This window comes from Primulina eburnea, chromosome 3 (assembly GCF_022965805.1).
Source record: "Primulina eburnea isolate SZY01 chromosome 3, ASM2296580v1, whole genome shotgun sequence".
NCBI classification, from domain to species: Eukaryota; Viridiplantae; Streptophyta; class Magnoliopsida; order Lamiales; family Gesneriaceae; genus Primulina; species Primulina eburnea.
The window spans coordinates 6,727,034-6,848,518 of NC_133103.1; the positions used below are offsets into that span (position 1 = coordinate 6,727,034).

Genomic DNA, 121,485 nt, shown 5'->3' on the forward strand with positions numbered 1-121,485 from the left:
AATATAATAAATATGAATGCAAACGAAGGATATAAAATCATATCCAAACTCGAGTTATTGTCATCCTTAGTCAAACCCTATTTATTTATTTTGGACATGTAATGTATAATAAAGGTCCAACGTGAGTCAAAACCAAATGCCAACCTTTATTTATTTATTATTGCATTTTTCTACCTCTAGCTATAATAAGTTCAAATTTGAACCGCGATTTTTCCATCGCGACATTTCCAATCTGTGATCATACAAATGTAGGTATTACGGTCTTAATTAATTACAGAAACATATTTCCAGATGGAGACTTTGTAATAAAAGGTTTTTTCAGCATTACAGTCATATTTGCGATTAAAAATGGAGAAGTCTGGAAAATTGGTCGTATAATTTGACTGTCAAATTATATGTATTAGGACAATAGAGCATTAGTCAGTTTGGCCCATTTGAATGGTTTGCTGACAGTAAATACTTTATTCAAATATTATTAGTAAAAGCTGGTTCTCAAAGGCCTGCATGCGTTGACTACAAATTACCCCACAGATTCAACTATAATCTCAGGATATTTCATTGTTTTAAAAAGGCCGTCCCAAAATCATATTTTTTTTTTTAAAACAATATTTTCAAAAAATTAAATAAAAAATAAAAAATAGAGATTTTTTTACTACAATTTTTTAAAAGTAGTCTCCAGCATTGGATAAAAATCAAGACCCGACCCTTTTCTTCTATTCTCCATCTCAAGGTATATGTGTATGCTTGCCTTGCCTTCAATATAATTCAGGACCCTTTCCTCCATCCTAATTTTTAAAAGTGAGAACAAATTTTGAATAGAACTTGGAATAATTGGACCCATACCACTGGACTGGGACTCAATTGGGCTGTCCAGCAGGTAATTTATGCATGTATTTTGAAAATTTACTTTTATCAAATGTGTAGAGGGTAGAGAGTTAAGTGGTCTCACTCTTTGTCAGATTAGCTGGCTCGCCGAGTTCGAATCCTTCCTCGGGCGTGTGTTGTAATTAAAAAAAAAAAGGTGTAAATTTTGATTAACTTGAAACATATATTTCTCACCTAATTTTATATTTGAGCTCTCATTTTGTTATTATTATTTTTTATATATAAAAATATGGGTATAATGGGGAAGAAATGTTTGGGGAATAAGATATGGGATATATGGCTTCAACTTCACGTATTTTGAAAATGTTCTAAACCAGTGAAGATTTTTTTAGAAAACATCCGCCAATTCAGTTGGCAGCAGCTTAGTCGTGTTACCAAAGTGAAGCGAAGTAACTAATATAACCTATTTATCAATATTAAAAAAAAAAAAAATAGCCAGGCAAAATTTAATATTTTACTAAGACACCCTCCTACTGACTACATGCTAGATCGATTGATCTTGGGCAGCCTCATTCAAGATAGCTTTATATTTTTCATTTATTATAATAGTTCGATTATTGAAATATTGAATATCGAAAAATTAAATTGAGTTTATTTTTAAAACCAAGTTGAAGACATTCAAACTAATTTCTTATAAAAATTGATTAAACATTTTGAAAAATATTTAAAATAATGTAAGTTGAATGAGTAAAAATGTTTTGTTTGAAGCATTTTATCAAATATTTTGTATGTGAAATTTTAATATTTGAAGAACACAGAATATTTCAACAATGTATATTAAAAACAATAGCAATAATTAATAAAATGTGATAAATAAATAAACACTGATTTGTTTATTAACGTTTGAAGATTAACAACTCCTAAGTCACCTCTTATTTTACATAGTAAAGATTCACAAAAAAAACTTTGACTTATACAATTCTTTGTACAAAGTCATTTCAACTTAGGACTTATCCATTACGTAATTGAAACTCCTAACACGCATGATTGTAAGTTGCAATATCACAATTCACATAATATTTAATGTCTCTTATGTCAAGATTACAAACATTATGTTTAATGTCTTTGTGTGAACTTAATCTTCTAAACTTTGAAACTTAACTATTATGTATATGTGTGAGTGATTGTGTGTGAGAATTTTTATGGAGTATATAAATATCAAATGTATACTCACACTTGTGTTTGCTCGAAAATTTCTCATGTAGGTTGCTCATTCTTTAAATAGCTTTCCAAATCTTATAATTGATTTTTAAGATGTATATATAACTTCCAAAGAGTGATATATACATTATACGTTTGAAAATATTTTGTGTGATTCCCGCTATTAACACAGTCATTTGATTATTAAAATTAAAAGTAAACGAAAAGAATAAAGTTTACTAAACGAATATGCAAATTGTCAGTGTTATTCTTAGACAGTCTAGCCGAATCGGTCAAAATTATGGCCAATTTTGAAAGGCTTGCCTCGAGATTTAATTAAATCAACTGATATAATACATAATTTGATTTAGTGATCCAGTTACTTTCGAAGGTACATAAAATAGGGTGGGTGCGTGCAAATAATACCATTTTTCACACGTAATCTACAAAGAAAATGATACGAGACTGCTCTTTTTTTATTAATTCCATCAAGACTTTGATTCTTTGAAACAAGATACGCAACGGGCCTCAGAAAGCAAGAAACGAGCAAAACTTCCGAAACGACAAATTTTATGCCAAAACATTTCATGGATGGAATCATCAGAAACCATGTTCGGCTCTAAATTACAACAGTTTGTCTATTTTAACCATTTGTGGATACTACAGCGGCAATAGAAAGACAAGACGGAAACTCAGGACAGGATAGCCATTACATCGGATGCACGCAGTGCTATGTAATTGGAACCATCACTGCCTTTGAAGTCGTTGCCTGCATATTTCGAGTACAAAACTGTATTTCCTGGGGCAACTGACAATGGCTTCCGATCGCCCTCATCATCTAGGCGCCCAGGACCAACTGCTACAACCTGTTATTTAAGGGTAAAAAATGTAAAAGTTTGTCCCCGCTATATCAGCCTATATGCATGGCTTCCGGCCCGTGCTATAAACTAGTCAAAAGACATCAAGAAATGAAGAATTTCGAACAACATTGAATTGTGTCTCACACTTATTAAAGTTCAATAACCATTACTCACCGTGCCGATGGAAGGCTTCTCCTTGCTCGCATCAGTTAAGAACAATCCGCCGGTAGTTTTCTCTTCAATCTCAGCCACCTAAAATAAAAAAATGTTTAAAGAGCATCAAATGTAATAACGGTATGCTGAGCATGTACCGACGATCAATAAAGGTTATACAATTATCTACATGTATTTTCATTGTTTCTCTACTCGGGATGCTTTGGATTATGTCTCATTCCAGGAAAAATTATGGCATTATCGAAGTTTAATTTGAAGCTAGAGAACAAACAAATAACCAGAACCACCTTTTTTGCAGTATGAAGGCGACCATCTATATATCTATTCATGTTATGAATCATAAAAGAAAGAGCACCTACGAGTGAATCTATTGCATGACACGGATCATAGAGTTTCATGTTGGTCTCGTCATGTCATCGCTTAAATTTACAAAAATGGCTCTACTCTTTGTAGTTATCAACATGACGCTAAAGTTTAAATATTTCAAGAAAATCACTATTTGAATGTTCCAAAATAATAGTCATGTTCAGCACAAAATTTTCCAACTTCCGATATACAACGGTATCAGACAAATAATTGATAACAAACACACACTGTGTGTCAGTGAAACAAGGCTTGTATGAATATAAATGGATCACAAGTAGACACAGTAAGCTGAAGGAATAATTAACCCTTATGAGAACTCTGTCATTCAAAGGCTTCAAATCCTTTATGTCATCAGTATCAAGAGTACCAACAATATCATCTTCCTTAAGAATGAGATGATTCGAACCATCGAACTCCACTTCTGTACCGGCATACTTCGAGTACACCACTTGGGTGCCAGTCTAAACACAGGTATCAATAGGTAAGTCTGAGTTATTACATGTGTAAAACAGTAAAACGCTAAAAAGATCTGACCATACCTTCAAACTAATCTCCACCTTATTTTTTCCAATTAAACGTCCCTCTCCAACAGCAACCACCTCACCCCCTTGAGGTTTTGAGAGCGCAGTAGTTGGCAACAGGATACCTCCTGAAGTCTTTTCCTCAGCCGCCTTAATTTTCACCAACACTCTGTCACCCAAAGGCCTGAGTGATGTGTACTGAAGAATTGGGAACATAAGTTTGGTCAGCATTAGCATTGCATTTTCGAAAAAAACAAGACCACGCCTATGCATTTTGGCGCGGAAGTAAATACTAGCGGTAATAGTCTCTCGCTCAATCGACCTAGAACTTAGTGTGCATATAAAAATCAGTGCATCGTCGAATTTTAGAGCTCTATATAATCCATCTTGAAGTTCAGTTTACGCCACCTAATAAAGATGCCGTGGAGTGAATAAGTACTGTGTGGAACACAAAAGCAAGAAAGATCAATAATGACAATTCTCGATCAATCAACCTAACATAGTCAATAAAGAAAATTAACTAGAATCTACTCAAAACCATCCCAATCCAACACTGCACACCACATATATTTGGCAATATCCAGCTATCTGACAAAGAATTGAATAATTCATAAAGCAACATTCTAGAGCATTAATAAAAAACGAAATAAACTTAGAATCAATGAAAACACGGTAAGAAATTCAACAAATAACATCACCAAGAGAAAAAAAGGAGTGAACTACAAAGGAACCTTCGGGGCAACAGTTGTAGCAGCCCTAAGAACAAGACCACGGAACGACCTACGGGCCTCGCCGTTCAGCTTCAAAGGTGAAAACGAAGATAATTTAACTGCATTTGAAGCCCTCAGCCCTTCAAACGAGGTAAACCCTTTAGCTGAAATCGAAGATGCGGCGGAAGTCAGCTGGGTAGTCGCCATTTCTTGCTCTCGCGGTCAAAAACTTCTGAAGAAAAGGAAAAACCCGTCAAAACAAGAACCAAGAAAGCGCAAACCACAGTTGATTTGAAAAAAAAAATCAGATAATACCTCGAATATGAAATTTGATTGCAGAGCGAAGAGAAGAGAGTATGACTCGGAGTATAGTTCTGAGAGGTAGGTTTGCGAATCTGTTGGGGAAGAGGATAACAAAACCCTACGAGATAGAAGTTTTCGATTGAGGGGTTTTTTTGCAATTTCGTAGAGGTTTCTAGAAACTTATTTAGATGAGTGCTCGGTAGCTCGCTCATCTATTTTGCACCACCAAAAATAAATCTATGACATATTAGATGGTGTCGTATATCTATATTAATGAAATAGTTTAACTCGATTTATATTTGCAACAAAAATACTATTTTTTATATAAAAAATAATAATTTTTCATAGATTGTGTTGAGTTGAAAATTCATCTCACAAAATTGACTCGTTAACACACTAATAAGAGTTTTACGAACATATAATTATGTCTCAGCTATTGGAATAGCTACAGGTTGATTACATTCATTTAACATATACAAAAACTCATGTCCAAGTTTCATCATTATGTATTGCTCTGTTCATAGCTGTGACATGCGTTTTGCCAATAGTTGGGCTACTTGTAAACTTCACGCTCAAGATGTTTATTCATTGACGCTAATCAAGTTCTTAATTAATCAATAAATCAGTCCAGATTAATCTCAGATTACGGTAATCAAATTCTCGGGCCTTACAATTATGCATGTAGTTGGATCACTTGTAAACTTCACGCTCCAGATGTTTATACCTAAGCATGAGTAGAGTCTTTTAATTATCTCACGTCGGTTGGATAAAATCCATATGCTTTGAATTTATAAATTTTAAATAAATTGAAGAATAAAATAATAATTAAATATGTTGAAAAATATATTCATGTGCGTGGATTATTAATTTGGCAATTTATTATGGGGGTGAACATAATATGTTCTAAACTCTAAAATGTGAATTTTTTTATTTTGGCTTTATAACTTTAAATTGAAATAATTATTGTTTGATTATGATTTTATGTTATTCAAAATCGATCGAATCATTTAAACCATACTTCAATAATGACAATTTTGGTCAAACATTTAGGTGCGATAACTTTTTGCAGCTTGGAATAAATTTTTTAAAATTGAAATTCAACTAAGTTTCACGTTTTAATCCTATTTTTCTCGAAATTTTCCATGAAAAGTAAGGCTGACTTCCTAAAATTTGTGGGATTAGCATTTCTCTTGTCATTTCACAGTAAATTAATGTTGTTGGACTTTTTTATTCTTAGTACGAAAAAATCGGCAAGACAACAACTCTGATTAAAATAATTGTTTAGCTTTTTGTCCTAATTTGATTACACTATCAATATTTTCGACTATTATATTTTATCTAACTTTTATATTAGATGCCTTTGATGCACGATTTTAATTTTGAAAAGCACAAATTGATGAAAAATAAAAAATGAATGCAACGTTTGAGGGTCCAATATAATTAAGACTACGTTTGATTGGAAGAATAAAATAAACTAATGATTAGTATGTAAATGATAAAAAAAAAAATGATTGCGATAGAAATGTAATATATGATGTAAAATAGTATTATATTTGGTATGATTTTTAAGTATGAGATAATTTTGAATTTTTTGATGAAATGACGAAATTGCTTTTTTTTCATTTTGAATTTTTTGATGAAATGACGAAATTGTTTTTTTCTTTACTCCGGCGATGGCAGGCAGGGGTCGGCCGGAATCGGCGGCGGTGGGCGGTTGCCAGCGGCGGTGGGCGGTCGGTAGAAGGAAGTGGTGGTGAGTTTAAATTTAGGAGAAGGGCAAATTGGAAAAATATGATGTATTGAGAGTGTGATAAATAATCCTAGGGAGTGAAGAAATATTATTTTAACCTACATTATATAACCTAATCATTAATAAGAGGGATTAACTTGATTAAATAAAAAACATACCAAACAGGTGATTAAATGAGTTAAAATAAATAAATAAACCCACCTAATCCTACAAACCAAACGCAACATAAGGGTAAAATGCCTTTAAATCTCCAAGATCAGTCTGTCAGACAAATAGGTTTTGCACTTTCCATTAAAAATATTTTTTACATCCTCTAAGCCCACGTATTTTTTCTGGAATAAAAATAACTATAAAACAATAAAAATATGATATTTGATTACCAGATGTTTTCAGATCTGATATTGATCAAACATGTATATCAAGTATAGATATTTTTTCGAATAAAAGTCGATGTAAAACATTGAAAATGTGACATTAATATATGATATTTGTGTAACAACTCTTTCACATCTTGTATTAATATATTATGTTTCAGCATTCAAACAAGTTTAACGAGTGTTGATGTTAATAAAATCATTCAAATTTTAAACTCAAAATTTTATATTTTATATCATATCTAATATATTAGATACTCAAAAATTATATATTAATACCATAATTTTAATTTTTGTACTGATTTTTAACCGTGAAAATATATATGAGAATTTTTTTTTATGTGAATCAAGGAATGTAGAAATTTTTTTTTTTCTGGCAGGGACTAAACACAAACTCATATTTAGATTTAGAGATTTAAAAACAAGTTACCTATCTTTTAAATCCAACCTAGGCGAAAAAATTCTATATATATATATAACCCTATATATATTGATGTAGTCAAATAAAGTTGTTATTTGAATTACGAAGATCATGCTAATGCTGGATAGTAGAGTTTGGGTGCACAACTGTCATTTCTGCGAACTCAAAAAAATAAATGTAGTGCAACGTCATATGTGTGACGAGCAAAATGTCAGAGGTGTCAGAGAATGTTCGACATAAATTTTTTTGAGTAGGTTTTTTGTGAGACGGTCTCACGAATCTTGGTCTGTGAGACGGGTCAACCATATCGATATTCACAATAAAAAATAATACTTTTAACATAAAAAGTAATAATTTTGACCCATGAGACCATCTCACATAAGTTTTTGTCAATCTTCTTACGCTTGAATCTCTACCCAAAACCAGAAAGTACTTTCATGAGACAATAATAACATAATGAGAGAATAATTAGCATATTACAAGTATTTTTTGAAAAATGGTAATGTTTTTCCTATTTATAGATTTTTATTATGCTTGTGATATGCCTCAAATTGGATACATTTTGATATTTGGGCTAGAACCCATCATATATTACAATAAATTGATTAATAAATATGAATTGATATATTAAATTGCTAAAATTTTAAAACTAGATAATATTGGAGGAAAAAAAAGGAACGAGTGAAATTTATTTTATTAACTACGAAACCACAAAAGGAAAAAATAGTTATAAACATACAAAATTCTATATATATATTTTTTAATGAATTAATGTAGAATTTCAACCTCACAGATTTTACCTCCGCAAATCAGAATCATCCACGACTTCACCAAAATATATCAAAACAACATTATTCGTTCAAGAAACGTTGCAAACTAAAAAGCCGTGTTGGATAACAACAAATTAAATAATCCAAAATAAATGAAATAATTTCCTTTTCTTTTCAGTAGTTGTAATATTTAATTAAAACATTATCCCTTCAGGATTCAATAATATGAATCTTAATGCTATTCACGAACAAATTAAAGTGATGAAAAATTAGAGTTCTCCAAATATTCTCGGTTTCTTTCATTACTTCGAACATCAGATTGTGGAAGGAAACTCTTTGATTTGGCAGGCAAGTATCGTCCTGTTGTGTCGGGGTGAGCATTATATTCATTCAGTTGGATTACCCATCAAACCTAATTTTTTTGATCAAAACCAATCGATTTTTTTAATATCAAAACCGAACAAATCGAAAAAAACGATTTCATGGATCTTTATTCGTGAGAGATGTCAATTCTACTTATATTTACAATAAACAATAATAATTTGTCTAACAAGATTGATTTGTGAGACTATCTCAATTGAATTTTTGTGATGAGATGAATATTCTTTGAAATTTTTCTATGGAATTTTTCAAAAAACTACAAAAATATCATGTGGTGAAATAAATACTGGGTTGTTTTAAAAATTTAGTTATTCTTGATTTATAATCTAATTTTAAATATGATTCTAGATTTTTAGAGTGATAATTTGTTAGCATATACACTTTTTTTAAAGTGAATTATTAAATGCATTTTGCTCAGCTTACCAGCTTTGGAAACTGTTTCGTAAAGAAGAGATTATATGATATCAAAATACATTGTTTGACTTCTTGAAAACTGTTTATAAGCTAGTATATCGTACTCACAAAAATTAACGTAAAACGTTCTCACATCAATTTTGTTATATAGATCTCTGATCCGACCTGAGTATTATTATTCATGATAGTTATGGATCAAGTAGATCAGTCTCATGAATATAGACTCGTAAAACTATATCACAAGTTACCTATTGCACCACTAGTAATAGTATGTGTCTAAATATTTTTCTAAAATTATATATATTTATAGTTCTGATATTTATCACGTAAAGCGAGTAAAAGAAAATTGCCATTTCATCAATAAATAGAAAATCATTTAAATGTAATCATCCAAATCCAGTAGATTATATTTGCATTTTTATAACTGAAAATCTGATTTGCATCTATCATTATCCATTTTATAACTCTTGGAAGTTTCTCAAAAAAAAAAAAATTGTAAAACGTAAATTTTCACTTAATTTACCTAGTACAATATATCCTACACCCATATTTGTCATAAGGCAAAAAGTTATGTGAGACGGTCTCATGAGTATTATTTATGAGACGGATCTCTTATTTGGATCACCCATAAAAGAGTATTATTTTTTATGCTAAGAGTACTATTTTTTATTGTGAATATGAGTATTGTTGACCCGTCTCACAGATTATGATCCGTGAGACGGTCTCACATGAGACTCACTCTTGTCTCAATCTACGTTTCTAAAAATTTATTCCCATATATATATATATAAATATATATATATATATATATATATAAGATAAAGAATCTCCAAGTGACAATAATATCCCGGATAAAGTTAAACATATCAAGTAGAAAATATGGTAAACGTTTATCATATCCAATCAGTAAACAAATCTGTCAAACATATCTCCAAAAATTTCAAATCGCTTCAGAAAACTAAATGATCCTATAAATTCATGCCATTCGTCACTCCCATTTCTCATTTCTCACAAACACAAACCCACCATGATATCTTCGAAACGCCATTTCCTCTTCCTCGTTTTTTCTCTACTTTGCTTCATCTCTTCCTACGCGGACATCGTTTCGCACGATGGAAGAGCCCTCACGATCAACGGCAAACGTAGAATCATCCTTTCGGGTTCGATTCACTACCCACGAAGCACTGTCGAGGTAAATAAAAATGGGTACCTGATATAAAAAAAATTAAAATATACATAAACAAGAACAACAAGATTCGCTGACGTCATGTTCTTTTGTTTGTCATATGATCAGATGTGGCCTGATCTGATCAAGAAATCTAAGGAAGGTGGCTTGGATGCCATCGAAACGTATGTCTTCTGGAATGCGCATGAGCCTCTTCGTCGCCAGTACGATTTTTCGGGTAATTTGGATCTCGTGAGGTTCATTAAAACGGTCCAGAACGAAGGTCTCTACGCTGTTCTTCGTATTGGACCTTACGTTTGTGCAGAATGGAACTATGGGTAAGTGATCAACATTCAAATCTTATATTTCTATAGCTTATTATTATTATTATTATTATTTTTTAAAAAAATATTACATAAAAATTATATGCTTACTTTTTTTTTTTTATATTCAGAGGATTCCCCGTGTGGTTGCATAATCTGCCTGGGGTTGAGCTTCGAACTTCCAATACTGTTTACATGGTACTAATTAGTTAAAAGTTTAAAACCCTTTCAATAAATAAATATACTATATTTATTGTCATTATATATCTTTATTATCTCTTTTAAATTATTTAATTATATTTTTTTCCCTTACATTTCCAGAATGAGATGCAAAATTTCACTACATTGATAGTGGACATGTTAAAGAAAGAGAACCTTTTTGCATCACAAGGAGGTCCCATCATTCTTGCACAGGTTCGTATGTAAATATACATGTATGTGTGTTTTTGTGTGTATATATAAATCACATTTAAATCACATTTGAAATTATTTACAGATTGAGAATGAGTATGGAAACGTCATGTCGACATACGGCGACGCCGGAAAAGCGTACGTGAACTGGTGCGCAAGCATGGCTAATTCACTGGACATTGGGGTTCCATGGATCATGTGCCAACAAGATGATGCCCCTCCCTCTGTGGTAATTAAACTATCGTTTCTCATATTTTAAAATTAAAATAAATTTTATTGGTTTTTTTTTTTTAATTTACATTTCTTGATTGTGAATTGTGATAGATCAACACATGCAATGGCTTCTACTGTGATCAATTCACTCCCAATAATCCAAACAGCCCCAAGATGTGGACAGAGAATTGGACTGGATGGTTAGTCTGATTATACCAATAATATCGATTATTTGTTATTCTTTTTAACATATATACGCTTGGTATTTTTGAAATATTTATTACAATGTTATTTATTATATATTTATTGTAAATATTTATTTATTTAGGTTCAAGAACTGGGGTAGCAAACATCCATTCAGAACAGCTGAAGATCTCGCATTTTCCGTGGCACGTTTTTTCCAAAATATGGGCACTTTCCAAAATTATTATATGGTTCGTATCAAATAAATCTTTTTTTTTTTAGTTTGACATCAATGCAAAAAAATAATTATTATTATGCTAATTAGCTCGATATTTTTTTGTTGATTTTTGTTAATTATGATAGTACCATGGTGGAACCAACTTCGGAAGAACCGCTGGTGGGCCGTATATTACCACATCGTACGATTACAATGCACCCCTTAACGAATATGGTAAACAAAATTAATTTCTTAATATTAATATTTATTTACTTCTTGAAAATAAATATCTTTTTAATGGTAAATTTTAATATTTTCAGGTGATTTGAATCAACCAAAATACGGACACTTGAAGAAGCTCCACGATGCGTTGCATTCAATCGAGAAAGTTTTGACCTATGGAGATTATAACAATACCGACTTGGGATCTTATAATTACGTAAGTCTTTAAATTTTATAACTATTTAACATATCTTATACAAATATTATATGACAAAGTTTACAGAAATTTGAATTTAATTTCGATGTTATATATCTATGAATTTTTGCAGATTACAGAATTCAAACACAATGGTATCTCGAGTTGTTTCCTTGGCAACGCCAACTCGTCAAGTGACGCTACCATAAACTACAACGGGGTCGACTACCACGTGCCCGCATGGTCCGTTAGTATCCTCCCCGATTGTAAGACCGAAGCTTACAACACTGCTAAGGTACTACATTGAAGAATTACGAGGCATGGATTCAAATATTGTTGACTTATCTTAATCATTTTGAATTTTTTTAGGTAAATACGCAAACTTCAGTGATGGTGAAGAAGGCGAATGATGCCGAAGTAGAGCCGACTGGACTGAACTGGAAATGGAGGCCTGAGATCATCGATGAACCAGTTGTTCTTGGCAAGGGTCAACTCTCTTCTGGCCAACTCGTTGACCAAAAGGCCATTAATGATGTTAGCGACTATTTGTGGTACATGACAAGGTATATCATTATATATATTAATTTAATTTCTAAAATTGGTTAATTTTAATTATGTTCGAGTATGTAGTAGGTAATTAGTGTTCCTCATTTGTTATATGTTTCACGTTTAGAATCTGTGTTTGTGCCATACGGTAAATATTTCTTTAAATATATTAGCATATGGTAGGTAATTAAATGTTTTAATTATAATTGGTTACATTTTTTCTATTTAATTTTTTTCTATTTTTATTTTCCTTTTTGAATAGTGTGAATCTTGACAAGAAGGATCCCATCGTTGGTGACACAATGACTCTTCGTGTGAATGCCACTGGACATATAATGCATGCTTATGTCAATGGGGAGTATCTTGGTAAATAATTATTATCAATCTTCTATATATTCGAATTATATATAATTTCTTACTTAAATAAATTAATTTATTTTTGTAAAATATTAAAATGGGACAATTTTTGTTTTGAATTTCAGCCTCCCAATGGGCCACCTATGGAGTTTTTAACTATGTTTTCGAGAAGGATGTTAAGTTCAAGCATGGAAAGAACCAAATCTCAATTCTCAGTGCCACCGTTGGACTACAGGTATTTTGTTGACATACAGATTTATCGATAACACTGTTACTATTATTGATGGGTTTTTTTTACAGAACTACGGCGGTGAATATGATTCGGTACGAGCTGGACTACCCGGACCGATCGAGATCATCAGAAAGAAGGGCGATGAGACCATCATCAAAGACTTATCGAGCCACAAATGGTCTTACAAGATTGGATTGAAGGGGTTGGATGACAAATTATTCAAGACAGATCCCAAATCTGATTCCCAATGGAAATCTACTGATCTTCCTGTCAATAGGATGCTCACTTGGTACAAGGTAATATATACATATCATGTGATTTTGTTTATAGATATATATATTTGTCGATTTCTAAATATTTATTTATTTTTTAAAATTTTAGACGACTTTCAAGCCTCCGATCGGTGAAGATGCCATCGTAGTAGACTTACAAGGACTAGGGAAAGGTCTTGCTTGGGTTAATGGAAACAGCCTCGGACGATACTGGCCAAGTTACATGACAGAGGACACTTGCTCGAATGATCCTTGCGACTACCGGGGCGGGTACTGGAGCTGGAAGTGTGCGACAAACTGTGGGAAACCTTCACAAAGATGGTTAGTCTCGTAATAAAGAGATAATGTTACATAAGTTGAATTTGAAACATTTCTTTCAGAATATTCACAAGTCATGACTCTTCTTAGGTACCACGTTCCCCGTTCTTTCATAAACGAGGGAGACAACGAGCTCGTGCTCTTTGAAGAATTCGGAGGCGACCCTTCTCTGGTCAACTTCCAGACAGTGCGTGTGGGAAGCGTGTGCGGCAACGCCTATGAGGGCAACGACATGGAGCTGTCGTGCCAAGGAAGGGCGATCTCGGAGATCAAATTCGCGAGCTTTGGCGAAGTTGGAGGGGCTTGTGGCTCGTTCGAGAAGGGTTCTTGTGAAGCTTCCAAGGATGTGATTTCCATTGTCCAGAAGGTAATTATATATATTAACTTTATAATTTTTTCACTAATGATAGCTTTTTCATCGAAAAATAATTTTGTTAAATATTGCCTTATGTAGGAATGTGTGGGGAAACAATCTTGCTCGGTTCCCGCAAGCGAAGACCGACTCGGATCAGCAAGTTGTGATGCTGGAGTGAGCAAGAGGCTCGTGGTGGAGGCTGTTTGTAATTAGGCCGGTTTAATTTAAGTGGGAATCTGGTTAGGTTTTGGAGTTAGTAAATTAATTGTTTGTTTTCCTTTGTTTTAGTATTAGGGTTTTCGGTTTAATATTCGGTGGCCTTTTTTGTTATTTATTTGATTTCAAATTAAAATTCTCATTCTCTTCCCAATCCCACCACGAAATTATCATTTTGAAAAGCTCCATTTTAGAGAATATATATTAATAAATGGTAGCCTAGCAAGAGAATATACAAAAATTTAATATCGAAGATATACAAAATCACACGCCATGAAACAAGCCATAGAATCCATGCATGAAAGCACATTTTCTCGGAAATCGGATGGTTGTACATATATACGAGAGAGTTAGATTAATCGTCTGTCATTTTATCAAAGATTTAGATTGAACGTGGCATACTCTTTTAAAAGTACTGTCGTTACAAATTCAAAAAATTTAAAAGTACTGTCGTTATAATTTTCCAACTACATCAAAAAATGCATGAAATAACATAAAACTTATATTTATTATCCTTTTACCATTTGATTCTAGTTTCAAAATTTCCGGTGATGTTTTTTTTTTTTAACTTACTCCATTGCTTAGATATGGTGAGGCTATGCTGCACTTAGAAATTAGTAAAAGCCCTTGGATCAAAGTTGTTGAAAAAACCACGTACGTTATATGTGTTGATGGTTTTTTTCCTAACTAAATGCCTAATTAATTTAGCGTGACATATATATCTTTGTCATGATTAAAAAAAATGAAAATATTTAATTAAATTTTGTTTTCGCCTAATTTAGGTTGGACTTGTTCCATGTTAGTAAATGATATTGTAATGGTGGTGTCACGTCATATATGTATATATATATATATATATACACACACATATATATATATATATATATATATATATATATATATATATATATATATATATATACGCACTCACATTTATGTGAGACGGTATCACGGGTAGTATTTTGTGAGATGTATATTTTATTTGGGTCATCCTTGAAAAAGTATTACTTTTTATGCTAACAATATTACTTTTTATTGTGAATATCGGTAGTGTTGATCAGTCTTACAGATAAAGATTCGTGAGATCGTCTCAAAAGAGACCTACTCATATATATATATATATATATATATATATATGAGATGTAATAAAAGAGATGTATATTATCTATCTGTGTTAGATGATCTCTAAGTCGACAATTAGTTTTAAAATTCTATATATTATGTTATAAATTAATATCATATTAATTTTTGTTTATATGAACAGTTCAATTTAAAATAATTATTTTATAACAAATCGAGAAAATTATATTAGGCATAATTTTTTTATATTTAAAAACGTTTTTTATATTTACACAAATTTTAGAAAGATTCGATTTAAAAATACCCACTAGACAGATACGTAAATAATTTATCAATTGAAAATCTACTCCAATTATTTTGCATCACAAAGCAATGTGGGCCCTACCGCAAGGGGCTTAGTCACAATAGTCCAAGAAACATCAAGTTAATATGGGGCCCACATTCCAAACTTTTATAATAATTGCCCATGACATGGACAGACCAATCGCTGGCAGAGGCCCTGGGCCGGAATCTCGAACCCGGACTCATTTCCCGGCAAATTGGGCCCGTTTATTGGATCGGGTCACAATCTTTGAAGTGGACGTATCTTAAAATATTGTCCACTGACATGTGACAATTTTTTAAAAGATATTAACTTTACAATCTCTATTTTTATAGTGTAAGTGGAATAAAGTGGTTGAATGATTGATGAGAAATTAATACATTTAATAAATATAATAATAAGATTTTATACCCATATCTTTTTTTAAAAAATTACTGGTTTTTCAATCACACACGTTATAACATATATAATATATTAAATATTACTTGTCATATACATTATTTTCAAAGTTTTATATGAAACCATGGGCTATTAAGTCTAACATCATCTCCGTCGAGCATAAATTGAAGCCCCTTAGAGAAACTTTTTCAAGACTCTCAATTCTCTCTTCTTTTCCAATCCAAGCAGAGACTTTTATAGCCATGTTGGGGAGGAAATCGAATCCGGTTATCGGTATCCTTGCCGGATCTTTGATTTCCTGCAGTAAATCCGGGCTTGTTGATGTTGCAACTAGCTCGACAAGCCTCCAAGAGCACAAGAACACATCACCACGAGGTCCAAAGAATTTTCATCTAGGTGGGGTTGGATTAGGCATCGTGGCGGCCCTCGGCAATGCTAATGGCGAAACTCCGTCCAACAAAGCGTTGTGTGACCGGAATTCAAGACGATCGAATCCGATTCCGGTCACTTCACCCAAGAACTCATCAAGAATAGGGAGAGGATTTGATGAGATGGAGATAGAGAATCATTCAGAAGAATACACAATAGTAACATTTCATGGCCCAAACGAGTCACACACCAAGGTGTATGGAATTGATCATGGTCAAGGAGGTGATTATAGGACCCCTTTTAGAATACAAAGAAGCGAGAAGTGCGAAAGGGCTAGTGTTTTTCATATTTCTCCGGCAAGATTCGCGGCGATCGCCGGAATCCCGGCCGAAGATTTCCTTAGCTCGTGTGACATGTGCAAGAAGCAACTCCATGGCGAAGACATATACATGTATAGGTACTTTCTTACATGTTTTTATCGAGCACTTCTTTAAATCTTGAAGTCAAATTATCGCTTTATCTTTTAGATTCACGAAAATAATATCTTTTGAATACGTGAAATTGTAGGGGAGAGAAAGCGTTTTGTAGCGCGGAGTGTCGTTACCGGCAAATCGCGATGGACGAACGCCAAGAGAAGTGCGGCTCCGAGGCGTCGAGGCCGAGCTCGTGTCTCTCAGACGAGAAAATTTTGACCCCCGGAATCCTAGCAATCTAGAGTTCAAGCACAAAAAATAAAGATCCAAATCGATATATACACATATATGATCATGGAATTGTATCACCCATAAACACATGAGAATGAGAAATTTTTGGAGTAGTTCCATATTTCCTATTTTTCCCTCAATAATTGAAATCTTGACGTGGGTTACGTATGGATCAATGTTTGAGAATCGTACGCCACACGATGCCTAAAAAGTCTTTCAATTAATATTATCTTTTAAACATTATTATTGATTATAACATTTACATTACATTCTTATCATATTTCATTTCAATGTAAATTAAAAGGCATAAAAATATGGAATTGTAGATAGTGGCATAGAGATATAAAGTATACGTTCTTTTTATATATAAATGTTAAAATCGTGTTTTTCTTTACATTTATAAACACGAGTTAGAGCTTTCAAATGATCAAAAAGTTAGTTTTCACATAGAAATATAATTTTGTTTTATATTTGGGCATTTAGTTTATTGTTGATATGACGTCTAACATTTATTAGGCACGTATTTGAATTTTAATTTTTCTTTTAATTGGTTGGTTTTTCAATTTCTGTTGGTTGTGAATTGGATAAGCCCATTTTAATCAAGACTTTTGTTTCCTCCTCAAAATTTTGTAAAGCCCACAAGCGATGAATATACTGGTCACATTGGAGCATTACATTAATTTATAATAAATATTAAATATATATACACATATATATTTTGGTTTTATTTTTATTTCCTTATACATGTTTTTTATTTAAATAATTATGTTTTTTTTTCTGTTTTGATAGTTATATATTTTTGTAGCTTGATGGGAGTAAAAAAAATAAAATAATTCAAACTCCATAATTTTTTTATATCGAAAATACATTTTTGGGTTGTAGTATTAATATATCATATTAAAATATATAAAGAATTGAAACGTGATTCAATACATCTATGAGTTGAATAAACTTAAAAGTCGATAATCAAACACCCACTTCTCCAAGAAAATTAGTCGGTGATAGATTTATTAATGGATTTTTTGTGAGACCGTTTCATGGATTTTAATCTGTGAGACGGATCAACTCTATCATATTCACAATAAAAAGTAATACTCTTAGCATAAAAAATAATACTTTTTCATGATGAGCCAAATAAAAGATCCGTCTCACAAATACGACATGTGAGACCGTCTGACACAAGTTTTTGTCAAGATATTTATTGATTTCAAGAATTTATTTGGGAAATATTTTTATTTGTTTCTAAATATGTTTAAAATATTTCATCGGAGACAATAAAGAAGATTCTCACGAACACAACTTCGACTTCTATCATATGCCATTAATGACTCCTTCATCGTACATATCATGAATACCAAGTCCAACAAATTCATGTGATTTCTATGTATGAATTTATATATGATATTACATCATTTAAAGTAAAGTTTCAATTGCAAAGAAATAACATCCAAAAGTAAAGTTAATTAAAAGCTATTGCAGTCGATTATCAATTGTAATGTTAACACATACTTCATAATAATGATAATGATCTTTAGACTTGAAACCTCATAGCCGATTCCGGTTTGATTTCTTGGTACGGCGCCTTCTCTTTGATTCTGTGATGCGGTAATGGTGGGATCAGTTTCAGTCAATGGAAAGAGTCAAATTCAAGATTCTTCTCCATAAATGGTGGATAATTACCTGTCTTTCCTCTTCTCCAGGAACCGGGCCAGTGAGTTTCGCCTCGCCATCGGCAAATCGGAGCCAAGAGGCGGCATGAGAGCACGCTCCGAAGGGATCTGAGCCGTGAAAAGCGGAGCGAAGGCGGAGGAGTGATGGTGGTTCTGGGTGCCGCTGGACTTGTTAGCCAACGACATGATTTCACCGACCTTATCCGCCGGGAAATCATCGAACACGAGCACTTGGCCGCCGTAGAATATCGTCATCTGGGCAGTTTCCGCACCGGATTTTGTACCGCTGACCACAAAAAAAATCACCCCCAAAATCAAATCGCAACTTTAAAGTGCAGAAGGTGAGCAGAAGCATTTACCTCAGATCAGACTTCTTCTGGGCTTCTTCTTCACCGGCAGGAAGCTGGGTCTCTCCAGATTTCTCCATCATCGGGAACAAATTCATCGTCCCAGTCGCAGCCGCCGCCGCCGCCGCCGCCCCCCCTTAAATTCACAAAAATCAACCAACTCCCTCGAGAAAAAGGGGAAATAATCCAACAGAATTAAAACCCAAATCCAGAAACTCACAGATCCCGGCGACCCAAAAGGGAAAAAAATCATACCAGCGGATTCGAATTTCTGAGCTAACCCGAGAGTAAGATCTCCGAAGCTACCCTTCTCCTTCAGGTATTGGCTCAAGAGGCCGCAAGTCTTTGAGAAGTTGGACCTCCCGCCGTCCAGCTTACCGGAATCCACGATCTTCGACGATCCCATTTATTTCTCCTTAGCATTTAATACTAACCTCAGGTCGCTTTATACCCAATCAAACTGTGCTTTTGGCACGAGGAATGCGTGATGACTGATGAACCCATAAAATATATAGAAGAATTGTTCTTTGTCACTTTCAACGGGGTTTTTAGCATTTTGGTCCTTTGTTTTCTAAATTTATTCCATTTCGGATAAAACAAATCTAATTGCATCATGGATTTGTGAAAAGTCTAAAGATATAAAACAAATGTTTTTATAAAAACAAGCACATTTAACCTCGTGTTAAAAAAACTCTTATGTTGTAAGAGTTTGCATCCAATTTTTAAAAACACAGTGTTCGCATGCCGATTCATCAAATTCTCCGAACTCATTCAAATATTCAGAGGATAATAATATATATTCATCCCTCACACCCAAACTAGTACCGAAACCAATTTATTCAATTAATGATGTTTCACGACTTTGTTATTTAAGTCAAAATATTGATACAAGGGTTCTATGCTCTATCGATGTTTTAGAAACACAGGAGATTTCGTTACATTTACAAGAATTTCCATCTCACGTAGAATTTCATTGTATAAAATCGAAAAGAATTAATATACGTCAAACGATCGACAAAGTTGAAGCAACAATCATTTTATAACTAATATAGTGAGTGAGTATAATAATTCAATCCACACCCACCATATTCACAAATACACTATATTTCACAAAGAATTTAAAAGAAAGCATAGACGAAAAACAAAGGACTAGTATCGAGTACTTGATAAAAGCGAAAAAGTCTGACCTACTCGAATCAAAACGACGCAGACGCTATGGTTTTTGGACTATCATGTACCCGGAGTCAGTGGAAACATGGATGTCAACTCCGAATAATTTGATAATATTCGTTTTCTTGACTTTCTTGATTATGAAGGGTTTGATCTTGAGGGATTCGGATGGTTGTTTTTTCCCACCGGACGTATCGCGACTTTTGGAATCACATGATGATGCAGAAGTACTCAAATGCAATCTTTATTAACAAGATCATCAGGGTTAACTTTAAAATCCTCTCCCCCTCCGCGCTGTTTCCCGCAGCCGAGTGCCTCGATGTTGTTGTTGATCATGGCTTTTTTCTCTGATGAAGATGAACCCTTTTTTGTGTGATCGTGAGAGACGATGCTAATGAATAAGAAAAGGAGAGCTATGCATGTGTTATATATAGAGTTTTTGGAGTTTCCGAGTTCGTTTATAAATCTATAATGAATTTTGGAGTTTCCCAGTTCGTTTATAAATCCACGTAAATTGACATGCATATACTTGGATTTTCTTTTGGATTGTAGATTTGTATAAAATAGGATAAGATTTATATGGGGAAAGCTAATTTTTCCATTAAAAAACTATATTTGGTCGAAATCAATCTTCTCCTTGTAAAATTTGTGAGCTGATAATTGTTTTGAAATAATCCATTTTTTTTAATGAAAATCCACTTGCATGCTAGGAAAATTTTACTCATGCTGGGCAAGATAAAGCGATCGTTACTGGTGTAGATCGAGCTGATCCAAGCATGGTACTATTGCCGAACCTCCTACAATTTTTTTTTTTTTTAAATTACAAGGGGAAATAAATTCATAACATGGGACTTGATAAATGATTTATAAGATTTTAAAATTTTTCTTATGTTTTTTAAATATTTTTTTGCTCGAAAAATAAAAGTTTTTAAAGTAACTATAAATATAAGACTAATTTGTTTTACATAAAAAATATTTGAAATATTCATTATTATTCCTCATTTTCTAACACTTCAATGTATATAAGACTAATTATTACACGTAAAATTAATTTAAGCTCATTTTCATTCTTTTGAAATGTTCTTTCATGGTACCAAACAATTATTTGGGTTTATCATGCATAAAATTTTAAGATTTGGCCCACTGACACCGACGTCACTGTAATTCTCATTATGTTTACAATTAGATTTTTATATGAAAACAATAAATTTTTATTTTTCTTCAATTTAATTTAGATTTCATTAAATATTAGATGAAAACAAAAGATGAAAACAAAACAAACAAAGTGACATGTATTAATGAATATTATTTAATGAAGATAATGACATAGATGTAAATTTATAATTCAAACTCATATATTTAGTAATAGATAATAGATAATAGATAATAGATATATATCTATGAGAAGATCTTATATATGTGTGTGTTCGTGCGTGCACTCGTTTTAGTTTTTACTATATTTTCTTGGATTGCATGATAAAGTTCATACACAACATACATATCAGGGAATTACAGAGAAGATTTCTCCCAGAAAGCACGGCAACTTGGTTGCAGCCGAAACGAAGTTCAAGCCTTTTGAACGCTACGAAAGGTGTGTCCAGCGTCTGCGAATTAACCACTTCCTCCCGATAGGCCCTTGTGGTTCCCTGGAAGTTCACCCCCTGAGTGGGTAGATAGAAGGTATGACTTTCAATTTATTTTCTGTGCATTGGTTGGATATCGGGATTATTCCATTTCACAATGAATTTATATTATATATTGTTCGAACCATATATACCATTGTGATTAATAATCTGTTTTCGCAATCTTCCGGGAGATTTTGGCTTTGATCCGCTTGGATTAGGTATGCGATTCATTCACATTGATCAGGAATATATTTTTCAAATATTCAAAATTATTGATTAATTACTAAGTGGATAACAGATCAGTTTAACTTATAGGATCTGATCCTGAGCTGCTTAAATGGTCTGCACAAGCCGATCTGATGCACGATAGGTGGCCGATGCTGGCAGTTGCTGGAGTCCTGATCCCCGAGTGCCTCGAAAGTCTCGGATTCGTAGAGAACTTCTCATGGTACAATGCTGGTGCTCGAGAATACTTGGTGGATCCGAAAACCTTATTGTTTGTCCGGTTGGCCTTGATGGGGTGGGTTGAGGGTGGAGATAGGCTGTATTTTGAACCCTGGATGTGTGGGCATCGAACCGACACTGCCACATAAGACTAATTAAGCCGAAGCCTGACGTTGGATACCCTGGTGGATTATGGTTCGATCGGTTTATGTGGGGAAGAGGATCACCTGAGCCAGTGATCGTGTTGAGGACTAAAGAGATCTAGAATGGGAGACTGGCTATGATGGCTTTTGTTGGCTTCTGTTTTCAGGCTGTGTGTACAGGGCAAGGCCCCATCGAGAACTTGGTGGCACACATTGCTGATCCTGGTCACTGCAATGTTTTTTGGGTACGAATTCGATTATATAAGCTGGTTAAGCTTGAACTGTTAAAGTGCCTTTTTTCAAATTGTTGTGTTTGATGCAATTTAGCTTCTCTTTACAGGGTTTTACAGGACCGTAGGACGACAGTACTCTAATTCTTGATGCCGCAATAATGAAGGAGGTTGTTCAGGTGGTAGACAATAAGAAATATTCTGAATCAAGAATTTTAATGTAAATATTTTCTATTGACAACATTCTGATTCTTATATTTAACAGCAAGAAAATCATTGAATTTTTTCTCTCTTTATCATTCGCGCAGTTTCATGCATAATGTATTCTCTGTTCTTGGAGCATGGCAAAAATTTGCGCTACTTTCACGCTCCAAGCACACGGAATAGGTCCGTCCCTAGGCCAGAAACTCATCTCCGGCAAGATGTGACTTTATATATGTAATTTAGTGCTCTAGCTTCTTTAGAATTGGTGAACAGAAGCAATAACATTTACTACAAACGTTGTATTTATAAAGAAAATTTATATAAATAAATATGAGTGAAAATAGGAATGACAGTTACGCCGATAATCTCTCTACTCCATTAGAAAATGTGAACAAAGCTTCACCTCTCACCATACCTCACAACTCAAATTTTATTTCTAATAACAAGTTGCAAGATTTTCCATCACCAATTCTTTGTTCATCTCAATCCAAAATTACACCAGAATCAAATTCATCATGACACATTATACAAAAGTCCAAAACAAACAAAACCACAAAAAAGACCTTCCTAAAAAAAGATTCAGAGAAAATTTCAGTCTCTTCAAACAGCAGCCGGAGCCTCATCAGGCCAGAGGACTAGACAGGAATGTTTCTTCGATATCATGACACGAACATGGCTGGTGTTCATTTTCTCCTCATTTCCCTCCTCATTTTCTCTTTAAATGTGCCGTCTCTTTCAATAGGAGAGGATGTTCCTCTTCTTGAATTCAAAGAGGAATTGAAAGTTTCGTCATCCCTAGATTCGACATGGATCAAAGGCACGAATCCGTGTGACCGTTCGAAGAAATGGGTAGGAGTAGATTGTAGTGAAACAGGCTATAAAACCGTGTCAGGCATATTTCTGATGAATCTTGGTCTGGCGGGTGATGCTGGAGATATAGATGTCGAGTCGTTGGGAAATCTTGAGTCGCTTCGGGCCATTAGCTTGGAGAACAATAGTTTCTCGGGTCCAATTCCGGATTTTAATCGACTCACCTCATTGAAATCTCTATTTTTATCTGGAAATCACTTTTCAGGGGAGATTCCTCCCGGATTCTTTGACAATATGGTGTTGCTCAAGAAAGTTGAGCTTGCACGAAACAACTTTTCGGGTACAATTCCAGAATCTTTGACGAAACTTAAAAATCTCATGGACCTTAAGCTGCAAAACAATGAGTTTTCAGGTTCTATCCCTTCATTTGCTCAAGATTCTTTGGTGCTAATTGACTTGTCGCACAATAAGCTGCAAGGAGAAATCCCTCCAACCATGGCAAGATTCAAAACTGCACCTTTTGAGGGTAATCCCGACCTCTGTGGAGCAATAATCTTAAAGCAATGCACGAGCACAGACCAGCCCACCGTGTCAAAAGGGTCAAACTCAAGCACGACATGGGTGATATTAGGCATAGTGGTTGCCCTCTTGTTGGTGACTATACTTTTTAAGTCCAAGAAAACAGAAGAAAACTTCAGCGTGCTGGGGAAAGAAAATATGGATGAGGTAGTTCAAGTGCACATACCTAGCAGCAACAGAAGGAACCTTAGCTCGAGTAAGAAAATCGGAAGTTACAACTCGAGAAGCCATTCCTCAAGGAGGGGTTCGAACCAAGGGAAATCCGATAGCGATCTTGTGATGATTAACGAAGAAAGAGGGGTATTCGGGCTGCAAGATTTGATGAAGGCTGCTGCTGAGGTACTTGGGAGTGGTGGCTTAGGCTCAGCTTATAAAGCGCATCTTGGAATTGGGGTGACTGTAGTTGTAAAGAGACTGAGAGATATGAATAAGTTGAATAAAGATTCATTCGACACGGAGATCCGGAGACTAGGACGGATAAGGCATCGTAACATCTTGCCACCTTTGGCTTACCATTTCAGGAAAGAAGAGAAGCTCCTAGTTTCGGAGTACGTGGAAAAAGGCAGTTTACTCTTTCTGCTACACGGTAAGATATAGTCATACACTACTTTTTTGTCTATATATTCATCATTGGTTTGAAAAGTTTCAAACGCCCTTGAAAATGAAATCCCAATGGCCTCTTTTGAATTCTAGGTGATCGCGGCGAGGTACATTCGGAGCTAAACTGGCCTACTCGCCTGAAAATCATTAAAGGAGTGGCTCGGGGAATGGGATACCTACACACCGAGTTCGCAAACTATGAACTTCCACATGGAAACCTCAAGTCTAGCAACATTCTTCTGTCGTCAACCTACGAGCCTCTTCTCATAGACTACGCCTTGTACTCATTGATCAGCAACACTCATTCGGTTCAAGCCCTTTTCGCTTACAAGTGCCCAGAAGCCGTACTGTACCAACAACTCTCCCCAAAAAATGACGTTTATTGTCTCGGAATAGTCATTCTTGAAGTGATGAGTGGGAAGTTTCCTTCTCAGTACTTGAACAATCAGAAGGGTGGAACTGATGTGGTGCAATGGGTGAGGCAGGCTATTTCTGAGGGAAGAGTCGCCGAACTTATTGATCCCGAGATTTTGAACGGTTCGAATTCGGCTTGGGTTGATCAAATGGAGAAGATGCTATGCATCGGTGCAGCTTGCACAGAAAGTGATCATGATTCAAGGATTGAGATGAGGGAAGCCATAAGAAGTATAGAGGAAGTGCATGTTTAAGGCAGATTCTTGATAAGTTTGGTATGTCAAACTGTTGGATTTTAAATGATTATCAAACCAAACCATCGACTGTTGATCAACAAGAGATTTAGCGTGCAAAGGAAAGAACTTTGGCAAGAAAATGGTAATGGTTTTCTTGATTAGAAAAGGAGACATCAACGTACAGTTCAACCACCCCATTTTCGATCTTTTTCCGTTTTGAGAAATGAATGCTTGAACAAGAATCCATTGATTCAGCTTTTCGAAGATTTTTTTTAATATATATTTTCTAAATATATAACTAATTAAACATCTCACGACGTGAGATCTAAATCCAAGATCACTAGAGCTTAAGAACTCATCTTTGCCACTAGGACAAGGATCATTGTCGGCTTTTTGAAGAATTGTAAAAATATTAAATTTCGCAAGTCATTCACTTTTGATTTTTAAACCCTTTCGTTTCACATAAAATTAACGAATGAGTAGAATTAATCCAAGTAATGACACTTAAATTTGATTTCTTGAACGCATTAATTATATTCATTTACCTTTCGATTTAAACCTTTCAGAAAGTTAATATGAGTATGACGATCAAATCAATGGGAAGGATGCAAGAAGCAACATAATGGAATTTATGATGACTTTATAATCAATCAATTATATTAAAATTATTCATTTATTAGGCTGCGTTTATGAGTACTCAAACAACTTGGAAGTTCTAAAAATATTTAGAAAAATATAAAATAACTTATAGTAAAAAAGAAAGTTATATTTTTTATGTTATATCTTTGTTTATTTAGTATTTTATATTGTCAGATTTCAGTTTTAGTCTGTCATTTTTTTTATACAATTTAATATCTTTTCGGACGTGAATTTGTAGTACACATCAACACTTATAATGAAAAATAATTAAAATTTTTAAAAATTGAAATACACAATACCAAAACTGAAAATTGATAATAAAAAGAACCAAAATCAACTTCTCACCCTCGATCAAGGTCGGGGAACCAAGCTGGAACATGAAGAAAAGAAGGCAGAAGTTGGGCTTGTACACAGAAAATTCTGCAATTTTCATAGCTCATAATCTTAGTTTTATTTCCAATTATCATAGTAAACATTAAATTTTCATCTCTAGGTTCCTAGATTTCCAGCTTTTGTCTAATTTTAATTATACACATTAATGCATATTTTCGATCATAGGGACATAATTAGTTTCACTGTCATTTGTTGAATTTTGGTTCTAGATTTCATCTGATTGCAGGGGCGCGTTAGCGCTTGACTAATAATCTTCCAAGGCGAGCAGAGAGATTTCATTCCTAAACTCGCTTTCTCGCCCAGTCAGGTGGGTTACCGGTTATTTCGACCCGAATTTAGGCTTGGTCCCCGCCAATTTGGTGATTTGGGAGCTCAACGTCAACGTGTATTCTCTGCAGAAACGAGTCGATTTCTCATGCAGGCGCTGCTCACGACTCCACCAGGCACCAACCAACGAGCAAAATCATACAAGCTCATGTTTTGTCTGCAAATTTGTCAAACTCTCAGATTCCGCAATCTAGGGACTTCAATTTCTGGAGCGAGTGTTGAGATTTTGCTGGTTGAAGTCGGGAAAGAGTACGTATATAATATGTACATTACTTACGCAAAGCCCGTCCTTTACGTTGGCAGATTTGTGTTTCCGCTTCTGTGAATCGGGATTTAGCAGCCGTTGAATGATTTACCATCTTCAATTTGGTGTTACTCTGAATCTTTTTTGACTTATTTGTTTGTTGTTAGTTCGTGTTAGAAAATTACAAGAGGAATTTTCCATCTGTTGTGAATCTAAAATTTTAGTTTTGACGAGGGATGTTATTTTTATGTTATACACAGAACTTTTCTGAATAAATATAACACTACAAAAAAACGCGGAGGTAACACCGTCGCAAATTGGTTATAGCGACGGTTTTGGCGTCGGCTCGGTTAACCGTAACCGGGGGGCGCGTCGCCTTGCCAAGCGACGCTAACTCAGAAACCGTGACCATTATGGCGACGGTTTTCATTATGATTACTGTCGCCATTTTGGCAACGGTTAAATTAAACCCGTCGCTATATATAACGACGGTGTAATTCCAACCGTCGTTATTTTGAGCGACGGTTTATTTCCAACAGTCGCTTTATTAAGCGACGGTTATGTGTAAACCGTCGCTTCCTATAGCGACGGTTTAGGTTTTAACCGTCGCTATATATAGCGACGGTGCTTTAAAAACCGTCGCTCCCTATAGCGACGGTTTAGGTTTTAACCGTCGCTATATATATAGCGACGGTGCTTTAAAAGCCGTCGCTTTCTATAGCGACGGTATTGTCAACACCGTCGCTATATAAAGCGACGGTGAAAAGTAATCCGTCGTTATTTTCCAATTTTTTTTTATTTAATATAATATATACATTGTGATGTTTAATTAACAAACTATTGACAACACAATTTAAAAAACATAATCATATTATTAGAATAAAAATAAGAATAAATTGTTTTCTACAGCTGCCATAAAAAAAAATCAAAAAAAAAAAGTATCTAAGGTGACTGCGTCTCGTCGTCGTCGTCGTCGTCTTCTTCTTCCCCGTACCCCTGCGTCGGAGGAATATAAGTCTGTGATAATTGATACCTACGAGAAGAATGACCAACTGATGCGCCACGGGCTCGGGATCGACCCCTGTGAGAAGTGTCGGGTACAGACGCCGTGCGTCCTGACGTATGCCCAGCAGCTGCCTGTGACATGCCTGCAACTAGGGCTCGGACCTGCTCCTCTAGTGACGTCATGCGATCTCTCAGCATGACGTTCTCCGCCGATATAGACTGCATCGTATCGCAAAGCTCATCGTTACGATGTAACGACCGGTCTAGAGCCTGCCTAGGGGTGTCAATCGGGTGGGTTGGGTCGGGTTGCGGGTCAACCCGCGAAATTTTTTTTTTTTTTTTTTCAACCCGAACCCAACCCGAACCCGAAGCAACCCAAAAACCCCCAACCCGAACACGAACCCGTCTAACCCAACTCAACCCGTCTAACCCGTCTAACCCGATTTTTTTTTATTTTTTTAAAAAAAATTAATGAAAAAAAATCGAAAAAATAAAAAATAATAATAAATATAGAAAAAAATATAATCGTTTAGCTGCCTATATAGCGACGGTTTAAATAAAAACCGTCGCAACTGAAACCGTCGCCGATTTATATGAGCGACGGTTTACTAGTTTAGGGTTTAGGGTATTAGCGACGGTTTTAGCAAACAGTCGCTAATAGTTTAGGGTTTAGGGTTTAGGGTTCGGGGTTTTAGCAAACTGTCTATAAATTGTCGCGTTTAGAGTCGTTTTTAACATTTGCACTTAGTCATCCTGAGTGTTTATTAAATTGATATATCCGTTATCCTTACAATCAAAAAAAATGTCAGAACAAACCATATTTAGACGAAATTACAAACAATTTGTGGTTCCTAATAAAAAGTACAAAATTGTTGATGTCAATCGAAAAAAGAGTCTTGAATACTACGAACCATTTGTATTTCCTACGCAAGTCTCGCAAGTTGTGTATTTGACTTATCCAACAACAAAGAGAGCAGAATCAGATTGGATGCATGTGAGTACTCTACGTAGGCGAGCTTATGTCACTGATGTTGAGCCAAATACTGAGCATAATCAAATTGATGCGAACGATGCATTTCAAAATCATGGGAGCTATACGTTCACACACATCAACATGTAGATGGATCTTTCGTTGACACGCGATCCCGCCTGCTCCACGTAAGTTTATTAAATTTCGTTATTTTCATCAACGCTACATTAAAAAAATTCAATTTGATTCATTTTAAATCAACATCACAGGAGGAGATGGAGCGTTACATGGCTGATTCATTTTGTATGAAACACTTGTATTATTATTTACAGATTAATAATATGATTACATTTCTCAAATTTTGTTAATTTTTTTTGGATTATACAACACAATATATTTGTATTTCATATTTAAATAATTATAACATTTAAAAAAAAATATTTGCGACAGTTTTTGTTGAAACCGTCGCAACATTAGCGACATTTTATACAAACCGTCACTAAGTAGCGACAGGTATTAACAAAAACGTCGCCGATCTTGATCGGCGACAGTTTTGTTAATAACCGTCGCTATTAGCGACGGTTGTACTCAAAATCCGTCGCTATTATACTCTGGGTCTAGAAAATAGTTATATAAATTGTAAAATTTTTTTTAAAAAAAACATGATGGGTTGGGTGGGTCGGGTGGTTCGGGTCATTGGGTGACCTGATATTTTTTTCAGGTCAACCCGGGGCAACCCGAACCCACCCGAGAAAATTTTTTTTTTCGGATTTGCATTCGGGTCGACCCGTTTCGACCCGAACCCGAAAACCTCCAACCCAAACCCGATATTTTTCGTGTCGTCCCGTGTCGGGTTCATTTTTGACACCCCTAAGCCTGCCGCATGTCTGCCATCTCCTGAGATTCGGACGACTGACCGACACCCGACGACCCACCACGTCGCCCCGGAGCCATCTCGTCGGGATATAAGGTGCTGGCCATGGACCCACACCCGTACATCCTCCCCTTCTTCTTCCCCCAACCACACTCTTGAACATGTTGTTTACCGACTGCGGGCTGGGAACTTCAGGCTCTGATCCATCGAAGGGAGTGACCGACGCAGCCATGAACCGCTCCATCTCCTCCTGTGATGTTGAATAGAAATGAATCAAATCGAATTTATATATTGTTGCGTTAACGAGTATAAGTAAATTTAAATAAATTACGTGGATCAGACGGGATCGTGTGTCGACGAAAGATCCATCTGCATGTCGATGTGTATGAACGTATAACTCCCATGAAGTTGGATCTCTGCCATGACGAGCTCGCTAAAATAAATTCAATAATTGTAAAACATTAACATTTATAAGTAATGAGATCTAAATATACATATATATATATATATATATATATATATATATATATATATATATATATATGGTAAAGTACAACTGAGAATAATTAAACTGGAATAAATACCAGATCCTGCCCGTGCGCGCTGTACGTCTTCGCACCTGCCGTGTGCTTCAACGTCCCTACCAGTCCCTGCAGGCTCGCTGTTCCTATTCGCCTTGTTTTTCGCGGCTCTGCTCTGCCAATCCTGCTGCTGCCATGCAGCATTCCAAGAAGCCCATCTCTCCTGCGGGACCGACTGTGGATACCTGTTCTTGCTCCTCCAGCCATGAATGGTCCGTCGGTATAGGATGGCAATGTTATGGGTCCACAACGCCCGTACCTTAGCGTCAATGGCCTCCGACCATCTATACCTCAACTGCAATATTTATTATCTAAGTAAGTTATTAATTTATTAAAAATTGAAAAATGTGATTGTAAAACTTACGCAAAACTGCTCCCAGTACCACTGGCGCTGCTCAAGTGTCACGTATTTCCACAAATAGCCGGTGTCACATGTCTGAATTTTGAACTGTCGTGATATGAATCTCGAGACATTGTTATTATCTGGGAGAAATCTATAACCAGGAAAAAAAAGTAATTTTAATATTTTTCCTAAAAAACTTAAATAAGTAGAGCAGAATTTCTGCAAAAAATCAATTCAAGTTTAAAATAAAATTTACTTACACTCCAGCCTAGATGGTAAGCTCAAGCCTGTGATCAGGCGGTGGAGGAGGCGTCTGGCCAGACATAGTAAATAACTGCAAATACAAAAATTTTATTGTTACAAATGTCTTAAAAACCCATTAACCACTTAAGAACCCACTTTCCAACATACGATCCATCCAACTTCAGTTTCATGTGTTACTTTTTATGCCTACAAATTTTAAAATACTTATTTACTTAAAAGTAAAGTAACAAAAAATAAACAAGGAAAAAATAATTAAACAAGTATCTACACTTCTAACATTAAATTATTGTTCCTATTGAAAAATTAAATGCATTAGTTATTAATCATATGACGCTTAAATTGAAAAAAAAAACATGCATAAAAATCTTGAATAACATAGTACGGTGAAATTCTTAACTAAACTCCGTCGCAAAACTAATGTATCTATGCTACATTTCAGAAATAACATAGTATGTACGCTAAAATTCCTAACAACACTAATAACACGTAAATATTAATTTTTGCAGTAAAAAAAAAACGGTTTAAAAAATCTAACGTGCAACCGCGAGGATAATACAGATCCACGTAACGCTGGAAAAGTACACAAACGGGCAAATCTACGAAAAACAAACGAAAAGATGTTAGTAAACATAGATAAACCTAAAATGCATGCGAATAAATTGATAGAGTTTTGGCTGCTCATTTATCAAAAACAATTTCGTGTCCCTATAATCGACATAGAGTCTCTCTGGATAGAAGTTTCTGGCTCTTTTTTCTTTATCAGCCTACTTGTTTCCATATCAGCACTCTGTATAGAAATCTTCACGTGCCGGCCATTATTGTTCTTATAGCACTGTCCCTTTCTCTTTTCTTGATGTTCCAACACCTCAGATCATATAACAACCCTGCAGTTAGTTCTCCGCCTTCTTGTTTTCCTAAACATTTGTCACTACTTTTAAGGTGCAAAAACATTGGTTAAACTAATTTGAGGTCTCAAATCAAATGTGGACTTTTGAATCGAGCTCAATAAAATTAAACGATACAAGAAAATAATATTATTATGCAAAATTGGACAGCCAGAAAATGGCTAGTGCTAAATTTTTAGTATGAAATAATTTTTGTATTTCCGAAATTTATATCTAGATCTTCACTTTATAAAACTAAATTTAGTCAAAATTATTGGACTAAATATTTTTAATAATCTTTTTATTTTATATTTTATGCTTAGTTAGTTAAGGACTGTGTCAAAGTGGGATTGCTTCAAAGTTACAAAATCTTCTAAAGTCATTCTTACCTCATGTTTTACTAAAATGATTATCTTCTAAAGTAATTCTTACCTCATGTTTTACTAAAATTATGAATGTTTTTATATTCTATTTTTAGATTTGGGCCTAATTCTAGCAACTTGGCCCTGACTCTATTTCCAAAATTAACTTTGTTGAGATTAATCGAGGTTTTGGTACAATATCAAGATGGAGAGATTGATCTATCTCCACTCTAAAAGTTAAATGCTATGGGGTAAATAGTCTAATATGAAATGCACAATCATCGATTCAAATTTGGGTCAACCCTACCGATATTCACAATAAAAAATAATACTCTTAGCATAAAAAATAATACTTTTTCATGGATAACTCAAATAATAGATCCGTCTCACAAATATGACCCGTGAGATCGTCTCACAAATTTTTTTGCCAATTTGACATAGATATTATTCGTTGGTTGGATGGAAGGCAAAAGAAGGAAGATGATAGACAAATTATAATAAGCTTTTTTTATATATTTGTTTCAAAATAATTGAAAATCGATTTGTCGTCCCGACCCACCAGCCAAACGGTTTCATTGACCCGGATTCGATTAAAGAACCCTTCAAATCGGGAATCGGACCTTTGTTCAAGATCCAATTGAGAGCTCGTATTCCAGCTCTCAGTTCCCCTTTTACCCTCTGTGAGGCATGCTGAGCAAACGAAAGAAGCCGGCTATGGCGATGCTCACCCTGCATCGCAGAGCCTTCCTCCATTCTCCTTCGTCCGCCTCCGTCAAGAAGACCCCCACAGCTCTCCTATCGGCGGCGCAAATGCAGTCCAATCGTCCATCTCCATCCTATCTCGTCAACCATTCTGATCCCACCACTTCTGATCGATTCGCATTGAATATACATCCGAATGACATCATCTCTCAGTTCCGTGATTGGTTCATGTCCCGGCGGAACCCCATTTTCGACCGTGTATTCCAAATCATCCGCACCCACGATGATGCCTCCACTGATGCAGCCCTCTCTCGATTGAATTTAAGCCTTTCCGAGGCGCTTATTCTTGATTTGTTGAGTTATCAGAAGAACGACATTCTATCTTGCTTGAAACTGTTTGATTGGGCGGGTCGGCAGCCGGGGTTCCACCATACGAGAGCCACTTTCAATGCCATTTTTCGGATTTTGTCCAAGGCGAAGCTTATGTCTGTATTGTTGGACTTCTTGCAGAATTATATGAAACAGAGATACACTTACAAAGTTAGATATATTAACGTGTTGGTGATTGGTTATGCTCTAGCTGGTAAACCAGAGACCGCCCTCCAACTGTTTGGTAGAATGCGGTTCCAAGGCCATGACTTGGATGGGTTCGCGTACCACGTGCTTATGAATTCGCTCGTCGAGGAGGGTTATTTTGATGTGGTGGAGACGATGGCTAACCAGGTTAGAACCCGAGGGTACCAGAATGAGTTCACTCATTCAATCGTGATAAAGAGTTACTGTAAGCAGAATGAGTTAGAGAAGGGTGAGGCTTATCTGCGTGCTCTTGCGGCAGATAATAGAGCAGAATTGAATGGGGGTGCTGTGAGTACCTATGTTGACGCCTTGTGCAAGGATCATCAATTTGATAAGGCCGCTTTGATAGTCGAGGAGTTTCGGAGAATGGGTTTCGTGTCGATGGAGCAAGCTTATGACACATGGATAGTAAGTCTCATCCGGGTGGGGAAGTTGGATGGCGCACTAGAGTTTTTGAAAGATAAACAGGCAGTTGAGGGGTATGTTCCAGATGTTTTTCGTTATAACATACTGATATGTACGCTTTTGAGGGAGAATAGGCTAGAGGAAGTGTATGATTTGTTGGAGGAGATGAAAGAAAGTGAAATTGCACCAGATAATAGCACTATGAATGCTATCATGTGTTTTTTATGCAAGGTGGGAAGGATGGACATAGCGATGGGCTTGTACAATTCGAGGGAGGAGTTTGGCCTATCTGTTAATTGTATGACATATAATTATCTTATCAATACTCTCTTGGGTGATGGCAGTGTTGACGAAGCATATCCTATGTTGAGAAATTCTGTAGAACAGGGTTATTTGCCTGGGCTAAAGACCTTATCCATTATTGGTGACGCTCTTTGCAGAGAAGGGAAGCTTGATAAGATGAAGGAGTTGGTTCTTTTTGCATTAGACCGGGATATCATGCCCAATAACTTTGTGTGCAAGTTCATATCAGCTCTTTGCAGGGTCAGGAGGGTTGAAGAAGGATACTTGATACACAGTCTGCTCAATAGATTAAATAAACCATCTCAGAGGAGTGCTTACGAGAGCCTGATTAATGGTTTTAGTAAGTCAAGTAGAGGAGATGTTGCAGCTAGATTACTTATTGAAATGCAAGAAAAAGGTTATAGCCCAACCAGAAAATTGGTTAGAGATGTCATATGCTGCTTGTGCCAAATGGATGACCCAGAGAAACAATTTTTCCGACTGCTTGAGATGCTGTTGGTTCATCAAGAATCGTCCAGACCTAGAATTTACAACTTCTTCATTTATGGAGCAGGGCAAGCGAAGAAGCCTGAATTTGCTATACAAGTGTATGAATTAATGGGGAGAACTGGTCTTAAACCAGACTTTAAGTCTGAGATCCTGCTGTTAAATAGTTATCTATGCAGCGGAAACATTGCTCATGCTTTACATTTATTCCATGGTTTGTCAATGAGAAGGAAAAAGAGAAAACTGTGGCACACCATGATTATCGGTCTTTGCAAAGCCAAAAGACCTGAGCTTGCATCACAGATATTGGAGAAGATGATGGCAAACAAGTTAAGACCAACTATTGAATGTTACGAGGAACTTATAAAGTTATATTGCGAACTGGGGCATTATGATAAAGCTGTAGATACAGTCAATAATATGATTCGAATTGGCCGCCCGATTTCATCCTTTATTGGCAACATTTTTCTGTTGCACGCGTTGAAAGGTAGGAAATTATATGACGCTTGGTCTTACGCAAGTCATAAACAAAATTTACCACCTGTGAGTTGGATGTTGGGGCATGTCATTGGTGTTTTTTCTGGTTGTGTTGAAGAAAGGTATAATATTGAAGATGTGGAAAAAGTGATTGAGCAATGCTTCCCTATTGACATATATACTAACAATATGCTGTTGAGGAGATTAAGCGCGAAAGGAATGGATTTTGCTTGTAATTTTTTTGATAAATTAGTTGAGAAAGGATATGAGCCAAATAAATGGACTTATGATATAATTGTGCATGGTTTAGCCAAAGTTGGCCGGACTGCGGAGGCAAGAATATGGATGGAAGAGATGATCAATAGGGGGTTTGAATTAACCGAGATCACCGGAAAAATGATGTAACGTGATTGGACAATCAATGTATACGGACGTACAGCCTTCAAAAATTTTGGTAAGTTATTCACATATTGGTGGTACAATTTTTAAGTTACTCTCCCAGGGCAATACCCAAATGGTACTTGTGTATATTTTCAAGATTAGTATTTGATCAGAAGAGAAAATCACAAGTAGTGTTATATGACAAGGCGATTGTTATTGATATATGTGGCTTTCTCACATCCCTCCCCGGAACTCACCACGACACTATCAGTGTCAATTTGCTCCATGAATTTACTGTTGACACTAAAGTTAGCGTCTTTATATCCATCAAATAATTTTATTTCTTGTCATGAGAAGCTATATAAATAACTTTTTTTTGTTCTGTTGATTTGCTGCTGTCTACGCTATCTTTTAGGAACCAGTACAGTGAAGATATATTGTCGATACTTTCTTGTTATATAAAATTTTGCAGTGCGATTTCTTGGAAATAGAAGTGTTGAAAACGGCTGACTTGATAATTGTACTACTCTGTTAGTGGTCTCTGTAAGAAGTAGATACTTGCTAATTTTGTTGAGGAGAAGGATATTTGTTTTCACGATTTGCTATTAACAAATTATTTTGAAGTCTCTTACTCTTTCTTTTAATTTTTTAATCAACCCAACTGCATCTTTCAGTTGTCTGTTCTACTTCTACTCTATGATCACATTAGAATAGGTCCCATTTACATGTTTTATTTTCCACATCATTCTTGCCTTGCCACTCTTGAGAGATTCGTTATTATTGAGGATGTTGGTTGGTTGTTATGGCAGGTGGGTCCTAAGCGGCTGTTTTTGAGAGCTTTATTTGAAGAAAATGCCTGCTAGGCTGCTACCTACTTTACTGGACCTTCAACCAGCATTACATTTGTCGAATCATTACTCCATCCTTTCCTCTGGGAAGACTGGTTGGGTCGATTGGCTTAGTAACTCCTTAACTCGTGACCTAGGGGGCATTTGAGCAATTGAGGAATGATATGAGATCCCTAAGCACGAGAATCACCAGATGGGTCGGTCTTTTCCTACAGTTTGTCCCAGATTTGAATAGGAAAAGACATGTAGGGATATTGCGGATAGATTGCAAAGCAATTTGATCTGCACATACGCCTGTACATTATTTTGTCTTACATGGAGGGTCAGTGATGCAGAAGGTTATGCATATTATATACTTTAACAACTCATATATTAGGACACTAACGTTTGCTTTACTATTGCATATACAGTTGGCGATGAAATTTTGAGATGTCTCTACTTTGTGCAGTCGCATTGAGGTTTTGGTCCAACTAATAGCCGAAAAGTATGTACTCCTGCATCGTCTAACCTGTGGAACTTGCAAGAAATTAATTCTAGAACTTGACTTGGAGATTGAGATATGGGGGATCTCTCCATTGCGGGCTCAACATTTCCTAAGATTTGTTATGCAATCCGTGTATTAAGTTTTGGCAGTAGGCTTTCTGGCTCACTTTCCAAATGTTAGACGTCAGTTTCAAGATTGGAGATTGGAATAAACCGATCCAAGGCTCCGGAACATGTTCCAAAAAAGTTTTATAATGTCAGTCAAGAAGACGAAATGTGAGATCCTTCTACTTTCTCTTTTCTCCGACCTGAAATTTGTATGTACAGTTACAGTTTTCCCGTGTCTTTTGTAGCAGGAAGAGCCAGTTGTTTAAGTATGCCGTTCATAGGCCCAGGTGACGGAGAAATGGCAATAGAAGGACTTTCTCACCTGAAGCATATGTCTAATACAAAAAAAAAACTGGTGGGGCGAATTCGAGGAACATAAAATAACAATACAAATAACGTCGTCGCCCCAGCAGTGTTTTTTTAAATAGCTGCTATCGTATTTATTTTAGGTTACCATTCAAAACAAGAAGAGTTTGACAGATATTTATCAAAGCTTGTGTGACATTGATTTAGGTGCATTTACAAAGTTCAAATTTCTGCTACTTTGTGTTATCAGAAACAATATTATGTATTATTTAATTATAATATATTTTTGTTTTTTACAAAATAAAGATTTTTAAATACTTGATTGAATTAAAATTTGTGGTATTTAAAATGATGGAGCTAGTTGAGAATGACGGTAAATAATAGTGAAAAATATTATAGTATGTCTTTTGTGAGATGATTTTACGAATTTTTATATGTGAGATGGATCAATCCTATCGATATTCAAAATAAAAAGTAATATTTTTAGCATAAAAATTAATATTTTTTATTGATGATCTAAATAAGAGATTCATTTAAAATATTGTAGGGATATTGTTTTAAAGTATATATGACTACACATTTAACCTTATTTTTTTCAAAAAAACAATTAATAATAATAATAATAATAATGTTGCTAATCTAAATCGTGTACGTGTCTCAATATCAGTAAAAATTTCAATTCTTTTTAAATGAAATTCCGAGTTGGATGTTGTAACGTCTCAGATTCGATGACTGTCTTCAGTATCAAGACGGTCTTTCCAGTGTATTTATATCCTCACTCACACCTTAGGAAACTTTCATGGTGTCACCCCTCCCAAAATTACCCCCAAGTCAAGCACGTTTAACTTTGGAGTTCTTATGTAATGAGCTAACGAAAAGAAGATGTATCTTCTTGATATGAGTAGACGAGTAGTACATATCAAATCTTTTAAACCTACCTCAACTGCTGAACAGTTTCGGAATCCCTCTCCTTCCGATATAAGATCGGTTTATTCATGTACCCTCCGCTTAGAAGTCTGTCAAGAGCCGCTCATTATCCGTACAATCTCATGACATCGGCAATCACCCTCCGTCTTCTTCGACCCCGAGCCTCACAGATGTTCTGAACTACATAAAGATTTCGAGCTTAATACGTGTGAATATAGAGATGTACTTGTGGTCGGATTTAGCTCAACTCTTTTTTAATAAAGCTTCAAGAATTATTTGGCAAATTTTTTTAATATAGATACAAGAATTATTTGACAAAATCTCTGGAAAAATATATATATGTATTCAAATTTTCAATAAATTTTTAATAATTTTATGAAATTCATTAACCTACCAACATTAAAATATAATTATAAATTATAAAAAAAATTATTTTGATTCAACTCAAACATATGAATGAATTTCTAATTCATAGGAAAAATCTTGTCTCGTTTCACATCTCTTCTGATCTTCCTCTCCTCTCCTCATCAGACTTTATCACTTCTCTTCTCTTTTTTATTTTAATATCATAGAAAAAAATTGCTTTCTGTATACCTCTAACTCTATGACCTCTAATCTGTTTGTAAATAAGCGACTTATGTAAAATCAATAAAAATCTCACATATATCTCCGCTTAGTTTGTTGGTTGGTTGAATTTTAAATGAAGCTAATTTCAGGAATACCCCAGAAGTCCAATGGGTTCATGGGATTCATTACTTATCTTTATTTTAGTTCTGAATTATTCTGAATAAGTTTCGTTGTCAGATCATGCTGGCTTTAATCGGAGAGCCCTTCTTATGTGACTCGATCATTTTAATCTGAAGTATCTCAAGCGTTTGTGTTTTTGTTGAACTCCACAGTTCTTGCGTCCAAATTGCTCTGAAGATTTACCATTGAATTTATTTTCCTGTTTAAACAGTGGGTAAAAACTAAAAAGTTGTTCTTTTTTTTCTTCTTGCATCTCTTTTTTGGGTGTGAATCACTTCTTGGATGTTATTTCTCGAATTCCATGGAAACCCATCTTGGTTTTAATGGAATATGAGAGGATAATGAACTGAATACTGACTCCGATTAGTCATTTAGAAGCAGACTCGCACTCTTGTGTGGACCCTTTTGTAATGGCAGAGAAGAAAGGGTAAATATTACAGCTATATGATATAGAAAAATTTTCTTCTTATGATGGCCAGTTCTTCGTCGCAGTCGGTTCCGAGTAACAGAGGTAAGTCGATGTTGGTTTTGGAATAATATTTGCTCAGCCTCACGTTTAATTTTGAAGCAGTTATGCAGCCATATTAACCAGATACATTTTGATGTAGTAGATAAGGATCTTAACTTCCAGCTGCCTTTGTATAAAGCTGCAATCCGAGGTGATTGGGAGAGCGCGAGAAATTTTTTTGACTCCGATCCGGATGCCGTCACAGCTAGGATATCAAAGATTTCAGAGACAGTACTTCACATTGCAGTTGGAAGAAGTGAAGCAATCCATTTCGTGGAAAAGTTAGTGGAATTAATGCCCACCGAGGCTCTTTCTTTAACGAGTAAATTTCGTGAAACTGCGCTACACTATACTGCCAAATATGGAAATGTCCAGGCAGCAAAACTATTAGTTGCCCGTGATCCAGAGTTGCCTCACATTAGGAATGATACGAACTTCCTGCCTCTCCATTTGGCTGCTCTTTTTGGTCAAAAGGAAATTGTTGTATATCTATTGACTGTCACGAGAGAAAATGTGGAGCCGAATCCCTTTGCAGGTCGCCCTGGCAGTTTACTCTTGAGTACTATTGTGCATTCTGGATTCTATGGTGAGTAAGATTAACGAATCAATGAAATTATGGAAGTCAGCATTTGCTAATGCACCTTATGGAGTAGAGTTAACAGTTGGATCCCGGTTATTCAATCTAAAATGATGATGATATTACTCCATTCATAGATGTCTTGTTTTTGTATTGATGTTCTGCAGATGTGGCTTTGGATCTGGTTCGACGATATCCGAAGTTGGCTACAACCCTAACTCCTGGTGGCAATACAGCATTGAGTATATTAGCTGGAATACCTTCAGCTTTTCCAAGTGGAGGTTCCCTAAGTTTTTGGCAGAAGCTAATATATTTTTGTTAGTTCCCTGAACACACACTTTTTCAGTCAAACTTGTTATGTCAGCTCTTATAAAGTTAAAAGCTTGATATTAAACAGGGCAACTGAACCATGATTTATAATGAAAGTCCAACACTTGGGCTTGTTAGCCGTTAGTGCATAGATTTTTAACTACAACTTCCGAGCCATTTATTTAATGGTGCAAATTACATTTCTCTCTGCTTTACCGGATGTTCAACTCGTAAATCGATTGCGTAGGATGGCCTTGCCACAGTCTTTACCATCTTCACTGAACTTACTTATCTTCAGTTTCTTGAATCCCATGGTGTACATAAATTCATTTACCATATTAGGTGCTGACATTGTAGTTCTTCCTCCATGGAAGTAATTACTGAAGCTAATATTTCTATAACGAAGTAGGTATGATAAATAGTGTTCAATGAAAGTCATTTTGCACTATTTTAGACTATGTTTCCGTATTCACTTTAAATTCATGTGTTCTATGTCTTTCATTTGGTTGTTGATTCAATCTCCACAAGACAAGAGCTCGAAATTACCCAATTTTTGAATACATAGCTTCTTGTGTTTGGCTTGAATTCGATAGTTGTATGTACCGCTTATGAAGGTATTCCCGTGAAGTTGGCTAAGGCCTCTCATCTCAGACATGGATGTGACGTTGAAAACCTATCTGAACGACCTGCTAAACAGATGACCTTATGCTGGCAGAGTCTTATTCAAAATTTCAGAAGGGATTATTCAATATTAGGTGAGCCAAGGTTTTCTTTGTAGGAATGGAAAGGTTATATATGCTCAAATTGCAATTGATTTTTTCTTGATGAGTGGCACGTTAGTTACAAATATCTCTTTTGAACTCGATACCTAGATAAACTGTTTTTTCTGCTGCTTTTTTTTGTGGCTATCTTCAACTTTTCGACTATTTTTTTGTTGAGCAGCCTGCCAAAAGGTATACACAGAATTATGGAATATCATTGGCAGAGCAGGTGACAGTTAAAAAAGACATTCTTTCCCTTCATGGAAATTAAAATTTGTCTGTAAAATCTGTTGGTGTGTATGATCTTCTTTGCAGTGCCACAGGTTAAGAAAATACATGACACAAAATTAACACATAGCCAAGCGATGGACTTAGTCAAATGCTTGTGCATGGAAATCCTGCAGGTCGATAATTTGAAATCTGGTTCAATATATAAACCAGCAGTCATTTTGGCTGCGACTCTTGGACACTATGAAGTTCTAGATGAAATCTTGAATTCATTTCCTAGTGCAATTTGGTGTTTAGACAAGGATGGCCATGATTTGTTTCAGATCGCAGTAATTAACCGCCGTGAAACTATTTTCAACCTTCTATATGACTTGGAGGAACATGCACATTTAGTCACACAGAATACTGATATTAATAAAAACAATATATTGCATTTGGCTGGAAAGTTAGCGCCCCCGCATCGTCTTAATCTTGTCGTCGGCACTGCCTTGCAGATGCAGCGCGAGCTCCAGTGGTACAAGGTGACTAAATTCTTTGCATTGGTAGTGGATCTTTTCTACTGTATTATTTGTTTACCTAACTCTGGCATGACAATAGATTTCTTGATATTTTAATGTCACAAATGTTTCCTTACTTCAGGAAGTTGAAAAATTTGTGACGCCAAGTTACAAGGGGAAGGAGAATTCTGATGGGAAGATGCCTTCAATGGTTTTCACCGAGGAACACAAAAATTTGGTTGTAGAGGGTGAGCAATGGTTGAAAGACACAGCTAAATCATGCACATTTGCCACGACACTTATTGCTACAGTGGTGTTTGCTGCTGCAATAACCGTGCCAGGCGGTAGTAGCACCCATACTGGATTGCCGATCTTTGAGAAGAAAACCCCCTTTGTTGTATTTGCCGTTTCAAATGCATTGTCCTTGTGTTCGTCCATGATTTCTGTCTCAATGTTCTTGTTTATTCTCAACTCACGCTGTGCTGAAGGTGATTTCTTATACTCGCTGCCGAATAAGTTGATCATAGGGCTTGTGAACCTGTTTCTGTCCTTGGCATTCATGATGATTGCTTTCAGCTCTGCGATTTACACTGTCTTTGGCCATGGAAAGGCGTGGATTCTCGCGCCTATTACTGTGCTCGCCTGTCTTCCGGTTTCCTTGTTTTTATCAATGCAATTTCCACTAGTTAAGGATATGATCAGATCAACATATGGTCCTGGGATCTTTGGCAAGAACAGGAACAACAAATTTCGACAAATCAAGAACTAGATCAATATGTATCTTTACACTGTCAAAAACTGTGCCATATTTGTATATTTGTAAAGGATTTTTATACAGTTGGTGCTTTTTCAATGCAGCGTGGATTCATTTTTGGTAATGTGGGAGAAGTTTAGAGAGATCATTTGGAGACTATAATTTGTGGATAAGATGGATGTTTGATGTCGTTTTGATGGAAGATAAATCTTCATTTAGGCTTCATTTGGGAGTATGAAAAATGAGATAACTTGGGAGGGAAACTGCCATTAAACAACCTATTACGATGCTTGAGCACTTTTTCCTTTCAGTACTCGATTGAACGATTCCCTGACCCAATTTCATATTCTTCCCCCAAATTTGACCTCGTGATTATCACGTGCTTAAGGATTTTATCACATCAAATTATGTACCATTTTGGCATGTGTGAAACAAAAGGATGAGAAATGAATATTATCTCTGCATTTTCAATAAAGTATGAAGTCGATTGTATATATAAATTATTCAGTATGGATCTCATACATTGTTTAAATATATATATAGAAAAAGATATAACCGAGAGCAGTACTAAATTCCTCATTTTTACACATGAACTATATGATTTTACCTGATAAAGTACTCATTGAAGCCAAAGTAACACATCCCATATAGTAATGTAGAAACTCCAAGTTCAGCTAGAAAACTTGACTGAAATCAAGGACAAAAAAAGAAAGAAAACAACTACACAATTCCATTTATTTCATCTGTTAAACCAAGCTTGAGCTGGAGCTAGGCTCGTCGTGTGGGTACCAATATCTATTGTAAAACCATGTTGAGTCGGCAACGGCAGGCTCGTTATCTTGGTTACGATGCCAAGTATAGAATGCATGAGTCCGGTTTTTTATTTCAAGAATCGCGTGACCAAAACTTGCTTCCCGAAAGGCTGAGTAACTCGGCTGTGGATCCGCGAAGCTGCAAATTGTATCGCGAATATTAAAAGAGAGAAATACTTGTTGATGAGCAAATGATGCTATACCATAAAGAAAACAGAGGTAATGAAAAAGAACGCGAGATAGTCTCACTTATCGGCTACGCCTTCGATGTTTCCACCATCACCAATGGTTATATACACTGGAGCAGAAGAGTTCTTAACTGGTGCACTTAATCCATTGGTTATGTTGTATTGAACATTCGATATTCGTTCCTTGTACGCACAAAAAAAAATGAAACATATAGATCAAGAAAATGGCATGCAACTGTTTGATTGGAAATGTACACCACATATATACGTTGAATCTTCATCTTCATTATTAAAATGTGTTACTCGAAAGCTCACCGAGCGTTCGTAGGAGTGAACATGTCCAGAGAACACGAGATCGACTTTGTTTTCGACAAACCATGGTTCGATCATAACTCTCATGCTCTCTCCTTCCATATAGTGATAGTTATTACTATTATACATGGGGGAGTGAAGCAGCACAATCAGCCATGGAGTTTCGGATCTGTTAACTTTTGGAAATTCTCGCTCGAGCCAATTGTATTGAGGGGTATATTTACCTGAGATAAATTAATAAATGAGCAACAAATCGACTACCATCTTTTTTTTTTTTTTACAAACAGATAATAGAATCGTAGAAGGCGAAATATTTACAGTAAGCCGAGTAAGATGATAAGACGATTATGTATGCTGATGCACGTTTTATCGAGTACCAAAGAGGAGACGTGCTTTTGCACGCATTGTAAGGAACGTGATACCTGTGCATATAAGGCTTGAATGGAGTATTTTCCTCCTGCAAAACATAACAAATCACATCCGTTACTGATCTAACTTGACAGAGATTGATCTTCAAGAAATAGCCTCCAATACAAGTCACGTTGTGTTAAAATAACACAGCATGAAAACAGCGGCGACTTGTTTAAATCCAGAAGGGATTAAAATAATGGAGAGGGGGAGCGCGCAAAATGAGCCGAGGTGAGGAATTAAATGTATTAGGATAAGTTAGCCTTACAATTTCAGGGGCATGGTCGATTTCGTGATTGCCTGCAGTCCATATCCACGGTTGGTATGCAGTGCTCTTCTCGATGAAACGGCCCCAAATATCCCACTTGAAATTGTCGTGAAAGGGATAATGATCTGCATATGAAAGATCGCCAACAAATAGAACTGCTTGCCCTTTTGGGTTGGATACATAATGCTCGAACGTTTGATTCGAGTCGTATGTTTGTCCCAAGTCTCCTGAGTGGATAAAACAAACATATAAGACTAAAAATCATCGAAAATGGCACATGTTACCATTCAGAATTGGATTTTTGAACCATACTCACCCATAACACCGAATGTGTAAGGGACATCAGGTCCTACTTTAGGAGGAGTTGTGAAGGAAAATTTCCGAGCCGCGTTGTGCTTACCGAGTTCATAGATATACCTTGTATCATACTACACACATGAAAACAAATATTAACCAAAAAAGTAAATGGAAAACCATGCAAAAAAGCATAGGAAATTAAAAGAACACAACAAACAAAGTTAACTTCACCTTAAGCTTTCTAAGAGTCGCATGATGAATGAAACCAGAAGTGTAGTTATAGTATCGATAACTCGAGGTCGCAGCGTGCACCTTATTCCTGCGCCTGTGTTCCCCCTCCGCCTCCCAATACGTGACCACATTCGGATTCTTGTGCAACGGCGTCACCCAAGAAACGATCACCCCTCTCCCCTCATGATCTCCCTGCGTTATATGAACCTGAAAATATCCCAAACAATCACCATATATAAGCTACAAAACAAGCCGTTAATCGATTGCCACATTAAAATTTCCGAAATAGAAAATAATACCACATTTCAACCCGCTAATCTTTACCTGTTCAGGTGCATTGAATATCGCAGGAGAAGAGAAGTGCTCCGGTGGCATATCAACTGATGCATGCGGTTTTCGCACGTACTTACTGGTTATTCCAGCGTTGCATGTGACGGAAACATGGAGCCATAGACAAAGAATTGGAAGAATCCACGTGACAGAAGCCATTGGAGTTGAGAAGTAGACAGCTCGTTGCTGTGGTAGATTTTATAGGACGGTGCCGGGAGGATTATAGAGCATAGTTTGTAACTGTCGGGATTCTAATAACAAGCCAATCTCGAATATTCCTCCCTTTTCCTGAAATTCAGTTTTTTTTTCGAATTATTTGCTTAATTAATTTCAATTATGGGATTGTTTTGAAAAGGTAAGGTTGCACTTGCTTGATTAATTTGATTTTAGAAACATAATATATATTTGGTGTATTTGAAATCATTTATAATTACTATTGAAATGAAACAACTTTATAAGAAATAAATTTAAAATTCTGTCAATTAATGTGAAATCAATGAAATTTAAATACTTCTTCTCAAATTAGGGAATATTTGTAAAATAGAATTTGAAAACAAAATTGAAAAAGTCAAAATAAGAAATGTAATAAATAATTGATTATAATATTAATTTATTATTTTAATATTTTTTGTAAAAATCGAATTAACATCACATTAACATTTAGATTTTAATAAAATTAAATAAAATTTATATCAAGTATTTAAAAAATACATAAAACTAATTTTTTTATAACCAAAAAATATATATATATATACTAGTAACGACAAACACTCGTATGATTGGATGGAAAGCACGCCCAGAATTTTACCTTTTTTCATAATAAAAAATTTGGCTTTGATTAGATTAGATACATGAACCAGTGTGTCGAGCTTCTGTTCTGCCATTACCTGTAAAACTCTGCAATACCTTCAATACATTTACACACACCAACTGTGTGAGAAGAAGAAAGTGACATTTGCACTTTGCTTCAACTAAAGCTTTGTTTCTGCCTCCACCTTTCTCCCGATAACAAAGTCTTTGCAGCCTTTTTCACTGCCTTCTCTGTCAAAAGTATAATCGCATCAGTGATTCAAGAAAAAGCACTCTTTTCCCTGTAGGTACTCCCCGTTTTATCCTTTTTCATAGTAAAAACTTGTGGGTTTACTGTTTTCTTTAACTGTTTCCTGACTAAATCCATGCAACTGCTAACGAGCCTGCGTGGATCATCGATGCGTACTTTGTACTGTAGTATCTTTGCGTGTGTGTGTGTGTGTGTAGCTTTTGTTCCGGCTGTGTCGGAGCTCAGTAGTTATTTCTTCGGTCTTTCCCGTCTTCACTTCATTCGATGCTTCTGTTTTACATTTCAGTTCCATTATTGTTCGTTCGTCTTTCTTATCTATGATTCATTCAATTCCGGGTTTTATGAAAGATTGATGGCCAACATGATGAGGAAGCATTGAGATATAAGAAGTTTTGATTTTAGTGGAGAAATGGAGGGTTTAAGTGGCAGTGGTTTGGTGTCGGCACTTCCGCCGCCGAGGCCTAAGTCGCCGCCTGAGTATCCGGATTTATATGGGAAGCGGCGGGTGTTGGCCAAGATTCAGATGCTGGAGAAGGAAATTGGCTCTCTTGAGGTTAGATGACTATAATATAATTATACATATACTTAACACTTAAATTGTGTACAATTTGGTTTCAGAATTAATTCTATAACTACAATAAATGGGCGAAAATCCTATTATGGAATATTCATCTTTAGTACACTTGTTTCCTTTCGGCGTGATATCGACAGTTAATTGTTTGGAAAGATAGAAAACCCTGTCATTTGTAGTGGCTTTGGAAAAGAATAGACCCTTGAGTTTACGATCGTGTTTGGCAAAGTTAATCTTTAAATAACTAATATGTTTAAATTTTGATCATTCGGTGCTAATACGTCAGTCTGGATGTTGCTCCTGCACATACATTTTTGGAAAAGTTAAAGAGCTAAATTTTGATACGGTGACTAAATCCCAATCTGTGTTAAACTTTAACCGGTTTAGCTGCATGGTTTGTCAACGTAAAATCGACTTTATACTTTACATTCGGTGAAATTTGCATGTACAATAAAATTTTAGTTCTCTCTGTATGTTTCTCCTGCACATACATATGGAGACACTACAGTCATTTTGGTTTAATAAAAATTTTGGGCGAAGCAGGAAGAGTTGAAGTCTGCCGATGGGTTTCAGCAAGCTTCAAGATCATGTAAAGAGTATGTTATTTATTCCACAACATATTATCTACTCATAATTTTCAGGTGTCTAAATTTCATACAATCTTGCAACCATCTTGATCCCGATCCGGGTTAAATGACTATCTTTCGACCTGGCAGGATTGTGGAATTCGTCACATCAAATGCAGATCCTCTTATGCCTACGTAAGAATAGACGCCAATTAATTCAGGGGCTGACCAAAAGTATCGAAATTTCGGATGCTTTTTCGAAAACTACAAGTTCTCGTTGCGAAATTTACTCGGACGCTCAACCTTGCGCGCCGAGCTGCATCAGCCCCTGCTAATCATTTTGTTTACATTTTATATGTTTCTTAGCTTTGTGTTTTATCTACAGAAGCCGAACCAAGGAAATTCGCAGACCTCATGGCTTCGGAAAATGGCTGTGGTACTTTATCTTCTTTAATTTTGTGCGATATTCCCTTTGAACTCAAGTCATTAGTGATCAAAATATCCGTCTTCATGCAGTGGAGTATCTTGTTTCAATATCTCTGGGATCTGCACAACCGATCCCGAGATACCACCATGCAGCAAGTGTGGTTGCAGCGGCCTATGTGTGACCTGCCGAGTGCCTAAATTCACCTGTGGCTCCTGCTTGACTACAGAACGCCTTAACAAGTCCAAGTGCTGCTGGAGCTGGTGTATTCCCAAGTTCCGTTCATGTATAACGTGCTCTTGCTCCTGTATCAAATGTAGTGCTTCTCCCAAGTGTCTCGAGGTAAATTTTTGTTCTTGTTACAAAAACTGCTGCTACCCTAGCTACTTCTGCTATTAAAGCACATTGAAATCGTGTAATGCAAAGTTTCAGTTTCTTGAATCTTTACCCTTAGAGCCATCAACACTTGATGTGAGATGCACGATTTGCCGAAACTTGAAATTTATGTAATTAATAGATAATGATCTCAATGTTTTGTTTAGGGATGTCTTTGAAGGGACTGGAAAACTTGGGATAATTTTGGGGTTTTTTTAAAAATAATTTAAAATTTTAAATTATAATTTCAAAATTAATTTTAAAAAAAAAGAGTTTGCAAGAATACCTCAATCCGCGCTTACGGAGCGCGGACGCTACTCACGTTTAAAATTTTAATCCGCGCTTACGGAGCGCGGACGCTACTCACGTTTAAAATTTTAACCCAAAACGCGGCATCCATGGGGGAACAACATCATCTTCTTCGTGAATCTTTTCACCATAATCAGATTCTTGTGAATTTGGATTCTTGATAATAATAACTAAAAGAAAACATGAGCTTGAGTTATTTTGTTTGGTCCTGAATTCAGTAAATTAAAAACCATCACATCTATGCCCGTCAACTGTTTAACTTTACCAATACACAAGAATCCTTTGCAGAATGCAAATATTATGTCTGGAGATTCTGCAAAGGGTGGTGATTAAAAAGTAAACAATCTCATAATTGCGTCCAAGAGAAAGCAACCGGGCTTTTCACTTGATGCTGTGAGTTGCTCCAAGAAATGGACCCAAACGCACTTCGAGCCAGCGGGTGTAGGCCCTTCTGCGACACAAATGTGACTGTGTACCGTTGCTTATCACCCACCTTCGAAAAAACGAGAGTCGACGGCTTCACACTAACCGAAACCGTAGAGGGTGCATCGACAGAAACTGTGTAAACAGAACCTGCAGCTCCCACATTGGTCAGTTCCCGGGTGTATCGAACCACCCTCGACTTCCTAAACAACACTGAGAAGGAAGGATAGTTGAGCTGGCCAGGGTCGCGAAATTTCCTGGCACAAGTGACGTTTGAACGCTTTACAAAAATCTGCACCATGGAAATAGAGTAATCCAAAGAACAGAGGAATGCTATGTAATCTTCTGGGGTGGCATCGTATACGAGCCCTGGAGATAGGGCCTTGTGGGGGTCAACATGGCCGGCTCCATATGCCCACGGAGTAGAAAGTGAGTAGTCGGCAGCATCACGGAGAGGGGATTCGGTGTTGTCCAGCGTGTAGGCCGTTGTCATCAGAGAGGATTTGATGGCACTCGGGCTCCATTCCGGATGCGCTGCTTTCAATAACGCAGCTAGTCCACTTATGTGGGGGCAAGACATGGATGTACCTGCCCATTATAATCACCATTATCATTACCAGTTCTGGAATATACCAATCATATGTTTTGGAATAAGTTCTGGAATGTTCATTCAATTTATAACTCATTCATACGTTCCAACTACGCCCCAAGTGTTGAGTACAAGAAAGATTCCAAAATCTGGGTGATATGTAAAAAAACGACATATAAAAACGGCCAATTGAACCGCTAAGTCACACCAAGGTAAAGGAGAGATCGCCAAATTCGGGCAAGGCCGGCCGGTAAGATAACTGGAGGTGGGGGATGAGTTGGGTGGTTAGAACAGTTCAAAACTTAAAATAATACGTGCGATTTCAAATATGCTTTTAACTGTAATAATGTGAAAGCTCAACTATTTTCGTGGACTGTCTTGGCAAGAAAACGACCAACACAATTTCAAAAATCCACCAAACACCCCCTTTACAGCTCACTCTACTCTATGATTTGGATTCTTTATCCAGTAGTGGGCCCAACAACCCACAAATTATTTGTGTAATTTCTATTAGTTTATCATCCACACTGCTAATTATTATTATAATTCAAAATCCAATATCATATCTATCAGTGGAATAATTATATCAATTAATAATTCAAGATACGAGCTTTCCAAGCATGGCTCAAAAAGGGCTTTCTCTAACCACTCTTTAGAATAACAAATTATTGCAGGAATGTTGGACATTATTTTTCCAAGAAAATATACGTCACGAGCTTTCATAACTTATTTGTGGTAGACAAACTAAATACTAACAAGAATTAGGTTGTAGAAAACTTGAAGCATAGTAGTGACATTTCGAGATTAAGCAATTATTAGTATGGTCTTTTGTCATTAAAGGAATAATCGCTATTTACTGTTGCTTTATGTTTAATCTCGTTTCTTATAATAATGTAACTGATTTAGGTAAAAAAGCACAGTGAGATATGAGAATTTATTTGAAATGTAGACGTTAAGACCATTGATTCTTACCAGACATGATGTTGAACATAGTCTTCCTGTTGTCCTTCTCCAGCCCAGTGGGCCCCACAGCCTGAGACCAACCTGCCAAGATATTCACGCCAGGCCCGATCACGTCTGGCTTCAAGATCTCCGGAGTCACCATGTTGGGCCCCCTCGAACTGAAAGCCGCCACCACCGGCGACGGCTTCACGTCCACCACCGTCCCGCCGAAGCTCAGAACTACCCTCGGTTTCCTTTCCGTCTGCACGTACTGCCTCATCACGTCGCCCAATTTTCTCCCCACCGCCATCGCAGGTAACAAGTGGCTGTCAGCCACCAGCTCCTCTCCACTCGCCGCCGTGTTTGCCAGTATCATTCCAATCCCTCCTGCGCCTCTCACCACTGCCCCCTTCTCCACTCGAGCGCTGATCCCTCGGTCGCAAAGCACCACCTTTCCACGCACCATTGATGGGTCCAGAGACCCCGGCAAGCACAAATTGCTGGAGCCATTGCTGCCTTTATCGTATATCAATTCCACTAAATCATTCCCCATTCCTCCCCCACTGTACAATGACACCCCTGTATATTTCTGGCCATTGCCAAATGTGGCAAAAGCTGGGAAATCCCTGTCAATTGTGCCAGCTCCAACAGTCATGATCCATGGCGCAACATTTGCAAGAGAAGCTTTCGCGGGCCCACTGTTTCCTGCCGAACACGAGACTAAAATACCTTTCTCCATGGCTGCGAAGGCACCAATAGCAATGGTGTCGCGGAAGTAAGTTGCAGATCCACCGCCCAGAGACAAAGACAGCACATCAACCCCATCGAGAATAGCACGGTCCATGGCAGCAAGTATGTCGGAACCAAGACAACCCGATTTCCAGCACACTTTGTAAGCCGCCAATCGGGCATGAGTAGCCATCCCACGGGCATTTCCTCTAGCATAACCCAAGAGACTAGCGTTCTCCACCTGAGACCCGCCTGCGGTGCTCGCTGTATGTGTACCATGTCCATCGTTATCGCGTGGGGACGGAGATTCCTTCACCCCGACTGACATGTCGTAACCTTTGGAGAAGAACCGGGCACCAATCAACTTCTTGTTACAGTGGATTTTCGGATCAAAATCAGCCGCCGCCTCACACTCACCGCGCCACCTCGCCGGCGCATCAGACATTGTCACATCGCTGAAAGATTTAGATTCCGGCCAAACTCCGGTATCGAGAACCCCGATAATAACATCTTGCGAGGCCTTATTCAGTTCCTGCAAACTGTGCCCAGCCCACGTCCCGAAATCAGTTTCCAGACCCAGAAACTCCGGAGTACGCGTGGTGTGAAGAGTGTAGATCTCATCTTCAAAAACTCCAAGCACCGAATCCGACTGACTGAGTAACTGAGCCTCCTCCTGGGACAGGGCGGCGGCAAACCCGTGATAAGCGGACTCGTAAACGTACAGGAGCGAATCTGGGTCGCCGGAAGTGAGCAACTGGAAATGATCAGCATACCATTCATTGTGTGTGGCATAAGATGCGGGCTTCTGGTAGTGCTTCATGTGGACAATGTATGTTTTCTTGGAGGAAACTAAAAGGATGCATGATTGAAGAACAACGGCAATGGCGGAGAACCAAATTACAGGCGCAGACACCATAGTTACAGAATCAAATAGATGAAATTCTTGGATTACTCCTTCAGGTTTTTCAGTGTGTATTGTCTGGTAGAGACAGTCGGAAGAGACCGTCAGAAGATGCAAGAAGATGGACTAGTGTTGGGAATATAAACAGGGAATGGGTTGTAATAAGGCTTCAAGTTTTTGTTTATTACGATAATGACACTGCCAGCTTATCCGTGTGGCGGGTAGTGGGGGTGGTTTGTTTTTGAGTACGTGCATTGGCAATTATTCTGTGGATCCGGTGCAGGTGAGAAAAGTGGGACTAAACAATTTACGATTTAATCTTGACCGTAGATTTCCAGAATTTGGTTTTGGCAGAAAAAATAATAAAATATTCATCGTTTCTTGTCCAAGGTCATGGATCGAAAAAAATTCGATTAGACTTTATCAAATTGAGTTAGATTCGAACATGATAGGATTTATTTGGAGTTAAATTTGAGGTAAATTATTTTGTTCGATTGTCTGTGAATGACTAATATGTTTTAATATTTATTAATATAATTATATATAATTTCGATTTTTCGAACGAGTAAGCTTTCGAACTTTCACTTTCACATATACTTAATTCAAACAAAATTTGAATGTTTTTTCAAATAGAGAAAAATAACACATAAGATAAAAAGAAACTAGCCTTATAAATTAATATATTTTGGATTTTGATATTGTAATTTGCTAACTTTTAGTTTTAACATGATAAATTGGACTTGACATGCATAAAATATTATTTTTGTGACGTCAAATATCGAGTATGGAGTTTGGTACTTGTTTAAATTGGAAAAAAGACAAGAATTTTTTATAAAAAAACAGTTAGTCAAAAACCACTGCAAATAATTTATACTAATATTGTGTGTTTGTATAATAGTTTTTTATAATTAATTTTGATTAATTTAAATTAAGATCAAAATGTAATTAAAAAAATAGTGAGAGATTACATTTTATTCATAAAACGTGTAGGATTGAGCTTTGCCTGTCGAGTAGTATAATGAACTCAAATATTTATACAATACATTAGTTCAAACTTTATGTTTCGATCACTCTCTTGATCTTGATCTGAGCATTATTGAGCTATACAAAATGTAGTATAAAATTCCTGAACCGGAAAAACTATAATAATAACTTCTTCAGATTAGTGATATAACATGTACCATTTATTTATTTTTATACCCTCCATATTAATGTCCACTTGCACGTACTGGGTGTGCAAAATAAGTAACTTTATCGAGGCATTTAAGCAATACTTGCAATCGTAAGATTTATTTTCCCCTTTTAATAATCTATCCACTAACCATATTCGTACTCGAAAATAATAAAGGTGCTATTGATTATTGAAAATTATGAAGAGCCGATATAATAAATGGTAGTACATAATTATCCAATAAAAAATCAATCCAAATTTAATAATAAGAAAATTGCCTTATAGATTATTAAATCATTAAAAAGAGTCAAGTATAACAATTAAAGTAATAAAATAAAATAAAAAGCAAAACATATGTGAGACGGTCTCACGTGTCGTATTTGTGAGACGGTCTCACGGATCGTATTTGTGAGACGGTTAATTTTTTAGTTTAATTTAGATAATATATTGTTTCTTTTCTCCCTTTTGGTCTTTTCCTCCCTCCGGTACAACTTGGAGTCGCCGGGTCAGCCTCCAAATTCAGCCTCCAAATTGTAGATGCAAAGGAGACCATCCCAAATAATAAAAATTGAGAATTTATTTATTATTTGTTTTAACAAAGAGAATATATTAGGCCAAAATTGTAAAATCGAGAGCGGTTGGGTTGGGTTGGGTTGGGTCGTACTTAAGGCCTTTTGTGATTGGAAAATAAGTTGTTAGGATTCGTGTCAATTTGCTTATGGGCTGGCCCATTAGACTGTTTCTGGACCTTGCATTTTTTAAGTCAAAATTGCCATTTTGAAAATTAGGATAATTTATTTAATAAATAAATTTTTGATTTTTTTTTATAAATTATTGTTTTAGAACAAGAATATATGGATTAAATCATGCGATATACGAAAAGAAACATATCTTGAATTCGGTACGTAGAAATTTCATGGCTAATTTGAAAAGTACAATAATAAATAAATCCAATTTTTCAATTAGTAGTTAATCATATAATTGACCCCAATCCTTAGCACTTTCCTATGCCGGAAATGGCTAGAGCCAAAGAAAAGGTAACGTATGAATCTCTGAACGAAATAAGAGAATACCTGATGCTTAATAAATAACTAACGATTTTAATTTTTTAACATGTATAATCGCTCGAGCACTAAGTTTCGATTATTATACAAAATAGATATAATTATTATATCAACAAAGCGAGCTAATGCTCGTAAATGATCATACACTCGCATGCTTGTTGTTTTTTCACTTTTAAACAAAACTGGTAATTTATACTTCATGAGTAAATGGGATGCATGAAACAAAACACTATATTTAATTTCCATGAATTGGTATTTATTTTACATATGATAGCGGATAATTAAATATTAAACTAATAAATAAATACTTGCACTTGCACCGTGTGAGAATAAATTTTTTTTTTTTTGAAAAGTAAACATTCATAACATCAAATCGGTAGATCCCGAGTTACAATACTATAAAGCCAAGATGGAATATTTTCATCTTGCCAAAGTAAATCAGATGAGCTATTGAATGCTCTATGAGCAAGAGAGTGTGCCACGGAATTGGCGGAACAATGCATATGCTTGATCGATACAAAATGATTCACTAGGACCATAGAATTAACTTCAAGAGCCAATGCACCACAAGGACCAATGTCCAAATCTGGTTTGAGTACTAAACGAACCGCTTCCTTGGAATCCGAGAAAATACAAACAGAAGAAACACCCACCTGTAGACAAAGATCTATACCACAACGAATAGCCAGGACTTCAGCTGCAAGGACACTACCAGGATTACAGATGATAAGAGCATGTGCACCTCTAATTACTCCCCGTGAATCTCTAATTATCGCTCCCACACTAAACTTATTACGCGTGGTATCGAACCCCGCATCAACATCTAGCCGAAATAAATTAGAGCTAGGCGGTTTCCATAAATGATCTGCTGAGGTTTGTGAGGCACATACTGAGACATCACACTCTAATCTGGAATAGCGAACCGAATCTAGAAATGCATAAACCCAATCTACTCTAAACTGCATGCTCTTACCCTCGACTTCATGCTTATGCAAACAGGTTTCCCGCCAGATCGCCCAACAAAAGATCACAAACAATTCAAATTTCTCTTGGTTAAATCTCTTTGACACATATAAAGCACAATTAAGAAAGGAAGCATCACGATGTTTTTTTTTCAGACAATACCAAAAAGGAGTATTTTTCCAAACATCCGCAATAATTTTCACAAAAACTTATATGAAATGGTCTCACATATCAATTTTATGATACACATATTCTATTTAAGTTACTCATGAATAAATATTAGTTGATGCCAAAAATATTATTTTTTATTGTAAATATGGACAAAATTGACCCGTCTCACGAATAAAGATCCGTGAGACCGTTTTACAAGAGAAATACTCGATAATTTTTGGTAAAAACATCTTTAAATTTTCTTTCCCATATTATAACTATTTATAAAAGAATACAAAACAGGATAAAATAAAATCACAAACAATAACTTTGAATAAAAATTTACTTTATTGTCATTTTATTTTACTCAAAATAATATTTATAATATTATATTAAAATCTAATCTAATTGGCTACATCACTTGCAAAGATATATCTGTTTATATACATATCGAAAAAAAATTATTTATCACATATTTGTAAATCAATAAAATTTATCGACAATAAAAGCTTGAGGGTTATTTAAATACGAATCTTTAAGAGTTTATATTTATGTTTATTTATGATCTAGCATTTTATTTTAATTTTTTTTAAAAAAAAATTTAGTAATCACAACCCATTCATTTTTTTTTTTGGCATATCACAACCCATTCTTGTATCATAGACTTTAGGGGGCGTTCAAATTTCGAACATTCTTGATATATTTATTTTAAAAAAGGGTACATCTTCGCTAAAAACACGTAATGTAATATATTTCATCGAGCTATATTAACAAACAAATCGTTGTTTTTTAAAATATATACGTGGAGATAATAATATTTTTAAAAATTCCCTATCAATTTAGTGGATTTTCTTGTATAAAAATTAATTACCAGAATTTCATTTTCTTGTATAAAAAATAATTACTTTTATTTATCGGGGGAAAAAAGAAATTCGAAATGCTAAGCGTGCGCACAACCAATCGACATGACCCTCTGACTTTGTGCTGGCTGTTTTATCTCTTCCCTAAAAATTGTGTGTGTGTGTGTGTGTGTGTATATATATATATATCGAAAATGCTAAAGAGGATATGACAACATTAAGCATTCCATTCCTAAATTTAATGATGATGAAAATTGACTGTCTTTGTAAATTCTATACCAGGCAACGGAATGAATCATCAATAATGTTTGTTTCAAATTTTTTTAAAAAGAAAAAAAATCTGACAGTAAGCCGCATGTGAAAATGGAAGGCTCCCGAACTTTACAAGCGGCATCATGATGGATGAAAAACTTTTGTGACCTTTAAATGTAGAATGTAATGATATCAATGAAATATCAAATACTGTCACTCCCACTTTTATTTCCTTCTTTTTCATAAAAAAAAAACTAAAAATGAAATCGAATGTTTTCACGCAGAATCAATAAAATCATAATTCTTGAGTTGGTGTGATGCCTAAAGATGAGTATATGTTCACTACATAGTCAACACTGCCAGCTTTCCCAGAAGAAAATATCAAAAATACCTGAAAAAAAAAAGAGCCCCCTCCATCTCCTTTTCGAATTTCCTTGCATTTTTCTTTCTCCTTGTTTCCTTTTCTTATTTACCTCATTAATGGCGGCTCTAAAGCTTCATCTGTTCTGCATTTCGCTTCTGCTGATCACTCTCACTGAGTCTACTTCAGATGTTGAGTTGCTTTTGCAGAATATTAAGCCTTCATTGCAAGGAACTGCAGAGAACTTGGTGTTACAATCTTGGAATACCACTGTTCCACTCTGCCAATGGAGAGGCCTCAAATGGGCTTTTACCAACGATTCTTTTTTGCTTTGCACAGACCTCTCTTCACCACAATGGGCTAGTCTTTCTTTATACAAAGACCCTTTTTTGCATCTAGTTTCCCTTCAGCTCCCATCTGCTAATCTTTCTGGTACTATTCCTAGAGAGATTGGGGAGTTTACTAATCTACAAAGTCTTTATCTTAGTGTGAATTCGATATCTGGGGTCATCCCATTAGAGCTTGGTTACAGTTATTCTTTGTCGGATATTGATTTGAGTTATAATTTGCTTGGAGGGTCATTGCCAACTTCGATTTGGAATCTCTGTGACCGCCTCGCTTTTCTTAGGCTTCATGGTAATGCTCTCTCCGGTTCTCTGCCGGAGCCTGCATTGCCTGATGCCACATGCAAGAATTTGCAGTTTCTTGATTTAGGGAAGAATGTGTTTACTGGGAGTTTCCCAGAGTTCGTTACTGGTTTTCTTGGGCTTAAGCAGCTTGATCTTGGGGACAATATGTTTGCTGGTGAAATTCCAGAGGGTGTGTCTGGGCTAAAGTTGGAAAAATTGAATCTTTCTCACAATAATTTCACAGGGGTTTTGCCAATTTTTGGGGGATCGAAGTTTGGTGTGGAGGTTTTTGAAGGGAACAGTCCAGGTCTTTGTGGACCACCTTTGAGGAAATGTGGTGGAAGCTCTGGATTGAGTTCTGGTGCAATAGCTGGGATTGTTATTGGTTTGTTGACCGGTACCGTGGTGTTGGTTTCGTTGTTGATTGGCTATTTTCAAGGGAAAAGAAGGAATCCGGATGAAGAGGATGAGGAGTTTGAAGATGGGGAGGATGAAGAAATCGGTAATGGCAGTGAAACTGGCGGTGATGGAAAATTGGTTTTGTTTCAAGGTGGTGAGCATTTAACTTTGGAAGATGTGTTGAATGCTACAGGGCAAGTTATGGAGAAGACCAGTTATGGGACAGTGTATAAGGCAAAGTTAGCAGATGGAGGAACGATTGCTTTAAGGTTGTTGAGAGAAGGGAGTTGTGAGAATAAGAGTTCTTGCTTGCCGGTGATCAAGCAGTTGGGGAGGGTTCGTCACGAGAATTTGATTCCATTGAGAGCTTTCTATCAGGGGAAACGAGGGGAGAAGCTTCTTATTTATGATTATCTGCCTAGCAAAACCCTTTCTGATCTCTTACATGGTATGTTTTGTAATTCAATTTTTGCTTCAAAAGATAACTAAATATGCTTCGTATTGGGTGTTGGTTAAAATGTAGCAACTATGTGTATATTTGTGGGTAGAATCCTATTAGATTGTGATTTGCAGTTGTATAACGATGGTTATGTATGGTTTATATTTGTGCCATGTATTTGTAAAGCTTCTTTAGAATTCAATCAATGATGTTATGTTATGTGAATCGAATCTTGCATGATTAGTTCAAGGATTGAACTTCTACTAATTTTGTGAAGGCCCTCAGTGGGGAGATTTTCATGAAAAGTAAAATCAAGACTGTGATGACTGTTAGAGTAATTCTTCATTAGAAGTTATATAACAAATATCTTCTTGATGTTTCATTTTAACGTGGTCGCAACGCCAATTCCTGACCAATATCAAGATTTGATGACTCGAAAACAAATTTCTGGAGAACTTGTACTTCGTCTTCACCTGGTGGTTGTTTTTTTGGTAATGTTTGATATCTTGTTTAGGCCATGATAGCACTCAGCTTGTAATTAAGATATTTATGTGGGTAGGTTCTCAAATGCGTAACACTGTTATTGGTAAGATATTGTTGATAATTAATTGATTGAAAGATTTGAACTATTTCTAAGATTTGTATCTTTGGTTTATGTCTAGAATCTAGAGTAGGGAAGCCGACCCTAAATTGGGCTAGGAGACACAAGATTGCACTGGGAATAGCCAGAGGATTAAGTCATCTTCATGGCCTAGAAACACCAATCACTCATGGGAATGTGAGATCGAAAACTGTTCTTGTAGATGACTTCTTTGTGGCGAGGCTTAACGAGTTTGGACTGGACAAGATAATGGTTGCAGCCGTGGCTGATGAGATAATAGCACTAGCTAAAGCAGATGGTTACAAACCGCCAGAACTACAGAAGATGAAGAAATGCAATTCAAGAACCGATGTTTATGCTTTTGGGATATTACTACTCGAGATTTTGTTGGGAAAAAAGCCAGGAAAGAGCACAAGAAACGGTGATTTTGTCGACTTACCCTCACTAGTGAAAGTAGCAGTTTTGGAGGAAACGACCATGGAGGTTTTTGACGTGGAACTCTTAAAGGGTGTAAGAAATCCAATGGAAGAAGGATTGGTTCAGGCGTTGAAGCTTGCGATGGGATGCTGCGCTCCCGTTTCCACCGTTAGGCCTATGATGGAAGAGGTCGTGAGGCAGTTAGAGGAGAACAGACCGAGGACTAGGTCTGCTTTGTTCAGCCCGGCGGAAACTAGAAGCGGGAGCGTTACTCCTTTCTGAGCTGTAGCTCTTGTTATTGAATTGTGAATTGCATCAAGTGTTGTTTCATGTAGTTGGGGGTATAAAAGTAAATGTTCTTGAGTTTCTTATTTTGGTTCTTCTTTTAAGGAAGTGCAATCTATATTATATTGATGCTGCATTAATATCGTAGGTGAAAATATTAGGGAGAAGGTCCATGGCTTATAGCTCGTCTGATAGAGTATGAAGTTTGGGACGAAATCTCATATTTGGAAGTCAATTGCCGCGAATCCTCCCTCAACTCGAAAAAAAATAGAAGAAAGATTATTATGTGTGTTGGGTAAAAATCTTGAAGGATCATGTGAAGGACCGACCCTTCAAATTTTTAGTTTGACATGTGATGTAATATGCCAAATGAATGACACTTGAATTATGTGAGGGGAATGAAGGGTAGGCTCGTACATGTGGACTTCACAAAATCCTTCAATGTTTTACATTTGTATATAAAAATGCAAATTTTTAACTTTTATTGCCAATATGTAACATTTCCTAAGAAAATAAAGTTGAACATCGAAATTCAGTTTCATGGTAAGAGAGTTTCAATATAAGACATTTTTATAAAGATGCGAATTAGAAGTTGGGAGTACTCTTGGTTGATTTAATTATTGCATATTACAATAAAATTTTATTATTATGAAAATTCAAACATTAACTCTTACATATAGGGAGCAAGAGAAGGAAAAATCTAGAACAAATGAAACAAGAAGGTGCATAATAATTATTCAGAACGTGGGAAAAAAAATAGAGGCGTAAAAACTCGGGAGTTTTGGGAGGCATCCAAATATCGAATCACTGTTAAAATGACCAGTCAAATGATGCAAAATGATTCAAATCATGACATACACACAAAAAAGTTGCAAGATTTATGGGTTTTACATACTGCTACTAAAAATATACTCGAGTATTAAAGTATTTCCAATCTGCTCGCACTCTTCCGTAGAATGAGAATACCCCCCCATATTGACTCCAGCAAAGGCTTTAGTGACCATACTTCTGAAACTCCCACTCACTATTGTCTGTCAAGTGTAGTTCGATATTAGAATCGGCACAGGAGTGTAAACAAACCATGAAATAGTTGGAAAAATCTCAGTATGAGAACTCAGTATGAGAAAACACTTACCCAAGGGGCAAACTTGGCGAGTCTTGAGCCATCTGCTGATGCAGTGGAAATGGAAGGCATGATTGCAAACACCTGTGTGAACCAAAATGTGTTATACCAAAAAAGTTATTTAAAATGCATTTATCAAATACCAAACATTAACCAGTTTCCATCCATCTTATCGAATATTTGACCATGGAGGTGGGGGTAGAGTGATCTTACAGAACAGAGTATAAGGGTGAAATCAATTGTCATAATTTAACTTGAGATACAAGGAAATTTTCCAAATTCATGCAGGAACAAAAATGAAGAATATATCCACCTTCAGAAAATTTAAAGAGCAAAAATATGATATTCTTTGGCTTTCTTAGCTGAAACTTACACGGGCTGTAATTCAGTGTGACTAAACCTGCTTATTTAAACATTGAGGGAGCTTTTACAGAGCTTCTTACAAGCACTTTAAACCAAAGACATACATATCAAGATGACGAGGGGAGGGGGGGGTATTATTGAACAATTGATGGGGGGAAATATCTTTTTGAGTGATTGGAATGTGAAAGGCACAACAGCAAAGAGTTGAAAATAAACAAGGAAAGTTAACATTCACCAGCACACTCAGCATTCTACTTTATAATGTACATGTATTCACTAACTAAATCATTATATGGATATCCTGATTAGTTGCACCGAATTTGAAACAATATGGAGCTTCTCAGCATAGATGACCTAAGAAAACCATCTAAAATAGCGGGAGATCTACATGATACGGTTCCCACTATTAGCCCCAAATAAAAACCTCTAAAATATCATAACTTGAAAAAACTAATGTAAGCATGTTACATCCTAATATTACATTGAATTCTAGCACCTTGTGGGTGTTGGCAGAAGTAAGATTACGTTGTATTCTAGCACCTTCTGTATATCAAAGCTTCTAACACTTATTCATTAATTATTATCATTATTGTTTTTATAGAAATCAGTATATTGAATGTTCTCCTGCACTTTAACATTGCACTTTCATGGGAGATTGATTTAAGTAATACCTTATTTTGGACAAATGCAATGCGGTTTGATAAAAAAAATTAATTGAATCATAACTAAAGAAATATTAAATTAATTCAATCACATCATTTACTAGTTGAACTACAATTATCAAAAATCAAATTGTTACAACTTTTCAAAACCTATGCATATAAAACAGGAATAATTAAAGATAAACTCCTAACAGGGGAGACTAACAACCCAAGTAAAATTCACAGACTGGAGTGATGCAAAGTTAGTGTTATATTAGTTTCTATCAGATAAAGAAATCCAACGTAGGAACTGACATATCAAATTATATGAAAATTTAAAATGCTAAACAACCAAAATCAGCCACAGTCAAACCAAATATTTGCTATCAGCAATATAAGGACCATTCAAATCTAGCGGTACAGAGAAAAACATACCCCAAGCAACAGTGCACTCCTCACTGGTCGCACTAGCTTGATTAGCCTGACACTCAATGCCTAATTAGCATAAGAAATTACAAGCATTAAACAAACTGAATCAAAACAAAAACGATGATCAACAAATAAAAAAGGAAACAAAACTCACAGAGATCCATAATATGATTCCTGCAAATAGCGCAGTTATCGACCACGATATCTGTATAAAAATTAGGGTTAGCGTCCCGAACAATCCTGTAAACCGATTAAGAATTCGTGCACACGCAAGCTAATAATTAATAGATACATGAAGATCAACAGATAAAATCGGAATTTAGAGGATACCCCAAGCCCAGAGAGAGACGGCGTTCCACTTCTTGATCTCAAATCGCTTGGCTTTCTTGGCGGATTGCGCCGGCACTGGCGTGGGGGCTGTGTTGGAGGGCCCAGCGCCAGAAGATCCCTCTCCGGCGGGGATCATATTCACGTCGGTGTCCAGCGACGCCATCTTCGTATAGCTAGGGTTCGGGGTTTCGCTTATGCTTCAATGGAGCCGGGAAATTACTTGATGCTCAAATTACTGAAAGCAAATAAAGAAAAATCAATATGACGTCATCCAGGATGAACAAATTATGAGGACATCGACAGGGCTTATTTTTATTGGTGTAAATTCTTATTTTAAAACAATTCGATAAATTTTTTTGGATAAAATAAGATGATCTGTCTTAAATTAAAATCATTGAATTAGCTGATTTTTTAATTTAAAAAATAAAATATAATTTAATTTTTTATAGAAAAAAGTTACTTATTTACTACAATTTGGGATTTATTTTAGTCTCAAAAGTTCGAGATAATTTCTTATAAAATGCAATACTAAATATATTATTTTATATTTTAAGACAAGGTATTTAAAAACTTCAAAATTTGTTTGTGGGTGAAAAACGGATATGAAAGCGGATAAATTTATTAAAATTATTGTTACTGATAACTATAGTTTTGGTAATGAGACAATCGCTCAATGAACATACTACACACCAAATCTTGTTTGGATCCCTAACATATGGGATGAGCCATATGAAATTATAAATGATCCTCATCGTTTGTAATAATAGAAAACGTAACATAAGGTAAAAATCATCTTATATAAAATAGTATTTTCTCGTTATAATTCAACACGACTCAATAAGAACACAAATAAACCGCTTGGGTTAAGTACTCCACTTACTAGTATTTTATCATAGTATGAACATAAAATTTATTAATTATTTTAGAAAGGACGAATAAAATAGTCGCATAAGTTAATCAAATATTTACTAAAGAAACATTTAAAATAACGAGAATTTTTACTAAAGATATAATATTATGAATGAAATGATACAAAGCCTCACTTTTTCTAAAAACCAAAACCTTACAAGTTATTAATAAAACAGTAGAAATATAATGGAAATGTTGCCACCACCGACCATGAAAAATAATGCACAAGCAGTCGTTATCTATGTATTCTATTTTATTTTATTTTTTTGAGATCCACTATCGATGTATTTATATTTGAATCGATGTATTTATATTTCTTCAAAATTTCCGTCAAATAAAATAAGATAAGTGATAATGGAGAAAATAAGGTCCCAACTTACAAGTAATCGGTTTCGTTTTCTTGATATGAAATATCAAAAACTCCACACTGATTTTCTTACCACAAGAAATTGAGTTTTTTTATCGACTTTTTCATAAAGGGTTCGATAGAGTTTGGTTGGGATTATAATAATAATAATAAAGCAGGTCTCTTGTGAGACGATCTCACGAATTTTTATCTTTGAGACGGGTCAACTCTACTGATATTCACAATATAAAGTAATATTCTTAGCATAAAAAATAATATTTTTTTCATTGATGACCCAAATAAGATATATGTCTCACAAAATACTACCCGTGTAACCGTCTTACATAAGTTTTTGTCATAATTAATAATAATAATAATAATAATAATAATAATAATAATGTTATCAAAACAAAATTTTGAAACTAAGTTGAATAGAATCGAAACATGCCAAGAAAAAGATTTGGTATCCAAGATATTCGGTGAAATATGTTCAATAATTCAGACATAGAATTTATTTATTATCGGAAGAATTATTGAAGTTGAAAGACAAGGACAAAATGTACATATGTTAAAAGCGACCTTGTTGTTTATTGGTGGCGGGCCTTCATTTTCCATTAATAAAAAAAATTAAATAATATAACATAACTGTTGTGAAAAAGTAAAAATTTACGGTAAAAAGTAAAAATCTCAAACTCTCAAAATTATTAAACTACACACTTTATAATATTTTTCTCTCAACTCAATTGTTATTTCATTCACAAATGAGTGCTCTATTTATAGAGTTTCATATACAAATATTCCAAAATAAATTACCTCATTACATACATCATCACACACTAATTTTCAATATTCAACACCTAATTTTACCTAATTTTCAACATTCAACATTCAACATACATATTTTAATATTATATTTTCAACACTCCCCCTTGTGATGATGATCATAATGATTGTCTTCATTACGTGTTTTTATACTGCCTCGTTAAAAACCTTACTTGGAAAAACCCATTGGGATAAAAACCATAGTAAGGGAAAAAGAGTGCAGTCACGTAAACTCCCCCTGATGTTGACATGAACAGTTCTTCACAAATTTCGTAGATTGCGCATCCCAATATTATATATGTGCTTTCTGAATATTGACGTAGGAAGTGCCTTTGTGAAGAGATCTGATGAGTTTTCACTTGATCGAATGTGACGAACATCAATACATTTATTCTTCTCAAGCTCCTTGGTGAATGCGAAGAACTTAGGAGGAATATGTTTAGTTCTGTCGCTTTTTATGTATCCTTCTTTCATTTGAGCAACACATGCAGCATTATCTTCATATAGTATTACAGGTTTCTCGTCGAATGATAATCCGCATGAGATTTGGATATGTTGGGTCATTGATTTTAACCACACACATTCACGGCTTGCTTCATGTAGTGCAATAATCTCGGCATGATTTGATGAAGTTGTTACTAGTGTTTGTTTCTGTGAACGCCAAGAAATTGCAGTGCCTCCACGAGTAAATACATATCCAGTTTGGGAACGTGCCTTGTGTAGATCAGATAAGTATCCAGCATCAGCATAACCAATTATACTTGGATTAGCATCTTTTGAATACAAAAGTCCCAAGTCTGTCGTTCCTCGTAGATAACGGAATATATGTTTAATTCCGTTCCAGTGTCTCTTTGTTGGATATGTGCTAAATCTTGCCAACAGATTCACGGCAAAAGATATATCAGGCCTTGTACAATTTGTAAGGTACATAAGGGCACCGATGGCACTTAGATATGGTACTTCTGGACCAAGAATATATTCATCATCTTCACATGGACGGAATGGATCTTTTTCTATGTTTAATGATCTAACAACCATTGGGGTACTTAAAGGATTTGCTTTATCCATATTAAAACGTTTAAGGATCTTTTCTGTATAATTTGTCTGGTGAACAAACATTCCACATTCTTTTTGTTCAATTTGCAAACCCAGACAATACTTGGTTTTTCCAAGATCCTTCATTTCAAATTCTTCCTTCAAGTATGACACAACTTCTTGAATTTCCTTACTCGTTCCAATGATGTTTAAATCGTCAACATATACAGCAATAATTACGCATCCGGATGTTGTTTTCTTAATGAAAACACAAGGGCATATTGAATTGTTTACATATCCCTTTTTCATCAAATGATCACTTAGTCGATTATACCACATTCGACCTGATTGCTTTAACCCATATAACGATCTTTGTAATTTCACAGAATAACATTCTCTGGGTTTTGAACTTTGTGCTTCAGGCATCTTAAATCCTTCAGGGATTTTCATATATATATTACTATCAAGTGATCCATATAAGTAAGCTGTAACAACATCCATAAGACGCATTTCTAAATTTTCAGATACCGCCAAGCTAATCAAATACCGAAACGTAATTGCATCCATCACAGGAGAATACGTTTCTTCATAATCAATTCCAGGCCTTTGAGAAAAACCTTGTGCAACAAGTCGAGCTTTAAATCTTACTATTTCATTTTTCTCATTTCGCTTTCGAATAAAAACCCATTTGTATCCAACAGGTTTTACACCTTCAGGTGTAAGGACTATAGGTCCAAAAACATTACGTTTATTTAGCGAATCTAATTCAACCTGGATGGCATCTTTCCATTTTATCCAATCCTGCCGATTTTTACATTCACCAAAAGATTTTGGTTCATGATCTTCGTTATCATTTATGATGTCGATTGCCACATTATAAGAAAATATATCATCAATTTCATCTATATCTTTTCGGTTCCATATTTTTCCAGTATTAATGTAATTGATAGAGATTTCATGATTCTCGTCAGTTTGTGGTTCTGACAGAACATTTTCATCATCATGTGTTTCTTCAGGAACACCATTCTCTATTTTGTGATCATCATGTGTTTCTTCAGAAACATCATTCTTTATTTTGTGATCATCGTGTTTCTCTATGAATTTTCTTTTTCGAGGATTTTTATCCTTGGAACCGACTGGCCTTCCACGCTTCAGGCGTTTAATGACATCATGAGTATCTTCCATTTGTTTCTTTGGAATTTCAATTCGAGCAGGGGCATTTGCAGCATGTATATATGATTTAGTTACCCCTTTTGTGTCTGCAAATGCATCTGGTATTTGATTTGCTATTCTTTGCAAGTGCACAATCTGCTGTACATCCTTTTCACATTGTTTTGTTCTTGGATCCATATGTAACAATGATGATACATACCACGTAATTTCCTTTTCGGTATGTTTCTGTTCTCCCCCTAACATTGGGAAGATTTCCTCATTAAAATGACAATCAGCAAAACGTGCTGTGAACACGTCTCCTGTCTGAGGTTCAAGATATCGAATGATTGATGGACTATCATAACCGATATAAATTCCAACCTTTCTTTGAGGTCCCATTTTCTTTCGTTGCGGTGGTGCAATAGGCACATACACCATACATCCAAAAATTCTCAGGTGAGAAATGTCTGGTTCTTGACCAAATGCAAGCTGTAATGGGGAGTATTTATGATATGCACTTGGTCTGATGCGAATTAATGCAGCGGCATGTAAAATTGCATGTCCCCATATAGAAATAGGGAGTTTTGTTTTCATAATCATTGGTCTAGCAATCATTTGCAGACGTTTAATCAATGATTCAGCCAATCCATTCTGTGTATGTACATGAGCAACAGGATGCTCAACAATGATTCCCATAGACATACAATAATCATTGAAAGTCTGGGAAGTAAATTCACCAGCATTATCAAGTCTAATTTTCTTGATTGTATAATCGGGAAATTGATTCCTCAATTTTATTATTTGAGCAAGTAATCTTGCAAATGCAACATTTCGAGTTGACAATAAACATACATGTGACCATCTGCTGGAGGCATCAATCAATACCATAAAGTATCTGAATGGTCCACATGGTGGATGGATTGGTCCACAAATATCACCCTGAATACGTTCAAGAAACATTGGTGATTCAGTTTGGATTTTGCCTGGTGATGGTCTTATAATAAGTTTTCCGAGAGAACAAGCTTTACATTGAAACTTATTATTCTGAAAGATCTTCTGGTCTTTCAACGGATGACCATGTGTATTTTCTATAATTCTTCGCATCATTGTTGAACCAGGATGTCCCAATCGATCATGCCAATTGGTTAATATCGAAGAATTATCAACTACCATGTTTGATTCAATGGGACTTATATGTGTATAATGCAATCCAGTAGGGAGCATTGGTAATTTTTCAATCACATATTTCTTTCCTGATTTATATGTGATAAGACACATATATTTCTCATTCCCTTCATTCATTGTTTGAGTATCATACCCATGGGAATATATATCATTAAAACTCAACAAATTTCTTTTCGATTGTGGTGAATATAAAGCATCATTGATCAAAAATTTTGTACCATTAGGTAACAAAAATTGTGCTTTACCACATCCTTTAATCAAGTCTACAGGACCTGATATTGTATTCACCGTTGTTTTTGTTGGTTTTAGTTCCAAGAAATATCTTTTATCTCGGAGGATAGTGTGCGTTGTACCACTATCGGGTATGCAAACTTCAGCTTTGCTCATAGCATTTTCCATATTTGAACTTCAAAAAAATATGCAATGAAATAAATTACTGGCAATATATATTTAAATATAACACATATCATAATTATACAATAAAACATTATTTTATGAATACATGAAAAACAAATTATTGTACATTTATATTCTACCACTATATTGTTCATTTTCAGAAAAATCATTGAGAAAATCTGCAGCATCAAAATTGTTCATTTCTATCCCACCAACATGTTGATCATTTCCAGAGAAATCATTCATAAAATCACCAGCATCAAGATGAGTTGAATCACTCAAACGGTCACTGCGTTCAGTGAAGTTGGTCTCCTTTTCTTTCCCCTTTAATGATTCTTTATAAAGTTTACAAAGGTGCTCAGGGGCTCGACAAACTTTGGACCAATGTCCTGGAGTACCACATCTGTAACAAGAACTTTCATATCTTTTTGAGTGATTCTCATTAACACTTGTATTCTCATGATGCCTTTTCTGTGGATGGTTTGGGACGCTCTTTTGAGATGAGTTATAAAAATAACTATCTCTATTATTTTCAAAACCACGGCCTCGACCACGACCACGGCCAAATCCACGTCCACGTCCACGTCCACGACCTCGACCTCGACCTCGACCAAAATCTTGTCTTTGAATTTGATTTTGGTTCCGAGGTTTAAATTCATTTTTATTTACAGCATTTACTTCGGGAAATGCTGTTGATCCAGTGGGTCGGGACTGATGATTTCTCACTAGAAGCTCGTTGTTCTTTTCCGCCACAAGAAGACAGGCGATGAGTTCAGAATATCTGGCAAATCCACGTACTCTATATTGTTGCTGTAGAGTAATATTTGATGCATGAAATGTGGAAAATGTTTTTTCAAGCATCTCAGATTCAGTAATCTCATGGCCACAAAATTTCAATTGCGAGATTATTCTATACATCGCCGAATTGTAATCACTGACTTTTTTAAAGTCTTGGAATCTTAATGTATTCCATTCATCCCGGGCGGTCGGAAGTATAACTTCTCTTATATGTTCAAATCTTTCTTTTAATCCCTTCCACAAAGCCATGGGATTTTTTTCAGTCAGATATTCACATTTCAATCCATCGTCGAGATGTCGACGTAAAAATATTATGGCTCTTGCCTTTTCTTGTGACGTGCATATGCCATTTTCTTTAATGGTCTCGCTTAGACCCAATGACTCGAGATGCATTTCTACATCTAGAGTCCATGGCATATAATTTTTCCCAGTAATGTCAAGAGCGATGAATTCGAGCTTTGTCAAGTTTGCCATGGTGGTACTAAAAATCACGATGCATTTTATTAGTTAATGAATATTGCAATACAAAGTAATGGATAAACAACAAGTACAAGTATTCGTAAAAATAAAGAAAACACACGAGGAGGATATTCTCCGATAAATACAAGACTCGTGAGTATGATAACTAAAATAATTAAAAATAATCTTGCGAAAGCCATCTTCTTTTTTCTCCGAAAATTTGATGAAGAATAATTTTTAGAGAAGAAGAGAAAGTTGGGGTGATTGAATGAGTTTGAGAGATCATATTTATAGGGCAAAAACTAGCCGTTTTGTTACCGTTTATGACCGTTGGTGAATAAAAGAATAAATGTATGTATTTGTATAATTTTATGGTAATAATATGGTATATATAATATTAGACATGTTTAAATAATTATATATATCATATCATAATATTATAACGACTGTCATAATTTATTTTGTTTAAAAACCTTATAGGCTTTTATACTTGTCGTATCCCTTGCCGGGAGTGTGGGATGTCGTCTTAACATCCTCCCAGGATTTATAACAAGTTTATGAAAAATTTATTTTATTATTTCTAATAATAACATTATATTGTATATTAAATAAATACATAATAAATAAATAACAGTAAAATAAATATAATTACTTTTGTTACCTTTTTCTTCTGTTTGGAGCTTGGAAAAGTATGTAGGACTTTTAGAGCTTCGTGCTGATAACGTGTTGTGAAAAAGTAAAAATTTACGGTAAAAAGTAAAAATCTCAAACTCTCAAAATTATCAAACTACACACTTTATAATATTTTTCTCTCAACTCAATTGTTATTTCATTCACAAATGAGTGCTCTATTTATAGAGTTTCATATACAAATATTCCAAAATAAATTACCTCATTACATACATCATCACACACTAATTTTCAATATTCAACACCTAATTTTACCTAATTTTCAACATTCAACATTCAACATACATATTTTAATATTATATTTTCAACAATAACTATCATTTTAATAAATCGAAAACCGATTTTTTAGAATTTTGTTGGGAATGTAATAATCTGCTCTATGTATTATACTCAATTTTACATTATTTAATGAAATGAGTTTTATTTTTTTTAAAAAAAGAAGAAGATAGGGCCCACCAAACTGTCACCGAGGGACCCAAGTACATACCATTTCATATCGTTGCATTTGATAATTTATCAATTGAATGGCTGGAATCGCGCAGCTCATTGCCGGTGTTCTTATCCTCTGCGCCGCAGGCGTACGATCCGATTCGGACCTCTTTGTGGAGGAGAATCCGATCAAGCAAGTCGTCGACGGTTTGCACGAGCTCGAGAACTCCATTCTCCAAGTCGTCGGAAACTGTCGCCACGCCTTTTCGTTTGCTCGCTTTGCTCACAGGTTTTTTCATTTTTAATTTCTTTTTGCGATTCCCTTCTTCTTCTTCTTCTTCTTCTTCTTTTTTGGTTTTTGGCGGTGCTGGATTGGTGATTTTTAGAGGTTTTTTAGTTTGTAAATGAATTTTTGTTGTAAAAGGTACCGAAAGAGGTATGAGGATGCTGAGGAGATTCAGAAGAGGTTCCAGATATTTGTGGAGAATTTGAAGATGATCAGATCACATAACAGGAAGGGACTCTCGTATACTATGGGAGTCAATGGTGATTTTTTTAGCCTTTTAATGATTAATAATTATCGAGTTTTTTAATAGTGCGGATTTTGTTGTTTTCTCTGTCTGTTACTCAGAGATGAGAATACGATCCTCTCGATAAACACTCTTCACTCCGGTGTTAAATGGGTTGACTTTATGATCCTCTCAATAACACTCTTCACTCCGGTGTTATATGGGTTGGCTTTGTGAAGTTTATTTGTTGTCTACTCCTGCATTGAAAATATTGAAGTGTGACTGTGTTGTCGTTACTGTGCTGATCAGTTTTGCATTTTTGATTTCGAGGATGATCTGTTAATTAAGGGAAGAAATATGGGTTTCTTTTAATGTATTCGCATATGTTTGAAGTTTTGCTTCACTTCTGCATATCTTTTGTTGTATTAACTGCAAAACTGAAATCACTGCGTAAAAAAAAACGATCTTTAGAAGTGATCGTAGCTTGTTGAACGGATTTTTTTGGATTAACTACAAAATACTGCATAAAGAAACTGATCTTTACTAGTGAATCTGTATACTCTCTTATAAGTGATCACTCTGGATGATTACTTTCTCCAGATATGAATCTGTACACTCTCTTCTTGATCATACATGACACATTCTTTCAGAATGCTTATTAGTTATTACTCATAAAAAATTGATATACTTCACATTTTCGATGTCTCTAAGATTGCAGTAGACATAGTTCTAAATCAGAGTTGCTTCAAGCTTCTGTTTGCCCTCTGCATCATTTCTTTTTTCATGAATTGAAAGATATGGTTTTGGCTGTTTGGAGTCATCAGATGTTTACCCTCATTTCATTTCTTGACTTATCTTAATTGTTAAACAGAGTTCACTGATTTGACTTGGGAGGAGTTCCGTAAGCATAGGTTGGGAGCCTCTCAAAACTGCTCCGCTACCGCAAGGGGCAATCACAAGCTCACAAATACCATCCTTCCAGAATCGGTAACTACAATGATTTCTTTCTCACCTAAGATACTGGTGTTTGGTACGGCATGCCTCCCTTCTGATAATTTTTTTTTGCGCCAGAGATGATCTATGTGGTTGTGTAGTTTCCTGACATGACCTGGAAAGAGTGCTCCACAGTGCTAGGTTGCCCTGAAATAAACAAACAACCATGTAATGTCAGTTTTTGAATTGGAATACATAAGAGACAGCTCTGTTTGGCTTGCTACAGTCCCAAAAGTTTTTTTGGAATAGAAATTTATGGCGGACAAAATTCATACCCCTGATATGATGAAATCACCCTTTCCGGGGATTCAAATTAGAAACTGTATTTAAATGATTATAAAGGGAAATTATCGAGTATGAATTTTTTTAAATGTGTTTTGAAGCTTATGAAATGTCAAAACATTTACAAAGTACTCATAGCATCTCATTTGGTCGTGTTGGATTGCAGAAAGATTGGAGGGAAAATGGCATAGTTAGCCCTGTAAAAAACCAAGGTCATTGTGGATCCTGCTGGACATTCAGGTTAGCTCAAGTTTGGGTCAACTAGTGAGGGGTGGAACTTAATTTAGTCAATATTCAGTGGATTAGAACCCACAATTACCATCAGCGCCTCCTGACAAGTATATGTGATATTTACAGCACAACTGGAGCACTTGAAGCAGCATACTCTCAAGCATTTGGAAAGGGTATTTCTCTTTCCGAGCAACAGCTTGTGGATTGTGCAGGAAAGTTCAACAACTTTGGATGCAACGGGGGTTTGCCCTCGCAAGCCTTCGAATACATCAAATACAATGGTGGGCTTGACACTGAGGATTCATATCCATATACTGGAGTGGATGGATCTTGCAAATATTCATCTGAAAATGCTGTTGTCAAAGTAGTTGATTCTGTCAATATTACCCTGGTAAGATTTATGATTGGCAAAATAGTAGGTGAATTGTTCTCAAGCCTTAAGTTTCATCATTCTTGTTCTTGGAGGATGTTCTTCTGTAGAAATGGGGCTGTTGTCAAATTAATTTATAGATGAAAATCACATGAGACACGAGACTATATCATAACTGTTTACAAAGGTTGAGATGCTTTTCGTAGTTTCCTCTGATGTTTCTGCAATCACAGGGTGCTGAAGATGAGCTTAAAGATGCAGTAGCATTTGCTCGGCCAGTAAGTGTGGCTTTTGAGGTGGTTAATGGTTTTAGAGCATATAATGGGGGAGTTTACACCACCACTTCATGTGGCAACTCTCCAATGGTGAGTTTTTTTTTTTGCATTGTTATGATGACACCCGTGAAATAAAACAAGTTTCTAGGAAAATAAATTTTTCCTATTGCCAATCTGCATTTACTGGCACAATAAATATGGTCTCAAATACATTGTAGCTCTAGTACAACCACAAACTACGACACACAATAAGAATATTCGATCTTGCATCCTACTTGTACTAGTAAAAGCCTTTTTCCTGCTGTATCTCTCTCTCAACCTACTTTTGTTAGACAAATGAGAGGATGTAATTGGAAATATTTCTTTAGAAAAAACTTTCAGCATCTTTCTCTCTCTCAGAGTGTCAATGGATGAAAAACATGTGGCTTTCAAGTTGGAATAACTTACATGCAAGGTATTCAAGCATGTATCTTATATATTTTTTTTCAGCAAAGACTACACAAATATGCAATTGAGGTCTTGCTAACCAATTTGTCAAGTGAATGAAGTTGGTGCACCGAAATTTAGTTCTTTGGTTCGTGCATGCAGGTATAACTTATAAGAAACCTTTTCGTACATGTTTGCAGGATGTGAATCATGCTGTTCTTGCTGTTGGTTATGGGGTTGAGGACGGAATCCCCTATTGGCTCATTAAGAACTCGTGGGGAGCTGATTGGGGCGACAAGGGTTACTTCAAAATGGAGATGGGCAAGAACATGTGTGGTAAGTTTTTCTCCGGATTACACATTATGATCTTCCAGTTTCATGACTCCTAACTCCTAATATCACACTAGGTTGAGAAGATTGTTCTTCTTTTATTGTAATCTGTTTTATAAAAATTCTACACACAATAATACTGATCTCCTTCATCTAAATGGGACTAGGGAATTTAATCGAGAGGAAGATTCATTTGGGATGTGACAACTTTTTTTTTAGACCTTTTTTTTGAGATTCGAACGTCTTTGTTTCTTGAACTTCGTGGATCCAATACCATCAAATATTTGTTTCATGAACTTTTGTCCATAACCCTTTATTGCAGGTGTTGCCACTTGTGCATCATACCCCATAGTTGCTTAACTTTCCATAAAGAAGATCGGTGTCGCTACGCGCATTTACAGGAAGCCAATGCTATGGTTGTAGATGCGGTAATTATCAAAGATTACCTAGGAAATTATGTGCAAAAAATGGTTCAAGTCTGTGTACAAAATAAGACATGAAAAATTTGACGCTGTATTCGGGGGTACTCTTAAACCTGGATTTGTGCATCAGCGAATTATTATTTAGACATACATCCACGGATGAAAATGTGCTTTGACTCTTATATATGTATTCTGTCTTTATGTTCATTTGTATGCATATTTTCAGTCGAAGGGAAAGCAAAAGTTACATATAATATTTGTGCTGTGCTGTATATTCACACATTAGTATCAGAGATATTGACACTTTAGTCCGAACAGTAAAATTGGTCATGGAGCTATTAAATTAAGTTTCAATCCTATTTGTGCTCGAATGTAAATATTTATTTCTTAACATCACTCGACGAATTTATTTCATTCTCCCCAGACTACAGTAACCATATTTATTTAATATATTCACGTACGTTGTCGTATAAAATTTTATATATTAAATACTTAATTTTTCACATGTTTATTTTAAAATTTAATTATCAAAGCGTATGTGAATTGTAATATTTTCACATTCAGACGATAAAGAAATTACAGTCATGCCAATTACATTACAAATGTTTGATTCTAAATTATTTTACCACTAGAAATAGAATTACAATGAAAATATTATTATACGTATGTGCTTCAATACGTAAATATAAATAAATATTTACATAAACATTAAGTAACTAGGATAAAAAAAATATAAATATCATAATATATACTAATATAATCAATATATAATAATAATAATCATATCTTGTTTTTTTTATCAATATATAATTGAAAATAACTTCAAATGGAACAAAAAGTTCAGATTCATGCAGATAGGAAAGAGTTTATACACATTAAAATAGCTAATAATGTTGTAATATAACAATAAGACTGAAGTAATAAAATTTAATATCAATCCTTATTCCAATTACTATAGACTTCTGCTTACGCACACGGGTGATCGTGAGCCATTTTGTAAAATATTTTCTTAAATTTTTATATCCACAATTTATTTAAAGCTTAAATATTTTAATTTTTAATCACCAATCAAATTCTATAATATTGTTTAGGTCGAATGATCCAATTAATACAGATGGGGCAATCCATTTCCTTCTTGGATTTGACACGAATATAAATTATATCCACATTTATTTGTAAATTGTTTTCAATTTAATATCTTTATTCTTTTCCTTCGATTTCGTAACCTGAACAATCTCGAATTTAATAGAAATTTTACTTAATAATCATATTTACTTGAATTTCTCAACCAAATATAAGTTTTAATTTAACAAAGCTTGATTTACCAAAGACGTCCAAAAATTAGATATCAATAGACTTTTTTTATACTAATTAATATACGAGAGACCAAAATATTTTTGGATTCAAATAATAGTATAAATAAATGCAACTGTGTCCGAATTTCTACCGTCGATATCATAATAATGTTAACAATTTTCAATAAGAAAAATATTAGGTGTCTACCATCCATATTTAAAATAAAAAAATAATATATTTTTCATGAATTGAATCGAATTAGAGATCCGTTTCACAAAATTAACTCGTAAAATAGTTTTTTAAGGAAAAAAAAAAAGACGAGACTAGGTTTTTAAGAATATTCTTGTTACGTTACATCCAAGGCATCTATTTTATATTCCAAATTTACAAAATTGGAGGATGTATGAGTTCAAGAAAATAATATACTAAAAATAATATAAAGAAAAGAAATTAAGGATAAATTTGAGTTTTGATTCTTAATCCTACCTTAATTACGTTTATGGCCTATTAAATAGACTATTATTATTGCTTTTTAGTCAACACTGGATAAAGATAAGGCCTTTCCAAAATCAATATCTCATTGTATATAAATTCAGAAATTTGTCCAAACGCAGTAGTGCAACAGCGATATCTGCACAATCGGAGATGGAAAATCCTGGCAGTACTGATCGGATTGAGCGATCAGGGGTTGTTACCGGCGATGCGCCTTGCGTTTCTTCGATTTACGACGCCCTGAATTTTTCCGCCGCCGATCGGGAGGAGGCCCGTGCGGAGGTGGAGGATCGGACCGGTTCTCTGTCGTCTTCCTCCATCTCATCAATAGGAAAAAACAGCGACGAGTCTTCCGGTGGTGGAGGAGATGGGGAGGAGGTCCAGAGTGAGTACAAAGGTGGAGCATTTGCTAGTTTGGAAGCTCTGGAAGAAGTTTTGCCTGTAAAGTAAGTGGTTTTGTTTTGCCCTTTCTCGTGAGTTTGGTGAATTCTTTCGATTTTTAGGGTTTTGAATTGGGGGTGGTTTAGTTTTTGTGAATTTGAGCCAAATTATAGATGATTTGATTTTTGAACAGTAAGAAAGGGTCATTCTCGAAAGGCTTGAACTGAATCATAGATGTTGTTGGAGAATTGATCTTACGCTGTCTTTATTGCTGTGAAAATTGAGTTCAGGCATATCAATCTGATGTGTGGTGCTGTCTACATTCAACAAATTAGGTTGAAATCCCCATGGATAGATCTCGTGGGAGTTGCAAAATTGTATTATTTGAGATTTCCTTTTCGACTCCATTGATGATCATAATTTTATTGCAAGAATTTATGGTGTTGGGTCTGAAATGAGTGTTGGAAACTTGAAGTAGCCTGATTTTTTCTTCTTGACTTACTATTAACTTCTGGAAGCATGGTTTTCTGTCTGATGATGCTTGAATTAGATAATTACATCGCTAATTGCTAGTATAAATTACACCGAGTTACATTACTTTTATGCTTGGATTACTTTATATTAGGGGAAATCAGAACAAGGTTGTTAATTTCTTCTCATACTTGATTTACTGATATATTCTAATCGTCTGTTGTAGTAGTTGCCAGTAGTATAAATAATATGAGTATTTGCTTTCACGAACCATGTAATGTAATAAATAATATGAGTATTTGCTTTCACGAACCATGTAATGTAATAAATAATATGAGTATTTGCTTTCACGAACCATGTAATACATTACATGGATCATAGTATATGAATTTACATGTGTAGAGAATGTTTTAAAAAGTGTATCTTGAGATGGATGATATTTTTATCTTAAGTTATAGAGAATATTTAAAGTTTATATCTTTAGATAGATAATATGTTTATACGATTAACTTTAATCCTTAGCGAACATATATGTTTTGGAGTGAGTGAAGACAGAACGACTAAGGGAGCAATTTTTTTCTTTCTTATTAAAGTTACACACGAAATTTCATTTTTTAAAAACTTCAGAGGGAGTAACCGCCTCCTTTTTTGGCGTCGCCCACTGGTCTGTACCTTTAAGTAACTTTTTTTTTGGTTAATTGCCACTTGATCGGGGATAACATTTGTCTATGGGATAGGAATGATGTAATAGGACTAATCAGTTTCAGGGGTACTCATTCCTATCTCGTCTAGTTGATAAAATACGTGATGCAGCAATAATATGAGAATGGGAATGGTTTTTCCTCATACCGAGTATGCATTAGAGTTGTTTATGAAAAGAATGACTGTGGTGTCTCAATCCATCCATCACAGTATCCATTGCTAAACTTCCACTTTGCCTGGTTTTTCTTCAAAACGTCAAAGTATTGTTTGTTCTTCTTTTTTAATTTGGATGTGTTTGCTCTTGACATTAATCTTGTCCTTCATTAATTTTTGGTTGTATAATCTCACTGTTCAGTTATCTCTATGGATTATTTGCCTTAAGAACTTTGCTCTAAATTATCTTTGCTGGCATGTGTTACTACCGTTCGTCTCTTCATTTTGTGAAATTATTTCCTCATGGTTTGTCTGCACTGATTTCAGGAGAGGTATATCGAAGTTCTATTGTGGCAAATCCATATCTTTTACTTCTCTGTTCGATGCTGCATCCTGCTCCTCTGTTAAAGATATCGCTAAACCAGAAGATGCATACACTAGGAAGCGCAAGAACATGATCGCATATAATGGCTACTGGGACAAGAAACAAAATAACTTCTCGAGCAGCAGACGTGGAGGATTATCGAAAAGACCTAATGAGTCTATGAGTATGTTATCTCTTGTTGCACCCTCTAATTGCCCTGAGAGCTGTTCTGGCGAAACATCTAACTCTAACTCTTCGTCATCTGGTTGCTGTCTTCCTCCTTTGCCACCCCACTCAAGAATTGCTATATTTAACGAACTATCATCCTCACCTCCTACTGATAAGTTTAGTTCATGGCGGTCTATGTCCTTGGCTGATCTTCGAGGTGCTGCTGCTGCTGAAGATTCAGCAAATCACAGCATCCCTGGAATATGAAGCGAGGATAGTGGCACCTGAATCAAGTCTGTATATCCTTCCCCTTTAATATTCAGTGTCACCCTATGGATCTAAATTATCATGGATGGTCATGGAGGTGGAGACTTTTTACTTGTTTTTTTTAGTTGTTTGGGCTAAATTCGTGGATCTCAATCACGTAAATGCAATCATTTTCTTCTTTCCTTATACGTACGTAGTTCGACTGGAATTCCGACTGAAGTCGTGTGAAAGTAGTTGGTAGTTATTTCGTGTGGATTATTTTGGTAAACCGGTTTATTTTTTTAAAATTAGCTAGTTATCTTAGTTTGGTTGGCGCTGCTTATTCTTTTTAAAATTAGGAAGGCCAAACGAACAAAATAAACCAAAATTAAACTGGGAACTTATCTTTAAACATGTTTTTATTCGGTTGGTTTGGTTATTTAAATTGATTGGTTTAGTTTTTTTTTTTTTGGTTGTAAACGAACCGAATATGAAGAAATTTTTTAAGGTTTGAATTCAGTTTGAATCAAGTATATTAAAGGTAGAGTTCGATTTGAAGTTCAAATATTTTATTGTTTTTGGTTCAAATTCGATTTAAATCAAGATTTGCAATTTCGGGTTGAAATATTTGAATATATTCAAGAACTATTCTAAAAGAAAGACGTGAAAGATAACATTTTGCTTTGCATAGTTGGTGACAATATCCAAAACAATTATGTCAAGCCCCAAGCTTAAGCTCGTGCTTGTATGATTGTATAATCGGTTTTTATAACAACTACTTCGTATTTGTCATCAGTTTATGAAAATAGTTAACATAAGTTGTTATAAGATTACATTGTATCTCCTTATAAACTAATTTAAACATCATTTTCTAACAAATGTGGGATAATAGGTGCTACAATAACCCCTAGTTCAGAAGGCGATATCTTCGTCAAGGCCCGACCCTTGATCCACCGAGCTTGGGTGTTATAATCACCTTTTTTCAGAATGCGACGTCTTCGACACGGCCTGAACCTCAATCCAGCAGACCTAGAATTTATGGATGGATCTTACATGTTCAAGAAGTGGTTCATCGTATGTAAGCCTATACGAATATTTTTGTTAATAATAGTTTTGATTTTTTCAACTAATATGTCCATTAAACTAAAGTCTATATTTCCAACCCCAGGTGGAGAAAAAAGTAGTCGATCTTTCGTGTTTTTGGATCTCTTTTCTTTGAGGCGTCGTATATTGTTTCACCACAAAAAATTATTTGATTCTTTTCTTTCTAAAAATTTCCACGAAACATGGAAATTCTTTGAAAGAAAAGAATCGAATAATGCTTTTAATTCAGTAAAAAAAAGATTGTCCAGCCTCGGTAAGGTGCAGGTACTAGCTTAGCTTAAGCTTAACAGTTCTTCCCGTCACTTAACACTCTGTCCTGCAGATTCAAGAAGTAGCTCTCACACATGTATCATTTTTTCTTACACGACACTTATTTCTTGGTGTTCCTAGTAGTGACTGTCTCTGATACAACTTTATCATGTCGTGAGCCCAGGCTTGCGCTTTTGCGACTACACATTGAGCTCCTACATCAACTAATTCATATTTATCATCGGTTTACGGAAATTGTTAACACAAATTGCAAGAGAAATACATTGTATTACTTTATAAATCCATTCAAATATATTTTTCTAACCAATGTGTGATAGATGCATCACAATAAATGTCATTCTTTGTACAAAAATGGACAAATATATATCAATTGGTAAACTACATACACAAATATAATTATTTTAATAACATTCATTAATATAAAAAAATAAAATGATATTTTTCTCATTTTATATTTAGTATTATGATTATATGGCGGCACATTGAGAAAATTTTCACGCCTAGTCATACGGGCGTTCTAGAGATTTTGAAAACTAAATGAGACCAGGTTTGCTTCACTTGTCCGAAAACAATACCTCTGGACTCACTGGCAAATATTTATATTATTATATTTTTATCCATATATTAAAATAATTTTAATTATATATATGATTTACTTATTGAGTTATAATTTTATTAATATATAGTTATAATATTATAAGATATTAGTGTAATTATATAAATATTTATAAAATATATTATATTTGAATATATAATTTATTTATTGAGACATAATTGTAGTAATATACAATTCTAGTTCAATACTTTATATTAATTAATAATTTTAGTTTACTACGAAGATTATGATACTTATTGATCATAATATAGCTTTTAAACAGCTATAATTCCTTTTAAAATTTTAATTAGTAAAATTATTTGAAATTTATAATAGTAATTGGACTTAACTACAATTTACATTAAAAGTAAAACTGACTTTTTAGTTAGACCATGTACTAATTAAATTATTTACAGTAGCTCGTGTACTAATTTATCAATTTATTAATAACTAGTGGAACAAAATGATTTTTTTCTCTATAATTATACATTATAATGTTATATCTAATGTGCTAGAAAGAGATACGCGCATAGCACCATGTTTTATTAATTTATTTTTATTTTTCACAAGTGATGTAAAAAAAATATGCTAAAATTCTTTGACACTCAATCTACAAAACTTGTACATTGAAAAAGATGGGCAGTAGGTTTTCAGGAATTTTTAATATGTTTTATGTGAATCGAGTCTTGGTTTGTTGTGTTTGTCTGCAAAAGGAAGTGCTAAAAATAGCTAAGGTACATGCGGCCTGCCTTAGTTTAATGATTAATATGGTTCCTTTCTTGCTTTTGGAATGCTTCATGTATGAATAAGTGAATATCAGATAAAGAAACCACTGTTTTTCCATTTTCGGACAGTGATTAAAGAAGAAAGCATCAATTTAGAAAGATACGTAGTTTACAGTGAAATCAAAAGGAAACCAAGAGTGGATTACGAGACAGATTTGTGTGTCAAGAAATGTACGTGTTAAAGAAGTATCGAAGCATTGGTGTGGATCTTGTCTGTCCTTTTGATTGAGTATAATTGTTGTTATGGAATGTGAATCTAATGCTTGCCCCCCTTGTTCACTCATTTATCTGTCAAGAATTGGCCTAGTAAATTCATGAGTACATGTGAAGTCCCAACTAACTATTTCTACACTTCCTCCCATAATCCTGTATATACCAGCTGGAACGATGATGGGGATTGGATCAATAGAAGCTTCGTCTTCTTCCTCTATAGTAGTCCCCTCGGTCATAATCGAGCATTCGTTGGACATAATGGAGCGTTCGTTGGACATCGGTGAAAAATCTTTGAGGCGGAAAATGCACAGAGTACAGCCAGCACTGCGGTTGAAGAAGCATCAGCAGAGTGAGCATTATGTGTACGACCCCATGGTGGTTTCGCTCGGTCCTTACCACCATGGGAAACCTCATCTCCAACAAGTGGAGGAATACAAGCAGAAATCCCTCGCTATGTTCCTCTCCGGCAGTGGCAGAGATGAGGGATTCTTTCACAGCAAGATTATTGAGCAAATCCATGAAATCAGGAGTTGCTACAGTGGAGTGTCAACAGATTTGTATGATGATGAGGCACTGTGTATGATGATGCTTCGCGATTCTTGCTTCCTCATATGTTACATGAAGGTAGCTACGGGGGACAGGAAAATGAAATTTCATATGAGCCAACATCTTGGAGCATCTGCAAGTGCCTTAATGGATCCTGATATATATATGCTCGAGAATCAAATCCCATATTCAGTCATCAAGCTCTTGATCGAGTCAAGATTCGGTGAAAATGAAGGGAAATCTTTGCTCCGCAAGTACTTTATCAGTGTGAGCTTTGGGGAAGACCAGATTCTTGAAAAAATTCCTTGGGAAGACGATAAAGACGAGGAGCCTCTTCACCTTTTAGAAGCTTTCCAAAAGATATTCTCCAGAGACTCAAGGAAGAAGAGCGAAACAAACAACCAAGATTCCTACAATTTCAAAAATCGTAGCAGTGGGTTTCGATGTGTAACCGAACTTATAGCGAAGGGAATCGATTTCAAACCGAGTTCAAACTGTTTGGCTGATGTCCGGTTTGAATCTCACGCCTTCTATGGACAGCTTAAGCTACCCATTTGGTTTGTTAGCCCTGATGACAAAGTGTTCTTCGCTAACATGATAGCATTTGAAACATCCCCAGGGACCAGAGCCAACATCACCATCGGCGAAAACATGGATGGCGGAGCTGATTCACACTTACTTTCGGAACCCATGGACTGTTATTGCTTTGCTCGTTGCCACTTTTATCATTGTCTTAACTTTCATCCAAACTTACTACACCGTCCGGAATGGTTAACTAGTTTTCCAAGAAATCATCTACCACAATTACTAAATCTCCTCGAGGATCCGACAATGTTACACTTGATAAATATCCCATCAACTAGACAATAGTTTTCTCATTTGGTCATGTCTTGGTTAGTCCCGAAAAATTGTATTATCATGGTCTATCGGTTTTTATATGGACGGTCACAATTAGCAGCACATTCGAAAGTAGACAAAGACAAACAACACTTGTGTTTCTTAATAGAACTGGTATTTTTTAATACATCAGAAATCATGAGGGAGATAGATGATGCAAAGTAAAGCTTTTTTTTATCTGCCAAGAGTTCAGCGAGAGCTAGCTAGCTCTGACAAAGTTCTCGGCTTCGCTTTGAGGCAGCAACAACAGCATTCATCAGGATCCCGCGATATATGATAAGAAAATTAAAAAATTTACTAAAATAGATTTTTATAAATGATAATAGAATATTTTTATAATTTTTATAGATGTAAGGATTATTTTGTCCGACATATATCAAAGTTGATGAAAATATCAGAATAAGATGAAAAACAGTAAATTTGTGTTTTGTCAGAATTAGGTGTTGTGCCAGATGTTACAACATCTCGGACAACATCTATTTGCAGCGGAAAATTAATAACACAAATTCACTTTAAATAATTAGATGGACACTATTAAATATGCACAAGTATAAATACTTGTGCGGTGCCTTATGGCAAAAATTAATCACTAGAAAACCACAATGTTTACACAAAAACCTAACACAAGTGATTATGACAAAAATCAATTTTCTCAACAAGTTGAGAAAATAAAGCTTTCTAAAAACAAACAACCAGAATAAAACTAAAAAAACAAGAAAGCAAAAAAAAAAAAACGTGTTGCCCAACAGTAGATCCAAGAGAACCAATCTTCAGCCAACGTCTGCAAGGATGTTGTCTTCGGATGCTCTCAACATTCACGGCAACACTTGATATCGGCAGTCTTTAATGGAACGATGTTCCTCGTGATTTTCTCTGAACTTTAGATCGTGCAAAGTATGTATATGACTCTGGGTGAAAAAGACGGCCACGCCCAACGTCCTAGGTTTTTCCTTTTTATAGATGAGAGCCTTATCTTTTAAGGAAACCTATTAAGCAAGGAAAGTGAGAGTTTTATTAGGAATAAACTCTTTTTAAACATTAAGATCATATCTTATCAATTCACTAAATCTTTTAATATCTCATTAGAAAAGGAAGGCAAAATCAAAACAAATATTTAGTCAATCAAAACAATAAGGAAAATATATCGGAGGAAATAATTAATTATATTAATTGAAAACTTGGAAAATATTATTTCCCTTCAATCTCCCCCTTTTTGCCTTTCTTGGACAAAATGAGATCAAACCCATATATCATTCTTAGTTCATTTTAACTCCCCCTGAGTTCAGACACTTTTGTCTCCCCCTGAATAAGAAACTGTTAACAGAGGTGTTGTTAGTAAAGGTGACAACATTCAAAGCAACACCTGCACAAGCTCTTGATATATCCAAGCAAAACAAAAGGGAGAGGCAGACTTACACACTAGAAGAGCACAAACAGTTAACACTATAGGAGCATAGACAGTTTAAACAGAAGATCAAAACAGAAAAAAAATTAGTCAGCTCAGCTTAATCAATCCTCATCATCACTATCATCCTCATCTTCTGTATCAGTGTCATCCTTAGTGCCAGAGGGACCAACATCATCTCCCCCTTTTTGTCCATGAAAGACTCCAACAGCCAGCAGTGCTTGGATGGTAATAGCTAAATCCTCATAGTAGGCCAAATCAGCTTTGGCTTGTTCAATCTTCTTCAGTGCATGATCGAGAACCATCTGGGCACCAGCTACTGATATTTTAACATAATCAGACAAGGATGGAGTAGCGGTGGTAGGTGCAGACGGACCAGTGGTAGGAGGTACAGTGGTGGAGGAGGAAGGCTGAGTAGGGCCAGTAGCAGGAGGTACCGAGGCAGAGGCACTCCATGGAAGATCAACCTTCCGCTTGCCGTGCATAAGTGCAGAGGCAATCTTGAGCGGATCAGTGGGCAAAGATAAAGGTTCTGTAATGTTCTTAACAAACCCCTGTGACACCAAGATTCCATAAATCAGAGAGGGAAATGGGAGCTTGGATGACTTCAAACCACCAGCAGCGTACTGCAACACTGTGTTGAACACCAGGCGGCCAAAGTTTAAAGTTGAATTCCCAACAGAGAAGAGAGTCAGCGCCTGAGCCTTGGTGACAACAGTGGTATTCGTAGTCGGGGTCCAATTATGGATGGCAATCTTGTGCAGCACCGAATAGAGTGAAGTAAGGGTAGCAGCTGAGACCTTGTGTGGATGGAGAGGAAACTTGCTGACCATGCCACCAGTGAGGACAGAAATTACCTCACCTAAATCCGGAAGAGAGCCTTCAGCAGCAGCAGGTGTATCATAGTGTGCATTGATTACATCGGCTGTGAAGTTGTATACCCTGTTGCGGACAAAAACTTGTCCAAATTTTGCCGATCTTGGATCCCCAACACTTAAAGTAAGATTACCATAAAATTCAAGGATAGCCTTATGACAGTAAGGGAGAACAGAGGAGCAAGTAGAGAACAGACCCCTAGATTTGAGAAACTCAATTAAATTGTACCGATAAAAGGCTTCCACATCCACATTACGCTCCGCAACAAACTCTCGATTTTCATAGAGAGGCCAGTTCGAGAATGCAGTCTCAGAGTAGAACATGGTGTTGTAACAAGTGGCCAAATCATAGGCAGATAGATCAATGTCATCCTCAGTGTTCTCAACATCTGGGGCAACATCCATAGGTTCAGAGTCATTTGCACCACCAGAGATCGCTTCATCAGCAGAGGCACTCTTTGACTGGCTGGAGACGGTCGGATTTGTAGCGGAATGGTGAACAGTAGAGGTTGAAGGAGCCTTTCCCTTCTGATTTTTCAAGTTGGCCATAAATTGGGCCAACGAAATTTCAACCTCATTCTCATCAACAGGATTCTGAGAGGATAATGTGAGAGAAGTGACCGGGTTAGAGGGAGCATCATCGTCATCCTGGATAGAAGACGAGGATGATGAAACCACAGTAACTCGGGGTGCAGGTCTTTTACGAGCAACCAATTCGTAGTCCCCATCAGCGGAGTCATCTCCCGAAGTCTCTGCAGGGTCAATCAACGATGGACGAGTGGATGGTTGCCCTTTGTGCCGAAACCGTTTCCCTGGTGTGAGGTCAGGATTATACCCTGCCTGCCGCTTGGATCGACGAACGGGCGGACGCGGAGGATCGTATACTTGAATGATTGGTGGATTCTCTACGTCAAAGGCATTTCCAGGTTCGCCTGGAGCAATTATCTCCAAAGGGACTGGATCTTCAGTTGTAATTACCAATGGTAGAGGCGATTCGACAGCGGGTGTCGTAGCAGATGTTGTCTCAGTACCGGCAACATTTTCGGTGTGCCCCATTTCACTCCGGATGTCCAGGGGATCAAAACCAGTGCCTGCCATTGATGATAAATTGCAAGTCAGACAGAGAGACAAGAATTTCAGAAGGAAATGCGAGAGTGTTGGTGCAATGTCTTAGGGTTTCTATGGTGAGTGTGAAGTAGGTGAGAAGTGGGGAGACCGATAATCACAATTAAGCGCAAAGGAACTGCCTGTAAGTCTAACGGTAACAAAAATTCAATTTAACCAAATCAGCCGTTAACCCCTTTAATTAAGTACATAGATAATTTCTCGCACAAATTGGATTCAAAAATTCCAGAAGTAACCCACATCGATTATCGCACCACTAGACATCGTGCATCACGAAGATTCGAGAGTTTTGCACAATCTGGATTTTTATCGAATTTTCGTTGTCGAGATACTCATGTCCTCGTGACACAACAATATTCACAATGTTATGTTTATGCATGACCTATTTATGCCTAATAACAGAATGTAATAGAAATAGAAACATGAAAACAAATGTGAGATATGTTTACAGAAGAGGTGTTGTCACAAATGTCGGCAGCATCTTCTGACAACACGTCCAATTCCAAAAAAATAATTTTGATTTTTCTGCACACTTGGAGATTTTTTTTTTTTTCTGACCATAGAAGTGGCAGCTCCCACACTAGAAGAACGGTCTTCTTTAGGACTCCTCTAGGTAGCTTTTTCCATTTTCTTCTATTTTGCCTTCTGTATTAAATTCAGAAGAGGTAGCTCCCACACTAAAAGCACAGTCTTCATTGGACTCTTTTAGGTAGCTTTTTCCCATCTTTTCTTCTGATACAGAGCATATGCATAATTGATTTTTCTTTTTACTCACTCTTTGCAAGTCACTTTTTGTATGGGACAATGTCATGGAGTACATGATCATCCTTCAACTATTTTGTGATTTAATCAGATTGTTAACCATATCCAAGTGTGTCAAATAAGATAGAATAAGGAATTGTAAGTGTAACAGAAGATTAAGCAACATCATTCCAACACATCATATCACAGAATGCATGAAAATGCAGTATGTCTAAATCCTAGAAATGCAAATGCATGTTAGATGTTGTCCGAGATGTTGTAACATCTGGAGAAACATCGATCAATGCTTAATCAGAACACATACTGAGAGATTTCCTGAGATTGGAGAATCTCTCAAAGTCTAATGCTTTTGTGAATATGTCAGCCAGTTGGTTATTTGTATCAACAAAATCAATTCTAATCAAACCTTGTTCGACTAAGTCTCGAATAAAATGATGCCTTATGTCAATGTGCTTTGTCCGAGAGTGTTGTACTGGATTTTTTGAGATGTTAATTGCACTAGAATTATCACAGTACACCATTAAAGGATCACTCTTAAGACCATAATCCTCTATCATTTGATTCATCCACAGAAGTTGGGTACACGCATTTCCAACTGCTACATATTTAGATTCGGCAGTGGATAAGGACACACAGTTCTGTTTTCGACTATGCCAAGAAATTAAATTATTGCCAAGATAGAAACACCCCCCAGAAGTACTTTTTCTATCATCTATATCCCCTGCCCAGTCAGCATCTGAGAATCCTACTAGATTAGAATTGGTTTCATGAGTATACCATAATCCTAGATTAATGGTTCCGGCTATGTATCGTAGGATACGTTTTACAGCTTTTAAATGAGAAATCTTAGGATTAGATTGGTATCTAGCACATAAACACACACTAAACATTAAGTCAGGGCGGCTAGCAGTCAAGTATAAGAGACTTCCTATGATGCTGCGGTAAAGGGTGTTGTCAACATCTTCGGCCGCAACATCTTTGGATAGTTTTTCATTTGAGCCCATTGGTGTTCTCATGTGCTTGACGTTTTCATTAGCAAATTTCTTAATTAAATTCTTTGCATACTTGCTTTGGCATAAAAAGATGCCGTCATGCATTTGTTTTATTTGCAAACCCAAAAAGTAGTTTAGCTCACCAACCATACTCATTTCAAACATAGATGACATGCACTCAACAAAGTCATTGGCATGCTGTTGTGATGAAGAACCAAAGATCATATCATCGACATAGATCTGACAAATAAGAATCTCACCTTTGGCCTTTTGAATGAAGAGTGTTTTATCTACCTCACCTCGTGTAAATCCGATGTCAAGGAGATAGTCAGTCAACCTCCCATACCATGCACGGGGTGCTTGCTTCAAGCCGTAGAGAGCTTTTTTCAATTTGTACACATGATTTGGATGATGTGGATCCTCAAATCCTTTTGGCTGTCTCACATGAACTTCTTCATTCAAGAACCCGTTCAAGAAGGCACTTTTGACATCCATTTGGAAAAGTTTTATTTTCATGTAGCATGCAATGGCAAGCAAAAGTCGGATTGACTCAATACGGGCAACAGGAGCAAAGGTCTCATCGAAATCAACCCCCTCAACCTGTGTGTACCCCTGAGCAACCAGCCGTGCTTTATTTCGAATGATGTTTCCTGACTCATCAGTTTTGTTTTTAAAAACCCATTTTGATCCAATGATATTGCCATGGTCAGGGGGTGGAACTAGAGTCCACACCTCATTTCGAACAAACTCTTCAAGTTCATCATGCATAGCATCAGTCCAAAATTCGTCTTTTAGTGCTTCCATAACATTTTTTGGTTCAATTTGAGACACAAAGCATGAGAATCTAACCTGCGAGTACATGGTACTCATGCACACAAGTCCAACCATTTTTCGGTAGTCAATTTTATCCTTCTTCCAGGTCTGGATATCTTCACTCATTCCTCCAATGATTTGAGACGACGGGTGGTTCTTTTGGATTTTGCTTGGGATACATGGTCCATCCTCGACTTCCTCATTATCGCTGTGAACATATTCTTGCGATTTGTTGACATCAGTGTCACATGTTGTGCCAGATGTTGCAGCATCTGGAGCAACATCTGTCGTTTTCAGCGGTATTTGAGTTTCTAACAGATCTTCAACATCATCTTCTGCAGTTTTCTTCCTAAGATCTGCACAATCATCAAACACAACATTAATTGATTCCATAATAGTCCTTGTTCTGAGATTAAACATACGATAGGCACGACTATTAGTGGCATATCCGAGAAACAGACACTTATCACTCTTGGAGTCGAACTTAGCCAGTTGATCCCTGTCATTCAAAGTATAACATACACAGCCAAAAACATGAAAGTATCTAAGGTTAGGTTTCTTTCCCATAATGATTTCATAAGAGGTCATGGTTGATCCACTCCTTAGATACACTCTATTTGAAATATGACATGCTGTGTTTAGGGCTTCTGCCCAAAAACGCTTTGCGAGGTTCTTTGAAGTTAACATTACTCTTGCCATTTCTTGCAAAGTCCTGTTCTTACGTTCAGCAATGTCATTCTGTTGCGGTGTTTTTGGTGCTGAAAATTCATGAGAAATACCTTTTCTGTCACAGAATGATGAAAATGAACGATTTTCAAATTCTTTACCGTGATCAGTCTTGATCCTTCTTATCTTCAAACTGTGGAGGTTAGTGATTCTAGTGATCAAGTTTTTGAATACATCGAAAGTATCCGACTTCTCTTTAATAAAATTAACCCATGAGAAACGGGAGAAGTCATCCACACATACGAAAGAGTATTTCTTACCTCCGAGGCTCTCAACTTCCATAGGACCCATAAGGTCCATGTGTAGTAATTCCAGACACCGTGTTGTCCCAGGTGTTGACAACACTGGATGGGACACGTGAGTCTGTTTACCCTTTTGGCAGTCACCGCACACATATGGTATACCAGAGGAGAGATTAGGCATACCTCTTACTGCATCATACTTACTCAAGTTTTTCAGGGTTTTGAAGTTTGCATGTCCTAGTTTTTGATGCCAAAGGTCAAGTTCGGTGATCTGCACATGTTTGCATGAAAGGTCTTCTCCTATTTGGTAGCAATTGTCTGACGACCTTGTACCTGTCATAACACACACATTCGATTCATCAAAGACTTCACAGTTATGTTTATCAAATTTAACAAACAAATTATCATCGCATAGTTGGCTTATGCTTATCAAATTTGAATTCAATCCTTCAACATGAAGCACATTGTGAAGCTTTGGCAATCCTTCAACATTCAGTGTGCCCTTTCCTATAATTCTTCCTTTTGCTCCCCCTCCATAGGTCACTCTACCACATTTTAGTTCAACATACTCGATCAGATGTTCTTTAGACCCCGTCATGTGGCGTGAGCTTCCACTATCAAAGTATCAATGACCTGCAGTATTAGTTTTCAATGAAGTGTAGACAACTTTACAGTGAGTTGTTACCTTTGGGACCCAAATTTGTCTTACTATAGGTCGATGGTGGCAGGTGTTGCGGAAAGTGTTGGACAACATTCGGGGCAACATCTGGCTCGACTTTTGATTCATGCGATCATCCCTGAGTTTAAAACAGTATGGCCTGATATGACCAGGCTTAAAGCAGTAATGACATACGTACCTTCGTTTTCTTTTCCTAGGGATGGGTGCCGCAGATTGTCTTTTTGGAGGAGAGCTTTTGATGGGGGACTTGGATTGAAGTTGTGGAGATGTATCATCTTTTCCTTTCACAAAGACTGTAGACTTGGAAGATTCACCTGTTTCGAACACACTGTCCTTGAACCCTAAGCCTTTCTTGTCATCTCTTCCCATCAAAAGTATGGATTCAAGCTTGGATGTGCTTGTATTAAATTTGGACAGGGTTTCAGTTGCTCTTTGAAGATCTTCTCTGGTCTTACCAAGTTCCAAATCCTTTTTGCTCAAAATTACCTCGAGTTTAGCAACCACTGCTTTTAGATCAGCATTTTCTTTCATCACCGATTTCAGTTCAGCATTTTCTTTCACCAGATTGGCATTAAGCTTGTTTCTTTTGGTCCAATCTTCAAACAGTTCTTCATAAAGCTCTTGAACACTCTCAAGAGTAAGTTCTTCACCTTCAGCCTCCAGATCATCTTCATTCAAGTTTTCAGAAACTGTAGAGTTGAAACAGACTGGTTTTTCACAAATGTTGTGGCCAGGTGTAGCAACACCTAGGGCAACACCCAAAGGATTCACTTGTAGCCAGCGGGTTTCTGTCAGTAGTGCAGTTAGAGAGGTTTGATTGTCTTCATCCGTGGACTTCTCCTCAAGATCAGATTCTTCATCGCTAAGGGATGCATTATACCTTTTGCTCTTGCGTAATCTGTTTGCACATTCGTTGGCGTAGTGACCAAATCCTTGGCATTCTCTACACTGCACAGAATCAGACTTCCTTGATTTGAATTGTCCATTGCCTTCATTCCTAGTTTGAATTGGTAACTTCGCAGGTAACCTTTGTGACTTTTCAGGAAGACTAGAATGTTTAGAAGGTTGTGTATCCTTTTTCTTTTCCCGGATTCTTTTCAAGTAATCCCCAAATTTCTTTGTGATAAAAGAGATAGAATCCTCACAGAGATCAGAATCGTTGACTTCTTGAGATATTTGTAGAAGTTCATTGTAGGAGTCATTAGAAGTTTGAAGTGCAATTGTCTTCCCTTTGTCCTTTCTTTGCATATCCAGATTCATCTCAAACGTGCGTAGTGAGCTGATAAGATCTTCCACTGACATCTTAGACGTGTCCTTAGCTTCATCTATTGCACAGATTTTTATATTGAATCTTTCAGGCAGAGAACGGAGGATTTTGCTTACTAGACGCTCACTGGAGATAGATTCTCCAGCACTGAATGCCTCATTAGCAATCTCCCGTAGACGTCGATCATACTCAAGTATGCTTTCAGATTCCTCCATCCTCATCATTTCGAATTTGGAGGTAAGCATCCTTAATCTGGTTCGTCTCACACTCTCAGACCCTTCGCAATGGCATTGAAGGATATCCCATGCACTTTTAGCCGAAGTACAGTTTGTGATTAAACTGAACATGTTCATATCAACCGATGTGAATATAGCATTCAAAGCCTTTGAGTTATGATTTGAATTTTGCACTTCGTCAGCAGTCCAGTCATTTTCAGGCTTTGGTCGATTGTCCCCCTCTTGATCTGTTGCGACTGGTGGAGTACATCCGTTGATGACGCGCTGCCATGCCCGTTCATCTAGGGATTTTATGTAGTATCGTATCTTGACCTTCCATAAGCTGTAATTAGTACCATCAAGGACTGGTGGTCGAAGTGCTGCACTTGCAAATGTGATGTCCATTATATATTTCTGTCAAACAAAACAAAAACCAGAATCAGCACTTAGTATATCAAGAGTTGGCTCTGATACCACTTGTAAGGATTATTTTGTCCGACAGATATCAAAGTTGATGAAAATATCAGAATAAGATGAAAAACATTAAATTTGTGTTTTGTCAGAATTAGGTGTTGTGCCAGATGTTACAACATCTCGGACAACATCTATTTGCAGCGGAAAATTAATAACACAAATTCACTTTAAATAATTAGATGGACACTATTAAATATGCACAAGTATAAATACTTGTGCGGTGCTTTATGGCAAAAATTAATCACTAGAAAACCACAATGTTTACACAAAAACCTAACACAAGTGATTATGACAAAAATCAATTTTCTCAACAAGTTGAGAAAATAAAGCTTTCTAAAAACAAACAACCAGAATAAAACTAAAAAAACAAGAAAGCAAAAAAAAAAAAACGTGTTGCCCAACAGTAGATCCAAGAGAACCAATCTTCAGCCAACGTCTGCAAGGATGTTGTCTTCGGATGCTCTCAACATTCACGGCAACACTTGATATCGGCAGTCTTTAATGGAACGATGTTCCTCGTGATTTTCTCTGAACTTTAGATCGTGCAAAGTATGTATATGACTCTGGGTGAAAAAGACGGCCACGCCCAACGTCCTAGGTTTTTCTTTTTTATAGATGAGAGCCTTATCTTTTAAGGAAACCTATTAAGCAAGGAAAGTGAGAGTTTTATTAGGAATAAACTCTTTTTAAACATTAAGATCATATCTTATCAATTCACTAAATCTTTTAATATCTCATTAGAAAAGGAAGGCAAAATCAAAACAAATATTTAGTCAATCAAAACAATAAGGAAAATATATCGGAGGAAATAATTAATTATATTAATTGAAAACTTGGAAAACATTATTTCCCTTCAATAGATAATATCATAATGAAATAAATAAATAAACTTTAATATATAACTCAACATTGTAGAAAAATTATTAAATTTTCTAAACAAAAAATTACAAAACCTGAAAGAATGGTTAAATAGTATCTTGTGGGTAAAATCTTGTGGTACAATTTTTCATTCCCCAAATATTTAATCAGTCATTTTTCTATACTTGATTTAATTATTATTATTATTATTTTTATATTGAATGTTGATATATAAATCCATTAATCTTTTACATGTATTTCATGTTTTTTAAATCAATTTATTTGATTTAATTACTTTTCTAATATACATATAAAGATATCCCAATTAATATTCAAAATAAATTACCTAAATGGTCTCTTAGGCTCTATAGTTGCCTCAAAATGTCCAGTAAGGTGTGCGTTGCATCTGAATTTTAATTAAAATTAAATACGAACTCATTTTCCGCAAAATGAGTTGCAGATGATGTTACAGGAATGGCATCACCACAACTGCGGTTGGACTTCTAGTTCGAAAGAGTCCAAGTACTCGTTATTAACATGGAAATCTAAGTGTTTTTCTTGATGCGAGTGCCTTTCAAGAATAAATTTTTCTTGCAGTGTTGAAACATGGATTTTCCTGTGCTGATAACATTTTGCGGAGTCTGGCTTTAGGTTTCATGGGGTTAGAATTGTTTGAGAGATTCAATCGTAATAATGACATTCACTCGCAATTTTTCCATAGATTTCTTCCAGGATCATGTGGCTTTTGGACTGTTGTGCATAAAAATTCTCATTATGAATATTTCAAGATGAATTAAGTTTCTTCCGTTTTTTTTTTTTTTCATTTTTTCTATATTCAAATATGGAATAGCATTAACATAAAAAAAAATTTGGGACCCTTTTTCTCAGTCAACTAAATTTGCTTTCTACTCCCACAAAATCAACTGGTTTGTCCTGAGGTAATAACACAAGATTGCTAAAAATAAGCATGCACTATATGTATAGAAAGAAACGGAGAGGAATTGATCGGTAGGGATACATCATAAGGGGTAAAATAAACCAAACAAGAACTTGGCCTCAATCAACTATAAAAGAAAGAGTGTAAGCAGATAGAAGCTAAAAATAAAAAGCAAGAAAAAGCAAACTGGACATCACTCCGAAGAAGCGAGAGCTGACTGTAATACATCTTCGAGATATTTCTCTGCAGCAGCAAACTGCCTCTTTTTATCCTCAATAGCCAATGCAGCCAACGCCTTATCCTACACATAATTTTGAACCTTGTTATAAAACTCCAGGAAGAACAGCTGGGAAATGCAGATAAAAAGTGAGGAGAGGTAAGTACAGGAGGCAAATCCTGGTAGCTTCTCAGAGTGTCGAGTATCGGTTTTGTTTTCCTCTCCAGTTCTTTCCGGTGCTCTGCCATTTCAACCAATACTCCATGACTAATCTCAGGGATGTAGCCCACACGGTTGAGCATTGCCTGTGCGAAGAATATTTATTAAGAATTGATGGATATAATTTTTATTCTTTTTGAAAAACTTGACTAATGCACCAGAAAACGAGATCAAAACAAGATTCATATTTTGCAAAATACATAGTCTGGAATAGCATGATGTGGCTGGTATATAGATCACAATAGTTATCAGATATGGTTCACAAATATGGGGCATAATTATGATTCTCAACCTTATAGTTAGAATACTGTTGCAAATACTGCCTTTCTTTGGAGTCCATGATAGCTACATTTGTGTTCCACTGTTCCATCTGAGCTTCACAGGGAACTATTTCATCTTCTAATTGTGAAAGTGTTCTGTCCATAAAGTTAGATTAATCAAAAGAAAGTTAAGACTTTATGCAGCTTTATCATCGAAATTAGCAAGCCAACTTCAAAAGAAAGTTAGCAGAATGAGAAAAAACAATAAATCATGGAATCACCGTTTCAAATAAGTTAGTCTTGCTATAGCCTTTCGCGTGTAGTCAAGAAGTTCTTTAGACTCCGACTGCACTTTAGCCCTCTTTTCTTCAACAGCAGTTTTTCTCAGCGATAGGTCTGCCATAGCTACAAGAAAACTGAAGACATTTTTTCTTACTAAGCCTGCTGAATGGTGAAAAATTAAGCACAAAGCATGATGAATAAAGAAACCACACCTACTTAGTTCGGTATCCCTAATATTTAATAGATTTGACACATTGGCAAGTACTTGCGAGGATGAGACAACATTTGATGGCAAACTCTCTTGCACCAGCCCCACTTGCTCCAGTATCTCTCTTATCCTCACAGCTGTAGTCATAAGAAACAGTGCAAGCCTTAGAAAAACATCGAACACCTTTGGCCATAACTATATATATAAAAAAAAAAGATATCCCAATTCAAAACCCTGATAGGATAACAGGCAGATCTCTACTCTTAAAAGTTAATGACACAAATAAAATCAACCTTCTTCCAACTGTTTTGCCACTGAAGAAATGATTAAAGTAAATGAAACCGTACGGTAGGATTTATATTCACAAACTACCACACAAGTATACTCAAAAGCAAATTGGATGTAGAGTACCTTGGGAGCGATACTCCGCTGCTTTTTGACGAAAGTCATTAGCAACAATGGTGGCAGCCTGTGTTTTAGCTTGAGAGCAGGTGGCAATATTGTGTAAGTGGGTAATGCTTCGAGGAGTGTACTCGAAATCCGGCACATCTTTCCCGACTACATCAAACTGAGAAACAAGCCATGCTTTCACTTCAGCAATTCGACTAACATCAAAACCAGTGTTACCACCGTTCTTTGATGATTCCGATCCAATTAATGAAGAAGGAGCATCGGGTCTCCCCACACTTTCGCTCATTGTTTATTCTTTCCCTGCTCTCGATTATGCAGAAAGCCTGGTTTCTTCATCCAAAAACATATAATGTTCGAAAAGCAAACAATGGAGAAATCAGTAAATCCAAAACATAACATGGCTCTAATCTTCAGAACTTAACTATATTTTTTGGTAACTAATTCTCATCCTTTCTAATATTATTCTCTTCATCCGTACTTCATCTACCCTAAATGGGTGGTTTTCTAAGAAAAAGAAATTGACTCGAAGACTAATATCTTTTCCGGAATCAGTTTTACACAGATCCAATGAAAAAATATTCCGAAACAGTAACACATGAAAATTCTTAAATGCACCTAGCTTGACAAAAGGGAAGTTAAAAAAGGTTGCTTCTACGGTACTAACACTAAAAAGGATTCCTCAATTCGAAGAACATCTCTAACTACAGCAAAATTAAGCTTTCGCATGAAATGGGCATGAAACCATAATTCTGGAAAGCAAGAAAACTGAATCACAACAGCTGATAATGACGGAAACTCAAGGGTGAGTACGCGCGTTTGTCGGACCGTGTGATGAGGAAGAATTTTACCTAGCGACGGAGGAGCACTGGCGGAGACTCTCCGGCGGGCGTGATTGGAGAAAAATCTACTCATATAAGATTGGAGAAAAATCTACTCATATAATATTACGTGAGACCGTCTCATAAAAAATCTACTCATATAATATTATATATAAATAAATTTAAAATGTCTGATCATATGGGTAAGAGTTGGTTGAGAAAAAATTAGAAAAATCAATGTGTGATGTTGAAACTACTAATAAATCTGTGGAAAAATCTACATTTTATGATGTTGGGGTAAAATTAAACAAAAAAATGGTCTGACAACCATATCTATTATATTATATTAAATTAGTGTTCTTATGTACACGTTATGTGTTTATACATTGTTTCATATTCTGATGATTAAAAAAAATGATTCAATTTTGTTTTATTTTGAAATCATTAATTATATTAGTAAAGATTATCAAAATTGATCGGGAAAATTTGGTAAATTTTGAAGGCAAAAACTTGTGTGAGACGGTCTCACAGATTGTATTTTGTGATACGTGTCTCTTATTTGGATCATCCATGAAAAAATATTATTTTTTATGCTAAAATTATTATTTTTTATTGTGAATATTAATAGGGTTGACTAGTCTTACAGATAAAGATTCATGAGACCATCTCACCAGATGAGATCTCTCAATTCTGAATCAGCAATAAACAAGTCAAATGAGGGGGGGAAAGAAAACAGGACACACCACCCTACCAAAAAAGTCTGTTTACACCCCTTCCCCTTAATAATGGTAATAGATAACTAAATCTATCAATACTTTTCAACTTAACATATGATTATAATAAAACATTATATTATGTTTATTATTTGCTAAACGTTATCCACTTGACTTAATTGGAGGAACAAGAATGTATCTTTAAAACTGTGAATAAAGACAAATCTAATGAATTTTTCATTTCATGTCGATGAGTTTGGGTCTTCGTCCTAGGTTGTGTTAGCTTTCATTTGATGCAACATTGAAATCAAACATTTAAATTTTTTGAGTACTATAATTGTCCATGCTGTGTAGAACAATAAAACGTGCCTTTTGGACAAAGTTATGTCAAAAATCTGTTGATAAAAATAGTTTTCAGTGATATTTGATAATACAACAGGTACATATCGGGCATGAACAAAAAAAGCCCAAAAAAGAATATACCGTAGCACGGACTACTTAGTATTTTGGTTCCGTACAGCAACAAGAAGCCGGAAAGAGAGTCGATTAATAACGCAATGGTCCTTGTAGGAAATCAGGCACACATATATGTTTGAAAATTGGCGTCATCTTCAGTCCAATGAATTCTACCCTTGGGTTTGAATGGCCCTCGATAAACACATTTGTCACCTGCAAAACAGTCACCAGGTCATAAAATAATTATCCCTTGAATACAGATTTGAAATTCGAGATGAGAATAATATCTAAAGAAAATCTTGCATTTAAGTACATGGGAAGATATTAAAGAGTTCAGAGATCAAGCAAAAAGAGTAAGATATTCTTCATGAATGATCGATGCATAATCAAATGTCATGCCGACATAAATGTGATAATGATTTAGGGAAGATGGAAACTAAATGTTGGATCCTGCTCAAACATTCACCTATTCAACATTTGGGATTTAGCATGAAATGTTCTATCACAATGGATGCAATGGGGTGATAAATATTTGCATGAGCATGCAAGGGCGAGGGGCGAACTAGAGTATTCTCCCCTTCAAATTAGATCGGTCCACATGCAGGATCATCAAATCTGGTAATTCTAAATTCGTATAGTTTCAGCGACTGTAACTAAATTACCAACCCAAAAATACATACGACACAAAATTGGAAAAAATGAAAGTTCCTCTGCACTTCAGTGGTCTCCATCACACAGAAGTAACAACACTTGTGAACAGATATATGCACGTATAGATGAATAGATGATTACTTTATATCTAAAGATATGAAACCAACATCTACTGGTAAAAATGAGAAATGATTATCAGTCTTTCTTCACGTGTTTTGCAATTAGATAAAACATCAACTATCCTTTCTTAGCTCCAAAAATAAGATCATAAAAGTAAATTGTCTATGAATGTGATATAAATTACAATTACCTGTGTACAGCCAAACAATTTGAGTACTTCAAGTGAGGAGCAACTATCCACGATCAATCCTAGTGCTTCGTTGGTCATATAGCGACACCAAGATAAATCCAAACTCAATAAATTCTTGCAATTTCTGGAAATCGATAGAGCGGTATTGTTGGAAACCTGAAATACATAAAAAAAATATTAATGTGCAAACAGACGGATGCAATCCAACCACCGAAATCATAAATTGCACGCATATCCCCAGTTATCCCAGGAATAAGCTTGAGACCTGTTTGACATAGTTTTCATTAAATGCTGTGTTTTACCCCACCCACTAAAAGAATGTGCCTTCACTAATAATTTCAGATATTCGACTTCAAGATGTCAGTGTAAACCCCACAAACAAATCTCAGACCAAGGCATACCATCTTCTTCTAAATACTATTTACATGGTTTAAGTTGTTAATGTATATAGATTATTATTTAGATCTATGGATCTGTTGGTTGACATATCATGTCAAGTACAATGTTGTTCATGGATTATACAAACTAGAGATTACGGTGTGAAAAACTTAAATTTGAGTTTGTCATATGGAGAACGCAAAGAAATCCAAGAGTGCAAAAGACCTACAAAAATGCATCGATCCAACTTTTATTAAACATGGCAGAACCAATACCTCAAGGATAACATTTCTATTGGAACCCGATCACTTGAAAAAATAAATCACCATAGGAAGTGTATTTTATAACACAAAAGAAGCAAACAGGTTGCTCCAACCAAGTAGAGATTTCCACTTCAAAGTGGTAGGTCTCGCACAAGATAAATTTGCAAAGCTTTGCACTACTTATATCAGATAATAACTATAGAAAATCAATACCCATTTTGACTTCATATGTTTGTTGAGCATAACATATTGTATTATCAATTTGACCAATTCCAAAGCATTCAAAGAAAGTGACTCCTGACAAGTGTTCTTATTAGGATTTCGGTTGTCGGAGTGATGAATCCATGCCTTCATCATAAAGTAATTAATAGTATTTTATAAACCTGTGTCCATTGTATATGCTCTCAAGGGTATAATCTTGTGAAGAAGTTCTTTTATCTATAGTTCAGAAAAAATGTTTCAATAGTACCCATCATCTCCCACAATTTATTGGTGTCACATCAAAGATAATGATGATATATAGCTAAATTTAAGTACTACCTTGATAACATTGTCAAGGGGTAGGTCTTTCAGAGACGCCCCACGGATATCCATATGTGCAAGAAATGACTTATAGCTAAATCGAAGTTTACCTTGATAATATTGTTGAGGGACAGGTCTTTCAGAAACGCCCCACGGATATCAATGTATGCAGCAATAGCTTCATCACTGTCAGATCAAACAAAGATTTTTATAGTCAAATTTCAGGTCCAAGAACAACAAGGTTCTTCCATACTGGACCGGAGCAGATTCACAAACCAAACATAGACTTAAGGAGACAATAAATAAATAAAAAAGAAAAAAACAACAATAAAGGCTAAAAACATAATCCTTCTTGAAATACTGTTTGATTTTTTACTGATTATTTTTTCTACTTCTCCTTATTGTCTTTTTTTCTAAAATGGGAAAAATTGAATTGGAAAGGGGTCACTATGTTTCTGATTCCGGCTTTCATTCTTCAGACTCTATTTCGCAGCCATTTTGAACTCGCCTCTTTGTCTACCCGATGGCACAACATTTTGAACTGACAAGAGATCATTGTCAAAGAAGAGAAACAATAACTACAAGGTCATGGATGATTAAGTAAACTCCAACTCTGATCAACTTATAAAGAGAGACATAGACAGTCCACAGAAAAATGGAAGTTAATCTTGTCACAGGACCTGAATGCATTGCGGCAAAATCTCAGCATCTGAACTTCTTTGCAGCCATTTGCCAGGTGGCCTATGGCAACATCTGTCAGCTTGCACAAATTACTCAGGTCTATAGAACGTAATCCAGCGCAAGTATTGCCAATGACTTCCAAAGAGTAATCAGTCAATTCTCTGCAACCAGGCAAACGCTTTATTGATACTTGTTCAAATTTACTAAAAATAATTCTTAATAATTTACATATCTATCCACTCCTGACGCACATGCAATCTGCAAAACCAACATGCTTCATTCGGCAACCATGTACGGAGACAACTTCACAGACAAATTCATCGCAAACAGTATGGATTCCTGCTACTGATAAAACCTCCAAAGTTTCGAGCTCTAAAAGTCCAGGGAGGCTAACCATAGCATCTACTCCTTGACAATGATCAATGTATAGCTCCCTCAAAACAAATCTCAGTGACTTTGACAAACAGCATATTCCCTCGGAAGTAACCAAGGGACACTGGCTGAGGTCGATGGATTTGAGAGAAGGCCCAGACGAGACAAGAGATCTCAGCCCAGCATCAGAGAGACGATATGCACCTTTCAAGGATATGGAAGTCAGAGCAGGAAGACTATTGGGTGAACGGGCAAAAGTAGCAGGCAAAGCATAGTCGGGCATACATACTCCACAGTGATCCAATTGTAGCACCTGATTCCAATAGATAGCAACAGATTCTTTAGATATACAATGAGACATGATATCATACACTGTAACTGAATCTACTAAGGCGTGTGATAGAAACTATTTTGGCATTAACCAATTTATTGAGGCACCTAATTCCAATAGATAGTGACAGATCCTTTAGAAACATAACAGAAAATGAAGTTCATACACAGAAGCTGAATCTACAAGGACACGTGATAATTTGTTAGATTGATAGATACTATATTGGGATAAACCATTTCATCGAGAAATAATAGAAATTTAAAATAAAAATCAAAATGACAAATTCAAAACGATACGCATTTAAATAAGTACTACCACTTCAAACAAGACAATAAGTAACTTATTAAGTTCAAGCACCAGATGATTTATTACTGACATAGAATAAATTCTGGATAAATCAAAGTGGAAACAGTGATTGATAAGAAATCGTACCATCAGCTTGCTTGTATTGAAACTTTCAAATATCTTGATGAATAGTTCCTCAGATAACCACGAACAATCTTTTATACATATCTCTGTAGGTGATTCACGCACGAGCAATTCAAGAAAATGACTGTCCATTTGCCGATGGTCACAAAGAAACCAACAGATCTTGTGCCGCAACACATCTGGAACACATTCGAGCGAAGTGATTGCATCTGCATTTTTAGCAAGAATTGGTAAGCATAAATCTTGTAAGGAGGGTGCCCATTTCTTCTGGCATATAAAATTTTCCAGTTTTCTAGGAACCCATGTTAGTTCTGCGGATTCACTTTTATCAGTTGAGGTTACATGCTGCCCTTCTTTCTTTTTTGTTCTGCGGTCCTTAATGATTTTCATGGCAGTTGAAAAAGGACCAGGCCAATCATCTGTTCCACTATCTGCTTCTGGCAGTGGAATTTGTCTTCTCTCAGCATCATTAGAATGGTTCCCTATTTCCTCGTGAGAAGAGAAATGAGCGAACCTAGATGCAATTCGTCTAGCAATATTTCGAAAGCGTTCCCGGTAGAGTTGTCTCCCATCACTCGGACTAACATCAGTTTCCCTTCCCTGTGATCCATCCTGCGCTGCTGCATTTTCTTCATTATGGATTGTGTCAGAAAAGCTACTCTCCTGTACATTTTCCATGTGAAGATTTGAGATGCTAATGTCATCACAGACAGAATTACTGTCTTTCAACTTCATTTTCCCTTTTTCCGCTTTGCTCTCTCTCCCTCGAGTCTTCATAACAGTTTCAGTTCTAATGGCAGTTTTGTCTTCATTTACATCATCTGAATCTGAGCTTTTAGGTAAAGAGGAACCATCAGATTTTGAAGCACCATTCGTTAATCCTTCTCTCATATCTACTTTTAAATTCAACGACAAAGAACCACCAATCACTGAAGTTTCCCTACCAGCTTTCCCCTTACCTTTATTTGCTCTAGTAAATTTCCGCTCAACGCATCCCTCATTATCAACTTCTTTCATGCCGGCCCTTGACCTAGTCTTCACAATATTATGACTCAATTCAATCTCACTTTCTATATCACTCTTTGTTCCTCCCAGCAGATTACCAGCACAAGTATCAGTTTTTATTTCTCTTTTCACAACATTCTTCCCTGACCTTAAGGTGAAGAATTGCTCCCCCACCTCATCCTTCCCACTCAATTCTAAACCCAATATTTCCATATCCACACAAAATTTCTTCTGTCGTTTCTGGCTATTCTCAGTCTCCACTTGCGCACCGCTTACATTATTACCCGATCTTAACTTGGGAACAGCGCTTATATTATTACCCAATCCCAACTTGGGAACACCTCCAACAATATTGGCTTCCTCGTTATCTATGACTATATCATCCACTCCATCATCCAAATTCTGCAGACATAATCCCGTCATACTAGGATCAGGAAGCCCAACTGCCTTCTCAACCCCAAGTTCAAGATCAAGAACGTTCCTTTCCAAATTCCTTGCATCAAATTCATCACTCGAAGAATTCCCCACAACCTCAAACTCATCTTTCTTCCTTTTCCCGTTCACAACCCCAGTGATTTTCGAGCATTTAAGCATGCCCAGATTTTTCGCCAAACGAGCACTTCTCCTCCTTACATTTCCACCTTCCAAATAAATAACAGTGCCAGACCCAGACTCCAAACCCGGGGACCCAGATGTAAAATCCGGTGAACCCGAGACAGGTGTCGTGGTGTTTGATAACCGCGTAACGAAATCTAAAGTTTTCAGTGGGGTTCTCGGTTCGATCAACCCATCTTCCACAGCCATTGGCTCTAACGTTTTAGCACCGACTGCAGAATAAGTATCCCGGGACCTCAATACCGTCATCGTATTCGATCCCACCAAGCAAAACAAAACAAAACGTACAACACCTAAATAAAAGATGTGGAAACAAGATTATTTACGAATACACAGAAATAAACACATTCTATATTTCAATAACCGACGTAAAAGACAATATCACAAACACATACTACACATATTTATCAACATAAAGAGAGAAACAAAGAAGGCGCCACTGAAAAGAGGGAGGCAACTCACAAGTTGTCGAAGGTGGCGAGAAATCCACGGCGGCGGAAGCAGCTCGGACTGCGTGAAGTGTGCAACTGCTCGTGAAATGGTGGAACAGCGTATAAAATGGGGAAGCTTGTTCGACGCTCTTGTCTCCAGTTAGGGATAAATGGTCTGGCTTCGTGTTTCCCGCCAAAAGATAACACGGGCCATATGATTAAAGGCCGTGGTCTTACAAATATATGGGCCAGGGCCAGGGCCAGGCCCAGGCAGATGCCAATCTCTTTTCGGCCCGTCGAATAAAATTTTATGAGTCCAAAGATATCTTTGGATGGAATAATCTATTAATTTTATTGTTTGTTTGTCATTTTTAAATGTATGGACTAATTAGTCCCAAACTAAGATAATAATAATATGCTATTCATAAAAAAAATCGAAGAAAAATGCTATAAATTGAAGCTAAAAACGAAAATTGGTTAGAGAAATTTAAGTAATTTGTAAGATTTTCCCTCTTTCGGTGTAATTCAACTTTAAGACGTGTTATTTCAAACTAAGCTAAGTTTTTTCATATCTCGATATCATTAGATTACGTCGTCTCTGACGTTATTATGTTGGAAATTCGTTGAATGTCATAACCTTAAAAAAAATTCGTCCAATATTCTTCTTTTTACACTCCTTGAACGTCGCAGTGTTGATTTTTTATTTATTTTATTTTATTATTCAATAATGTTAGCTGCACGGAAGCTGCTTCGATGGACCACAAAGGACACTGATAAGCATAATTTAACTTGGAAGGCGTTTTGTCTTTCTTCAATGAAGGACCACAATTGTCTACACATGTTATCCATAGAATATAGAATCATCAATGCCACATGCTCGATATTCTTCAAAAAATCATACAATAAATTTTCAATACTTGCAACATAAATCTTGGGTAAAAACTTGTGTGAGACGGTCTCACGAGTCGTATTTTGTGAGACAAATCTTTATTTAAGTCATTCATAAGAATGTATGTATTACTTTTTATTGTTAATATCGGTAGGATTGAACCGTCTTACATATTAGAATATGTGAAACGGTCTCAAATGAGACTCACTCTTCATCTTATTATTAATTTTGATGTCATGGTTAACTAAAAATATGATCTTTTTTTTTCAAATCACAAAATATTATGTTTTTTGTGAAATACAAAAATTACAATTTACATAGTATCTATCTACTATATCCTAATAAAAAATTTTTTTGTATGAATCCTAGTAAAAACCTCTAGGCCAGTGCGATTTTAAGTTGCATACGTATAACATAAGCTTTTTCATATTTTTTTTGTAAGTTAGTGCATTTATTTATTTTTAAAAAAATATATTTTTATTATTATTTGTGTATATAAATTACTATCATTGTATTTATTGCTTAACCTACATCCAAAGGCATCCATGTGGAGTCGGAAACAAGGACCAAGACAAAAAGCCGAGTGTACGAATTTTACGACATTAAATTAACATTTTTTTATATATATAAAATGAAAATCTATATGTTTATATCTATAAAAAAAATTCCATCCTACATTTTTACTGGACTAGGGAAATTTTAAGATACAAATTTCAATTATTTCCGTGTTTAAATGTATATCGCCTGTTTGCAACTATGTATTTATAGGAATCCTTCGTATTTAAATATTTTTTTACGAGTATTTAATTAGGGTTTCATGTTTCTTGTAAATAAGAATATCTTAAATAAAAAAATATTTATAAAGATGATAAATTTGGTAGCCGTGAAATATCTAAATGATTGACCTAAATCTATGGAGCTTGTTGAGCATAAAAACTCTTGTGAAGCGTCGTGTCAAAAATATTATTTATTATTGTAAAAATGATAAAAATTGACATGTCTTACAAGAGATATATTATCTGTGTTATTAGTGTTATGCAATGATGTACTCATGCGCATGTGTAATATTTAGATGGATGAATTTAATTTCGAAGAAAATTACAGTATTTAAGAAAAAATAATTTAATTAATCGACTTTAAATGACATGAATAGGGTATTTAGATTCCTTTTATGATTACTAAGAGATTGGGGGAAAATGAATTTGAAATCTTCTTGATTAAACTCAGCCAAAATACATTTTAATACTGATTCGGTTTTCCGTAATTAAAAAAAAAACACTATTATATTTCAATAAATTACCTTTATATATATTAAAACACCTTCTTACTCATATACGTCGATTGAAATATATTGTGTTGATATCAATATAATGGAATAATTAATTTAAAAAAATATATATTTTCATCTTATAAATTAATCCCAAAAAAATATTTACCCCCAAAAAGAAAAAAGAAAGGAAACCAAACGTATCCTTGCTTGGACGAAAGTACTCGGCACTCTATGTAATATAGGCTTCTATTTCTATATATGTACGTAAGGTTGGAGGAGTGCGTAAAAGCGGCCTCAAAATTTCATTACAGATGGCGTTCCAGGACCACCACCACCATCTTTCCCCCCAAGAAATGCCCCTCGACTACTCCGACCACCACCACTCCGCTGCCGTCTTTCGCTCCATCCTCCCCGTCCATCACCAGTCCCCGGAAGAGAAACCGCCGCCCGCCGAGAGCACCTGGCTCCACCACCCTCACCAGTGGCTCACCAACCAGAGTCAACGTAGCCCACTGGACAAAAGCGATCACCGCCTGGAAAGCGGGGAGGGAGACAACAGCAACAGCAATAGCCACGGGAGCAGTGCGAACTGGGAGAGAGAGAAGTGCAAGGCGGACATCCTCGGCCACCCGTTGTTCGAGCAGCTGCTGTCGGCCCACGTGGCGTGCCTGCGTATAGCCACGCCGGTGGACCAGCTTCCCAGGATTGACGCTCAGCTTGTTCAATCGCAGCAAGTGGTGGCTAAGTATTCCGTTCTGGGACATGGTCAACGGCCCCTCGATGATAAAGAACTCGACCACTTTATGGTACAATCTTCAACAGTTTTGTTTTAATGTTCATAGTATAATAGTATGTGAATATCATGGGTGAATGTTTTGAGAAACATGAACGAAGTCTGTTTTCATGTGATTGTTCGGAGCTTTGCGAAAATTGTTTTTGGGTTCTTGAAATATGGGATAAGCGAAAGCGTTAGCTTTTGTGGAATTTAATTTAGTTTGCGATCTATTGGATTAGTTCGTGGCACTTAGAAACCTTATGTCGGGTCCTTGGTTGTCTCTGTTGGTTTCAAGATTGAATTTTGTGAATTTTATAGATCTCCCAGGCTGAATCTTTTATGTTACTGTTCTTGTTGTTTGTCAATATACGAGATAATTTAAAGGCAGGTGAAATTTGGGTTGTGTTTGGATTACAAGTTTCATGTGTTAATTTTTTGAAGAAACGATGGCTTCATATTTGGTTAAAATCAGATGTTTGGATTTACGCTTTTAGATTCTTGAACGTGGTTCAATTAGCTTGTCTAGTTTCTTTTTTCTCAGATGGAGGTCAATTTCTTCCTTACTTTGTGTGATTCTATTTCCAGCATCCGATGTTTTTAAAACGTGTGAGTTTATTCAGTCAATGATCCACTGTTTGGTTTTATTACTGAATGAAACTATGTGATACACCAAAGTATGTAAGAGATTTCATAGTAGAGGATAAAGTTTTGGGAAATTTCAAATGAAGACATTTACTGTCATATTTTTGGCATCTTTAAGACATCATTTTTGTGGGTTATCATTCTCAACGGAATAGTTTTGGATTACATCTTTATATAATGTGCAGGAATTTCTGTTGTCTCGTCGAAAAAGGAATCCTGTTGTTTGAAGTTCCTTTTCTTTAGTGCTTTAAACATTGGAGAATCTCTTTCTCGGTTTCGCATCACATTTATGGTTTCTCATTCTGGTCAGGAAGCTCTATGCTTTAGAATATGGGTGGGTGAAGGTAAATCTCTAAAACAAAACTCAGGAGCGTGAGATGTCATGTTTTATCTTTTACGGGAATGGGCGTAACTGAACTTAAATGGACGTATGAGTACACTTTTTGGCAAGTAAATTGACTTGTATGAATTTGTTTGTTTTGTGTTGTCTATACAGACAAATAATAGTCTCTAATTTTACTCATTCCCTAAGTCTTTCCATCTATATTTTCACTTTTCCCTTACAAAGTTTCTTCCTTCTGTCAAATGTAGACCCACTATGTTTTATTGCTCTCTTCCTTTAAAGAACAACTTCAACAACATGTCCGTGTTCATGCAATGGAAGCAGTCATGGCTTGTTGGGAGCTGGAACAATCATTGCAAAGCTTGACAGGTTATCATTTAATTTTACTGACTTAAGTTTGTCAGCTTTTATTCCTTGTCAACGACAAACTTTTGATAATTAATGATTTGTTGTGGTCCATTGTTTTTCTTATTCCTTGTGAAAAGCATATTTTCTTTACTAAATTGAAGTATGCACTTGGAGTTTGTTTTCTTGAGTTAATAATGATAGTAGTCTGTCGAGGTTCTTTAGCGTGTGCATATGATTAATTAAACTTCTTCATTTGATTTTCCTATTCTGCTTTACTTGGGCTTGGTAGACTTAATGCTCTTTGCTTATGTTAACAAGTATCCACCTGTCCACAATTTAAATCACTACCATGTATAGCGGAACGTGCCAACTTTATTTTCTTCAACCATCTTTATTTTTCTTCAAAAATTCTCTTATCGTTCTTTTTGTTTTTAAATGATAAATGCTACTCGTTTTGCTTTGGGGTGGACCCAGTTGGAGCAAGGGGGCGATCGCCCCCTCTCAATTGGTTTTTTTAAAAAATCTATGTATGTAAATTTTTCAAAAAAGAACAAAATAATAATCAAGCTTTACCACTCCCAAAATGATTGATTTGCCCCCATTATTAGAATTTCTGGCCCGCCCCCTGGTTTTATGATTAAATGATGCTCATTCACATCATTGTTGAGTGAGTGTACCCTATTAGTGCTATGATCAACAAATCAAGCCACATTATTTTGTTTCCAAACCACCAGCCGCATATCAGCTCGACTTGACACTTGACTGTTCGATCACTTGATTTAAAGCATTTGGAGTCTTATGTACCTTATTGACGTTGTTTCACAATCCGTTAACATACTAATATCATGGTACATAATTGGAATCTTTACCAGGGATAGCATATGAACATTTTCATGTTAGGGAACAAGGTACATTTCTATATGAAAAACACTATTTTTTTTTTTCATTTTCATTGTGTGTCACTCACATTGATGCGAAATTTAACTGCTCTTCTGAGTGGGATAGGAAAATAAATTCCATGCAACTCATTCGATGTAATTTCTTTCATCATATAACCGTACCACACCTTTCGAAATGCGACTCCATCACTGTTTTGTCCCTTTAGACTTTTGTGGGACATGTATCTGATTAATTTACTTGCACTTTACTCGATAGGGGTGGCACCAGGTGAAGGTACATGGGCAACCATGTCCGATGATGATGAAGACCAGGTCGATAGCGAAACTAACTTGTTTGATGAGAGTCTAGATGGACCGGACAACATGGGATTTGGTCCATTAGTGCCCACTGAAAGTGAGAGATCCTTGATGGAACGTGTCATATTTGAATTGAAACATGATCTTAAACAGGTGAAATAACATGATCGTACAATTGCAATAATACTTTAGCTTTAAGAATTTTGCAAGTATATGAATGACAGATCAGGAGTGCTTTATTCTACGCAGGGTTACAAGGACAAGATTGTGGACATCAGAGAAGAAATATTACGAAAAAGACGAGCAGGAAAACTGCCTGGTGATACTACTTCGGTCTTGAAAGCTTGGTGGCAGTCACATTCTAAGTGGCCTTATCCAACAGTGAGCTCGATATTGACTTAAAAGATTTAGCTACTCTTTAGAAATCAAAACACACATTCTAGAATTATATTTGATCTTATTCGATATGAATTTATATTCATTTAGAAATATTTTCTACCATATTTATCTCAAATATTTTCACTTTTATAAAAAGATAGATTTCATTCTAAACTTAGAGAGTTATAGCTGTCCAACGGGCATTGAATCATGCTGTAGACCTTCGTAGTCGAATCATGTAAATCATGTGCGATGTTACATTCTCTATTCTATGTTTCAACAGGATTCTCACGAGCTTGATTTCTCTTAACGTTGTACGATGTCTTTGGTTAGGAGGAAGACAAGGCACGTCTGGTTCAAGAAACTGGCTTGCAACTGAAGCAAATAAACAATTGGTTCATCAACCAAAGGAAGAGGAATTGGCACAGCAATTCTTCATCTTCAAATTCCCAGAAAAGCAAGCGCAAGAGGTAGATTCGAACCGTTTCCAAAACCAAACATTATATTATACTAGAACTGGGACTTAAAAATCATTGTGATCAAAAAGTGGTGCAGGTGATAAATGAACCAACAAGCCTTTTCGTGTGAAGGATTATTTTGTATTGAAGTAACATACGTTGATAGTATTAGCCACACCACAACACTGGAAACGAGCACATGATTTGAGAAAAGACGAATGCGGAATGCCAATAGACGATTCAGTGGCATCTATTATTCATACCATAACACTGGAAACCAGAACATGGATTGAGGGAAAGCTGGTTACTATGATTTGGCAAAAAAAGGTGAGATCTAAGGTTGTAAGTTTCTGATATCAGACGTATACGGGTAGAAAAGTTTCCTGTTTGATGGGTTTTGTTATTTGTATTGGCCATAGTTTGGAACTTCGCTTATTATGTCTCGATGTTTAATATGAAATTAATACTTAGGCCTACCCCATGTGTTCTAAGCATTTTGCTCTTGTGCCGGTTCAAAACGAGTCACGGCCATGAACTGTTAATTGGTATAATGCATTTTCATATCTTTTCTGTTATCGAGAACAATACGTCTAACATATGAAATCCAGAATAGATGTATGAGATTGATTACGATTTGTGATCATTTAAAAATATCAAGAGTTTAGCGCAAGGAAGGGAGCCGATGACAAATTTGTTTTCTTTTCAGAGAGGAAAGATTGGGACAAATCAGAGTCAACTTCAAATATATATAGGTGTCAGTCGGGTAAAGCTACGATACTCTGAGTTAACTTTTTTCACAGACCAAGGATCACAAATTCAAGCAAATGATTAACTAGCGAGTAAGTTTACATTTGGTTGGAGGATAAAATTATGAAATTATTAATTGAGAAATGATATTGATAAGAATGGGATAATTAATAATCTTTTGATGAATTGACAAAATTGTCTTTCCACTTTTGCGACGGTGGTGGTCGGCCGGCTGGTGTGATTGCCGATAGTGAGGTGGTCGGTCGGCAAGGACGAGGGGTGGTCAGATGTGGCGGCGGTCGGCCGGCAGGACGAAGGGATTCGGATGCGACGGCGGCGGTGGTCGGTCGGTAGGAGGGGGGTGGTCGGCAGCGGCTGCTGCTGTCAGGCGGCGGTCGGAGGGGTGGTCGGGCGGCGGAGACGGTGGTCGGTCGGCGGTCGGTGGAGGGAAATTGTGGTGAGTTTGAATTTAGGAGAAGAGTAAAATTAGAAAAATAAGATGGTTAAGAGTAGAATAAATAATTCTATGGGGTGAGGAGTGAGTATTTAATATAACTTAATCATTAATATGATAGATTGACTTGGTTAATCCATCATACCAAACATGAGGATTATGTGGGTTAAAAATTCATAAACTCACCTTATCCTCCAACCAAACGCAACGTAATAAGAAAAGCTCTTCAAAATGACTGAAATAAGAAATTAATTACAAGAAATATTCAGAGTTGTCTGGAGTTTGTCGATGAAGAGGTGTGTGTCTCCAATCCTTGGTTTTCTTCACTTTTTTTAATACCGAAATTTTTGATACACTGAACTTATCATAATGAAAAATATCGATAATGTCGGTACCATATAATGATGATGACGAAATTGTCGGTACAAAATGGGTATGTAATTTTTCAAATTTTAGTATATATAAAAATACCGAATCAATATTTATAAATTTCAAAATATAATTTTTTTAAATAATAAAATAAGAAAACAATTGTGTGATAGAAGCACCGTATGTTTTCCAATCTTGTTCTTTTACTTGAGTAAAATTCTGTTCGAAGTTCTTGTAACTATATTGCAATGATTTGTTTTGTCGCGTCAATCGGGTTTTTTTCATAGGAATGATATAATATCGATATTGTATCGGTACATCGCAAATATTCTCTACAATATAAAATATAATCGAAAATTTCTGGTAGACCATACCAAAACACTCCTAAATTCCTTCCCAACTGCTAACCATGTTCTTAATTCTTCAGTTATTTTCATTCAAAAATCTAATCTCGTGCTTAGTATTCCATTGAGCCTAAAAATATGAAATATTTAGGCATGTATTAAATTTCGGTACACCACATAGTTATCAATATTTTGAAATAATAACAATACTATTTAATTAAAACGTGTTATGAAATATCAATAATAACATGATGCTCTATCTCCGAGCCATACGTTTTTTCCTTCATCTCGAGAGTCCAAACAATCACAAATATCTTTATCCAAATTCCAAAGGGCATAGCTAGAGATTAATAATTACAGTATTTTATTACGTTCAAAAAATAAAAAAAAAAAAATTACAGTATTTTATTATTCGTGGTACTAGCTAATTCGCTACTTATTTAATAATTTTTAAAATTACCAAACTAAGTGAGTTTTTTTTTATAGATACAATATTTGTAATTGGATTTGTTAAATTTCTAATATCGGTTGAATTATGTCATCGAGGGTTGTATATATAGAATTAGACAATCTTCCCGTTTGAAATAGTTTTTGAGATTGAGTTAGATTAAAGTCTCGATTTTGACATGATATCAGAGCCAAGATCCACTGTTATGTGTTGGATCGTTTTATGAGCCACCTGATAATGTCTTTTAAGCTTTACGGTCTATTTATTTATTCATGACACTTGAGAGGTATGTTAAATACCTCACATCGGTAAATTATTATTTATAAAAAAAAAATTCAACTTTATATTAAAAATTAGTATAGCAAAAACTATACTTGTATCAAACAATTTAATGTATATATACACACATAAAAGAGAGAAAAATCCGGGAAAAATGGCAACTATAGGACACTTTAGACTTTTGTCGACTTACTTTAGTTTAGTTAATATTTTCTTAGGAGTACTGCTTGTTCCTCAAAATGGACGGACCATCCTCCACGCGGTATCCATACCATATCCATGGAAGTTGACTTCAAATTAAAAAAGATTTTAAAATTGTAGACAATATAATATAAATGTCATACATTATATAAGAATTATAATTCAATTAATAAGTTTCTAACAGATCAAATTGTGACAAAAAATGAGATTATTTTAATGTAAAGCATGACTAATTGGCCAATCATGCATCATCGCACGTGATTGGTCAACTTGGATGTATGCAAAATATTAAAAAAGGATTAAAAATTTGTTTATTAAACAGACATTTTAGGTGCTATCTTTTTCAAAAAGAAAAAAAAAGATGGACATAGAAAAATAATCATAAAATAAAAGATTTAATATATTTTTTGAGACAATCTCTTGAATTTTTATTCATAAAATTTTATGAATACACTCTTTTTTATATTTTTAATAATAAATAATATTTTAATATAAAAATATTTTTTTTTATATTTGTTGTACATAAAAAATCAATCCTCAGTTTCACCTAATTTTTTGTAAAAGGTTTGCTTATTAAATTTATACAATTATCTTCCACACACTTCATTCGAATAATTGAAGTCTGCATTGTTTCAATGTCTTCCTCAAAATCAGAAAAATATCCATGGCCGTCAACTGTTAATGCTGCGAACTTTGTATCAGTGAAGCTATGTCTTAACAAAGACAATAAGGAAAGAGGCATTAATGATTACAAGATCTGGAAGAAACAGATGATCTGTCTGTTCGAGAGCCAAGATTTGCTGGGCTTCATCGACGGCCAGATTCCGGCCCCCGAAGATTCCATGGATGAGCAGAAACTTTGGAGAAGAACCGACCAGCTTGTCACAGGATGGATTTTGGGTTCCATTACTGGGACCGATGTGCTTGATGCTGTGGTGGGATTGAAGAGTTCCATGGAAGTTTGGTTAGAACTAGAAAAACTTTTCAAATCAGATAATAATGAAATTCAAAGTGATATGGAGAAAGATGAAGATGAGGATACGGGAGATGAATCTGAGTCATCTTCCAGTTCTAGCTCGGAAGAGGAAGATGCAGCTACAGGTAAATTACATATGCATTGATAGCTTCGTAGCTAAAACTGGAAAAAAAAAATAGTGTTTAAATGAATTTGAATATATTTTTGTGAATCGTGGAGAATGCAAGGAGTTATTAAAAATGTTGTGATAAGAATAGAGAAAATTATATTTTTTTTGCACCTGTATAACTTGCAGATTTGTTTATTTTTTTTTTATCATAATATTGATCAATTCAGAGTTTTAATCCATTAATTTGTAAAAAAAAATTCAATATTAATCTGTCATGATCAAAACATTGATTACATCATGTCAACAATTTTCAATAACAAGAAGTCGTCCATTTCCGACTATAGGTTCACCACTATTGTGAAAATGACTAAAATAAAAAAAAATACAAATGATTGGCTAAAATTGTACGATGGACAAGATAAAAATGAAAACTTACATAAAGAAAAATGTAGTTTTTCATAACTAATGATGATTTCCATAAATCAAGATTTTGAATAAGGTTTCTGGTACTAGGTTTGAAAGTCTAAAATAAAAATATGCAGGTAAGGATTTGAGCCGGTACTTGTCGTTGTATAGAGCAGCATTAAGAGGTGATTGGAAGGAAGGCAAGAAGATTCTGGACAAAGATGAAAATGCAATCACAGCCATCGTCAATGGATACTCTGAAACAACTCTGCACGTAGCTGTGGAGACTGGAAAATCAAATTATTTCGTAAAAAAGTTGTTAGAGTACCCGATTCCAGATGAAGCAATCCTCGCAAAAAGTAGTTCGGGGGACACTGCTCTACATTTTGCTGCTATGGCCGGAAACAAGGAAGCTGCGATAATGTTGGTGAGCAAAAACCCCGACTTGCTATATATCGCCAATAAGAAGAATAGGTTACCTATACATTTGGCGGCGAGGAATAGCCAGAAGGATACGCTTATGTATCTCATATCCGTCTCCAAGAAAGATGTGGGTAACAGCCCATTTGTGGGCAAGTTCGGGGCTCAGCTGCTGACCATTGCAATCACTTCTGAATTTATGGGTTAGTATAAAATATCTGATTCAGCAGAAGTTGGAAAATTCGTCCAGTGAAGTCGGTAAAGTTTGGTCCACGTAAAACAAGTCAGGCTTCTTTTATTTTTAGTCGTTTTTTTACAGAGTGGTAACAAGGTATTTGACACATTAACATCTGATGTTATGTTAGCAATATCCGATATTATGTCAGCATTCTAGACTAAAAGTTAAAAATAATACGGGTTTATGGGATAAGATCAATCAAACTTTGACTATTTTTAAAATGTAAAGAGAAACAATTTTCTCATTAATAATTCTTTTGATTTATTGATAATTAATTTATAAAATAATATTAGAGTAAATCCGATCTCACATATACATAATAATTTTCGATGAATCGGGTCTGGTAGAAGATTTATGTCAAAAAATTGACTATCTTGTTGTGGCAGATGTGGCATCGTACTTGGTTAAGAAATACCCGGAGTTGGCTGCTTTAAGCGATGAGGATGGCGATTATGCATTGAAAGTGATAGCAGGAATGAAATCTGTGTTTCCAAGCGGACAGACTTTCAGTTGGTGGCAAAACTGGATATACTCTTGTAAGTGATGTTTCTCTTTGATTTATGTGTTAAATGAATATATATTACTTATTATTGAAAATTTCACATTTATAATCGTTTTTATAACTATTAATTCGATAATCAGATCACTATGCAACATTTTTCAAATGACTAATTTATCTTAAGATGTTCATATATAGTTGAAAATTAAGTTAGAAATAAAAATTCAAACGTTTGATAATTAAAACACCAACAAATTGATGCATAATCATGTGCCTTAACATATAATAGGCAATAAATTATTAACATATTAATTAATTAGAGGTATATTTTTGTCACCTTCGTATGAAATTGCTGCGGTGTGAATAACGACACTTGGTAATCGTGACACTTCATGCAAGCCGGAAAGTATTCTTATTCAATGTACTGCGGAAGTTTTAGAATTAATTTCAATAAGATATAATAATAAATATTAAAAAATACATGTATTTTGCTTACTATATATAATTAAATCCGGTTATTGATTTTATTTTGTATTTATTTTATATCCTGAAGGTGTTCCCTTGACTTCGTCGAGCATGGAAAAAATTACAACTGACATTGAGAATCCATGTTATGATGATCAAGTGCAAAAGAAATTTGATTGGTTCCAGATAATTTCTTTTGTGGGTAAGTATTTCATTTCCTGATAAAAAAAATCTTTGATTTGACTTACTTTTGGTTGCTAATATGTATATATGCAGTTCCCGGGGCGAAGAGCTTGGAGAAGAAGAAATTAATGCACCAACAAACACTTGAACTCGTCAAATGCTTGTGCAAAGCACTGGAATCTTTGCCTAATGCTTCAGGTGTCTATGAAAGTGCTATAGTTAAGGCTGCAAGGAAAGGCATACACGAGGTTGTGGAATTGATCATAGAGATGTTTCCCACTGCTATTTTTGCCGACGAACCAAAAACTGGATGCACCATTTTTCACGTTGCTGCGAGAGAACGCGTTGACAATGTTTTCAATCTCATTTATCACATGAGTGAGCGAAAACACTATTTTTACGACTCAACCGACTCTTCGGATAACAACTTTATGCACACGTGTGGAGAAATAGCCCCTTCTCACAAACTCAATCTAGTTTCTGGTGCAGCTTTACAGATGCAACGTGAATTACAATGGTTCAAGGTACTCGATCTCTTTAGTAATTATAACATCCTTTTCACATGCCTGTTGATCATCCATTACGATTATAATTTGGCTTATTCTTGTTTGCTTGCCTGAGCACATTTTTTGTGGTGATAAATTCATCGACATGGTACAGGAAATGGAAAAGTTCGTTAACCCTTCTCGTAGGACATGGGAAAACAGTAAGCACAAAACTCCTCAGATGTTGTTTACCGAGAAGCACCACGAGTTGAAATCTGAAGGTGAGAAATGGATGAAAGACACTGCCAGCTCATGTACCATTGCTGCCGCATTGATTACTACAGTCGTATTTGCTGCAGCTTTCACAGTTCCAGGAGGTCTTCATAGCGACTCCGGAGTACCTGTTTTCGTAAAAGAACCTTCATTCATTGTATTCGCCGTTTCAAACTCCGTTTCCATGTTCACATCCACCACCTCCTTGCTTATGTTCCTATCGATCCTAACTTCCCGTTATGCAGAACAAGATTTTCTAAATGTTCTACCTAAGAGATTATGCATTGGGCTGCTTACCCTTTTCACTTCCATTACGTTCATGATGGTTGCCTTTAGTGCAGCTATATACGTTACATTTAAAGACAAATCTAGTTTGTTTGTCATACCAATGGCTGCATTGGCTTGCTTGCCAGTGGGGTCATTCGTATTATTGCAATTCCCCCTTCTTATCACTTTGATGTATTCCACGTATGGGCCAGGCATTTTCCAAAAAAAGAGTGACCGAACATTGTATTAAAACAAGAAACAGGCAAAGCAAAGGCTTTCCACTCTCAGTTTGATAGTAAAAAATTTGTGTGCGTGTATCTGTTTTGAATGTGGAATATGTTTTCCAAAGCTTGATTTTAATCAATATGAGAGATGTGCCGACTGTGATACAGATTTTGGCATTGTGTTGTAGCAACGTACGTGTTTGGAATTATATCAATAATGCATAAACTAGATAGTTGGGAAATCTTTGCACTCGCGAACTGGATTTTTATCTATTGTATAATCAAAACATAAAAATAGCAAACATTACATTACAGGTGTAAAAAAGTGGAGCTACTCGTGAGTAACTCGACTCAAGATCGGTCAAAACTTGAGCTCAAGCTCGTAATCGAGTTAAGCTCGAGTAGATGATGGGTCTGTTTGACTAGCTCACGAGCTACTCGAGTACATGTTTATATATTTAATTATACATATATATATATAATATATATATATATATAATATATCAATTATTTATTTAAAATTAAAATAAAATCGAAATCGAGTTTTTTCGAGATACGTTATCGAGTCGAGCACGAGATTGAACATTAATACTCGAGTCAAGTTCGAGTTCGAATATTTTAAATTTTTTTGAGTCAAACTTGAGTAGTATGATACTCAACCTCGACTCCGCTCCATTGCGCCCCTATGTTAGACAAATGATGATTTGATGTCCCTTTTTATAATAAGGGTGAATGACACAATGTCAGGCCTCGAGCCCATGCTTACTCAAGCATGACTATACAATAGACCCAACAATTACTTCTTATCTCTCGTCATTAACGACTAACTCAAGTTGATATAAGTGTCAGATGTATCTCATTATAAACTAATTCAAACATATTGATATTTTATTCACGTGAGATGAGTATTACAATCATTCATCCATCAGAACACGAGGCCTTTTCATGGCGTGACCCATTGATCAACTAGTGCTGGGAATATGGAGAAACTCCTACATAGAGCTATAAAAATGGGCTAAGCCCATTGGGCCAACCCACCCTTCAATATAAAATAGGAAGATTGAGTTGATGAAATAACAACCTATTTGGAGGCGGACCAAACAGATTGAACCTACTTTGGTTCCGAGTTGGGACGGAACGGCCAGCCAGATTAGGGTATTATTTGTTTAGTTAATTTATTAATCTAGGTCTGAATATACGTTTTCATACACCACAAAATAACGACACACACAAATCAGAACCCTTTCTCGCACTAGATATAATGTTCTTGAAATAATTGACGAAGATGAATATATTGAAGAGTGAAGAAATTGAACGAAAGATAATAAAATTTAATGATTCATGAATATTGAAATCTAATGATCATAAATTTGTTTATTTTTTCAAATTATGTTTTATGCACTCTTAATGTCTTATTGTAATGTTATTTAATATTATCTTGAATTATTTAATTGATGTTTTTTTCTTAGTCTAACTAGCAGCCCTAAGTGGGTTGGGGAATTTCTCAACCCGCCTAATGATGGCTGGCCAGCCCCAGCCCTCGCACGCGGCATGCCAAATGGTGGGTTGCGGCAATTGAAGTCTGGCCTATGCTGGTAGCCCACAGCTCTAGTCAAGATGTGGCTTTTGTGGATGTAATACTTGAATTGTAGGTTGAAGAGGTAATTCCCACTCATGTAGTACATTATCTCACATATCACTTATTTTAGCATTTCAGTCGGCGACTTCTCTCCGATATCATTTTATGAAAATGACTAACCCGAGTTCTTATAGAAATCAATTATATCTTGCCATAAACTCACTTAAAAATCTACTTTTTTTAATCAATTTATGACGATGTACTGCACAAAGCCAATCAATTAATTTTTCAGAAGTCTAGATTGCTGCTTTCTAACAAATATAAAAAAACAAAAACATAATATAACAATTATTTTTACTGCATGTGATCAATCATTTGAGTTGCGGAGCCAAATGAGGATTAACAAGACAAATGTTTCTCTAGAGTCGAAATGTATCTATAGATTAATGTATTTCCATACACTATATTTTTTGAACCACCCAGTTTTATCTCCATTTCTCCCCAGTATGAAATTTTCGGCTTCTGCGATCATATTTCCATTGAGACCCAAGTTGTTACATCCCTCTTCAATGTTTTTCCTTTCTGTTTTAAATTTAAAATACATTTTTTAACCAAAAATTTATTACGGTCTCTAATCTGAGATGGAATAATGTATTGGTGGCTAAATTGAGACTGAGGATATAACGTTAGGGGACCGAAAATTTCTATTGGTCTCAAATTTGAGACGACATGTTTTTTGGTCTCTAATTGGAAATCAATTTTTTTTTTTATTTGAGACCGATTTTTAAATTATGCCTTGTAAAAATTTCACAAGGATTTCCTAATTAAACTCCATTCATGAATATCCTTTTAAAAAAAACTTGAGGTATTCCCTAATTAAACTCCATTTATATCTTGTGAGAGTCGCAATATTATAATCAGGGGCGGATTGGGCAACTACCCAACAGATTTTGGGCAAGTTTTTTTCAAAATAGATCATTTTGACCATAAAATAGTCCCATTTTCGTAAAAAGAAAATAGTTTTTTTTTTTCGACTAACTTGTTTAATTTTGAATTTTTTTCATTAATTTTGAGCTAATTTGACCGGATTTTGACTGGTTTTGACAGCTAACATGATTTTTAAGATGTTTTAGACCAGACTCTTGATCGGTTCTCAATCGAACCGACTAATCTGGTCCTAAAAACACTGCTTCACAGTTCCAATTCTAGCTTTAATTCGTTTGTTAGAGTGTTGATGTGGCGTCAATCATATTAATAACACCAAAACCAAGTAAAAAATAATCGACATAAGACGTATTAACACTCGTTAAAAATAGATTAAAATTACAAAATAAACATCATCAGAGAACTAAAAAAATTGCAATAAGACCAACTTATCGGACCAAACTTCGCTATTTTTTTCTTCAATTATACAT

General features: G+C 35.6%; 20 protein-coding genes and 2 pseudogenes across 33 annotated transcripts; 13 read left to right on the forward strand and 9 right to left on the reverse strand.

Moving 5' to 3' along the window:
- Positions 1–2,578: 2,578 nt before the first annotated feature.
- On the reverse strand, positions 2,579–5,128 carry LOC140825824 (20 kDa chaperonin, chloroplastic-like). Its single transcript, XM_073187810.1, has 6 exons — positions 4,972–5,128; positions 4,678–4,888; positions 3,965–4,144; positions 3,731–3,886; positions 3,060–3,137; positions 2,579–2,891 (listed from the first exon to the last, which is right to left on the reverse strand). Exons 2-6 carry the CDS (start codon positions 4,861–4,863, stop codon positions 2,718–2,720), a joined length of 774 nt encoding a protein of 257 aa, XP_073043911.1. The 5' UTR covers positions 4,864–4,888; positions 4,972–5,128; the 3' UTR covers positions 2,579–2,717.
- A 4,962-nt stretch (positions 5,129–10,090) lies between these two features.
- Positions 10,091–14,449, forward strand: LOC140825823 (beta-galactosidase 15-like). Its single transcript, XM_073187809.1, has 17 exons — positions 10,091–10,261; positions 10,364–10,572; positions 10,689–10,755; positions 10,879–10,971; positions 11,054–11,197; positions 11,293–11,381; positions 11,510–11,615; positions 11,728–11,815; positions 11,902–12,020; positions 12,133–12,294; positions 12,369–12,562; positions 12,808–12,911; positions 13,028–13,137; positions 13,203–13,430; positions 13,516–13,727; positions 13,815–14,091; positions 14,179–14,449. Exons 1-17 carry the CDS (start codon positions 10,097–10,099, stop codon positions 14,290–14,292), a joined length of 2,481 nt encoding a protein of 826 aa, XP_073043910.1. The 5' UTR covers positions 10,091–10,096; the 3' UTR covers positions 14,293–14,449.
- Positions 14,450–16,199: 1,750 nt separating this feature from the next.
- LOC140825825 (FCS-Like Zinc finger 14-like) lies at positions 16,200–17,290 on the forward strand. The gene is made up of 2 exons (XM_073187811.1): positions 16,200–16,922; positions 17,033–17,290. Exons 1-2 carry the CDS (start codon positions 16,213–16,215, stop codon positions 17,178–17,180), a joined length of 858 nt encoding a protein of 285 aa, XP_073043912.1. The 5' UTR covers positions 16,200–16,212; the 3' UTR covers positions 17,181–17,290.
- A 1,171-nt stretch (positions 17,291–18,461) lies between these two features.
- LOC140825828 (protein TIFY 10A-like) lies at positions 18,462–19,668 on the reverse strand. The gene is made up of 4 exons (XM_073187813.1): positions 19,442–19,668; positions 19,199–19,322; positions 18,850–19,125; positions 18,462–18,764 (listed from the first exon to the last, which is right to left on the reverse strand). The coding sequence occupies exons 1-4, from the start codon at positions 19,590–19,592 to the stop codon at positions 18,701–18,703; spliced, it is 615 nt and encodes a 204-aa protein (XP_073043914.1). The 5' UTR covers positions 19,593–19,668; the 3' UTR covers positions 18,462–18,700.
- Positions 19,669–21,829: 2,161 nt separating this feature from the next.
- On the forward strand, positions 21,830–22,926 carry LOC140828693 (photosystem I chlorophyll a/b-binding protein 6, chloroplastic-like; annotated as a pseudogene).
- A 470-nt stretch (positions 22,927–23,396) lies between these two features.
- Positions 23,397–25,878, forward strand: LOC140825826 (pollen receptor-like kinase 3). Its single transcript, XM_073187812.1, has 2 exons — positions 23,397–24,977; positions 25,085–25,878. The coding sequence occupies exons 1-2, from the start codon at positions 23,648–23,650 to the stop codon at positions 25,657–25,659; spliced, it is 1,905 nt and encodes a 634-aa protein (XP_073043913.1). The 5' UTR covers positions 23,397–23,647; the 3' UTR covers positions 25,660–25,878.
- A 4,223-nt stretch (positions 25,879–30,101) lies between these two features.
- On the reverse strand, positions 30,102–32,559 carry LOC140828694 (uncharacterized). Its single transcript, XM_073191616.1, has 6 exons — positions 32,555–32,559; positions 31,278–31,351; positions 31,039–31,157; positions 30,678–30,969; positions 30,425–30,526; positions 30,102–30,343 (listed from the first exon to the last, which is right to left on the reverse strand). The coding sequence occupies exons 1-6, from the start codon at positions 32,557–32,559 to the stop codon at positions 30,285–30,287; spliced, it is 651 nt and encodes a 216-aa protein (XP_073047717.1). The 3' UTR covers positions 30,102–30,284.
- A 590-nt stretch (positions 32,560–33,149) lies between these two features.
- LOC140825829 (pentatricopeptide repeat-containing protein At1g71210, mitochondrial-like) lies at positions 33,150–37,836 on the forward strand. 5 transcript variants are annotated; one of them, XM_073187815.1, is made up of 4 exons: positions 33,150–35,930; positions 36,667–37,027; positions 37,116–37,464; positions 37,542–37,836. In XM_073187815.1, exon 1 carries the CDS (start codon positions 33,215–33,217, stop codon positions 35,879–35,881), a length of 2,667 nt encoding a protein of 888 aa, XP_073043916.1. In that variant the 5' UTR covers positions 33,150–33,214; the 3' UTR covers positions 35,882–35,930; positions 36,667–37,027; positions 37,116–37,464; positions 37,542–37,836. The 5 variants fall into 5 exon arrangements, with proteins under 5 accessions (XP_073043916.1, XP_073043919.1, XP_073043917.1 ...); XM_073187818.1 differs by having other exon boundaries at positions 37,545–37,836; XM_073187816.1 differs by having other exon boundaries at positions 36,667–37,043; positions 37,116–37,836.
- Positions 37,837–39,051: 1,215 nt separating this feature from the next.
- Positions 39,052–43,034, forward strand: LOC140825830 (uncharacterized). 2 transcript variants are annotated; one of them, XM_073187820.1, is made up of 7 exons: positions 39,052–39,787; positions 39,885–40,370; positions 40,529–40,678; positions 41,285–41,425; positions 41,613–41,660; positions 41,747–42,180; positions 42,299–43,034. In XM_073187820.1, exons 1-7 carry the CDS (start codon positions 39,745–39,747, stop codon positions 42,923–42,925), a joined length of 1,929 nt encoding a protein of 642 aa, XP_073043921.1. In that variant the 5' UTR covers positions 39,052–39,744; the 3' UTR covers positions 42,926–43,034. The 2 variants fall into 2 exon arrangements, with proteins under 2 accessions (XP_073043921.1, XP_073043922.1); XM_073187821.1 differs by having other exon boundaries at positions 39,054–39,787; positions 39,888–40,370.
- A 413-nt stretch (positions 43,035–43,447) lies between these two features.
- LOC140828129 (purple acid phosphatase 5-like) lies at positions 43,448–45,936 on the reverse strand. Its single transcript, XM_073191109.1, has 8 exons — positions 45,751–45,936; positions 45,427–45,633; positions 45,215–45,326; positions 44,899–45,125; positions 44,541–44,679; positions 44,226–44,446; positions 43,972–44,093; positions 43,448–43,861 (listed from the first exon to the last, which is right to left on the reverse strand). The coding sequence occupies exons 1-8, from the start codon at positions 45,913–45,915 to the stop codon at positions 43,657–43,659; spliced, it is 1,398 nt and encodes a 465-aa protein (XP_073047210.1). The 5' UTR covers positions 45,916–45,936; the 3' UTR covers positions 43,448–43,656.
- A 692-nt stretch (positions 45,937–46,628) lies between these two features.
- LOC140828130 (guanine nucleotide-binding protein subunit gamma 3-like) lies at positions 46,629–48,953 on the forward strand. 3 transcript variants are annotated; one of them, XM_073191112.1, is made up of 6 exons: positions 46,629–46,853; positions 47,103–47,369; positions 47,931–47,983; positions 48,104–48,148; positions 48,339–48,389; positions 48,470–48,953. In XM_073191112.1, the coding sequence occupies exons 2-6, from the start codon at positions 47,226–47,228 to the stop codon at positions 48,774–48,776; spliced, it is 600 nt and encodes a 199-aa protein (XP_073047213.1). In that variant the 5' UTR covers positions 46,629–46,853; positions 47,103–47,225; the 3' UTR covers positions 48,777–48,953. The 3 variants fall into 3 exon arrangements, with proteins under 3 accessions (XP_073047213.1, XP_073047214.1, XP_073047211.1); XM_073191113.1 differs by having other exon boundaries at positions 47,165–47,369; XM_073191110.1 differs by lacking the exon at positions 46,629–46,853 and having other exon boundaries at positions 46,954–47,369.
- Positions 48,954–49,199: 246 nt separating this feature from the next.
- On the reverse strand, positions 49,200–52,770 carry LOC140825831 (subtilisin-like protease SBT1.8). Its single transcript, XM_073187822.1, has 2 exons — positions 51,046–52,770; positions 49,200–50,072 (listed from the first exon to the last, which is right to left on the reverse strand). Exons 1-2 carry the CDS (start codon positions 52,658–52,660, stop codon positions 49,408–49,410), a joined length of 2,280 nt encoding a protein of 759 aa, XP_073043923.1. The 5' UTR covers positions 52,661–52,770; the 3' UTR covers positions 49,200–49,407.
- A 2,478-nt stretch (positions 52,771–55,248) lies between these two features.
- Positions 55,249–55,845, reverse strand: LOC140828695 (uncharacterized). Its single transcript, XM_073191617.1, has one exon. The coding sequence runs from the start codon at positions 55,843–55,845 to the stop codon at positions 55,249–55,251; it is 597 nt and encodes a 198-aa protein (XP_073047718.1).
- A 1,524-nt stretch (positions 55,846–57,369) lies between these two features.
- LOC140825832 (putative kinase-like protein TMKL1) lies at positions 57,370–60,610 on the forward strand. The gene is made up of 2 exons (XM_073187823.1): positions 57,370–58,942; positions 59,596–60,610. The coding sequence occupies exons 1-2, from the start codon at positions 57,433–57,435 to the stop codon at positions 60,231–60,233; spliced, it is 2,148 nt and encodes a 715-aa protein (XP_073043924.1). The 5' UTR covers positions 57,370–57,432; the 3' UTR covers positions 60,234–60,610.
- Positions 60,611–60,946: 336 nt separating this feature from the next.
- LOC140825833 (RING-box protein 1a-like) lies at positions 60,947–63,379 on the reverse strand. The gene is made up of 5 exons (XM_073187824.1): positions 63,123–63,379; positions 62,947–62,997; positions 62,799–62,858; positions 61,372–61,443; positions 60,947–61,267 (listed from the first exon to the last, which is right to left on the reverse strand). Exons 1-5 carry the CDS (start codon positions 63,283–63,285, stop codon positions 61,230–61,232), a joined length of 384 nt encoding a protein of 127 aa, XP_073043925.1. The 5' UTR covers positions 63,286–63,379; the 3' UTR covers positions 60,947–61,229.
- Positions 63,380–71,394: 8,015 nt separating this feature from the next.
- LOC140825834 (vanillin synthase-like) lies at positions 71,395–75,388 on the forward strand. Its single transcript, XM_073187825.1, has 8 exons — positions 71,395–71,632; positions 71,768–71,889; positions 72,724–72,839; positions 73,294–73,367; positions 73,485–73,749; positions 73,962–74,093; positions 74,630–74,765; positions 75,082–75,388. Exons 1-8 carry the CDS (start codon positions 71,439–71,441, stop codon positions 75,117–75,119), a joined length of 1,077 nt encoding a protein of 358 aa, XP_073043926.1. The 5' UTR covers positions 71,395–71,438; the 3' UTR covers positions 75,120–75,388.
- Positions 75,389–77,029: 1,641 nt separating this feature from the next.
- On the forward strand, positions 77,030–79,743 carry LOC140825836 (protein OXIDATIVE STRESS 3 LIKE 2-like). The gene is made up of 2 exons (XM_073187826.1): positions 77,030–77,415; positions 79,004–79,743. Exons 1-2 carry the CDS (start codon positions 77,123–77,125, stop codon positions 79,473–79,475), a joined length of 765 nt encoding a protein of 254 aa, XP_073043927.1. The 5' UTR covers positions 77,030–77,122; the 3' UTR covers positions 79,476–79,743.
- Positions 79,744–82,032: 2,289 nt separating this feature from the next.
- LOC140828131 (uncharacterized) lies at positions 82,033–84,128 on the forward strand (annotated as a pseudogene).
- Positions 84,129–95,095: 10,967 nt separating this feature from the next.
- On the reverse strand, positions 95,096–97,760 carry LOC140825837 (AUGMIN subunit 1). Of its 5 annotated transcripts, none has more exons than XM_073187828.1 (7): positions 97,680–97,760; positions 96,832–97,161; positions 96,425–96,557; positions 96,212–96,346; positions 95,963–96,086; positions 95,619–95,756; positions 95,096–95,535 (listed from the first exon to the last, which is right to left on the reverse strand). In XM_073187828.1, exons 2-7 carry the CDS (start codon positions 97,115–97,117, stop codon positions 95,428–95,430), a joined length of 924 nt encoding a protein of 307 aa, XP_073043929.1. In that variant the 5' UTR covers positions 97,118–97,161; positions 97,680–97,760; the 3' UTR covers positions 95,096–95,427. The 5 variants fall into 5 exon arrangements, with proteins under 5 accessions (XP_073043929.1, XP_073043932.1, XP_073043930.1 ...); XM_073187831.1 differs by having other exon boundaries at positions 96,832–97,131; positions 97,680–97,739; XM_073187829.1 differs by having other exon boundaries at positions 96,832–97,154; positions 97,680–97,734.
- Positions 97,761–98,896: 1,136 nt separating this feature from the next.
- On the reverse strand, positions 98,897–104,986 carry LOC140825838 (uncharacterized). The gene is made up of 7 exons (XM_073187833.1): positions 104,838–104,986; positions 102,759–104,668; positions 101,875–102,308; positions 101,623–101,784; positions 101,053–101,128; positions 99,780–99,935; positions 98,897–99,031 (listed from the first exon to the last, which is right to left on the reverse strand). The coding sequence occupies exons 2-7, from the start codon at positions 104,622–104,624 to the stop codon at positions 98,909–98,911; spliced, it is 2,817 nt and encodes a 938-aa protein (XP_073043934.1). The 5' UTR covers positions 104,625–104,668; positions 104,838–104,986; the 3' UTR covers positions 98,897–98,908.
- A 2,232-nt stretch (positions 104,987–107,218) lies between these two features.
- LOC140825839 (homeobox protein knotted-1-like LET12) lies at positions 107,219–111,668 on the forward strand. Of its 2 annotated transcripts, none has more exons than XM_073187835.1 (6): positions 107,219–107,771; positions 108,974–109,094; positions 110,229–110,422; positions 110,519–110,650; positions 110,981–111,117; positions 111,203–111,668. In XM_073187835.1, exons 1-6 carry the CDS (start codon positions 107,277–107,279, stop codon positions 111,204–111,206), a joined length of 1,083 nt encoding a protein of 360 aa, XP_073043936.1. In that variant the 5' UTR covers positions 107,219–107,276; the 3' UTR covers positions 111,207–111,668. The 2 variants fall into 2 exon arrangements, with proteins under 2 accessions (XP_073043936.1, XP_073043935.1); XM_073187834.1 differs by having other exon boundaries at positions 107,221–107,771; positions 111,195–111,668.
- A 2,845-nt stretch (positions 111,669–114,513) lies between these two features.
- LOC140825840 (uncharacterized) lies at positions 114,514–118,737 on the forward strand. 2 transcript variants are annotated; one of them, XM_073187836.1, is made up of 6 exons: positions 114,514–115,048; positions 115,575–116,060; positions 116,482–116,631; positions 117,148–117,261; positions 117,336–117,766; positions 117,903–118,737. In XM_073187836.1, the coding sequence occupies exons 1-6, from the start codon at positions 114,583–114,585 to the stop codon at positions 118,515–118,517; spliced, it is 2,262 nt and encodes a 753-aa protein (XP_073043937.1). In that variant the 5' UTR covers positions 114,514–114,582; the 3' UTR covers positions 118,518–118,737. The 2 variants fall into 2 exon arrangements, with proteins under 2 accessions (XP_073043937.1, XP_073043938.1); XM_073187837.1 differs by having other exon boundaries at positions 114,514–114,877; positions 115,599–116,060.
- Positions 118,738–121,485: the final 2,748 nt, after the last annotated feature.

What these genes read in the sequence shown, in the direction of transcription:
- LOC140825833 (XM_073187824.1), bottom strand. Translation starts at nt 63,285, where the DNA reads ATGGCGTCGCTGGACACCGACGTGAATATGATCCCCGCCGGAGAGGGA. An exon ending in CGTCTCTCTCTGGGCTTGGG is followed by an intron (nt 62,998 to 63,122) that starts GTATCCTCTAAA and finishes ATTTTTATACAG; the next exon opens with ATATCGTGGTCGATAACTGC. An exon ending in GAATCATATTATGGATCTCT is followed by an intron (nt 62,859 to 62,946) that starts GTGAGTTTTGTT and finishes TATGCTAATTAG; the next exon opens with GCATTGAGTGTCAGGCTAAT.
- LOC140825838 (XM_073187833.1), bottom strand. Translation starts at nt 104,624, where the DNA reads ATGACGGTATTGAGGTCCCGGGATACTTATTCTGCAGTCGGTGCTAAA. An exon ending in GTTGGTTTTGCAGATTGCAT is followed by an intron (nt 101,785 to 101,874) that starts GTGCGTCAGGAG and finishes GCCTGGTTGCAG; the next exon opens with AGAATTGACTGATTACTCTT. An exon ending in TTTTGCCGCAATGCATTCAG is followed by an intron (nt 101,129 to 101,622) that starts GTCCTGTGACAA and finishes TTGATCTGACAG; the next exon opens with TGATGAAGCTATTGCTGCAT.
- LOC140825829 (XM_073187816.1), top strand. Translation starts at nt 33,215, where the DNA reads ATGCTGAGCAAACGAAAGAAGCCGGCTATGGCGATGCTCACCCTGCAT.
- LOC140828130 (XM_073191112.1), top strand. Translation starts at nt 47,226, where the DNA reads ATGGAGGGTTTAAGTGGCAGTGGTTTGGTGTCGGCACTTCCGCCGCCG. An exon ending in GCAGATCCTCTTATGCCTAC is followed by an intron (nt 48,149 to 48,338) that starts GTAAGAATAGAC and finishes TTTTATCTACAG; the next exon opens with AAGCCGAACCAAGGAAATTC. An exon ending in GGCTTCGGAAAATGGCTGTG is followed by an intron (nt 48,390 to 48,469) that starts GTACTTTATCTT and finishes GTCTTCATGCAG; the next exon opens with TGGAGTATCTTGTTTCAATA.
- LOC140825828 (XM_073187813.1), bottom strand. Translation starts at nt 19,592, where the DNA reads ATGGGATCGTCGAAGATCGTGGATTCCGGTAAGCTGGACGGCGGGAGG. An exon ending in TCAGAAATTCGAATCCGCTG is followed by an intron (nt 19,323 to 19,441) that starts GTATGATTTTTT and finishes TGTGAATTTAAG; the next exon opens with GGGGGGCGGCGGCGGCGGCG. An exon ending in CAGAAGAAGTCTGATCTGAG is followed by an intron (nt 19,126 to 19,198) that starts GTAAATGCTTCT and finishes TTTTGTGGTCAG; the next exon opens with CGGTACAAAATCCGGTGCGG.
- LOC140825825 (XM_073187811.1), top strand. Translation starts at nt 16,213, where the DNA reads ATGAAACCATGGGCTATTAAGTCTAACATCATCTCCGTCGAGCATAAA. An exon ending in GAAGACATATACATGTATAG is followed by an intron (nt 16,923 to 17,032) that starts GTACTTTCTTAC and finishes GTGAAATTGTAG; the next exon opens with GGGAGAGAAAGCGTTTTGTA.
- LOC140828694 (XM_073191616.1), bottom strand. An exon ending in CTTACCATCTAGGCTGGAGT is followed by an intron (nt 31,158 to 31,277) that starts GTAAGTAAATTT and finishes GATTTCTCCCAG; the next exon opens with ATAATAACAATGTCTCGAGA. An exon ending in GGTACTGGGAGCAGTTTTGC is followed by an intron (nt 30,970 to 31,038) that starts GTAAGTTTTACA and finishes TAAATATTGCAG; the next exon opens with TTGAGGTATAGATGGTCGGA.
- LOC140825836 (XM_073187826.1), top strand. Translation starts at nt 77,123, where the DNA reads ATGGAAAATCCTGGCAGTACTGATCGGATTGAGCGATCAGGGGTTGTT. An exon ending in GAAGAAGTTTTGCCTGTAAA is followed by an intron (nt 77,416 to 79,003) that starts GTAAGTGGTTTT and finishes CACTGATTTCAG; the next exon opens with GAGAGGTATATCGAAGTTCT.
- LOC140825826 (XM_073187812.1), top strand. Translation starts at nt 23,648, where the DNA reads ATGTTTCTTCGATATCATGACACGAACATGGCTGGTGTTCATTTTCTC. An exon ending in TTTACTCTTTCTGCTACACG is followed by an intron (nt 24,978 to 25,084) that starts GTAAGATATAGT and finishes TTTGAATTCTAG; the next exon opens with GTGATCGCGGCGAGGTACAT.
- LOC140825831 (XM_073187822.1), bottom strand. Translation starts at nt 52,660, where the DNA reads ATGGTGTCTGCGCCTGTAATTTGGTTCTCCGCCATTGCCGTTGTTCTT. An exon ending in TATGTTCAACATCATGTCTG is followed by an intron (nt 50,073 to 51,045) that starts GTAAGAATCAAT and finishes TATAATGGGCAG; the next exon opens with GTACATCCATGTCTTGCCCC.
- LOC140825834 (XM_073187825.1), top strand. Translation starts at nt 71,439, where the DNA reads ATGGCTGGAATCGCGCAGCTCATTGCCGGTGTTCTTATCCTCTGCGCC. An exon ending in ATACCATCCTTCCAGAATCG is followed by an intron (nt 72,840 to 73,293) that starts GTAACTACAATG and finishes GTTGGATTGCAG; the next exon opens with AAAGATTGGAGGGAAAATGG. An exon ending in CATGTGGCAACTCTCCAATG is followed by an intron (nt 74,094 to 74,629) that starts GTGAGTTTTTTT and finishes ACATGTTTGCAG; the next exon opens with GATGTGAATCATGCTGTTCT.
- LOC140828695 (XM_073191617.1), bottom strand. Translation starts at nt 55,845, where the DNA reads ATGCAGTTTAGAGTAGATTGGGTTTATGCATTTCTAGATTCGGTTCGC.
- LOC140825837 (XM_073187828.1), bottom strand. Translation starts at nt 97,117, where the DNA reads ATGAGCGAAAGTGTGGGGAGACCCGATGCTCCTTCTTCATTAATTGGA. An exon ending in AGCGGAGTATCGCTCCCAAG is followed by an intron (nt 96,558 to 96,831) that starts GTACTCTACATC and finishes TTATGACTACAG; the next exon opens with CTGTGAGGATAAGAGAGATA. An exon ending in AGACTAACTTATTTGAAACG is followed by an intron (nt 96,087 to 96,211) that starts GTGATTCCATGA and finishes CTTTATGGACAG; the next exon opens with AACACTTTCACAATTAGAAG.
- LOC140825832 (XM_073187823.1), top strand. Translation starts at nt 57,433, where the DNA reads ATGAGTATATGTTCACTACATAGTCAACACTGCCAGCTTTCCCAGAAG. An exon ending in CCTTTCTGATCTCTTACATG is followed by an intron (nt 58,943 to 59,595) that starts GTATGTTTTGTA and finishes GTTTATGTCTAG; the next exon opens with AATCTAGAGTAGGGAAGCCG.
- LOC140825830 (XM_073187820.1), top strand. Translation starts at nt 39,745, where the DNA reads ATGATGGCCAGTTCTTCGTCGCAGTCGGTTCCGAGTAACAGAG. An exon ending in GCAGAAGCTAATATATTTTT is followed by an intron (nt 40,679 to 41,284) that starts GTTAGTTCCCTG and finishes CCGCTTATGAAG; the next exon opens with GTATTCCCGTGAAGTTGGCT. An exon ending in AAGGGATTATTCAATATTAG is followed by an intron (nt 41,426 to 41,612) that starts GTGAGCCAAGGT and finishes TTTGTTGAGCAG; the next exon opens with CCTGCCAAAAGGTATACACA.
- LOC140825840 (XM_073187836.1), top strand. Translation starts at nt 114,583, where the DNA reads ATGTCTTCCTCAAAATCAGAAAAATATCCATGGCCGTCAACTGTTAAT. An exon ending in AGAGGAAGATGCAGCTACAG is followed by an intron (nt 115,049 to 115,574) that starts GTAAATTACATA and finishes AAAAATATGCAG; the next exon opens with GTAAGGATTTGAGCCGGTAC. An exon ending in CCAGATAATTTCTTTTGTGG is followed by an intron (nt 117,262 to 117,335) that starts GTAAGTATTTCA and finishes GTATATATGCAG; the next exon opens with TTCCCGGGGCGAAGAGCTTG.
- LOC140825823 (XM_073187809.1), top strand. Translation starts at nt 10,097, where the DNA reads ATGATATCTTCGAAACGCCATTTCCTCTTCCTCGTTTTTTCTCTACTT. An exon ending in TGTGCAGAATGGAACTATGG is followed by an intron (nt 10,573 to 10,688) that starts GTAAGTGATCAA and finishes TTTTATATTCAG; the next exon opens with AGGATTCCCCGTGTGGTTGC. An exon ending in TGATTTCCATTGTCCAGAAG is followed by an intron (nt 14,092 to 14,178) that starts GTAATTATATAT and finishes TGCCTTATGTAG; the next exon opens with GAATGTGTGGGGAAACAATC.
- LOC140828129 (XM_073191109.1), bottom strand. Translation starts at nt 45,915, where the DNA reads ATGGCTTCTGTCACGTGGATTCTTCCAATTCTTTGTCTATGGCTCCAT. An exon ending in TCGACCATGCCCCTGAAATT is followed by an intron (nt 44,680 to 44,898) that starts GTAAGGCTAACT and finishes TATGTTTTGCAG; the next exon opens with GAGGAAAATACTCCATTCAA. An exon ending in ATCATCTTACTCGGCTTACT is followed by an intron (nt 44,447 to 44,540) that starts GTAAATATTTCG and finishes AATTTATCTCAG; the next exon opens with GTAAATATACCCCTCAATAC.
- LOC140825839 (XM_073187834.1), top strand. Translation starts at nt 107,277, where the DNA reads ATGGCGTTCCAGGACCACCACCACCATCTTTCCCCCCAAGAAATGCCC. An exon ending in AAGAACTCGACCACTTTATG is followed by an intron (nt 107,772 to 108,973) that starts GTACAATCTTCA and finishes TGTCAAATGTAG; the next exon opens with ACCCACTATGTTTTATTGCT. An exon ending in ATCATTGCAAAGCTTGACAG is followed by an intron (nt 109,095 to 110,228) that starts GTTATCATTTAA and finishes TTTACTCGATAG; the next exon opens with GGGTGGCACCAGGTGAAGGT.
- LOC140825824 (XM_073187810.1), bottom strand. Translation starts at nt 4,863, where the DNA reads ATGGCGACTACCCAGCTGACTTCCGCCGCATCTTCGATTTCAGCTAAA. An exon ending in ATGACAGAGTTCTCATAAGG is followed by an intron (nt 3,138 to 3,730) that starts GTTAATTATTCC and finishes TTTTTATTTTAG; the next exon opens with GTGGCTGAGATTGAAGAGAA. An exon ending in AGAAGCCTTCCATCGGCACG is followed by an intron (nt 2,892 to 3,059) that starts GTGAGTAATGGT and finishes CTTAAATAACAG; the next exon opens with GTTGTAGCAGTTGGTCCTGG.